Source organism: Aricia agestis, chromosome Z (genome assembly GCF_905147365.1).
Source record: "Aricia agestis chromosome Z, ilAriAges1.1, whole genome shotgun sequence".
Lineage (NCBI taxonomy): Eukaryota > Metazoa > Arthropoda > Insecta > Lepidoptera > Lycaenidae > Aricia > Aricia agestis.
In genome coordinates this window covers 2,654,923-2,763,864 of record NC_056428.1, presented here as the reverse complement: position 1 = coordinate 2,763,864, position 108,942 = coordinate 2,654,923, and the positions used below count along the sequence as shown (strand labels likewise).

The following is a 108,942-nucleotide window of genomic DNA, read 5'->3' as shown; positions in this document are numbered from 1 at the left end:
ACCTATGGATTGAGGTGGTTTTTTAATAACATCGGGGCAACCGAGCAAACGGGCCACCTGATGGAAAGCAACTACCGTCGCCCATGGGCACTCGCAACATCAGGACACTGAAGAGTTGCAGCTGGTGTATGTCTATTTGTGAATTGAAACCGCCATTGCTATTACATTATTATTAGTTCTGTTAAACAACCGGTAGTAGATTTTATCCAATGAATATTGAGTATTGACCGTATATAGACGCAATATAATATGGTGCTCCTCTGTAAGGTACTATATCCGCATCCTATTTTCAAAATAAACCACTATAATAATTAACCATTTTTTTATTTATCAGATGACTTCAACAAGACCGACTTCCAAAAAGGGGGAGGTAATTGCGTAGGGGTTATTAAAACGGGAGTGGGCCGTAGGGTCGAAGACGAACATCAATGATCAAATTTCCTCAATACTTCCAAAAAAATGCAAACGGTAGCTTCATCCTTACCACCTCTTATAGTAACACGTTTTAGCAAGCGATAGCGCGATGTAGGAGACGACACGGCGCAATCTACTATGAATTTTTGGAAGTAACTTAATTTGAACAAATTTACGCATTTTCACCCCCTTACATCCCTTTTTGCCAGTTAAAAAGTAGCCTATGTCCTTTCTCAGGATTTAGACTATCTGTACAGTACAAAATTTCATTACAATCCGTTCGGTAGTTTTAGCGTGAAAGCGCTCGACAGACAGAGATACTTTCGAATTTATATTAGTATAGATATACTAACAGACACATCACACATAAAACGCCTTTATTTTTGACCGACTCCCAAAAAGGAGGAGGAGGTAGTTGCGTAGGGGTTAATAAAAAGTAAAAACGGGAGTGGGCCGTGGGGTCGAAGACGAACATCAACGATCAACTATTCTCAATACTTTCAATAAACTTAACAGAAATCAAAGCTTCAGCCTTACCACCTCTTATAGTAACACAAGCGATAGCGCGATGTAGGAGACGACACGGCGCCATCTATTATGAATTTTTTGTAGTAACTTAATTTGAACAAATTTACGCATTTTCACCCCCTTACATCCCTTTTTGCCAGTTAAAAAGTAGCCTATGTCCTTTCTCAGGATTTAGACTATCTGTACAGTGCAAAATTTCATTACAATCCGTTCGGTAGTTTTAGCGTGAAAGCGAGACAGACATACAGACAGACAGATATACTTTCGCACTTATAATATTAGTATAGTATAGAAGTATAGAGTATAGATCTCATTGGAAAACAAAATACTTACGCGTAAAAACACTAAAATCTTTCCCTTACTGACTGAACTGAATGAACATGCAAACTTTACATATCACTTTATATCGATAAATAAATAAAACCAACGGAAAATTTTACGTGATGCAGCCCATGCAGGTAGTAAAATACCTAAATTTTAATAAAATGGATCAGGTGAAGGACCTTTTCTAGGAAAATCCCAGTAAAAAACCACTTTTTGTCAATCAATGTTGTCGCGTCGGCATTGGTCGGCATCCAAATTTGAAAAGTGTGTGTGGCCATATGGTAGTTTTTTTTAAAGAGACGAAGGAGTGAATGTTGTCTGTGGTAGATTATTTCACTGGCAATTGAATACAAGCAATAAAGCACGGTAATACTTTGTGATAAGATTTATTTTAGCGAAAATAATGACCTACGTATCGCCCGCACAGATCTGTGCTCCCGCAGTTGAAGGTACGAGATGACTTTGTTTTAAACTATGAAGTACCAGGAGCGTATAACGTATGAAGAGGTGATTGCGTTCAATTTTTTCGACCTACCCACTAATAGTCCAAGCGATAAGTTGAGAATGGCGAAATATAGAGATAAGGGTCATAAAAATACGTGCGATAGCTCATTAGATTCGGGAAGACGACTAGAAAAATGTATCGGAAGCGTGTATTAGCACACAAAAATTGCAAAAGTTATAAGCAAATTAGGTTGCAAAAAAAAAGGTATTATGTTTTTTGTTAAAAACTCCGAAACTATTAACATTTAAGAAATTAAAAAAAAAGATTCTTAAAGAAGAGAAAATTTCCATAAAAAAATCCAAACTCCCGGAATTCTATCTCTATTATTTATAATTTTAATTTAACGCTGAAAGTAAGCCTCCGCGCGGCATCGACTGATTTTCTAAAATTCGGTGTGACAACACTGCACAATGAGGCAGATCACAATTCAAACATATTATAACGCCCCTATTTTTGCGTAGGGGGTTACAAACTGGGAAGAGGGGTCGAAGTCGAACATCAACGATCAACTATTCTCAATACTTTCAATAAACTTAACAGAAGTCAAAGTTTCAGCCTTACAGCCTCTTATAGTAACACTTTTGAGCAAGCGATAGCGCGATGTAGGAGACGACACGGCGCAATCTGCTATGAATTTTTGGAAGTAACTTAATTTGAACAAATTTACGCATTTTCACCCCCTTACATCCCTTTTTGCCAGTTAAAAAGTAGCCTATGTCCTTTCTCAGGATTTAGACTATCTGTACAGTACAAAATTTCATTACAATCCGTTCGGTAGTTTTAGCGTGAAAGCGCTCGACAGACAGAGATACTTTCTAATTTATATTAGTATAGATATACAGTATACTAACAGACACATCACACATAAAACGCCCTTATTTTTGACCGACTTCCAAAAAGGAGGAGGAGGTAATTGCGTAGGGGTTATTAAAAGTAAAAACGGGAGTGGGCCGTGGGATCGAACACGAACATCAATGATCAAATTTCCTCAATACTTCCAAAATAACGCAAACGGAAGCCTCATCCTTACCACCTCTTATAGTAACACGTTTGAGCAAGCGATAGCGCGATGTAGGAGACGGCACGGCGCCATCTATTATGAATTTTTGGAACTAACTTAATTTGAACACGCATTTTCACCCCCTTACAACCCTTTTTTCCAGTTAAAAAGTAGCCTATGTCCTTTCTCAGACCTTAGACTATCTGTGTACAAAATTTCATTACAATCGGTTCGGTAGTTTTGGCGTGAAAGCGAGACAGACAGACAGACAGAGATACTTTCGCATTTATAATATTAGTATAGATCTCATTGGAAAACAAAATACTTAGGCGTAAAAACACTAAAATCTTTCCCTTACTGACTGAACTGAATGAACATGCAAACTTTACATATCACTTTATATCGATAAATAAATAAAACCAAGGGAAAATTTTACGTGATGCAGCTAGGGAATGTTATTATTCGACAAATTTACTATTCGAATAATTCGAATATTTTACAAAAGTTTTCGAATAATTCGAATATTATTCGAATAATTCAAAAATTTTGAAAAATGCTGAAAACTCCATCGAAAAGTAACAAGAAGCTTCCTACAACCATGTACAACCTATTTTGTTAATACTATAAAGTGAGCAATTCTTATTTTTACTTTTATCAACATAAATCTGTGTAAAAAACTTACATAGTTAGATTTTATTGTTAAACACTTTAAAAATGTATATTTTAAGGTTACAGCTGGGCAATAAAAGAAAGGCTGTAAAGTGTAAATCGTTTTCGATCGTAGCACTTTTTACTTTTCTCATGTGATTATGCTTAGCCTTAACTCTTAACTCTTAAGCAGTTGAGATTTAATAATAATATTATATTCGACGTTATGATATCTATTCCTTAATACTAAGCCAGCTCACCCGTCTCTTTTTATATTTTCGATCTACGTTCACCTAGTTGGCTTCATTTGTGTCAACGTGGTTCGAAATTATAAAAAAGGGCCGCTAGAAAACAAACACCACAACCAAGAAAAAAATTGCAACTAAGCCCTGGGGGAGGGTGAAACAATCCTAAAGCTGGTGACTTTAGTAACTTGAAGTTTGGTAACACCAATAACATGATAATATTAGAGTGATTCTTCAAAAATGATTCTCCGCGTCACTTTCGTGGGAATTTTTTATTTTCGAGTTATCTTTAAATAAATGCAAATACCTTTAAGGTGCTCTAAAGGTAATAAATACGATCTTAAAGGCATGTAAATCGGTCCATAAACTACTGAGATAATCAAATTTGAAATTTCGGTCCCCACGAAAGTTGCGACAAACTCCACGAAAGTTACGATTGAATTTTCTAGGAACAAAATATGGATTGAAATCTTTTTTTCCTTAAAAAATAAAATAAATTATTATTTATTTAATCAGTTTTTATTAAGATCGACGATACTAAAGAGCATGGAGCTTTAATTTGTTGCTTAATCTGTCAAGTAACCGGTCCTGAAATGCTGTGATTTTTTCGAGGTTCAGGTGATTTTATTTGAAGTTCGTGAAGTTTAAGTGATTTAGGAGGTCATATAAGGGGGTTTCCAACTAAATATGGAGATTTAGGACTCAAGATCATAATATTTTCTTCGATTCAGTTTGTGGGATATATACGAGGGCTCGCTTCGCTCGCCCTCGTCTGAGTATCGTATCGCATTGCATTCGGATTGAGGATGTAATATTAGTTGGTCATGTAAAATACTGATATTCAGGTAAATCCACTAGATTAGAAGCAGATTCGATATTTGGGGAAAAGATCAGAAGGTAGATTGATGTATAAAGCCACATATGTTTTGTTTTTCAAAAAAAGCTTGTAGAGTGAAATATTCGTTCTGGGTACCAAAACCATAGCTGGAAATACTATACTATAGCCAATTCACATAGGTAAATGGTGTACAAAACAGCCTATGTAGCTTTCGTAGGTCACTAGGTAACTTTCATTGATGAAAATCCATGAAAATTGTGCCATGATTAAAGTAATAGGTAAATAAACAAACAAAGTACTAGGAAATAATCTCGATCATATACTTTATTCCTTAATTTGATATGAGTGTCATAATTATAAATTATTATTATTCAAAACATGCTCGCAAAAGTTACGTGACTACAGCGACCACATAATTTTTAAGGAATATCTTATCTTATATTTTCTTTGTTTTGAAGCAACGAGGGTTTGAGTCCCCTGTACTGATGCTGGAAAGACACTGAACGTTGGTGCAGCTAAAACGTGTAACCACAAATCGTCGCGTTTGGAACGTCGGAACGGCGTCGCGCTCGTGAAACTAGCAAAATCGTGTGACACAGACGTTATGCCTATTAACTTTTTTTAACTTAAAGTATAACATTATTTTATTTTAGGAATTAGGTAGCCCAGTTAATCTACATTATTTTGATGTATCATACTCTATGCTAATGAATAGAATACAAAAGTTATTAAAGCTTTCCGTAAGCGCGAACAGAGTGTGACACGCGGAGAACATCGATTTTGCCCCCGATTCCGACATTGAATTAACCAACAAAAACTATAAATAATTATAGATGTTTTTTATTGAAATCAGATACTTAAATAAATGAGGAATAACGTGTGTTTGGTCCTAAGGCTTGTTTATTAGGGTAGTAGTAAAGAGCGTGTGACCAAATTTTGAGGGGCCTCGGAGAATTACTCATTAAGGAGCCATCGACATTTTTTGATACTGTACTAACTGTTTCAATTATCAGTCGAGGACTGCTGCGGTAAAGCTATTGAATAGCAAATTTTTATCAACTTGTCGAATTATAGGTCACATATCGTGAGCTTTAAGCCAGAAGTTTTTATTTAACTACATATTTTAAAACTCTCAACATTGCAATGCACTTACATCTATTACCTTCTTATAAAACGAGTTTGTTTTATATACACCCTTATGGCGTAATACTGAATGATATTATGACTGAAAGGAGTTTATATCAATCTTCATTTGCATGTCTTTAGGTAAAATAACGTCTAAAACATGGTCAACGGCGATGATGAATGGTCGTATACTCATTTGTTAGACTAAAAACAGATTTGTATATATCATTAAAGATGTAGAATATTCATAAATAATATTATTTTTCTAAAATAAACTTAACTATTTTCTTATTCCATATAAATTTTATGTTTAATAGCATTTTAAACAAAAATAAAAAATATTTTTAGTATTCGAATTATTCGAAAAATAATTTGGCGAATATTCGAATAATAAAATCGTCGAATATTCGAATAAAATGAATATTCGAATATTCGAATAACATACCCTAGATGCAGCCCATGCAGGTAGTAAAATACCTTTTTTTTTTGTTTTTTTTTTTTTTTTTGCGCCGAGAAAATGCTTTTAAGCATCTTGCGGGGGATGGGGTCCTATCCGCAAGTATGTGGGTCTCTGCTGCGTCCGAAGATGGTGGTGGACGCAGCCCCTACCCACTAAAATATCGGCGGTACTCCACTATGCGCCTTGGGCGGGCCGCGGGATCGCGTGAGCCTACACCACGACTCCGCCGGCGAGCGCCTGCTGCTGCGCAGGCTCTTCTCTGTTGGGGCTTTTTGCCCCGCCGAGGCCAAGAGAGGCCCCAATGGGCTTGCATGAGCCATTTATGGCTTACGTTGCGATGCACAGGAGTACGTTGTGCATCGCGACCAACTCGGGGACTCGGTTCCATGGGTAACGGCATCCCCACGCCGCCACCCCGAGCTCCCCTCCTAAGGCGGAACATAGCGGTCATCATGGTTGATCGCCCGTCTTCGCCTAGGCCTTAGGTAGTATAAAACACCTAAATTTTAATAAAATGGATCAGGTAAAGAACCTTTTCTAGGAAAATCCCAGTAAAAACCACTTTTTTGTCAATCAATGTTGTTGCGTCGGCATTGGTCGGCATCCAAATTTGAAAAGAGTCTAGTGGCCATATGGTAGTTTTTTTTAAAGAGACGAAGGAGTAATGTTGTCTGTGGTAGATTATTTTACTGGCAATTGAATACAAGCAATAAAGCACGGTAATACTTTGTGATAAGATTTATTTTAGCGAAAATAATGACCTACGTATCGCCCGCACAGATCTGTGCTCCAGCAGTTGAAGGTACGAGATGACTTTGTTTTAAACTATGAAGTACCAGGAGCGCATAACGTATAAAGACGTGTTTGCGTTCAATTTTTTCAACCTACCCACTAATTCTAATATTTTGTGACTACCCAACTTCATTTATTTGATTAATTTTTTTGTGACTTAAAAAAATAATTAAATAAGCCACCCAATGGGCATTGTCCAAAAAAATCACATGTACTTTTTATATTTTTTTTCGTTAAAATAGGGTATTTTAAGAATATAAATTAAATAATTTTGAAATTCACTGGCTAGTTTTTTCTCAATAAATTTTTAAAGTTTCGCTCTGACGTTATCATCGGCGGCCAATAATTGACCTCTGCAGTATGTTTTTTCCTTACAATCTTATTTATAATGGCTGGTTCGTCAAATGCAAGTTCTCATTATGTGAAAGCTGATACGAGAAGCTTACCAAAAGTTCGAAACGTAATGTTGGTCGAATTTATTGCTAATTTAACGCCATTGAAGGTCAAACAAAGGTTAAACATATTTAACGTTGTTAGTGGCGGCCGAAAAGGAAGATCTTCCGACCGAGCGAGGTGTTATGCTCGGTCAGGCCGAAGCCCACTGACGTCATTTCAGACGTTGTATATATCTTGCCGTTCTCCGAAACTTCGATAGCGCGATGCAGGAATGTTAGGCGAATTGTGGGTACCGCCACATCACTCCCCCCCCGAAGACCGGAGGTCGAATCTTGAAGTCTTGTCGCTTGAGTCGCCAGTGCCAGTGAGTTCCAGTGAGTCGGAACTGTTGCAGTGAGTCCCAGTGAGTCGGAACTGTAAGCTGCTGCACGGGATCCAGTGAGTCGGATAAGCTGCCGTGCGGGGCCGATGCTACGTGCTGACCAGGAGAGATGTGCTCTGCTTGCTGACCGGTCGATGTAGTGAGAAAGCCCGATGATGCCGATGCGGATGTAAGCTGCTGCACGGGATCCAGTGAGTCGGATAAGCTGCCGTGCGGGACCGATGCTACGTGCTGACCAGGAGAGATGTGCTCTGCTTGCTGACCGGTCGATGTAGTGAGAAAGCCCGATGATGCCGATGCGGAGTCGCCCAGGCCGCGGTACATTGCGGCTAGTGGACGAGGTACCCGATGAGGCGATGCTGGCTGGTGCGGTGCGGAGGGGCGGGGAGTGTTGATGATGATTGATGTCGAGAAGGATGCGTATCACGTCGGGGTCACCAATTTAACGTTGTTAGTGGCGGCCGAAAAGGAAGATCTTCCGACCGAGCGAGGTGTTATGCTCGGTCAGGCCGAAGCCCACTGATGTCATTTCAGACGTTGTATATATCTTGCCGTTCTCCGAAACTTCGATAGCGCGGTGCAGGAATGTTAGGCGAATTGTGGGTACCGCCACACATATTTGTTAAAAAATATAAGTAAGTAATAGGTATTTTTTTCGTTTATATACCTACAGAAAAACGATCACTGACCTTATTCCTCGAAATGTTTTTGTAATGAGCAAAATTAAAAAAAAAATGGACAATCCCCATAGTTTTAACTCATTACCAGAAGCACATAACGTATAAAAGGTGTTTTCTTGACTTTTATTTTTAAATTGTGAGTTTATTTTAGGCTATAATTTTTTAAAGTATTATAATAAGTAATACTCGTAATAATAATAGCACCCACACCAATTTCGGTGACGGTGGCCGGTTTTATTGAAACCAGGCCAGCTACGCAGGAGTAATTTTATAGTGCCCAAGTGTGTGCGCAGTACACAAGAGCACTTTCTATTCCATTACTCTCATAACCCAGTGGGACGGAAGACCGGCACGACCGGGGCGAGAGATCAGGCGCAGGGCCGACTTTTTACATGCCCATCCGACGCATGGATCATCTTACTTGTCAGACAATCAGGTGATCAGCCTGCACTGTCTTAACCAAAGTTGGAAATAACATATTTCCAACGCGGGAATCGAACCCACGACCTCCGAGTCAAGAGCCGCGCTCTATACCACTAGACCACGGAGGCGTTAAAGTATTGTTACGTGCTAGGGTTCGAGGATTTGGAGAGAAAGACCTGGTGACTCTCTTGAAGACTTTATTAACACTGCACTAAACACTAGGTCACAACACTTAGCACTAAGTCCAAACACTAATCACTAGGTCCAATCACTAAGCACTATCACTGTCCTAGGTCGTAGCCAAGTCGTAGGTTTCACTGGTTCACTCACTATTGATCACTTGTGTTCACTCCGAAATCGCCTTGATGATCGCTCGAACCGAACTAACTTGCCGGGCCTGCCTGCGGCTCTTTTTATATGGCGAGACGAATTCCAGAAATTTCCCGATTCACATAAACAAGTAAACAACCGTGGGAAATTTCTAGGAGGCTCGGGCATGTACCACAATAAAACTGTCGTCCTTGCGATAAGTGCAGTAAGTTGAATTTAATTTAGACCTTATGGACTCAGTCATAAGGTCTAAATTCAAACACGCTAACAAATAAAGGGTAAACACGTAAACAAACATTAGACCTTTCTAGAAGGTTCGAGTATGTACTTGCGCACCACGTGTCCGTATACCATGTACCGTAACACTACTCCCCTCTTAGAGATGCTCGTCCCGAGCATCAGTGTTACTGCCATGGTAACGCGCCAGACGGTTTATGTGTACCACTTTGAATGTCCCTCTTGGTTGCTTTTGAATCCTGTAAGTCATATCATTCAATCGGGTAACCACTTTGTATGGGCCGTCCCACTTGGTCTGCAACTTTAGAGATTTGCCTTTTCGGCGAGTTGGGTTATGCAGCCACACCAGTGACCCTTCTTCGAAGCCGCTTGTATTCGATTTCCGGTCGTATCTGGTCTTCATGTTCTCACTTGACTGTAACCCATTTTCCCGAACCATGGCGTGTATATAGCGCATCTTTTCCCTTAAATCGCAGACATAATCTGGTACGGTCTTTGGTTCTTCCGGTGATCCTCCTGTCAAAAGGTCTACTGGTACTCGTAGTTCTCTACCGTAATTGACATACGCCGGGGTAGCTTTTATGATCTCATGCTCGGCGGTACGGTACGACAGAAGGAAGAGTGGTATATACTTGTCCCAGTCCTTTTGTTTGTCATCTACCAATTTCGCCAAATGCCTCTCAAGGGTCTGGTTAAATCTCTCAACCATTCCATCAGACTGTGGATGGTACGCGGTGGTCCTCGTTTTATGCATTCCCAAAATTCTGCACACTTCCTGGAAGACCTGCGATTCGAAATTCCTGCCCGCGAAATATCCAAAGCGAGATATTACTTCTTCGACTAGCTTAGAAGCAACTGTTGTAGCTTCCTGGTTTGGTATGGCGAACACTTCGGGCCATTTGGTGAAGTAATCCATGACAACCATAAAATACTTGTTTCCTGATTCTGTTACAGGAAATGGCCCAGCTACGTCAACTGCGATTCGTTCCCACGGTGCGCCAACGTTATACAAGCGCAGGCTCCCACGGCTCCTTGTCTGTGGTCCCTTCACTGCAGCGCAAGTAGTGCATTTGCGGCACCAATCCTGTACATCGTCTCGACAATGCAACCAGTAGAATCGTTCTCGCACTTTTGTTAACGTCCTCTTTACTCCTAGATGTCCTCCTGATACGCCATCATGCATTTCACGGAGAACATCCGGTACTCTCGTTCTTGGGACAACTATCTGAAGATGGAACTCTCTGCCGTTGGTCTTCTCCCATTTCCGGTAGAGTATTCCGTTTTGAAGTATCAGACTGTCCCATTGCGCCCAGTACGCCTTAGTGACAGCGCCAGTGGGTGCAACCTCACTCCAGATTGGTTTTTCATCACCCCGTTTCTTCCATGTGATGATGTGCCGAAGGTCGTCATCTGTTTCTTGAGCCTCCCTCATAGCATCATTCTCCCATGGGCCCAAATGACTTGTTTTCGTTAACTTTAATGTTACTTCATTAGATTCCTGCTTAACACAATGTTTGCAGTCTTCTGAACACGGCCTTCGTGAGAGTGCGTCGGCATTCCCATGCGACTTTCCGCTGCGGTGTTCGGTCTTGAAGTCATACTCCTGGAGCTGTTCAATCCATCGAGCTACTTGACATTCTGGGTTCTTGAATTGTAGTAGCCACTTCAAGGCTGCGTGATCAGTTCGCAGTAAAAACTGTCTGCCGATGAGATACTTGCTGAAATGTTGTAGCGTCTTTACGACAGCCAAGAGTTCTCTTCTTGTCACACAGTAGTTTCTCTCTGGCTTAGATAAAGATTTGCTGAAATATGCAATTACAACTTCTCTTTCACCCTGTTTTTGAGATAACACCCCTCCAATGGCCGTGTTGCTTGCGTCCGTATCGACTATAAACTGACCTTCAGGTTGTGGATACCCCAGGATTGGTGTTTCACAGAGATGTTTCTTCAGTTTCTGAAAAGAATCTTCAGAAGTCTCGTCCCAAATAAACTGTCGTTTATCTTCTGTCAGCCGATATAATGGCTTGGCTATCTCTGAGAATCCCTTAACAAAACGCCTGTAGTAGGAGCATAGGCCAAGAAATGCCCGCACTTCGGTTTTGTTCTTAGGGGTTGGCCAATTTTGGACTGCTTCTAGTTTCTCCGGGTCCGTCTGAATTCCATCACTGGAGATAACATGGCCGAGATAGTTCACCTTACTCCTGAATAAACGACACTTTTTCGGATTCAACTTTAACTTGGCCCCCTCTATTTTGGCGAAAACTCATTCTAAGTTTCGCAAATGGTCCTCGAAGTCGCGGCCAACAATGATGACGTCGTCCAAATAGACTAAGCAAGCCTCTCCAACTAAGCCTGCCAGTACACACTCCATGAGACGCTCAAATGTGGCAGGTGCGTTGCACAATCCAAAGGGCATGACGTTAAATTGCCATAGACCTTTACCGGTGGAGAACGCTGTCTTCTCCTTGTCTTTTGGATGAATTTCCACCTGCCAGTATCCAGATTTCAGGTCCAGGGTTGAGAACCATTTCACGCCACTCAAGGTATCCAGAGTGTCGTCGATTCGAGGTAATGGATAGCTGTCCTTCTTAGTGACATCATTGAGACGTCTGTAGTCCACACAAAATCTTGTGCTGCCATCTTTCTTCTTCACTAATACAACCGGTGAGCACCACGGACTTGCAGACGGTTCAATTATCTTATTCCTTCTCATGTCCTCCAAAAGGCCTTCAACTTCTTTTTCCTTTGCAATGGGTATCCGTCTTGCTCGTTGACGAATTGGGTTCTCGCTTCCGGTATCTATCCTGTGCTGAACCATCGACGTTCTTCCAAGGTCGCCTTCCTGACTGGAGAAGATATTCGCGTGGCGTTGTAAAAATTTCTTAGCTTTCATGCTCTGCGAATAAGTCAGATTACTCTTGCAGTCATCGAGTAGCTCAGTCACTATTCCATAGTTGCTGGTGTTTGCTGAGTCTGAGCCTGTGATCGACCTACACTTTCTCATCCAGACAACTTCCTCGCACTTTCCAATGACGTCACCTTTGTTCAAGCAGATCTTGCGATCACCAAGATTCAAAACCCTGACCACAGCGTTACTGCTACCACTAACAAGGGTTCTCGCCGTCATCAGTTTTTGCGTTGATGTCTTGGTAGGTAAGTCTTCGATTAACACGCATCTGTTTGACTTCTTCTTTCCAGCTGGCGGTAGTTTCACCAGCACCCGAGTTTCCGCACGTCCAGGTATTATGACTTTCCTTACACATTCAACTTTCCCGCAGGCGCCTCCAAGGATGAAAATTTCTTCTTCACCACACTTGAAAACTCCGTCAGCGACATTAATTCTGCAGTTGTGCTTCTTCATGAAATCCAAACCCAAGATGCAATCATCCATAATCTCAGCCACGATAACGTCATGAGGGTATGAGGATCCCCCTACATTAATCGTAACTGACATTTCTCCCAGGACGGGTATTGGCTGACCGGAGGCAGTAAGGAGCCGACAGTTAATTCTCCTCTTGTGCCTTCTTGCGGTTTTTACCAGATTTGGGTTCACTATCGTTCTAGAGGCTCCTGTGTCTAGAGTCATTTTGCAATCCGTCCTCTTAATAGTCCCCTGAATCACGAGACTATTCCCGCTGCATGCTTGGGAGATAACAGTTATCGGGGCTTCCTCCGCGTCAGCCAGTACTCGCCCCTCAGTCCTGGCTTTTATTCGTTTCCCTGGTCCCGGACAGGGGTCGAAGTTCCTTTCCGCTGCTCTATTTGTTCAATGCGTTCTTCGAGTCTTTTCATTCTTGCCATCTGAGTCTCCTTCTGCGGGCAGTTGAGCTGAAGATGGCCCCTCTCGCCACACTTGTAGCACATGACTCCAAAATTCTTCTTCGTAGGAGCCTTAACCTCCTTGACTTCCTCAGACACCTCGTGAATCTTATGGATCTGCCGTATATCACGCCGAACAGCCTCGACCTCTAAAGCATGCGCCAATGCCTCCTTTAGCGAGGTGTGATGACGTAGCCTCACTGCAGCTCTGACCTCTAGGTCCCTGATTCCGTCGACAAATGCTTGTACAATATTCGTGTCGATCATCTTGGAATCTGGGTGTGCCTTCTTGACCAGTTTTTCAATTTCCAACGCCCATTGTTGTAGTCCCTCTACTGAGCGTTGGACTCTGTCACGAAGTTGAGCACGGAACACGTGCTCCAGGTGTCGCTCCCCGTTGGAGGAACTCAGCAGAAGAGAGGGCGATTGACCTCTGGGCAGAACGGCTCGAGGAACCGACCGTTAGCATTGCCCTAGTGACGGCGATCCGCCCCATATTCAGAGAATGGATCAAACGCACACATGGTGCGCTATCCTTTCACCTCACGCAGATGCTGACCGGGCACGGTTGCTTCGGTCGGTATCTGTGTGAAATAGCGCGTAGTGAGGTCACCACAGAGTGCCACCACTGTGGAGAGGAACGGGACACGGCCGAGCACACCATCACGGCCTGTCCCGCCTGGGCGACACAACGCGCGGCTCTAACTGCCGCTATCGGCGAGGACGCGACTCTCCCAGCCCTCTGCAGGGCCTTGGTCGAGAGCGGAGAAAAGTGGTCTGCGGTCGAGACGTTCGCACATAGCGTCATCTCGACCAAAGAGGAGGCCGAGCGCATAAGGGAGCGAGAGGCGCACGACCACCGGCGAAGACGGCCAAGGCGAAGACGTCGCAACGGACGCGACATTCCGCCTTAGCCAGGGAACTCGGGGTGACGGTATGGGGACGCCGCCACTCATTGCACTGAGTCCCCGAGAGAGTCGCGATGCGCGTTGTGTTCCTGCGCATCGCGACACAAAGAAGACGACCGGCCTATGCAAGCCCCCCATGTGGGGCCTCTGTTCGGCCTAGGGGGACAAGAAACCCCAACAGTGTGGGCCTGCTTTGGGTGAGCAGGCAAGCGCGGACGGAAGTCACGGAAGACATGTAATAGGCCCTCGCGTCTCCGTCCTGCGCGAAAGTAGGAACACGGTCGGGGTGATGCTGGTAGGTGTCGCTCCCCGTATCTGGATTCAAGGGCCTCCATTAGGTCTTTGAACCCATTTCCTGTATGTGCTTCCAGGACTGACAAGGCTTGCCCTCTGAGCGCGACAGTAAGAGCGGTCAGGCTTTGTTCGTCAGTCCATCCGTTGGCAGAAGCAACCGTCTGGAATTGCTGACGATAAGCGTTCCAGGAAGTAGTACCGTCGTATGGTGGCACTTTTACTCTTGGCCCATGTGCCACTCCAGGATTTCCACTACACGTCGCGACTCCTGTGGTTTCCAGGCGCACTACTTTCTTCTGTAGTTCGGTGATGTTGGTTTTCACATTTTCCATATCCAATCCTAGCCCGGTAACTCGTTCGTCGATTACATCGACATCTTTACGAAGCGTAGTCACCGTGTCACTGACATCCTTTATAGCCAGAAGCGCTTTCTCTTGGAGGTCCTTTTGTTGCTCTTGTGACTCTTGCAAAGCGCCGAACCTGCGGTCTTGTGCCTCCATCATTGCCCTTTGAGAATCTTTCAACGCCTGACTTTCAGCTTTTTGAGACTCCTGCAAAGCGCCGAACTTGCGGTCTTGTGATTCTTGCAGAGCCTGAATTAACTCAATTAGGCTTTGTAATTGGGGAGCCACTTGAGGGGCCGCAGAAGCTACGGGCGATGCATGGTGGCTGGAGCCAGTAGGCAGGGATTGAGCAGACGGAGCTCGGTGGGCGGAGCTAGTGGGCGTGACCTGAGTGGGCGTGGCCTGGTGGGCGGAGCCTGAGGGGCGTGGCCAGTGGGCGTGTCCCGGTGGGCGGAGCCAGTGGGCGTGGCCATGCCCAAAGTGGGCGGAACCTGAGGGGCGTGGCCAGTGGGCGTGTCCCGGTGGGCGGAGCCAGCGGGCGTGGCTTCAGCCAAGGGTGGCGGAGCCTGGTGGGCGTGGCCAGTGGGCGGAGTCATGTGGGCGGGGCCAGTGGGTGGGGCCTGTCCCTCAGTGGGCGGAGCTTGGTCCCCAGTGGGTGTAGCCTCCGCAACTCCTCTCTCGGAGTCAATGGCAGCAGCTTGCTGCGCCCTTGTCCTGACACTCCCCTTGAAGTCCTCTCTCGGAGTCAATGGCATCTCCAAATCGCACTTCTGACACCAGTTGTTACGTGCTAGGGTTCGAGGATTTGGAGAGAAAGACCTGGTGACTCTCTTGAAGACTTTATTAACACTGCACTAAACACTAGGTCACAACACTTAGCACTAAGTCCAAACACTAATCACTAGGTCCAATCACTAAGCACTATCACTGTCCTAGGTCGTAGCCAAGTCGTAGGTTTCACTGGTTCACTCACTATTGATCACTTGTGTTCACTCCGAAATCGCCTTGATGATCGCTCGAACCGAACTAACTTGCCGGGCCTGCCTGCGGCTCTTTTTATATGGCGAGACGAATTCCAGAAATTTCCCGATTCACATAAACAAGTAAACAACCGTGGGAAATTTCTAGGAGGCTCGGGCATGTACCACAATAAAACTGCCGTCCTTGCGATAAGTGCAGTAAGTTGAATTTAATTTAGACCTTATGGACTCAGTCATAAGGTCTAAATTCAAACACGCTAACAAATAAAGGGTAAACACGTAAACAAACATTAGACCTTTCTAGAAGGTTCGAGTATGTACTTGCGCACCACGTGTCCGTATACCATGTACCGTAACAGTATTATAAGTAAATAATATAATCTGAGCTATCATATTATATTATCATAGTCATTAAAAAGCTACATTAAAACAATATACCTACCTAGTATTAGTTCTATTTTATTTATTAGGGGCAACTAACAATGTCACAGTATAACATTATTGACAGAATAATATAATTAAAGAAATGGCACCCTCAATGTTGTCCACATGTTACAATAACAAAAGTTTAAAGTGTAAGTGAGTTGTGTGTGTAAACTTAAAAAATAAACTAATGATAACGGGCCATCCATAATGTATGTCACACCTAAGGGTTGACGAAGTGTGACAAGGAGGGAGGGGGAAGGAAGGATACTGGCAGGTTTTTTATTTTAGCGGTGGGTTCAGAAACTGCAGCCATTTAAAAGTTTTGAAAAATAAAATATTCAGAAAATTGCATATTTAGGTAAATTATAAATATATATTCTAGACAACAACGACTAAATCGTTTAGTTGAGTGCAAAATAAAATATCTGCGAAGCTTAGTTAGGAAAATATGAAGCTTTATTTTTTATATTTCAAAATGTTCAGTACAGGCTTACCTAACCTCTGAATCGTCAGTGCTTTATATTGAAGCTTATTTGGGGTATACTAAATAATATCCCCTATCTTAATCTGACAGATCCAATGACATTTCAATATTAAAAAAAAATTTAACCCACCACGTGAGAAATGTGATTTCTATACCATAACTAGACACATGTCGGAAGCCTATACTTGAAGCTTAATCTGACACGCTCGAGCTTGTCTCGAAATCTCCTCTTGGCTCTTCCCCTCCCCAACTATTACTAATGCCTGCCATACATGCTACGGTCTATCGGAAAGGTCCACCGTCCACCTGTGCAGGTAGACCGGAATGTGTGCAGTTTTTTTCAGAGGTGTCACTCGAAAGAATGACACATGCCTGCGCAGGTGTCATTCTTTCGAGTGACACCTGCGCAGGCATACCTGCACAGGTAACCTCTCCGATAGACCGTAGCGTGTATGGCTTACATAAGCATTGTGAAACATGTTGAAAGTGACACTCACGCCCAACTCATGCATATTCGCCCGTTTGTTTGAAGTCGAGGAATGGTCACAGCCAGTGTTGTCACATCGACCAACTTTGTGGTAGATCTTCCTATTTCAGCGCCCTTCTACCTATCTACCAACTTCGGTATCAAATGTACCTATTTTTGACCGACTTCCAAAAAGGAGGAGGTAATACGTTCGGCTGTAAGTATGTATCTTTTTTTTTTATGTAAGTATGTTCAACGATTACTCAGCTGTTTGTGGTCCGATTTAGGAAATTCTTTTTGTGTTGTATAGGGTTTGACTTGACTTTGGTACCATGTTCATAAAAGTGGTGACCTGATGATGGGATCCATGAGTAATCGTGGGAATTCCTCAAAATTTATATGGAAACATATAGTGATTTCTATTTTTTCTGAAGTGTTTCAGGCATATACTACCAAAAAGTAAGATTTTGCACCAGGGTGTACCCAGGTTCCAAAGGTACCCAACAGAACTTTTTTATCCTTATAGATACAAGTTCGAGGATTTTGGCTTTATTCAAACTACTCCAAGCAAAAGCCAATGAATCCTGAATTATTTCTGCTGAACATAGGCTAAATTTTATTTTGGAAAAAATTGGGTTTCGTATGATATTTGGGTTTTTCGGACGGACGCCAGGTGTAAAATCAACCAGAAAAGTTACTTATTTTGCGTACGCTGCCGAAACTATAAAAAATAGAACCATAAAATGTTCCAAGTAATTGTAGATCTTATAAATATCTACAAAAAAGTCCGCGACACACTATACTTATCTATGTCGAGTGAGGGACAATAACCATTTTTTTATTTAAAAATCTTGAATTTTTTTTGGACTACATTTAAACGAGTTTATTATGCTTATGCGATAAATCCTTATGAAAATAAATTATTTCATCACTAAGTACAGTTTATGTAGATAACATTTGGTCTTTAAATGATTAAAATTGGACGTTTAGTTTTGAATTTGATAGTGGGCGTCACCAAGCGGTATAGTGCGCGTGCGGGAGGAAGACAATCTGTGCAGTGTGCACTATGCATCCCTTCGGATAATGACTGCGTCCGCGTCGTCGATGTCAGTGTTGAAGTCTGTGAATTGACCTGGGAATCATTTTGCTGACCGAGTCTGTCCTGGGTAGGCTTTTTGCAGCCGTAACCGACATCCACGCGGGTGGAGCGACCGCTAGTAATAATTTATTATGTACAACTCTAAGGGCCTGCTTCACCACTTCCTGATAAGGCTATCCACCACTTAACTTGACAGAACAAGTATGGATAATCTGTCAAAAAAGTTGTAAATATAAAATAGCCTATTCGGCACTTTATCAGAAAGTGGTGAAACAGGCCCTAAGACAACAAGTTATAAATAATATAGCCTTGTGGTCTCATAGTGGCTAAAATTATTATTTTTAACAAAAAATTAAAACCGACTTCCAAGGTAAAAACAAAAGTAATATTCTTAAAAATAATCTAAAAAGAATCAAATAATTCTTATTCCTTATTATATAGTGCCGTCTTCAGACTTCGCCTAAACCTCAACTATTTCTGTAAGTACTCAATCTTCATGCTTTTGAAGTCGGTAATTACCAGTTTACCTTAGCGTAAGTTCTATGTCAAGGATCTCAGAACTTTTCCGGGTTGGTAGCGACTTCAAAAGTACGAAGATTGAGTACAGAAATAGTTGAGGTTTAGGCGAAGTCTGAAGACGGCACTATAATAAGGATTAAGGAATAAGAATTATTTGATTCTTTGTAGATTATTTTTAAGAATATTACTTTTGTTTTTACCTTGGAAGTCGGTTTTAATTTTTTGTTAAAAATAATAATTTCACTCTCTTTAGTTACTTACCTAGAAACCATCGCGTACTATACTTACGTAGAATAACACATGCATATAATTATTCTACGTATCTTATTAGTTACTAGCTATTGCCCGCGACTTCGCCGCGTCAACATAGTACCTATAATAACAAAGATGGATAGTCCGCTAACAAATATGAAAAAAGTAAAATATAACCTCCTCCTTTTTGGAAGTCGCTTAAAAAGTAGCCTAAGTTACACCTTACTACATCAGCTATCTACCAAAAAAAGTCCCGGCCAAATAGCTCCAGCCGTTTCAGAGATTAGCCGGAACAAACAGACAGACAGACAGACAGACATACAGACAAAAATTGTAAAAAATGTTGTTTTGGTGTATGTACCCTACATACATTCATATGCATGTAGTAAAAAACGGTTCTTTTAATATTACAAACAGACACTCCAATTTTATATATATGTATGTAAGATGTAAGTACTTACTTATAGATTACAATTTGTTAACAGTCACACATACAAAATATAATATCAGCTGCAGATAACTTTAAACAATACCACAGAATAGATAATAGTACAAGTACAATACTTACATTTAATTAAAATATTATCGAAGCAACTTACTTCTCAGAAGTAATGTCAAATGTGTGCCTTACGCTCTTGAGTTAAGGTTGAATTTGTTATGTTCAATTTTTGTGACATTAGTGACCCTGTCGTGGTAATGATGACGATGAGGATGAATGTAGGTAATTTGCATTACTATGCATATGCTTTCAGTTCTTAAAACAGCGCCTAAACCCCCAAACTTGTATCTATAAGGAATCCGGAGTTCTCTTAGTATCTTCGGAACCATAGTATACCTCGGTGCAAAATATTGCGTTTTGGTAGCATATGCTTAGGATGCTTCTCATAAAACCAAAATCACCATATGTTTCCATATAAATTTCGAGGATTTCCCTCGATTACTCATGGTTCCCATCATCAGGTCACCACTTTTGTGAAAATGGGACCAAATTGGAGTGAAACCTCATACAACAAAATAAAAATTTCGAAAATCGGTTCACAAACGGCGGAGTAATCGTTGAACATAGGTACACAAATAAAAAAAAAATAATATCCACAGCCGAACATATAACCTCCTCCTTTTTGGAAGTCGGTTAAAAAAAACGGACCGCTACTACACGAGCTGCAGCTGTTCTGAGCCGTTCGCTCACTTTGGAACGCAGATTAATCTGTGGACGGTCCGAAACTTTACAAGAGTGGTGACAATAATTACTGACAACAATTCATTATTTTTTTCGCGAACCGGAACGTTTAACATTTTGGAACGAAAAGGCGGATATACACGGTTCAATCACATTGAAAGCAATTTTGTTAAAAACCACTAAGCAATAAATATTCAATACGTAAATACTAAATACGTAATAATACGTACCTAGTACCTAAGTACTTAATAATTAACAATATTATGTACTTAATACGTGTACACTGTACGCAGTACGTGCATTCAATACGTGACAATGCCATGAAAAGAATGAATTTGAAAGCAATATTGAACAGAAATTGATAAAAAATTTACTGATATGAGGGTGGTAGATCTACCAATCTTTGGTTCCAACATCTACCTAATCAACTTTTGGCATGACATCTACTGATTTTCTAAAATTCGGTGTGACAACACTGCACATGAGGCACATCACAATTCAAACATAATTATTATAACGCCCCTATTTTTGCGTAGGGGGTTACAAACTGGGAAGAGGGGTCGAAGTCGAACATCAACGATCAACTATTCTCAATACTTTCAATAAACTTAACAGAAATCAAAGCTTCAGCCTTACCACCTCTTATAGTAACACAAGCGATAGCGCGATGTAGGAGACGACACGGCGCCATCTATTATGAATTTTTTGTAGTAACTTAATTTGAACAAATTTACGCATTTTCACCCCCTTACATCCCTTTTTGCCAGTTAAAAAGTAGCCTATGTCCTTTCTCAGGATTTAGACTATCTGTACAGTGCAAAATTTCATTACAATCCGTTCGGTAGTTTTAGCGTGAAAGCGAGACAGACATACAGACAGACAGACAGACAGAGATACTTTCGCACTTATAATATTAGTATAGTATAGAAGTATAGAGTATAGATCTCATTGGAAAACAAAATACTTACGCGTAAAAACACTAAGGCTGGTTTTATAGTTATGCGTTTCGCAGCGCCCTTGGAGCGCGCGCGTTCAAAGCTGTAACAAACGTATGGACGAACGGCGCTGCTCAAGCGCGCGACTTTAAAACGCTACTACTACCCCCATACATCTTCGAACGCGCGGCGCTCCGACGGCGCTGCCGAAACGCATAACTATAAAACCAGCCTAAAATCTTTCCCTTACTGACTGAACTGAATGAACATGCAAACTTTACATATCACTTTATATCGATAAATAAATAAAACCAACGGAAAATTTTACGTGATGCAGCCCATGCAGGTAGTAAAATACCTAAATTTTAATAAAATGGATCAGGTGAAGGACCTTTTCTAGGAAAATCCCAGTAAAAAACCACTTTTTGTCAATCAATGTTGTCGCGTCGGCATTGGTCGGCATCCAAATTTGAAAAGTGTGTGTGGCCATATGGTAGTTTTTTTTAAAGAGACGAAGGAGTGAATGTTGTCTGTGGTAGATTATTTTACTGGCAATTGAATACAAGCAATAAAGCACGGTAATACTTTGTGATAAGATTTATTTTAGCGAAAATAATGACCTACGTATCGCCCGCACAGATCTGTGCTCCGGCAGTTGAAGGTACGAGATGACTTTGTTTTAAACTATGAAGTACCAGGAGCGCATAACGTATAAAGAGGTGTTTGCGTTCAATTTTTTCGACCTACCCACTAATAGTCCAAGCGATAAGTTGAGAATGGCGAAATATAGAGATAAGGGTCATAAAAATACGTGCGATAGCTCATTAGATTCGGGAAGACGTCTAGAAAAATGTATCGGAAGCGTGTATTAGCACACAAAAATTGCAAAAGTTATAAGCAAATTAGGTTGCAAAAAAAAGGTATTATGTTTTTTGTTAAAAACTCCGAAACTATTAACATTTAAGAAATTAAAAAAAAAGATTCTTAAAGAAGAGAAAATTTCCATAAAAAAATCCAAACTCCCGGAATTCTATCTCTATTAAGTATTTATAATTTTAATTTAACGCTGAAAGTAAGCCTCCGCGCGGCATCTACTGATTTTCTAAAATTCGGTGTGACAACACTGCACAATGAGGCAGATCACAATTCAAACATATTATAACGCCCCTATTTTTGCGTAGGGGGTTACAAACTGGGAAGAGGGGTCGAAGTCGAACATCAACGATCAACTATTCTCAATACTTTCAATAAACTTAACAGAAGTCAAAGTTTCAGCCTTACAGCCTCTTATAGTAACACTTTTGAGCAAGCGATAGCGCGATGTAGGAGACGACACGGCGCAATCTACTTACTATGAATTTTTGGAAGTAACTTAATTTGAACAAATTTACGCATTTACACCCCCTTACATCCCTTTTTGCCAGTAGTAGCCTATGTCCTTTCTCAGGATTTAGACTATCTGTACAGTACAAAATTTCATTACAATCCGTTCGGTAGTTTTAGCGTGAAAGCGCTCGACAGACAGAGATACTTTCTAATTTATATTAGTATAGATATACAGTATACTAACAGACACATCACACATAAAACGCCCTTATTTTTGACCGACTTCCAAAAAGGAGGAGGAGGTAATTGCGTAGGGGTTATTAAAAAGTAAAAACGGGAGTGGGCCGTGGGGTCGAAGACGAACATCAATGATCAAATTTCCTCAATACTTCCAAAAAAACGCAAACGGAAGCCTCATCCTTACCACCTCTTATAGTAACACGTTTGAGCAAGCGATAGCGCGATGTAGGAGACGGCACGGCGCCATCTATTATGAATTTTTGGAACTAACTTAATTTGAAAAAATTTACGCATTTTCACCCCCTTACAACCCTTTTTTCCAGTTAAAAAGTAGCCTATGTCCTTTCTCAGACCTTAGACTATCTGTGTACAAAATTTCATTACAATCGGTTCGGTAGTTTTGGCGTGAAAGCGAGACAGACAGACAGACAGAGATACTTTCGCATTTATAATATTAGTATAGATCTCATTGGAAAACAAAATACTTAGGCGTAAAAACACTAAAATCTTTCCCTTACTGACTGAACTGAATGAACATGCAAACTTTACATATCACTTACCTATATCGAATAAATAAATAAATAAAACCAAGGGAAAATTTTACGTGATGCAGCCCATGCAGGTAGTAAAATACCTTTTTTTTTTGTTTTTTTTTTTTGCGCCGAGAAAATGCTTTTAAGCATCTTGCGGGGGATGGGGTCCTATCCGCAAGTATGTGGGTCTCTGCTGCGTCCGAAGATGGTGGTGGACGCAGCCCCTACCCATTAAAATATCGGCGGTACTCCACTATGCGCCTTGGGCGGGCCGCGGGATCGCGTGAGCCTACACCACGACTCCGCCGGCGAGCGCCTGCTGCTGCGCAGGCTCTTCTCTGTTGGGGCTTTTTGCCCCGCCGAGGCCAAGAGAGGCCCCAATGGGCTTGCATGAGCCATTTATGGCTTACGTTGCGATGCACAGGAGTACGTTGTGCATCGCGACCAACTCGGGGACTCGGTTCCATGGGTAACGGCATCCCCACGCCGCCACTCCGAGCTCCCCTCCTAAGGCGGAACATAGCGGTCATCATGGTTGATCGCCCGTCTTCGCCTAGGCCTTAGGTAGTATAAAATACCTAAATTTTAATAAAATGGATCAGGTAAAGAACCTTTTCTAGGAAAATCCCAGTAAAAACCACTTTTTTGTCAATCAATGTTGTTGCGTCGGCATTGGTCGGCATCCAAATTTGAAAAGAGTCTAGTGGCCATATGGTAGTTTTTTTTAAAGAGACGAAGGAGTAATGTTGTCTGTGGTAGATTATTTTACTGGCAATTGAATACAAGCAATAAAGCACGGTAATACTTTGTGATAAGATTTATTTTAGCGAAAATAATGACCTACGTATCGCCCGCACAGATCTGTGCTCCGGCAGTTGAAGGTACGAGATGACTTTGTTTTAAACTATGAAGTACCAGGAGCGCATAACGTATAAAGAGGTGTTTGCGTTCAATTTTTTCAACCTACCCACTAATTCTAATATTTTGTGACTACCCAACTTCATTTATTTGTTTAATTTTTTTGTGACTTAAAAAAATAATTAAATAAGCCACCCAATGGGCATTGTCCAAAAAAATCACATGTACTTTTTATATTTTTTTTCATTAAAATAGGGTATTTTAAGAATATAAATTAAATAATTTTGAAATTCACTGGCTAGTTTTTTCTCAATAAATTTTTAAAGTTTCGCTCTGACGTTATCATCGGTGGCCAATAATTGACCTCTGCAGTATGTTTTTTCCTTACAATCTTATTTATAATGGCTGGTTCGTCAAATGCAAGTTCTCATTATGTGAAAGCTGATACGAGAAGCTTACCAAAAGTTCGAAACGTAATGTTGGTCGAATTTATTGCTAATTTAACGCCATTGAAGGTCAAACAAAGGTTAAACATATTTAACGTTGTTAGTGGCGGCCGAAAAGGAAGATCTTCCGACCGAGCGAGGTGTTATGCTCGGTCAGGCCGAAGCCCACTGACGTCATTTCAGACGTTGTATATATCTTGCCGTTCTCCGAAACTTCGATAGCGCGATGCAGGAATGTTAGGCGAATTGTGGGTACCGCCACACATATTTGTTAAAAAATATAAGTAAGTAATAGGTATTTTTTTCGTTTATATACCTACAGAAAAACGATCACTGACCTTATTCCTCGAAATGTTTTTGTAATGAGCAAAATTAAAAAAAAATGGACAATCCCCATTGTTTTAACTCATTACCAGAAGCACATAACGTATAAAAGGTGTTTTCTTGACTTTTATTTTTAAATTGTGAGTTTATTTTAGGTTATAATTTTTTAAAGTATTATAATAATAATAATAATAGCACCCACACCAATTTCGGTGACGGTGGCCGGTTTTATTGAAACCAGGCCAGCTACGCAGGAGTAATTTTATAGTGCCCAAGTGTGTGCGCAGTACACAAGAGCACTTTCTATTCCATTACTCTCATAACCCAGTGGGACGGAAGACCGACACGACCGGGGCGGGAGATCAGGCGCAGGGCCGACTTTTTACATGCCCATCCGACGCATGGATCATCTTACTTGTCAGACAATCAGGTGATCAGCCTGCACTGTCTTAACCAAAGTTGGAAATAACATATTTCCAACGCGGGAATCGAACCCACGACCTCCGAGTCAAGAGCCGCGCTCTATACCACTAGACCACGGAGGCGTTAAAGTATTATAAGTAAATAATATAATCTGAGCTATCATATTATATTATCATAGTCATTAAAAAGCTACATTAAAACAATATACCTACCTAGTATTACTTAGTTCTATTTTATTTATTAGGAGCAACTAACAATGTCACAATATAACATTATTGACAGAATAATATAATTAAAGAAATGGCACCCTCAATGTTGTCCATATGTTACAATAACAAAAGTTTAAAGTGTAAGTGAGTTGTGTGTGTAAACTTAAAAAATAAACTAATGATAACGGTCCATCCATAATGTATGTCACACCTAAGGGTTGACGAAGTGTGACAACTAGGGAGGGGGAAGGAAGGATACTGGCAGGTTTTTTATTTTAGCGGTGGGTTCAGAAACTGCAGCCATTTTAAAGTTTTGAAAAATAAAATATTCAGAAAATTGCATATTTAGGTAAATTATAAATATATATTTTAGACAACAACGACTAAATCGTTTAGTTGAGTGCAAAATAAAATATCTGCGAAGCTTAGTTAGGAAAAAATGAAGCTTTATTTTTTATATTTCAAAATGTTCCTACAGGCTTACCTAACCTCTGAATCGTCAGTGCTTTATATTGAAGCTTATTTGGGGTATACTAAATAATATCCCCTATCTTAATCTGACAGATCCAATGACATTTCAATATTAAGAAAAAAATTAACCCACCACGTGAGAAATCTGATTTCTATACCATAACTAGACACGTCATGTCGGAAGCCTATACAAGCTTAATCTGACACGCTCGAGCTTGTCTCGAAATCTCTTCTTGGCTCTTCCCCTCCCCAACTATTACTAATGCCTGCCATACATGCTACGGTCTATCGGAAAGGTCCACCGTCCACCTGTGCAGGTAGACCGGAATGTGTGTGGGGATAGACCTGTGCAGTTTTTTGTGCCTGCGCAGGTCAGGCGATAGACCGTAGCGTGTATGGCTTACATAAGCATTGTGAAACATGTTGAAAGTGACACTCACGCCCAACTCATGCATATTCGCCCGTTTGTTTGAAGTCGAGGAATGGTCACAGCCAGTGTTGTCACATCGACCAACTTTGTGGTAGATCTTCCTATTTCAGCGCCCTTCTACCTATCTACCAACTTCGGTATCAAATGTACCTATTTTTGACCGACTTCCAAAAAGGAGGAGGTAATACGTTCGGCTGTAAGTATGTATCTTTTTTTTTTATGTAAGTATGTTCAACGATTACTCAGCTGTTTGTGGTCCGATTTAGAAAATTCTTTTTGTGTTGTATAGGGTTTGACTTGACTTTGGTACCATGTTCATAAAAGTGGTGACCTGATGATGGGATCCATGAGTAATCGTGGGAATTCCTCAAAATTTATATGGAAACATATAGTGATTTCTATTTTTTCTGAAGTGTTTCAGGCATATACTACCAAAAAGTAAGATTTTGCACCAGGGTGTACCCAGGTTCCAAAGGTACCCAACAGAACTTTTTTATCCTTATAGATACAAGTTCGAGGATTTTGGCTTTATTCAAACTACTCCAAGCAAAAGCCAATGAATCCTGAATTATTTCTGCTGAACATAGGCTAAATTTTATTTTGGAAAAAATTGGGTTTCGTATGATATTTGGGTTTTTCGGACGGACGCCAGGTGTAAAATCAACCAGAAAAGTTACTTATTTTGCGTACGCTGCCGAAACTATAAAAAATAGAACCATAAAATGTTCCAAGTAATTGTAGATCTTATAAATATCTACAAAAAAGTCCGCGACACACTATACTTATCTATGTCGAGTGAGGGACAATAACCATTTTTTTATTTAAAAATCTTGAATTTTTTTTGGACTACATTTAAACGAGTTTATTATGCTTATGCGATAAATCCTTATGAAAATAAATTATTTCATCACTAAGTACAGTTTATGTAGATAACATTTGGTCTTTAAATGATTAAAATTGGACGTTTAGTTTTGAATTTGATAGTGGGCGTCACCAAGCGGTATAGTGCGCGTGCGGGAGGAAGACAATCTGTGCAGTGTGCACTATGCATCCCTTCGGATAATGACTGCGTCCGCGTCGTCGATGTCAGTGTTGAAGTCTGTGAATTGACCTGGGAATCATTTTGCTGACCGAGTCTGTCCTGGGTAGGCTTTTTGCAGCCGTAACCGACATCCACGCGGGTGGAGCGACCGCTAGTAATAATTTATTATGTACAACTCTAAGGGCCTGCTTCACCACTTCCTGATAAGGCTATCCACCACTTAACTTGACAGAACAAGTATGGATAATCTGTCAAAAAAGTTGTAAATATAAAATAGCCTATTCGGCACTTTATCAGAAAGTGGTGAAACAGGCCCTAAGACAACAAGTTATAAATAATGTTACGGTACATGGTATACGGACACGTGGTGCGCAAGTACATACTCGAACCTTCTAAAAAGGTCCAATGTTTGTTTACGTGCTTACCCTTTATTTGTTAGCGTATTTGAATTTAGACCTTATGACTGAGTCCATAAGGTCTAAATTAAATTCAACTTACTGCACTTATCGCAAGGACGGCAGTTTTATTGTGGTACATGCCCGAGCTTCCTAGAAATTTCCCACGGTTGTTTACTTGTTTACGTGAATCGGGAAATTTCTGGAATTCGTCTCGCCATATAAAAAGAGCCGCAGGCAGGTCCGGCAAGTCAGTTCAATCAGAGCGATCTTCAAGGCGACATCAAGTGATCAATAGTGAGTGAACCAGTGAAACCTGCGACTTGGCTACGACCTAGGACAGTGATAGTGCTTAGTGATTGGACCTAGTGATTAGTGTTTGGACTTAGTGCTAAGTGTTGTGACCTAGTGTTTAGTGCAGTGTTAATAAAGTCTTCAAGAGAGTCACCAGGTCTTTCTCTCCAAATCCTCGAACCCTAGCACGTAACAACTGGTGTCAGAAGTGCGATTTGGAGATGCCATTAATTGACTCCGAGAGAGGACTTCAAGGGGAGTGTCAGGACAAGGGCGCAGCGAGCTGCTGCCATTGACTCCGAGAGAGGAGTTGCGGAGGCCACACCCACTGGGGACCAAGCTCCGCCCACTGAGGGACAGGCCCCACCCACTGGCCCCGCCCACATGGCTCCGCCCACTGGCCACGCCCACCAGGCTCCGCCCACTTTGGTGGAAGCCACGCCCACTGGCTCCGCCCACCGGGACACGCCCACTGGCCACGCCCCTCAGGCTCCGCCCACTTTGGGCATGGCCACGCCCACTGGCTCCGCCCACCAGGCCACGCCCACTCAGGCCACGCCCACTAGCTCCGCCCACCGAGCTCCGTCTACTCAACCTCTACCTACTGGCTCCAGCCACCATGCATCGCCCGTAGCTTCTGCGGCCCCTCAAGTGGCTCCCCAATTACAAAGCCTAATTGAGTTAATTCAGGCTCTGCAAGAATCACAAGACCGCAAGTTCGGCGCTTTACAAGAGTCACAAGACCGCAAGCTCGGCGCTTTACAAGAGTCACAAGACCGCAAGCTCGGCGCTTTACAAGAGTCACAAGACCGCAAGCTCGGCGCTTTGCAAGAATTTCAGAAGGCTGAAATCAGAGCGATTCGAGAATCACAAGAGCAGCAAAAAGACCTCCAAGAAAAAGCGCTTGGAGCTATAAAGGATGTTAGTGACACGGTGACTAAGCTTCGTAAAGATGTCGACGTAATGGACGAACGCGTTACCGGGCTAGGAGTGGATGTGGAAAATGTGAAAACTGGCCTCACAGAACTACAGAAGTGGAAAGTGCGCGTGGAAACCACAGGAATCGCGACGTCTAGTGGAACTTCCGTAGTGGTACAAGGACCAAGAGTTAAAGTGCCACCATACGACGGTACTACTTCTTGGAACGCTTATCGTCAGCAATTCCAGACGGTTGCTTCTGCCAACGGATGGAATGATGAACAATGCCTGACCGCTCTCACAGTTGCGCTCAGAGGGCAAGCCTTGTCAGTCCTGGAAGCACATACAGGAAATGGGTTCAAAGACCTGATGGAGGCCCTTGAATCCAGATACGGGGAGCGACACCTGGAGCACGTGTTCCGTGCCCAACTGCGTGACAGAGTCCAACGCTCAGGAGAGGGACTACAACGATGGGCGTTGGAAATCGGAAAACTGGTCAAGAAGGCAAACCCAGGAGCCGATTCCAAGATGGTCGACACGAATATTGTGCAAGCATTTGTCGACGGAATCAAGGATCCGGAGGTCAGAGCTGAAGTGAGGCTACGTCACCACACCTCGCTTAAGGAAGCATTGGCACATGCTTTGGAGGTCGAGGCTGTCCGGCGTGACATACGGCAGACCTATAAGATCCGCGATGTCTCTAAAGAAGTCAAGGAGGTTAAGGCTCCTATAAAGAAAAGTTTTGGAGCCATGTGCTATAAGTGCGGCGAGAGTGGCCATCTTCAGCTCAACTGCCTACAGAAGGAGATTAAGGCTCCTACGAAGAGAAGTTCTGGAGCCATGTGCTACAAGTGCGGCGAGAGGGGCCATATTCAGCTCAACTGCCCGCAGAGGGAGACCCAGATGGCAAGGATGAAAAGGCTCGAGGAACAAGTAGAGGAGCTGAAGAAGCAAGGAGCCGAAGAAGCAAGGAGCTTCGTCCCCTGCCCGGGAGCAGGGAAACGAATAAAAGCCAGGACTAAGGGGCGAGTGCTGGCTGACACGGAGGAAGCCCCAATAACGGTTGTCTCCCAAGCAAGTAGCGGGAATAGTCTGGTGATTCAGGGGACTATTAACGGGATGGACTGCAAAATGACTCTAGACACAGGAGCCTCTAGAACAATAGTGAACCCAAATTTGATAAAAGCCGCAAGGAGGCACAAGAGGAGAATTAACTGTCGGCTTCTTACCGCCTCCGGTCAGCCAATACCCGTCCTGGGAGAAATGTCAGTTACGATGAATGTGGGGGAGTCCTCATACCCTCATGACGTTATCGTGGCTGAGATTATGGATGATTGCATCTTGGGTTTGGATTTCATGAAGAAGCACAACTGCAGAATTAATGTCGCTGACGGAGTTTTCAAGTGTGGTGAAGAAGAAATTTTCATCCTTGGAGGCGCTTGCGGGAAAGTGGAATGTGTAAAGAAAGTCATAATACCTGGACGAGCGGAAGCTAGAGTGCTGGTGAAACTACCGCCAGCTGGAAAGAAGAAGTTAAATAGATGCGTGTTGATCGAAGACTTACCTACCAAGACATCAGCGCAAAAACTAATGACGGCGAGAACCCTTGTTAGTGGTAGCAGTAACGCTGTGGTCAGGGTTTTGAATCTTGGTGATCGCGAGATCTGCTTGAACAAAGGTGACGTCATTGGAAAGTGCGAGGAAGTTGTCTGGATGAGAAAGTGTAGTTCGATCACAGGCTCAGACTCAGCAAACACCAGCAACTATGGAATAGTGACTGAGCTACTCGATGACTGCAAGAGTAATCTGACTTATTCGCAGAGCATGAAAGCTAAGAAGTTTTTACAACGCCACGCGAAAATCTTCTCCAGTCAGGAAGGCGACCTTGGAAGAACGTCGATGGTTCAGCACAGGATAGATACCGGAAGCGAGAACCCAATTCGTCAACGAGCAAGACGGATACCCATTGCAAAGGAAAAAGAAGTTGAAGGCCTTTTGGAGGACATGAGAAGGAATAAGATAATTGAACCGTCTGCAAGTCCGTGGTGCTCACCGGTTGTATTAGTGAAGAAGAAAGATGGCAGCACAAGATTTTGTGTGGACTACAGACGTCTCAATGATGTCACTAAGAAGGACAGCTATCCATTACCTCGAATCGACGACACTCTGGATACCTTGAGTGGCATGAAATGGTTCTCGACCCTGGACCTGAAATCTGGATACTGGCAGGTGGAAATTCATCCAAAAGACGAGGAGAAGACAGCGTTCTCCACCGGTAAAGGTCTATGGCAGTTTAACGTCATGCCCTTTGGATTGTGCAACGCACCTGCCACATTTGAGCGACTCATGGAGTGTGTACTGGCAGGCTTAGTTGGAGAGGCTTGCTTAGTCTATTTGGACGACGTCATCATTGTTGGCCGCGACTTCGAGGACCATTTGCGAAACTTAGAACGAGTTTTCGCCAAAATAGAGGGGGCCAAGTTAAAGTTGAATCCGAAAAAGTGTCGTTTATTCAGGAGTAAGGTGAACTATCTCGGCCATGTTATCTCCAGTGATGGAATTCAGACGGACCCGGAGAAACTAGAAGCAGTCCAAAATTGGCCAACCCCTAAGAACAAAACCGAAGTGCGGGCATTTCTCGGCCTATGCTCCTACTACAGGCGTTTTGTTAAGGGATTCTCAGAGATAGCCAAGCCATTACATCGGCTGACAGAAGATAAACGACAGTTTATTTGGGACGAGACTTCCGAAGATTCTTTTCAGAAACTAAAGAAACATCTGTGTGAAACACCAATCCTGGGGTATCCACAACCTGAAGGTCAGTTTATAGTCGACACGGACGCAAGCAACACGGCCATTGGAGGGGTGTTATCTCAAAAACAGGGTGAAAGAGAAGTTGTAATTGCATATTTCAGCAAATCTTTATCTAAGCCAGAGAGAAACTACTGTGTGACAAGAAGAGAACTCTTGGCTGTCGTAAAGACGCTACAACATTTCAGCAAGTATCTCATCGGCAGACACTTTTTACTGCGAACTGATCACGCAGCCTTGAAGTGGCTACTACAATTCAAGAACCCAGAAGGCCAAGTAGCTCGATGGATCGAACAACTCCAGGAGTATGACTTCAAGACGGAACACCGTAGCGGAAAGGCACATGGGAATGCCGACGCACTTTCGCGAAGGCCGTGTTCGGAAGACTGCAAACATTGTGTTAAGCAGGAATCTAATGAAGTAACATTAAAGTTAACGAAAACAAGTCCTTTGGGTCCATGGGAGAATGATGGTATGAGAGAGGCTCAAGATAGAGATGACGACCTTCGACACATCATCACATGGAAGAAACGGGATGACGTAAAGCCAATCTGGAGTGAGGTTGCACCCACTGGCGCTGTCACTAAGGCGTACTGGGCGCAATGGGACAGTCTGATTCTTCAAAACGGAATACTTTACCGGAAATGGGAGAAGACCAACGGCAGAGAGTTCCATCTTCAGATAGTTGTCCCAAGAACGAGAGTACCGGATGTTCTCCGTGAAATGCATGATGGCGTATCAGGAGGTCATCTAGGAGTAAAGAGGACGTTAACGAAAGTGCGAGAACGATTCTACTGGTTGCATTGTCGAGACGATGTACAGGATTGGTGCCGCAAATGCACTACTTGCGCTGCAGTGAAGGGACCACAGACAAGGAGCCGTGGGAGCCTGCGCTTGTATAACGTTGGCGCACCGTGGGAACGAATCGCAGTTGACGTAGCTGGGCCATTTCCTGTAACGGAATCAGGAAACAAGTATTTCATGGTTGTCATGGATTACTTCACCAAATGGCCCGAAGTGTTCGCCATACCAAACCAGGAAGCTACAACAGTTGCTTCTAAGCTAGTCGAAGAAGTAATATCTCGCTTTGGTGTGCCTCTAGAAATCCATTCCGATCAGGACAGGAATTTCGAATCGCAGGTCTTCCAGGAAGTGTGCAGAATTTTGGGAATGCATAAAACGAGGACCACCGCGTACCATCCACAGTCTGATGGAATGGTTGAGAGATTCAACCAGACCCTTGAGAGGCATTTGGCGAAATTGGTAGATGACAAACAAAAGGACTGGGACAAGTATATACCGCTCTTCCTTCTGTCGTACCGTACCGCCGAGCATGAGAGCATAAAAGCTACCCCGGCGTATGTCAATTACGGTAGAGAACTACGAGTACCAGTAGACCTTTTGACAGGAGGATCACCGGAAGAACCAAAGACCGTACCAGATTATGTCTGCGATTTAAGAGGATACCACAGCGGCTAGAGAAATGAAAAAAAAGTACGTGTAATATCTATAGCTGTCTCCCTTACCTCAAGCCTATACCGCAGAACGCGATAGAGACAACTGCAGAAAATCCAGAAAATCAACGATTCGTTGTCCCCTGATTCCTTCTCCAAAACTTAACCGATTTAAGTACTTTTTTCATTAAAGATTAAAAAAAGGCTTGAGCTGTGTTCCTATGTTTTGCTTTTTTTGTATAATCTATCCAAATCTGTTTTCTGGACGTTTGAACACAGTGGAAAATCTGGCCATTTTTTTGGGTTTTTGAACGTTCATATCTTATTTAATAATTAAATTATGAAAAAAAAGAAAACATAGGGACATTGTATTAGTGGCCGTAGATATTCAGGAAAAAAATTATAACTCTACTAGCATTATCCAGGGAGGAAACAGGGGACAACGTTTGTATGGAAAAAATGGCGGTGTGGAATCCTCTTAAGGGAAAAGATGCGTTATATACACGCCATGGTTCGGGAAAATGGGTTACAGTCAAGTGAGAACATGGAGACCAGATACGACCGGAAATCGAATACAAGCGGTTTCGAAGAAGGGTCACTGGTGTGGCTGCATAACCCAACTCGCCGAAAAGGCAAATCTCCAAAGTTGCAGACCAAGTGGGACGGCCCATACAAAGTGGTTACCCGATTGAATGACGTGACTTACAGGATTCAAAAGCAACCAAGAGGGACATTCAAAGTGGTACACATAGACCGTCTGGCGCGTTACCATGGCAGTAACAATGATGCTCGGGACAAGCATCTCTAAGAGGGGAGTAGTGTTACGGTACATGGTATACGGACACGTGGTGCGCAAGTACATACTCGAACCTTCTAAAAAGGTCCAATGTTTGTTTACGTGCTTACCCTTTATTTGTTAGCGTATTTGAATTTAGACCTTATGACTGAGTCCATAAGGTCTAAATTAAATTCAACTTACTGCACTTATCGCAAGGACGGCAGTTTTATTGTGGTACATGCCCGAGCTTCCTAGAAATTTCCCACGGTTGTTTACTTGTTTACGTGAATCGGGAAATTTCTGGAATTCGTCTCGCCATATAAAAAGAGCCGCAGGCAGGTCCGGCAAGTCAGTTCAATCAGAGCGATCTTCAAGGCGACATCAAGTGATCAATAGTGAGTGAACCAGTGAAACCTGCGACTTGGCTACGACCTAGGACAGTGATAGTGCTTAGTGATTGGACCTAGTGATTAGTGTTTGGACTTAGTGCTAAGTGTTGTGACCTAGTGTTTAGTGCAGTGTTAATAAAGTCTTCAAGAGAGTCACCAGGTCTTTCTCTCCAAATCCTCGAACCCTAGCACGTAACAATAATATAGCCTTGTGGTCTCATAGTGGCTAAAATTATTATTTTTAACAAAAAATTAAAACCGACTTACAAGGTAAAAACAAAAGTAATATTCTTAAAAATAATCTAAAAAGAATCAAATAATTCTTATTCTTTATTATAGTGCCGTCTTCAGACTTCGCCTAAACCTCAACTATTTCTGTACTCAATCTTCATGCTTTTGAAGTCGGTAATTTTTAGATTAATTTTTTGTGACTTAAAAAAATAATTAAATGGGCCACTCAATTGTTTTAACTCATTACCAGAAGCAAAGAGAATGTCATATACTACGTAATAACCAGAAGCACATAACGTATAAAAGGTGTTTTCTTGACTTTTATTTTTAAAATGTGAGTTAAGGCTATAATTTTTTAAAGTATTATAATAATAATAATAATAGCTCCCACACCAATTTCGGTGACGGTGGCCGGTTTTATTGAAACCAGGCCAGCTACGCAGGAGTAATTTTATAGTGCCCAAGTGTGTGCGCAGTACACAAGAGCACTTTCTATAGCGACCGTGCAGAGCGATGACACTGCCACTAGTGACGAGTAGCCGAAACTTACGAAAATTTTATTGTCAAGCTCTAGTCAAGCTACAGAAAATTTAAAGATTTCTTGAGAAATTTGAGTGTTTTCGTGCATTGTTGTATTACCGGATGTTCTAATACATACAAGAAAAATAAAGGCAAATCGAACGATGTAAAATTTTACTATTTTTCTGCCAAAAGTATTCACATGCCTTGGCTTATTGAAAAACGAAAGAAATGGATAAAAGCCGGTAAAAACATACGTAAGCATTAAAAATGTTCCATGAATGTTATGTGTAGACTCGTAAAAACACTGAATTTTGTAGATTATAAACGTAAATTCATTTTTGATGAACACAATATAAACCTAACCTATAACCGTTGCTTCTTTCAGTAAACATCCAAACTGGCTTCCATCAGGCAAATTGATATACATACATAAGCACCGCTCATTTAATTAGAATAAATTTGCATCAAAAGTAAGGATAATCTTGAGAAGTCCTGCCAGGAATTCAACACTGAGGATAGTATTGAACTTGAACCATCTTGTCAAAGTGTTGGTTCTCAAAAGGATGATGCTTCAAGTAGGAAAAAGATTATAGTGCAGTCTTTGTGTGTTAAAGAATACTTATATGGTGTTTGCACTGATGAGGTCCAGACTGAAATTAGTTAAAAATAGTGAAAAGTTGTGAAGATGGTATCGAGCGAATTGCAGAAGGTTGATGAAATAAAAGCATTTATTTTAGTGAACTTGTTTTATTGTAATAATCCACAAGCATTTTCAGTAATTATTATATAAGTATTTTTGCATCTTCATTATTTTATTGCAATATTTATCAAGTTTTTACTTTCTATGCTGATGGATGCTACTAATTACTTTTTCAGATATTTTCTTAGATAACTAGATAAGCTTTATACATTTTTATTCACGCTTTCGTTCTTTGTTTACGGTTAGAAACTCATCCATACTCAATATTATAAATGCGAAAGTGTGTCTGTCTGTTAGCACTTCACGCCCAAACCGCTGAAACAATTTTGCTGAAATTTGGTATAGATTTACTTTGAGCCCCGGGAAAGGACATAGGATACTTTTTATCCCGGGAAGATGTACGGTTCTCGCGCTATAAATGATTTTTGGCGCAACGGAGTTGCGGGCGTAATTTAGTATTTTACTTTAATCCTACGATCGCGGATTCTTGGAAATCTGTTGCTGTTCTCGCGGCCGCATGTGGTCACTTGGGAGTGTAAGTATTAAATCATTTTATAGTCTAAAACATAAAAAAATCACTTATAAAGTAGCCGGGGTCAAAGAGAATGCGAAGCCAAAGTCACTCACAAGTTACTTCTTTTACTCGCACCGTGTCGCTGCTGTCGAATTACGATGCCCTCTATAGTTTCTGCACGGTCCCTATTCCATTACTCTCATAACCCAGTGGGACGGAAGACCGACACGACCGGGGCGAGAGATCAGGCGCAGGGCCGACTTTTTACATGCCCGTCCGACGCATGGATCATCTTACTTGTCAGACAATCAGGTGATCAGCCTGCACTGTCTTAACCAAACTTGGAAATAACATGTTTCCAACGCGGGAATCGAACCCACGACCTCCGAGTCAAGAGCCGCGCTCTATACCACTACACCACGGAGGCGTTAAAGTATTATAAGTAAATAATATAATCTGAGCTATCATATTATATTATCATAGTAATTAAAAAGCTACATTAAAACAATATAGTATTAGTTCAATTTTATTTATTAGGGACAACTAACAATGTCACAATATAACATTATTGACAGAATAATATAATTAAAGAAATGGCACCCTCAATGTTGTCCACATGTTACAATAACAAAAGTTTAAAGTGTAAGTGAGTTGTGTGTGTAAACTTAAAAAACAAACTAATGATAACGGGCCATCCATAATGTATGTCACACCTAAGGGTTGACGAAGTGTGACAAGGAGGGAGGAGGAAGGATACTGGCAGGTTTTTTATTTTAGCGGTGGGTTCAGAAACTGAAGCCATAAGAATAAAATATTCAGAAAATTGCATATTTAGGTAAATTATAAATATATTTTAGACAACAAGGACTAAATCGTTTAGTTGAGTGCAAAATAAAATATCTGCGAAGCTTAGTTAGGAAAATATGAAGCTTTATTTTTTATATTTCAAAATGTTCCTACAGGCTTACCTAACCTCTGAATCGTCAGTGCTTTATATTGAAGCTTATTTGGGGTATACTAAATAATATCCCCTATCTTAATCTGACAGATCCAATGACATTTCTATATTAAAAAAAAATTTTAACCTACCACGTGAGAAATCTGATTTCTATACCATAACTGTCTAGTTATGGTATAGAAATCAGATTTCTCAGATAAAGATAATAAAGATCAGACACATGTCGGAAGCCTATACAAGCTTAATCTGACACGCTCGAGCTTGTCTCGAAATCTCCTCTTGGCTCTTCCCCTCCCCAACTATTACTAATGCCTGCCATACATGCGGTACGGTCTATCGGAAAGGTCCACCGTCCACCTGTGCAGGTAGACCGGAATGTGTGTGGGGATAGACCTGTGCAGTTTTTTGTGCGTGCGCAGGTCAGGCGACCGGCGCAAAATCGAAAATCAATTCTTCTGAGTGACACCTGCGCAGGCATACCTGCACAGGTAACCTCTCCGATAGACCGTAGCGTGTATGGCTTACATAAGCATTGTGAAACATGTTGAAAGTGACACTCACGCCCAACTCAAGCATATTCGCCCGTTTGTTTGAACTTTGAAGTCGAGGAATGGTCACAGCACACATATCAACTCGGAAAGGAATCGTCACCGTATCGCCTTCGCCTCGCCGTCAACCAGGCGTCAACCTAACGTATGCACGTATTACCAAAGCGTATCAGTAGCGCCTGTACGTCAACTCGGCTACGTCTAGGCGACGCCTCGCTTACGGTTCGCCGACCGCTGTCCCCTTCCGAGGCGGGGCAATTACGTTACGGTTCCGCTTAGTGTGCGTTGCAGTAGGGAGTTTCATACAAACAATACTGAACGGCTCGAGGCGATACGGTGCCGATCCCTTTCCGAGTTGATAAATGTGCTGTGACGTATTCCTTAGTTCTGTCTACTCGGATTTATGCGTGCGTAAGCTATTGAGATTATAATGTGAATGTTTATGATTAAATTGTAGTTGTGTGAGTAGCTTGAGCTGTTCTCCTTATTTTCGTGTTCTATGGTATTACAATTTAAAAAATAAAGAATGTATAAAAAATAAATTCACTAAGTATTATTATTATCATAGAATCATGATCGTATTATATTGGAGAAGACATCTTTTGGTAGCTGTATTCTGTTCACTATATCCGGATTCACCTGCAACAAAGATTTCTAGTTAATTTTATGCTTAAAGCTGTCAATGTAAAATGCTATAAAAAGTGATTAGAGAGATAAAAAAATCAAAGAAAATATATACTAATGGAAATGAAATAAAAATGAATAAAAATCTGGATTTTTATCGAGGTTGAGATTTTGTGTGTGTAATATTTGACACACACAAAATTTCAACACAATTGGTCGACAGCAGTTAGGGAGGAGTACAATAAAAGTATGGATAATACCTTAAGGATCAATTTATACTAGCGCAGAGTCGAAACGCGAATTATTTAAACTGAATATAACAAATTCAACCTTAACTCCAAGGCGTTAACGCACTTTATTACTTCTGAGAATTTAAAAAGGCGCGCGCATCCGCGCAAATTCGCGTCGATGCGCCCGACCAACGCTGATTGGCCTCGCAGAAGTAATGTATGCGTTACGCTCTGGAGTTAAGGTTGAATTTTCTGTGTTCAGTTTTTGGGAATTTGCTTTGCTTCGCTTCGACTCTGCGCTAGTATAAATTGACCCTAACAAAGTGAAAAAGAAAGTCGTAGTGTGTGTCAACCTTTGTATTAGCTCTGTGGTGTCAACTATCTTCCAGGGCGCCACACAGTGGTCCGAAATCGCTAAATAGTGGACAAGCGGCCGAAGTTCTGTGGCCGATATTACATTCCGACGCATTCGGCTGATATTATGACACACGATAAGAGCCGAAATTACGCGGCGGAAATACAGTTGCGTAATTTTGTCCGAGTATTCAGTGTCTCGGACGCCGCCGAATTGACGCCGAAAAAAAACATTACCGCCGAATCGCTGCCGAACTTAGGCTGCGTTTCCACCAGAGATGTGTTGCGAGGAATGTGTTTTTAAGATCCAATGGAATTGCTGCGCTGAGCGAGGTCACATCTATGAAGCGATTCTATTGGTTCTCAAAAACACATTCCTCGCAACACATTTCTGGTAGGAACGTAGCCTTACGCTTCTTTAGGGGAGGGGGCCAGGCCCCCTCATTGCTTATCTCCAAACCAACTAGCAACAGACTAGTTGTAGCCACGATTAAACTACCGTGGTCTTAACCAGACCAGTAGCTTAGACCCTTTCGAAAAAAAAAGAAGATTGGCTGTACACTATAACGCAACGTAATTTCGGCATGGTGCGTCATCGGCAATTTAAAATAAATTGCAGGCGTAGTCTTGCCGTCTGCCGAACTTCGGCCGCGTATCTTCGGCATGATGTTTAGACACTCTCTTATCTCCCTCGGCATGAACGTCTAATATAATATATTAAGTATACCCTAGCCTTATTATGATTAATGTTCAGTACCTTAACTCTAATCTCCCTCGGCATAAACTCGTGAAAGAAGTGATAGAACTCGTAGTGTGTGTCGACTATCTTGAGTCGCGCCATCTCGTGTTTGAGCGCGGTCACGAGGTGTTCCGGGGCCGCGTCGTGCCGTTTGATGTGGCGGACGAACTCGTGCAGCGTGTTAACCAGTTTCTCCGCTCGGACGCGAGCCATGTAATCGTACCTATAATTGGGTGGATCGCTGATTACATTTGGAGTGTTAGAATCTACGAATAATAAAAACTGAGGAAATGTAACTCCCATACTTCAACCGTTTTGAATTTAGTTCCTTTTCGCACACTAAAATATGACAATAGCAACGAGAGACTAACACTCTTTACGAAATAAAACCGTTGCCAATAATTGTCACTTGTATTAATACACAAAATTGAGATATGAATACATGTATAAAGCATGCATTTATTCAGGTCTTATTTTGTAGACTCGCGGAACAATTTTTTTGACACGGTTACTCTTCTTTAGTTTTTAATATTCGTAAATTAAAATCAATTACACTGTAACTAGCCGCCTAGTCGAGCAATTTTATTGTCAATGTCACGCTTCAATTTTATTGAACAGTTTATTTGACAATTAGAGATTGAAGGCGCGCGATGTTCAATATCAACCCTAGACGGTCAATAATATTATATTAAGCATTACATTGACAATAAAATTGCTCGTCTAGGCGGCCGGTAACGTGACGAGGCAATGCACTTAAATGAGCTATTCAAAACCTTGTGAAGTATTTAGAATGACTGAGTGTCTGAGTGTAGCCGCTTATTCTAGATTGAATATGCGTTGCCGTACGCACACGCGCGTACGCATCAGCAGCCCCAGAAACGAAGCGGGAGGGTGTTGACGTTAAGACTGCTTCGTAATAACGCTGCGATGACGCAGCGCCCGTTAGGCGTCAAACGGCAGCGCTGCGTCGACGCAACGTGCTGTGCGGACTGGCTCTAAGTCGGATCGACGGACAGGTGGTAAAGTAGACATGTTGTGCTGTAAACTATTGTAATGCGTTATCGTGTATCAATGCCGCGCTCATGTAGCATACTGTACGGTCTGTGCGTCGTCGCAACTGAGCAATTTGGACTCGCGATTTCGCGGTTCGTAACTTAACTTAAATACTTACTTAGGCTCCAATTTGGTTTCCAAATATTTATACAAACGCATGGTAGCCCACGACGCGTTCTTGGGCTTGTATCGTCTTGGAGGTTTGTATTTCAGGTCCTGTATTACTTCATCCGGCAAATCGTCTACTTCCATAGCCTTTCGTGCGACTTTGGCTTTCTTCTGTATTGGTTTAATGTTCCTTCTTAAAGGTATTGCGGGCACTTTGAAGTAGTGTGTGTTAGTTTTGAGGGTGTTCATTAGATTTTCTCGCTGTAACAATTTGAACGTATAATTAAGTTTATATTAAAACATGTATGATGTAACAAGGTAAGTATGTAATTATTAATTACATAGTTGAATTTACTTTTATACTTTTAAAATATAATAACACATGTGGAAATATGTGTGGTGGCCACAATTAAGATCTTCCGACTGAGCGAGATGTTATGCTTGGTCAGGCCGGATACATGTACCGTTCCATATACATGTCGCAGCCAACTATTTTAAATAGCCGTTCAATCAAACAGCTAGCCCTTTGACTGAACAACGCCATTCAATCACACGTCTGGCTTTTTAATTGAATATTTAAGTAGCACAAAACGTTCAATACTATAGCTGATTCCGCCGCCGTTTGATTGAATTAGTTCAGCGCTCACCACCGCGGCGCTAGGTGCGTTTTGTTTACATTATGGCGTCAACTATTACCGTTGTTTTGCGGTTATAATAAGAGACAGAAATTATTGGGGCACATAATTATGAGTGTATCAACACTGCACATAGCCTTTTTTGCGCCCTGTGCGAGCTTCTATATAACTGCACCTTTGTTTTTCAAAAAGGAGGAGGTTATATTATGTTCGGCTGTGGATATTTTTTTACTACATTGGGAAACATCTCTGGGGCGCAGAGGGAACTTATCGGGAGCAATTCGAAAAATAAGGATCTGTCTGGCCATTCTTGCGCCCCCCCAGAGTCTACGCCCTGTGCCTGGGCACCGGTGGTACCGCCCTATTTACGGCACTGAGCTTGTGTAATAATAGCACTAAACTAATGGTCACCTTAATTAATTTACCATTTAACCAGTTGGCTAAGCGTCATCTAGCTGTAGTGTTGAATGTTGCAGTCAACAAGTCGGTTAAACGACATTTAGCCGTGTGATTGAACGGCGTTGTTCAGTCAAAGGGTTAGGCTGTTTGATTGAATGGCTTTTTTAACCAGTCGACTGCGACATACATACCGACGCACTTAGAAAACTTCAATAGCGCGATGCAGGAATGTTAGGCTAATTGTGGATACCGCCACACACTAAAACAAAATATTGAAATCTTATTTAAAATTATAAATACTTACAAGTTTCTTATTTCTTTCTGAGTCTTGTTTATTTATTTTCTCGAAGTACACTTCCAAAGTTCTCTGTTTCATACTTTTTGAGAAGTAGTTTCTTTCTTCTGCAGTTTGTTCCATTTCTGTATTTTCTTTATTTTCCGAAATCTCATTATAATCACTTTCATCTACTCGATTATCTCTTGTGTCATTATCCGATTGTTCTTGATCACTATCTTCTACTTCTTGATTATCTGCATTTTCATTCATACTGACATCATGATCGCTTTCTGCATCCGTTTGTTGGTCACTAGTGTTGTTTGCATGGCCACTTTCTTCGTCCGTATGTTGGTTACTTGTGTTGTTTGCATGATCAATTTCGTCTTCTATTTGGTTACTACTTGAGTCGTTTTCATGATCACTTTCAACTTCTGTTTGTTCGTTATTACTTGTGTCATTTGCATGATCACTTTCTTCTTCTATTTCTTTGTTACTCGTATCGTTAGCATGGTTACTTTCTTCGGTTTTTGGGTTATCAGTTGCATCATTTTCATGATCACTTGCCTCAATATCTGAGTTTTCATTTTCGTGATCACTTTCCACTTCTGTTTGTTCGTTATTACTTGTGTCATTTGCATGATCACTTTCTTCTTCTACTTCTTTGTTACTTGTGTCGTTTGCATGGTCACTTTCTTCGATTTGTTGGTTTTCGGTTGCATAATTTTCGTCATCACTCGCCTCAGCATCAGAATTTTCCGCATTCTCATTGTCACTTTCTTCTGTTTGCATGTGACTTTCGGCAGTGTTGCTTCTCTCTTGTGTCTTATTAACAGTTTCTTCAGTTTCCATGTGGTCATCATCAGCAATGTCATTTTGCGTGCCCTCAGGGGTCTCTTTAACGACGACCTTGTTTTCTAGAGCATGTTGGATGTTTTCAATTGTTTCATCATCTAACTCTTCCTGGGGCCTGTTCATACCATGACCAGGTAGTTCGGTGGAGTTAGCCCGTGGGTGCTTACTTATGTCTTGAAGGTCGGGGTTAAAAGTTTGTCTTTGTTTTGCTGATTTCTCCATAACTAAAGTCCGCAGAGATTTTCTTGGAGTGAAATCTTTACCGAACGTCTTCCTCAGCGTTCTTCGAGTGGTTCTATGGGAGTCCCAGCCCGAATTTGCGCCACTTGAATTTGCAGTGTTGTCCGAAAACCCGGTACTATCTCTCACTGGAGCTAAACTTGGATTGAGATTATTTTTCAACATACTCTTAGTCTTTCGAGAGCTTTTGCCTTCATCTTTACTCGTGAATGATTCAATGAAATTTTTGCTTTGCTGAAACAAAATAGCTTCAGGAGGATCAACTGTAGTCTCATTGATTTTACTTTTCTCTGTGTTTTTGTCAGTTTTGTTGAGATTATCATTGTTTTCACGTAAGTTATCTACTTTATCTATTACCTGCTCTAATTCTTTTGCATTTAAACTTATTGCTTTTTTACTCGTATCCTTTTCAGTTTCATTTATTTCATTGCTACTTTCATTTTTTTCATCCTCTTCCTCTTGGCCATCATTAAGTGTTTCATTTTCATCCAGCTGTATACTTTCTTCGCTAGTATCTTCATTCTGCATTTCCTCAGCGTCGTCATTATCTTCACTGGATTCTTCACTTTTTTCATTATCATGCGTACCATCGACACTAAGCGAACTTTTGCTACCTTGGTTAATACTTTTGTTTTTATTTGTGTTACTTTCATCGTTATTATCATTCTGACTAATTAAACTTTTACTATTAGAACTGCTGTTTACCATAATGTTATTTACCTGGCCTTCGCTATTAATAGTATTGTTTTTAACAGTAACTACATATTTTTCTTTCACACTTTCGTTTCTCGCAATTGTCTCAATCGTTTTATTTTTTACTCCAGATTCCCTTGTCTTGTTTATTTCCTTGGTAACAGAACCAGCGTGGGAGATATCATGATTACTTCTGGCTTTAGAATTTTGGGATACATTAATATCCGTAGCCTTGACTAAGGATGCGTTTGATTTATTTTTAGACTTATTAATGTCTTTTGGCATCTTTGCTTGTACAGATAGATTATGAGCAACAGATTTGTCTTCTTCATTTGGCTGGATTTCTTCCGGAGGATTTTTATTGATGTTTTCCTCTATTTTATTCATACTATTCTCAACCTGTTCGAGATTATCTTCATCGTTCTCGTATTTCAATGTAAAATCATTTTCGCCATCACTCTCTCCTTGAATTGGCTCTTGACTGTCTTTGTAATTATCGGTGTTTTTACTTGCATTTGTTTTTGTATGTTCTCTAACTTTTCCATCATCAAGGTGTTTTCCTTTCGAAGTTATATTTTGGATATCTTCAGTCCCATTATCTGCATCATAAGTTTTAATTAGTTTAGTAGATTGAGCATCACTTAGAGTTTTGTTTAATGATTTAGGTTTTTGGGTCTTGGACGTATTAACTTCCGTTTGTTTGACATTTGGAGGGCTTGATGAAAGTTTGGATTTATGTGATCTTAATGATTCATTGCGTTTCGTTTTATTCAACTCCTTATTGGTCCTCACAGTTTCTTGAGGCTCTATGAATCCAGTTAGTCTTGTACGTTTAGAGGGAGTAGCAGCTAAATCTTCAATTTGATTCTCCATCATGGTTGATGAGGGAAGTTGCTTCCAATCATCAATATCAACATCAAGAATACTCGTAGTGGGAGAATTTTCTACTCCCCTTGCACTAACTCTACGTTTTTGCTCAGATTTCTTTTGGAAACCGAAAACTTTCGCCTGTATGTCTGGAACTTCGTCCTCACTTTCTGACACAACGAAATCGGCGAACATATTTTTTCTTTTGGTGCCCGGTCTGTTCCCGAAGAGACTACGAACTTGGCCTTTCGGTTCCACAGTTGGTATTTCCCTTGTTTTATTAGCTATGGATTTATTGACAGACATACTGAGTAATGCGGAGGGAAAAATTGGTTTGGTTTTTGGCTTCTTTGCCTGATTGAACAGGCTCTTTGGGCGAACATCTATTTCATTGTCATGATCAACATTGCTTTTCTGTAATTTTACTAATTCTTCTCTGTTGTTAAAGACGCGAGGGAACTTTTTTGGTGGATGATTTTCTTTCTGAGTGAACAGTTTGCGTTGAGGTATCACTATGCTGTTTATTGATTCACCATCGCTGCTCTCCGGTAAATCAAGGGTATAGTTTTTCTTCTCCTGGCTGAAAAATAATAAGTTGAAAATGAATATAAACATAGTTTGTAGTTGTATAATATGCATAACACACTTTTCAGACCCAATGTCTAAGTCACATGGTGGGAGTTATGGGAGTTCAGTTAAACTGGCTTATGGCTAGGCTAAGCCATAAGCCAGTTTAACTGAAGTGCAGCTACTTACATCTTGTGTATCTTACTCATAGAGTCTATCATACATAAACTTTATTACATAAACTTATTTTTTTTATAAACTAAGGAATAAGGATTTAGGCCAGATTTTTATTTGAATTAAAAAAACTGTGCATTATATGTGTAGCCAGATATATATTAGCCAGGTGATGAAGTAGGTTAGTTACAAAGTTTGTTCAAATTATAAGGAAAAAATGAGTAAATGTTTATATGTTACAAAATGTTAGTCATATGTTCATCCACTCACATCTTTAACTACTGCAACATTTTATAATACAAGCAAGGATAATAAAATTTAATCTTACCTTAGAATCTCCACATCAAAGTTCTCTTCAATATTATTTGTTTCCGGAATGTCATTATGTTCAAACAGCTCCATTACGTCCCGAGAATTCTCATCCAATTTCCTCCACCAGCTCTTTCCTACAACACATTTATTGACAGCTTTATAACAAGTCAATATTTCAAATAATTTCAATTCAATATGGCCATGGATTAGAAATGCCTTGTTACGATTTATATTTTGTCCTTTAATTAGTGAATTAGCAAAACCAAGATAAGTATTTTGCTAAAAAAGCCTGTTGTTTTTGTTTGTTCTAATAAAGTGATTTGTTAATATAATTTAAATACAACAAAAACAAATATATGTAATCTATCCTTACAAATATCATAATTATGTTTTGTGAATGGGAATACAGAAAGCATTTTATTACGCAGCAGCAGCGCAACTTCTATACCAGAGTCACGTGGCTGTCGCGCTTCTCTTTTTACTATCGAAGTCGCGATGCTGCTACACTCCTGGCGACCTAATGTGAAGGCACCCTTAAGCTCTCAATATGGACCAAACATTTGAAGTAAAATCAGTGCGAATAAAATATGCCATTGGTGTTAACAAGACCAAGTTCACTACTTCTCTACCAATAGCCTAATATAATCCTTCTCTTTAATTAAAAGAATGAGTTTCGCAGTCATCAGTGAAAGTAGCATGAAAGGCGTAATATAAAACATAAGAACAATTTACCATCAGGTACATAAACTCAGTGATGTTACTTTCACTGTAAAACATTTTGAGTAGATGAGGTTGTATGTTCAAATTACATTGGGGTTACCAATGTGGGATCATGAGTGGCGGTCACAAAGGAAGATCTTCCGACGGAGCAATGTATGCTGCAGGACAAGCCTACTAGAATCTAGCTAGTTTACAGCTGCCATATAATATTATATATTCCAATAATACAAGATTCATAAGATAGTTATAGTACCATAATATTATTGGCTTCACTTTTATATTATAACAAGCTTTTGCCCGCCGTTTCGCTTGTGTTAAGAAGTATTATTATGTACAAACTTTCATCCCCTATTTTAACCCCTTGGGGTTGGAATTTATAGAAATCCTTTTTAGGGGATGCCTTTGTCATAACATCTATCTGCATGCAAAATTTCAGCCTGATCCGTCCAGTGGTTTGGGCTGGGTGTTGATAGACCACCATGTCAGTCAGTTACCTTTGAGTTTTATATTATATATAGATATAGATATATATCTCTCCTCTTAAACAATATGATGGCTGATTGTGATATACTCGGGTAATAAGATGTTTTTAAATAGTAATCATTTCAATAAAATTAAATTCCATACTTGTATACATCTAAGTCACTTTGGACACCAAGCATTTTGGACAAGCAGTTTGGGCAAAATTGAGCATAAAGATATTTGAGTCTCGGGAAACATTAGATAATATACTTCCTGAGCTGTGAACAAATTTCTGTAAATAAAATAGCAGCAATATCTTAAGAGTAAAATGCATTCAGACAGACAATGGAGAAGGACTAGTAAGTAATATTAATTGTACTGACTTACGTTTGGGCATATCTATAATCTCTGTATCATCATTCAGAACAGATCTTCTATTAGGTAAAGGTGACGGCACGAAATCAGTTATCATTGCAGTGAGTTTGAGTGAGGTCTCCAAACGTCCAGGTGAGCAGACACTACGAGATCTTCTCTGTTTGTACCGTCTTGGCGTAGAAACGGCTAAAGACCGGGCCGGGGATGGGATTCGGGAGTTGGACATCATACTTGGTGAAATCACCACACAGTTTTCCACAGTTAAGAGGTATATATATTGCAGTTTTCTCTAACAGTTTACACTCATTAATGTCTCATATCAAACACTTTTTATAATAACTTTAACATTACATAAAAAAACAAAAACAAATTAATTTTTAAAATAAAAATCCGTTGACATTTTACAGAGATTCGAATGTTGTTTTTTTTAAGTGTCAATTATATTTGTCACAGTGTTGACGGGTACACAGCCTTGTCTATGGCAATAGCGTACATCATTCAGAGTTATTTTACCTCAAGTTTCTTTAATCAAAATAAAAATATTTATAAATATAATAAATAAAATCTTTATATGGTATCACTATAGTAGGAAAAAAATGTTTTGATACTTGTGTATTTTGTGTTTACAATTAATTTGTAGTCTGTTCCAAAAGAAAACCGTTTTGAAGTTTCGAATGAGCTAACGTTATTTTTACCTGCTATATAAAAATAACGTTAGTTCACTCGAAACTTCGAAACGATTTACTTTCGGAATAAATGTTATAGAATTGAATATAAAATTAAACCCAATGTTAAAATTATGCAGATTTATTAATTTGTGTACATAAATTAAGTATTTATACTTGATATTTAACTATGTTTAATTTGAATCATATTTAAAATCAGAGCCCAAAAATTCAACCTCGGAAAGATTCTTCTGTATCAGTGGAGTCATGATCACTTATATTACACTTATAATGAATTTTTCCAAAACTTCTTCTGTTATGTGATCTCTTTTTTTCTTGTATTTATTTTCTACATTTATTACATGGTTCGTCATAGTTTTCCAATCTTCTGCAGTTATCCTCCCAAACGAGGTTTTTCTCAATGTTTCTGTTTAATTATTCTTTGAACTGGCACACAAACGCTCTTTGACTACTTTTTTAAATTTAATTACCTATAATGTATACCTTTGTAAGATTTGCTTACTTTGCTCAGCCTGGTTATTGGTATATCTAGCTTGTGCTTATTCCTGCAGTGAATGTCACTTTTCGTTTTAAAATTATTTACATTTTATCTCACGTATAAGTTATAACACATTGTTCAAAATGTATTGAGAGATTACGGTCAGAATTCTTATTTCGTGAAACTTTTCTCTGAGAGATTCAAAGGATGACATTTTATAAATAGATCGTATAGCTCGCACCTGCAGCACAAAATACTATGAAAATAACTATAATAAACAATAATAAAGTCTTCATCACAAATTTCTCTAATTTTTCTGACTGCATATGCTGCGGAACTGAGCTTATTATCGGCCAGTTTGGCAATAACATGAGGACCCCACTGCAGTTTATAATCCAGTATTACTCCTAAAAATACAGTAGTGTCAACAAGATTCATTTTCTCATCATTAAATAGCAAATTGGTTTGCGCTTGCTTAACATTTGGCAAGGTAAATCTTAAACATTTTGTTTTATTAGAATTTAAAAGTAAGTTATTTACATTAAACCAATTAGATAACTATTTTTGAGAGAGCGCAATTTTTAACCTCGTCATAATTCGACTGTTATCGCTTCACTTTAAAAATAAGTGAAGTGTGATCAGCAAAAAGTACTATCTCGTTATCATTATCCTTAACTAGATAAGGTAAGTAAGTCATTTTATCATTTATATAGATGAGAAAAAGAAACGGACCCAAAATGGATCCCTGTGGGACACCTAATTCTATTTTAGTCCCAGTGGACCTTTTACATCAACCCTTTAAGTCCTGTATTGCGCTTTTTTATTTTAGGGGTGAAATTCACCCCTTTTGTTAAAAATAGAAAAAATGCTTTTTCAACCCTTTTAGCAACCATCCCTATAAGTATTTGTGAAAAAAAAATGAATTTCTGATCTTTAAAATTGCATATTTACATTACATAAACAATTTGTTTAATATTTATGATATAATTTTTGGATAAAAGTGAAATAATATAATCCATTAAAAGTACCCCTTTATTGCAGAATCACTTTTTACAAATTGGGTTCAAAAACTTTATTAAGGTTTATGTTTTCGAACCCAATTTTTGCAGTTTATTTACTTAGTATTAATTTTTTATTTAGTTTTTTTTTGAGAAAATGTTCACCTCTGAAAACTACCTCTTTTCTGAATAATAAGCCTTATATAATAAGTCTACGAATAATAAAAACAAAGGAAAAGTAACTCCGTCAAAAACATGCACCACAATACTTGTCAAAAAAGTGTACACATTTCAATACATTTGAAATATTTAGGTGACCTTGAGCGGTACTAGGCTGACGTTACATGACAGATCAAAAGGGACCAAATTTAAAACGGTAATAGTATGGGAGTTACGATTCCTTAGTTTTTATTATTCGTAGCCTTAAGTTTTCTTTTAAGTTTTTTTATCAGATTTAATGAGTTCGATTATTTTTTAATAGTTATGATAAATTTTATTAATATAAGTATTTCAAATATTGATATTATTTAGTCCAAAATTTTCAAACAACGATTTCAAACTACTCTCTGCGGCCTGCGCAAAAAATTGACGCAAAGGAATCTGCTGGACTGAAATACTTAATAGACGCCCATCATTATAAAAAGCCCCTCTCTTATCGAGTAAACGTTTAGCGTTTCATTTACTTTCTTAATATTGAAAGACTTGAAAAGATTAACGTGTATTTAGTAAGGACTAGATGACGACAGCAATCGCCCTGGAACCGTACATTTTTTGGGGTTAAAAAGTGTCCTACTACGTTCATTCCCGAGACTGAAAGTATTTTCATACTAAATTTCAGCAAAATCTGTGTTAAACCGTTTGGGTGTTAAGAGGTAACAGATGGACAAAAACACTATAGCATTTATAATATTAGTATAGATGTAGCTATTGACAGGTTTTTCTACAATATTTGTATCCCAAAACTTTTCAACAGGTTCTTCACTGTCGATTTGCAGAGTTTCGGGCACAGTTTACGAGTTGCTTTTAAAATAAAAGAAGGCGCGGTGAAGGACTGAAAGTAATATTTTAATGGCTCATCTTGGCGGGGCACTCCCGTGCCCCCAGATGCTACGTTTTCTAGTTTTAAGGCCACAATCAAAGATATTAATTTAAGATTTCCTAGCTTTCAATCAATGATACCTAATAACTATTTATATTATCCATGAATTATTAGTGAGTCCACTAAAGTAAATATCGTCCGGAAAGCAGCGTATGTAAATAATTAAATAGTGTACACAGACTCTGTTCACGCGTTGATAGTGTTATTAATTATAATTACTTATATTATGTACTTACCAACTCACAATATTTTACGTCACCATTCACTACCACACATAGATGAAAATAACTTCTAGATCCATCTCAACAACTAATCGAATTTTTCTAAGTGCGTCGGTATAATTATCTTATATCTTTAAACGAGCAATTCTTGTAAGTAAAAATATTTGGAATCTCGGATTTGGCTCTAACGATTTTCATGAAATTTAGTATATAGGGGGTTTCGGGGGCGATAAATCGATCTAGCTCGGAATCATTTTTAGAAAATGTCATTTTATTCGTGTTTTATCGAATACCGAGCAAAGCTCGGTCAAACAGCTAGTATATTTATATAAGAGACCTGAAATGTATCACGTGGGCTCCGGCCTGACCGAGCATAACAATTCGCTGGGTCGGAAGATCTTCCTTTGCGGCCTCCACGCATTATTCTCACAAGTCAATTTAAATTTATGTTTGGTGGCCACTGATGATGGAATTCTAACTAGTATCGTAGTAATTAGTAAGGTGTCTTATAACTTATTCTAGAGAGTGAGCGCCACCCCCGAACGATTTATGGACGAAATATGGACCTTCCCCATATGGACGCTGCCGCCCGCTCCTCCTAGGACGCTGCCGCCCCTAGACCGCGGCCATATTTAGCCGCGGCATAGCCAGGGCTGATTCTAGATAGTTTTATAATTGTCTGTTACGTTTCAATCATACAGGAGTCTACGTGATAAGATAGTTCTATTGTTCCAGCTGACACTTTTAAGTAGCTGCTACTATAATAAAACAAATATTTAGGGCCTCTCTTGTAAATTAAAATTAGATGTTAGGACAAACACAGGTTGTATTTAGGTTTCTAATTTCAATAGCTTTGTACCTATTTTTGTAATCTACTTAGGTATAGTTTTGTAATAAACCTATGCTATCCCCTCTGTGGTCTAGTGGTTTAGAGCTCTAGACTCCGAAGGTCGTGATTCCAAGATTAGTAGGGCAATGTAGGCTGATCACCTGATTATCTGACGAAAAAAAATGATCCATACACTGATCATAACGATCATAATGATCGTTATGATCAGTTGCGTTGGATTGTCCGCCTTCTGTCTTCTGCAGTGCTTACATATCTGGGAACTATGAAATGATTCCTGTGACAGTGAAATCGGTTTTAGATTTCATTTGTAGAGAACAAGAACCCTCTTATGCAGCATAGGTAGGTATACATTTATGCAATATTTACTTGTCTTTGTCTGGCTTAATGAAAACGTCAGATGACAGAGACAGCGGGACCTTGAATAGTTATTAGTTTTTATTGACAACGAAGGCGCCATGATGTTAAATGTTTCTATATGTATAATAATTGTCAACATACAGCATAATATTATATAATTATACATTTTTAGACTAGACGTTCCGCGCGGCTTCGCCCGCGTAAATTAGGAATTTCACGGAAACCGTACATTTTTCCACAAATAAAATAGTCTAGTTCGTGAGATAAGCACTTTCAAACAATTTTTCCTGTTTTTCCATGTTTTCCTTTGTTTCTTCGGTCCTATTAGTCTTAGGGCCTGTTTCACCAGTTCCTGATAAGGCTATCCACCATTTAACTTGACAGATGAAGTATGGAGAATCTGTGAAAAAAATTGTGAATAGCCTATTCGGCACTTTATCAGAAAGTGGTGAAACAGGCCCTTAGTACCTATGTTAAAATATAAACTATAGTTGTACTATTATCTATTCTGTGCCTATAGCCTAGTCCTCGATAAATCAGCTATCTAACACTGAAATAATTTTTCAAAGCGGACCAATTACTGGTTTAGCTCCTGAGATTGGCGCGTTCAAACAAACAAACAAACTCTTCAGCTTTATAATATTTATATCTAAGATATAATATTATAAATGCCCTTTGTAATACTGTGCCTTCGTCAGCGGTATTTCCGCATAGTATGCGGAAACATAATATTATTATGTAGATATTAAAATATGTAACTACAGCCACGGCTGTAGTTACACAATATTATTATATTTACATAATATTATTATGTGCTTGCAAGCACTATTTCCGAGGTAACAGAGAAAAATGCTATTTAATTGAAGATAGAAGTTAAAACATTTAAAAGTTTACGTACGATAAGGCGAGGCGCAGAGAAATCAGCCGCTAAAAAGTTTGGAAATAAAATATCTACAGCCGAACATAATTTAACCTCCTCCTTTTCGGAAGTCGGTTAATTACGGCCTCACTGAAACCCCTCATAGGTTATAGACGTCCTCCTTTTTGGAAGTGGGTACTGAAAAACCTCATAGGTACTGATATGCGTCTGAAATAAAAAAAACAGTCGAAAATAATATTCCTTTTTATTCAAATCTTAAAGAGTACTTACTTTTTTTAAAATTAAAACAGAGAGGCGTGTTTCACTTTCAAGTACTTCCTAGGGAGTAGGGCTGCTCTATTCTTATTTCTTATTCTTATTACTTATTAGTCAGCTTAATAAAATTCCTACTACATCTAAAAATATCTTATTTTATTTACTTATCCATTCAGAGATACGTCTGTTTGTTTGTCCGTGATTATATATATCAGGTACAACCTGTATCTCGTTAGTAGTGTGATAGGATGGTGAATGATAAAAATGTCTGCCTGGATGTACCGCTACCGGTTTGTGTTTTTTTACCACCGACGAAAATACTTATAAGTTTCTGACTGTGTGTGTATAGATGTATAATATATTATTTGATGTGTGTGGGCGTGTGTGTGTATGTGTGGCTATACCGCGACCGTCTTAAGGCCCAGTAATCCCTAAAATAAGCAGGTCGATGTCTGTCAGTACGAATATCGACGTTAAGTACGTTGAAATAACATTCATATCAGCGCGTCTTGTACAGTTGCTGTTACGCGCTCGCCGCGTGCCTTGATAATAGAAAATAGGAGTAAAAACCTTTTGTTTTTAGTATTACACAAATCAAATATATCAAATCGTTTACGTTAGGTTACGACAAATGTACTACAGTTTTTGTTTTTTCTAGAAAGTGTGTAATTTAGCCATAAAATGATTTAATTATGAAAAACAGCGTAATAACAGTCATCTTTGAGATTTTTTTCCATCGAGCAGAATTTATCAAATTGTGTACTGATATACCTTTGCGTATAGGAAATTTTCTCAATTTTAAAACGGTACTAAAAAAACGGTACTAAATAAAAACGTGTTTTAAAAACCCATTTTACGTAGTTGCAACAACCACAGCGCCTTAACGGGTGGGCGTATTTGGATCTAGTTTTTTGTTTGAAAGCTGATATTATGATCAAAAGTTTTAGGCCATATCACTGCTGAAACTGCTGAAACTTTTTATTATTATTTCTCAATTAATATTTATTACCTACCCAAACTTTTAAGGAAATACACACACAAACTGTTTTATAGTAACCCTTTTAAGTTTAAGAAGTTTGGCGGACCCCCAAAAACGATTATTTTGTCTTTGAATGAATTGTCTCCATGCTGGTCCGACTGGTCTGCTGATATTTCTAAACACAATCGTGTCGCTCGCGGAGCCCCTACAAGGGCTTAGGCCCCAGGGCTCCACGGAGCATGCGGTCAGCGGTGTAGCGTGTAGCGCTGGACAATCGAGAACTATTTTCAAGAAATCCTCGAAGCTCTGGAACTTATTAATGTAGTCATAAACGTTGATTTTTAATCAAATGGCTGAACAGACGTAGCGAAGAATGAGGTTTGAGTTGGAGGAATATGGGCTACTTTAGTAGATTTCAATATCATTTGGAATTGCAAAAATGTAAAGAAGTAATACTCTGTACGGATATTTTTAAGCCCTGATGAAAAAAAAATGTATAGATGGATGTAACTCTCGGTAGGAATAATTTTTGTAGCCTCTGGTGAAAACCTAGAGCTTCACACGTGTGTCTGTATGTATGGGTCTGTGACATCGTATTTTAAACGGGTAAACCGATTTTGGTGTAGTTTTTTGTTTTATCTTGACGACACCGTGAGCGTTCTCATTATCAGCTGCTGCTGCTTTAAAATTCGATGTTTTCACAAGTTTTTTTTTCAGAAGAAGGATCGCTTCCCCGGGATAGTGATCATAATAATGCTCACGGAGTTCTGTGAACGATTCTCGTTTTCTGGGATGAGAGGTAAGTTTTGAATTGATCATCAGTGCTAGTTGCAGTTGCAGTTTAATGTTAATCATATTTCATAATATCTCCTCACCACAAATGAAACATAACTAAAAATAATTATTAATATTCCGTTCGGCACAACCGTACTAGAAAGATAGATTAAAATAATACTAAATTAAGAAATATATAATATGACAACTGCCGGTTCAATATTATAATTATTTTCAGGAATATCATCTTATAATCAAAGTTTTAAATCGATCAAGTTCTTAACATTTTTTTTGAAAATATAATATTAAAACAATTTTATAGCACTTAAAACGAAATCGATCCTCGTTTTATTGCTACTATGTCACGTAAACACACACAGACAGATAACAAACAAAAGTTAAAACACTTCTAGTCGAGCTTTTTTGTCGGGGGTTGATAAACAACATGATTATGATTTTTACTTCATAAAACCGACTGCTTTTAAAATCAGAATTAACGAAAGTCATTGCGGTATCGGTTGTCGGTCCATTAGTTCAGGCGAGTTTCGGGATCGAGACATCAAGTCTGGAACAATCGATTTTGATGGTTTTTTTTATGAAACAAGGGGGTAAACGAGCAAACGGGTCACCTGATGGAAAACAATTTCCGTCGCCCATGGACAGTCGCAGCATCAGAAGAGCTGCAGGTGCGTTGCCGGCCACTTAAGAGGGAATAGAGTAATAGGGGAGGGTAGGGATGGGAAGGGAAGGGAATAGGGGAGGAATAGAAAAGGGGTAGGGGATTGGGACTCCGATAAACTCACTCACTCGGCGAAAAACAGCGCAAGCGCTGTTCACGCCGGTTTTCTGTGAGAACGTGGTATTTCTCCGGTCGAGCCGGCCCATTCGTGCCGAAGCATGGCTCTCCCACGTATTTGAAATAATCCATACCAATATTATAAATGCGAAAGTGTGTCTGTCTGTCTGTTACCTCCAGCTTAGCTGATTTTGCTCAAATTTGGTATGGGGATACTTTAAGTCCCGGGAAAGGAAATAGGATACTTTTTATCCCAGAAAAATGTACGGTGATAAACGAATTTTGGCGCAACGGAGTTGCGGGCGTCATCAGGCAGGCGTCAGTACTTAATATCTTGAGAGTTGAGATAGTATTAAAATCTAATCATATACGAAATATGTTACGATAAACATTTTAGGCTTTCCCTCGGTCCCGAAAACTTTGGTAACGCTTACTAGTTTCTTACTAACTAATATTATAAAAGAAATTATGTGAAAGTGTGTCTATGACCTAAACGATGGGAAATATCAAATGATTTTTGTTGAAAGACAAAATATTATTCTAATTTCCACGCGATAAAAAAATTTCCGCATAACTCCGTTGCTGGCGTCATTTAGTTATGAATATATTGACTACTAGCTGACCCGGTAAACGTTGTTTTGCCGTATAAATTATTTCTAGTATCAACATAAAAAGTACATAAAAACCTATTCTCGGGCTTAACTAATGTAAGTACATTCGTTAAGTCTGAGAATAGTAACAGGTTTTTATGTAGGTTTTTATCTACTTTTTTATATTGACTTACTAGAAATATTTTTTACGGCAAAACAAAGCTTATCGGGTCAGCTAGTTATTATAGTATGTATTTCCAGCGTTCCTAACTCTATACCTGCGCAGCAAGCTGGGTTACAGCGACGATGGAGCAACGGAGATGTACCACGTGTTCTCCACATTCGTCTACGTCTTCCCCATCATTGGAGGGATTGTCGCTGATAATTATTTGGGGAAATTCAGGTGTGTATAGTGTATGCTGTGTGGGATATGCGTGAAAGCCGCAAAGGAAGATCTCCCGACCGAGCGAGGTTTGTGCTCGGTCAGGCCGAAGCCCACGTGATTGATTTGAGCAGTCGTATTTAAGGGTGTAACAAAACTGAGTGATAATACTTTAGGGTGCATATGGGTCCCTTGTACAGATTTTTTCACCTTTTTTTCACCTTTATATAATATGGGAAAATTCCTGAGGCTGGGGCGCTTGCCCATACAAATGACAAAAAAAAATTGTGCTCTTTCAACGCTGCTACTATTTACAGTGCACTTTACACTTTATATAACCCTTACGTAATATCACTTAGTTTTGTTATACCTTGTGCAGAATTCTGCCAAGCCAAAGTAGGTACCAAGGGTGAATATTACACTAGGATATAACCCATAAAAGGATAAGAAACTCAAGTCGCATTTTTTAAAACTTGCAATTGCACAAGTTCCTTACTAACAACTCATTACAATACTTAAAGGGCCTTTTAAGGTCTAGAATAAGTGTACGGTCTTTACGGTCACAGTAAAAAGTGATCGTACAGAATGCGGGCCTACGGTCTACGCCGTAGACCGCAGAGTCTACGGTCGAAGTAGCGACGTAGAATTCAGGAACCCTAGTAACAATACCTTTTAGCCGAAGGCCCAATTTTGGTTACTATTCAAACCTCACGCACTTTTTATAGTCTGTATAGGCCCTATATTAAGTTATAAGGGGACTACAGACCATAAGGTGTGTGCGTCTGATACGCCTATGAACAGAAACTTAGTGCTCTCAAATCAGGGGGGTGAGCCAAAATCTTTTCGTTTTCGCTTCCTTATAGAATCGCCGATGAAAATGTATGGAATTGACTTAAGCGTTCGTTAATATGACGTTGACTTTCGACTCGTCTTATGTCAATTCTATACATTTTGATCGGTGATTCCATGACGAAGCGAAAACGAAAAAGTTTCGGCTAAATGGCCTGGCGTTATATGTACCTGGTTAGATCTTGATCTATAATTTCCAGGACGATCCTATACATGATGTTTATATACGCGGCGGGCAACCTGCTTGTCGCCGTAACCGCCATTCCGCAGCTGCATCTACCGGGAAGGTAAGAATTAGGTCCTACCAATCCCCAAACGGCAGCCGTCTGCCGCATAACAATAAAAAATCTACTGTGTCTGCGATACCCACGATAGAGGTGTTAAAGTCTTCTTTTCAACAAAACTTGACTGTATAGAAATTATTGATAAGTATGGATTTTTTTTAATAGTCTCTATTTCACTTGCTAATCTTCACTTGATAATAATCAGAATAAGAAGAATTTCATGCCAATAAAAAGACTGAAAACTCAATAAAAGTTTAAATGCTAGTCCTATCGTAGCTGTATACTTTGAAAAAACTATTTGGAAAAGGCGAAAACATGATTTCTCATGGAATGAATTGAAATCTAACGTGGATGCCGCTACCTTACCGAAAAATGTCTTGAAGTTACTTTTTGTACTGAATAATACCAGCGCTGTAAAATAAAATCATTTTTGATTTTGCACGACTTTGTCGCCGTGTCGTTGAGCGCTGTTACACAGTGCTGTTTACATATTGCACATTACACACTGTCTACGCGCAACGCGAGACATCACTAGCGCGACCATCCCATCACTAGCGGGTCGATCCCAACACTCAGTGACGGATTTACCAATAGGCTAAGTAGGCTGGAGCCTAGGGCGGCAGATTTAGAGGGGCGGCAAATTTAGCTTCATTTTTTATCTTACGGAAATAAAAAATCCCACCACATCCCATAAACATTTCCTGTAAAATATTACCGAGACGACCACATAAGGTTTACGGTTTACCCTGTGAAAAAGATATAAGATCTCATGTAGAGCCAAGCTTCTGAATCTACACGGCCTAACTCTACTGACCCTAACTTAAACAAATTCTACATACCAGGAAATATATTGTATACTCGGTACATTGGCTTTACAAAACATTTTCAAAAAATGTTTTTGGTGGGATATGATTGTGAACTAAACTAACGCATTGAATTTCAAAGGTCAGTTATAGGGGCGGCAAAAAATTGAATAGCCTACATGCGACAAATTTGTGAATCCGCCACTGCCAACACTAGGGCCGCCGCGCGCCGCGCCGCCATCTTGTCAACCAAAATTCATTTATCGAAAACCTCAAGAAACAGATTTGTTTCAGTACGTGTAAATCTTACGAATAAAAGTTGTGATTTTACTTGTAGACTGGTTTTTGTGTGCAAATAAGTGTTTCTACATAAATCACGCTTCCTAAGAATAAACACACGCCATAAATTAGTATTACCGCTCTCACCGTGTTTTTTGAAAATAGGGTATATTTGCCTATGCTACTTTGCATAATCAAATAGTAACCAGCTTCTATGTTTCATCTCTTTCAGGCTGTGCACAATGATCGGTCTGTTAATGATCACCGTCGGTACCGGCGGTATCAAGCCCTGTGTGACGTCATTTGGTGGCGACCAGTTCAGCTCGCACCAAGAACATCAGCTAGCCATATACTTCAGCGCGCTATACTTCACCCTGTGCGTTGGCAGTCTAATAGCCAAGACTGTGTCGCCTATACTTCGCTCTGACGTACACTGCTTCGGAGATAAAGACTGTTACTCACTGGCGTTTGGTGCGCCAGGAATTGTGGTGTTGTTGTCTATAGGTATGTATATAGCTATCTACTATAGCGCGCTATACCTTACCATGTGTGTTGGCAGTCTAATAGCCAACACTGTGTCTCCTATACTACGCTCTGATGTACACTGCTTTGGAGATAAAGACTGTTACTCATTGGCTTTTGGAGCACCAGGAATTGTGATAGTGTTATTGTTGTCTATAGGTATGTATCTACAATAATAGCGCACTATACTTCACCCTGTGCGTTGGCAGTCTAATAGCCAAGACTGTATCTCCGATACTTCGCTCTGATGTACACCGTTTCGGAGATAAAGACTGTTATTCATTGGCGTTGTTGTCCATGTTGTGTGTGTTGGCAGTCTTATAGCTAACTGTTTCTCCGATTCTTCGCTTTGACATCCCCTGCTTCGGAGATAAAGACTGTTATTCACTGGCATTTGGACTTTGATGCGCCTGGGTTAGAGGTGTTGTTGTCTATAGGTAAGTATCTACAATAATTATAGCACTCTATACTTCACTCTGTGCGTTGGCAGTCTAATAGCCAAGACTGTGTATCCTATATAATATTGTATGCACTGCTTCGGAAATAATGACTGTTATTTACTGGCTTACGGCGCAGCTTGAGGTGTTGTTGTCTATAGGTAAATATAATATGGCTATCGATAGCTCCACGCTTTCCTATACAAGCAAGCATGAACATTGAACGTGTAGCATACTTCATGATCTCCATGCTATAGACAGCTTCTCATAATCATGGTTTTCCATCACGGTTTAAACTTTAACGTGTGGAGGGGCTTTTATCATTAAATATTTATTTTCTCTGACATAATAATATTACTAGCTATTTGATCGAGCTTTCCTCGGTATTCGATAAAACACTGATTGATAAAACAAAAATGATTCCTAGCTAGATCGATTTATCGCCCCCGAAACCCCCTATTTACTAAATTTCATGAAAATCGTTGGAGCCGATTCCGAGATTCCATATATATACAAGAATTGCTCGTTTAAAGATATAAGATAATGTATTTAATAATAGCCGTAAGCAGTTTCTTATAAACGTCAACGGGAAAGACGTGGTCTCCCCAAAAGAAATATTCTGCAAAAATAAACTTTGTAAGGGCAACAAAAAATAATTTTCCATAATTCATATAAGATGATAGCATAATTTTGCGAAGATTTTAACATAATCACGTTTAATGATAACAATAAGTACGTACCTAGTTTCTATTTGCAAGATAAATATTTGTTTTTGCATAGGGGGCGTCCACAAATTACGTGAGGTTTTTTTTTAATTTCCTGACCCTCCTTCCCCTCCTGGTGAGATTTCGTGAGATTTTATTCAATCACCTCCTCCATCTCCCAATCTCACGTCAGATTTTTCAAAGACAGAAGTAATTTTATTTTTTTACGGTATAATTGATACGGCTTATACAGCGGTAGCTACGTCCCTGTACATATATATACAAATTACAATACATAGTTTTTTTTATTTAACTCTTTATTGTACACAAAAAAATACATAAAGACACAATTTACACAGAAAAACGACACAAAGGAACTGCTTATTTCTAAAAGAAAAGAAATATTTAATAATTGCATCTATTTCGTCATCTATTAGGGACTTTGACTCAGAATTTGAGAGCTGTTACAAATTTATAGATAAACTGCATACCAGTAGCGAACGTGTAAATGTTAACTGGTATCATATACCCTGCCATAAGTAGCACAGGTTTCTGTGACTGCTGTAGAATAATATATACAGCTTTCATATCACTCAGAGAGAAAACCTCCCAGCCGCAAGCGTAGACAGCATTTTCGAAGACAATAGAGGCGTCTATCAACTTCTGACAGAGATAGCAGTACATGAAGAAGACTACGAAGCAATACCCAATGAGAGGTGCGAAAGAGATCCAGGCTTCTAAATTGAGGAAAAAGAAGAGACAAATGCAGTAAGCGTTGGAACCAAAATTTATACCAATTGCCATGTTATACATAGATTTCAAGCATTGGATGATATCCAACAAAAGAATGTGACGATTTATTAATGAAGATAACTTCTTTTTTACTTCAACAGTGCCGATAGATTTTGAGGTAGATTCGGTGAGGGAGACCATCTCATCTGATAGCAAATGGTACATAGCAGCAGTGTGTGCTATGAGGAACAACAATACGCTCTGAAAGTTGATGACGACTGTTGAAATGGTCACGTCTTGGATGAAGATGACAGCCCGGCAGATGTAAGTGTTGATGGTACTGGTAACGTTGATTCCTGAAAATTATATGAACAGTAAAAATTTTATCTTATCTTTTAGTTAGATTTTTAAATATACAGCTGAAGCAATAAAAAAATTACCTGGGCAAGGATATTCCGTGTAAAATGTACTCGTTAAGTCCATTCTTTGAGGCATCCAAATAAAATGTGTATTGGAGAAGTTCATCAAATAATAAATGAGAACGAATATCTTTATTTTCTTTATATAGTTGTAATGTTGTGCTTTTAAAAACTCCGTTTCAGATGACAATTTGTCTATTTGTTTAATCTTTTCTAACGTTGAAATTAATTGTGACCTAAAAATAATTGCATTTACATTTGCCTAAGTAACGGGGAGTAGCAGGAGATCGGTCATCTTGGCTTTCATTGAGAGATGCCTATGTCCAGCAGTGGACGAATATAGGCTGGTATGATGATGGTGATGATGATAATGAAGTAACGAGGATAAAAATAATCACATGTTACTTGTGATAGTTGAAAAGAATAGAAATCAGACTTACCCTTTGATGAAGAACCACAAACTAATGTTCATAGTGAAGATAACGACAGAAAGATTGGTGTTGGCTTGGACGATCCCGTCCACGTCCTCGGCCAGTTTGATCCGATAAACGAAATTGCTGAGGAAGTTTATATACGAAAGAAAAGAGAAGTGGATGAACCAGAATATCACTGAAATTTTAACAACAATATCATTTTTGCACCATTTCAATGGCGCAGAATTGCTTATAAAAGCAATGTGAAATTTTATTTGCAATAATTATCGAATAATTAGCTTTATACATGTTTTAACTAAATATTGAGGAAGCAATTAATGTAACTTGTGGTTGTAGCAAATGTTGAAATAAATAGGTATAGATAAAGCAGATGAATGGAAGCATGTAAAAAAATAAGCAGATTTTGTTAATGTATACTCGAATGATTTCGTATTAGTATAGGAAACCCCGCTATCCGTGGTGTAAGATTCATCCACCAGATTATATTCTCAACTGTTATTTCTGTAAACTTATGCTTAATTTTGAGACATGCATTTTTTAACCTCATTTTGATGTAACTGATTTATGTTAAAAAGATGTAAGGTATTTAAAATTAAATATTGAGTTTTTAAAATTTTGTAATCTTAAAACAAATAAGTGAAGAGATATCCACAAAAGTACTCTTTCTAGATAATGATAAACAATTTTCAGTTTCACCATGTCCAGTAAAAATGAAACTGGTATGGTATAAGTTACTGAAGAAGCGAATAAAATAATAATTGTAAAGTGTCATAGAGCCAACAATACATATAACTTACTACATATTTAATTTTTATAATAATAATTATTATTTTTTCCTTGTATTCGATCTACAATCAGTCGCCAGACTATGATTAGATGTTTTGAATGATTGAATGGGGTTTAAGAGGATCTGAAGCCAGTGATTCATACTCTAATCAGTTAAATAAGTGGTTTCTTTTCAGTCTTTTAACCACGTTGCGAGAGTCGAGCAGTTCCTGGGCATATAGCATGCTTGATGGTGATTTTTATAGCGTTCAATCTCGGTGGCCACAGTAGGTACGTTTATGTATTCGTGTACTTCGCTGTTTCTAGTAAACCATGAAGCTTTGGCTATGTTTCTCAAAATATTATTTTACACTCTTTGGAGAAGTAAAAATTCTGCAAAGAGAGTAGTAAAAATTAATGGCCTGTGATTATTGCAGGCAACGACTTACAATAATCACAGCCTATTAATTTACACCGCAATCAGAATTTTACTTTCGGAATAAAGAAAAACTTACAAATTATATGGCTTATTTAGACAATCTTTGAAAAAACCATCAAAGAAATCCTGACGTCACCTTTCAAAATTCGCACCATACAACCAGTTTATTAATTATAAGCAGTTAATTAAAGTAATTAATAAGGGCGTTAAAGCTATATTAAAAATTCCAAATCGATTGAAAAAAGTGTCAACAGAAAACTGCATATTAAACCTTCAATATCGATTGAAATGAAACATAATTACGGTGAACTACAAGCTTTATTTTTAAGACATTAACAGGTATTAACACTTCTATCTCTGTAATACGGATTTCCCAAAAAATCTTGAACCTTTTAAACTTTGAGAGTGGTAACGAATTTGTAGATAAACTGCATACCAGTTGCAAATGTGTAAATATTTACTGGTATTATCAACGCTCCCACAACAGATCTCCCAACCGCAAGGGTACACCGACCTTTCAAACACTTCAGAAGCATCTATCAGCTAACAGAGGTAGCAATATAAGAAAAATACTAGGGAACAGTAGCCGAGAAGAGGACCGAAAGTGATCCAAGCTTCGAGTTTGAGGAAAAATAACATGCAAATGCAGAAAGCGTCGGTTCCAATGCATGTTGTAAAGAGATCTGAGACATTCAACTATATCTAGTAGCAAAGGATTCATAGGCAGATGGCAGACATACGTAATTATGACAACTATTTTTTGTGCCTATTTCAAGCAGAATTAGCGCCCTCAATGCGGGGGAAGAGAACTAAATCTGACGTAAAATGACGTTTGAAAGTCGCCATATTGCGCTGATAGCAGTAGTGAGAGTACTTGGAACTAATACTAGTTATGACAATTACTTAAATTACAATCTTTCTGTTTTACATCATCAGATTCATTTAGTTTATAATTATTCTTACTTACATACCTGAGTCTGAAAACTCGAGCCATTCTGGAGTCAAGTACAACCACCAGATAATATTCTGAACGGTTGTCTTCTTGATTCTTTTCCGTATGTTTTTATAATATTTTCGACCTGATGAAATGGATACAAGGGGGGGGGGGGGGGGATTGGGAGGAGGTCGAGTCAAAATTCATCTAGTCTTACGTTGGGGGCGAGTCTCGGCAAATCTCATGTAATTTTTTTCTCATGGTTAAAAAAAATGTATGTACTGTTTTGGTCCAATTCATCCAGATTGTACGATTAATCGTAATGCGATTATTAGATCATTCTCTAATTCGTTTGAAAGATAATAATTTCATTCATACTTTGACGTTATACAATCTACTGACTGTCAAACAATTCAACGTGTTTACGTAAGAAACCCATTACCCAACAATATTTTGAAAAATGTCACGTGAGATTTGGGGGTGGGGGATGGGGTTGAATAATATCTCACGAAATCTAACCAAGGGGGGAGGGAGGGTCAGAAAATTTTAAGAATACCTCACGTAAATTGTGGACGTACCATAGTTTATTTGTTTTCAGTGATCTTCGTGAGTGCAAAGAATAAGTATCATATGAAGAAACCAGAGGCGAACATTGTTGTCGACTTCGTAAAGTGTGTTTGTGTGAGTATAATATATTATGACCATTATTTTCTAAAATAAGGCGGCAAACGAGCAAACGGGTAAACTGATAGAAAGCAACTACCGTCGCCGATGGACACTCACAACATCAGAAGAACTGCAGGTGCGTTGGCGGCCTTTAAAGAGGGAAATACGCTCTTTTCTTACGACCGGAATTATAACTTCATTTGCACTGATTCATAAGCAGTTGACGAATCTACATCAATTGAAAGGGTAATGTCAATTTAGTGTAATTTGTGATCTGTCGGCTGAGTTTCACATACAGCGACCTAATTATTACGTCGGCCCGTCATCTGCCTATGAATCACTTACTTTTACTACCCGAAGTACTTATATGTTTATTTTTATCTATACTTTTAGTTCAATGGCATTTACCTCCATCTCAGACAGTCAATGACAAGTAAACACGGCAATATAGGGGGGGGGGGGGGGGGTGTCACGTTTGTGTCAATATTCTGATATGACGTATTATTTACTGTATGTGATCGTAGCGCCCTCACACACATGTTATCAGACAGTATGTACTGTATACATACATACTGTCTGAAAACATAACCCTGGCGCTTTCTGGCGCAGTCGAGTAAAACAGTACGACAGACTTTTGCGAACTACAGTCTACTACGTCAGTCGAACAACACCGTATTCATACTCATAGTATACTTAACACTAACTACGCCTCTCTTTGGAATGGTGGCACAGGCTATTTGTATTTGCGTATTTGATGTATTCACCAAACAATCACCATGTGTTGTTTGACAAACTATAGGCCTTATTTGCTTATTTGACATATTTGTCAAATAGGCAAATAATGCCAATACTTTGTCAAAGCCAATACGTGTACACTGTACATATTTAGTATTAGTCACGTTTGACGTTTGATACGAGATTTATACTCGCGCCTCGTGGCTCGGCTCGCGGCGCGTCTCGCAGCTCGCGTCGAAGCGCGAGTGTAAACACAAGGCTCGCGTCCCCCTCGAGCTCCTTTGGAAATCGCTCCCGACGCGAGCCCTGCAAGCCGCGAGCCGCGCCGCGAGACGAGTCGCGAGCTCGAGTTTAACTCAGGGCTTGCGGCGCGTCTCGCGGCTCGCCTCGTGGCTCGCGCGCGAGTGTAAATCGAGTATCACCAATTATACCAAATACACGTATCCTTTGTCGGTTTTTGACGCACATCAAAAGAGACAAGTAAACAAAATCAAGTAAAAGTTTGGTATTTGACGTCCATGTGTGGAAGGCCGTATTTGCCTTTATTTGCATGTTTGTGTATTACGTCAATAATTTTGCCAAATGCAACAAACCAATAGCAAATACCAATAGCCATGTGAAGTCAGAAGTGCTACCATTAAGTATAGTTTTCTTCTTGAATGAAACGAATTTGATCTAGATTTTCTTGTTTGAATGTTGCTAACGTGGAGTATTCTATGCTATATTCAACATCATCAACTCGCTTAAAACAGTTTTGTGGGGCTAGCTTTAACATTTTTTCTTATATAGTCCCTTTAGAGTCATAGGGATTTGTTTGTATAAATTAACAGCTACTGGCGATAGGACTCTGTAATAAATGTATTTCAGTGTACAGCAAAAATCTCATAATAATACTATAAAACTCTATACTTAATGATATCTTTTTTGAGAACCCTACACGGATAAGACATTGCCAAACTTAAACTGTGCTTAAACTATCTACCTAACAAGAACAAGTAACATACGTGTTACAAATATTGCAATGTTAGCAGTAATTATTATGAAACGTGGAAAAGGACAATCTTCCCAAATGGCCTTCTAATTTTTATATAGCAAAAAATACTTAAAATATGTGCAAAGTTCATAAAAATTTGGTATAGTGTTACTTTAAGTCCCAGGACATAGAATATAAAGAAAAGGCATTATAAAAACACTGACCTTTCTTTACATCATACATAATGATTTGAAATAGAACCTTGGAGTCTGTTACAAGCAAGCAAACAAACCTTTCCTCATAATATTATTAGATTAAAGGACAAAAAATAAAATTAGGTAATTAAGGAAAAAAAAGCTCGAAATTGCCGGGTATTTTTGCCAAGACTGTTTAACTAATTTGTAGGTACCTCGAGGCTAAGCGTAATTAAATTTTTCTGTAGCGGAATTTATAAAACAGACGCAGACTCATTATTGTCAAGTAATTATATACCATTCCAATATATATTGCCTCTAAAATAACCTTTATGTCGAAGAAATAAGGACTATTTTTGTGAAACTACGAGGAAAAAGGTATACCCTGAAAATTAAAAATTTCCAGCTTTAGGTTTAATGTGAAATTGTACTGTTGGGGATTTTAAGCATTGAGAATAATGTTAAAACGGGCCAAGTGCGGGTCTAAATAGACATAATGTAACCAAAAAAACAAGGACTTGCGAAAGAGATAATATTACCTCCTCTCCTACGCTGCGTCGGCGGTCTACGTTTTGTTGCAAAATATTTTCGATAAGATCACGTGACCTTACGCCAGTTTATCATTTTTAGGGTTCCGAACCCAAAGGGTAAAAACGGGACCTTGTTACTGAGACTTCGATGTCTGTCCGTACTGTCTGTCTGTCTCCAGGCTGTAACTCAATAACCGCTATAGCTAAACTTCTGAAATTTTCACAGATTGTGTATTTATGTTGCCGCTATAACAACAAATACTAAAAACAAAATAAAACGGGCTCCGACAATCGTAATTTTTTTGCATCCGCCGGGGTATGTGGGGCACCCCGTAGGTTCTACCCACTAAAACCCCATGGTGCTCCACTCCCCGCTTTGGCATAGTTACGGGCAAGACCAAACCACCGCAACAACCTAGGGCGCCTACACGGCCTATTTTAAATAAATCCAAGGCTGACACAGACAATCAAATAATAAGGGTTCCATTTTTTGCCATTTGGCTACGGAACCCTAAAAAAGACACACCGACAAAATAATATTGAAATTAAGTACCGTAGTCTTCTGTGTCAGGCTTTTTAACACAACCTAAGCTACATTTCATTTAATACCTTTTTGAATTTTTCTTTTCAGCTAGGCCTTAAAAACCTGATATTCAAAAGAAAGAAAGAGAAGGCATCACATTGGTTGGACACCACCCATCCTCGGTACGACAAGACGTTCATTAAAGACGTCAAGAGAAGTCTGTCCATACTGACTCTATTTACCACTGTACCTGTTTTTTGGGCATTGCTGGATCAGATGGTAAGTAGAACAATAGTTCTTATGGACAAGGCTGTAAGAGTTATTATGCTACGCGTTATGCTCGTCTTTAATGCCTTCCACTATAATACTTCCACAATAATTGACTGGTTTTATTGAAACTACGCCGGCTAGGCAGGAGTCATTTTATAATGTCGAAGAGTGTGCGCAGTACAAAAGAACACTCTCTAGTAACCAAGCGAACCGATATTGGCGAGAGATCGGGCGTAGGACTGACATTTTACTTATACATCCGACGCTTGGATCATCTTGCATGACTGTAAATTATTTGATTAGATTATTATCATTACGATCAGTTAGTACGATTCTTGGCCACGAAAAATATTTTAACTTGTCAGAATACCGTATGTGTTCAAGAAAATATGCGATAATAAAAACCATCTGCCCCAGGCAATTCAGCGTTTAACTTAACTTAAAGACTGTCTAAATCATCCATAGCAAATGTTAAGACGATTTTAAGAAGATTTTTCACTATATTTGCTGAGAATAGAAATAATCCCAGAATTAAAGGAGAGAGCTATTATTATAACAAACAGCTGTAGACTTAAGCAGTTTTGTCTTTGTACAAACGCAAAGCGTAATTTATATCCTGAAAATTCAGTGTTTAGTTCTGTATACAAGCGCGGTATTTACAAAAATGTGAGTAGGCAAATCTATATATTAATACGTGAGAGAAAAACTTTGTAACCCTTTTTACGAAAAATTGGAAAACGTAGGTGCATGAAATTTCGCACAGTTATAGTTTATATGGTGAAGGAGTGCATCGAGCTAATATTATTTTAAAATTATGTTTTTATTATATATATTTTTAACAAATAAAACGTTACACACACTACGACACTACTACTAGGAAAAATGACAGATTCTTGAAGAAACAGACACAATATTTCATAACATTCGTGAAAAGATAAGATTTAAGGCCGGCCATAGACGGACCGCATCTTGTAGTCGTTGCAAGATGCGGTCTGCAGTTTCCGTACTAAATTCATATCCCGAATACACGGACCGCTCGGGCTGTTCTTGAACGGTCGGAGCAGGCGTTCAACGCGACCGCTCTAGAGCAGGCGATTCCGACTGCAATTTAAGGTCCGTCTATGGCTAGTCTAAGACAGACAGACCAATTTTCGCATAAATAATATTAGTATGGATGCTCTTAATCATGCGTTCAGGGTTCCCGGTGGACGCTGCAGGCGACGAAGATGGACGGTCGGCTGGGGCTGATGACCATCAAACCCGACCAGCTGCAGGTGTTCGCGCCCATCTGCATACTCCTGTTTATACCCATCACGCAGAAGGTAAAGAGAACATACGTCTGTGTACAATGTACCATCGAGGAAGTTGATTACTATGCAATTGACAGACCAACGTTATTTGGTCGAATATGTAAATTCAATGTTAATTGTGATCTGTCAGCTGGGTTTGACGTAACGCGACCAAACTACTTAGGTCCCCGATTTGCATAGGAATCAACTTCTCTGATAGTACATACATCTATACATATTATAAAACAAAGTCGCTTTTTTCCCTCATGGCCATTTGTTCCCTTTAATCTTTGAAACTACGCAACGGATTTTGATGATTCTTTCAGTGTTAGATAGCCCATTTATCGAGGAAGGCTATAGGTTATATTGTATCTCGCTAAGACTAATAGGACAATGTGGAAAAAAACGGGAGAAATTATTTGAAAGGGCTTATCTCGCGAACTACTGGAGCAATTTTTATGTTATTTGGCACAGATAAGAAGTAGACCACGTGAAGGATCATAGGCTATCGATTTTAATCATTTTTTTCAGTGGCTATATATTTCATACCCGTGCGACGCCGGGGCGGGCCGCTAGTAATATTATATTATGTAAAGTGTTTAGGTTGCTTTACCACAGCCTGACAGCATCAGACAGCAGAGAGGCTATCACAGATTTGCTGCTGCAGCTGTGGTATGACAGTATAGCTTTATACAAATTAAGATTCACTGTTTTACATTTAATTTGGTGTTCCTTATATACAAGGTGTAACAAAGCTGAGGGCTAAGAGCCGGTTCACTGTGAAAGTAGCAGCGGTGAAAGACCAATATTTTTTCACTTTTGTATGGCGCCCCAGCGTCACGACTTTCCCCATTTTATTATGTTCTTTTAGAATTCAACTTTGTCTTCGTCTGCTAACAGATTAAATTAATAATAACAATTATTGTTTTCAGTTTCTCTACCCGTTTTTCGAGCGACGTAACATTCTGCGGAGCCCGCTACACAAGATGATATTAGGCGCGTGTCTGGCCGGCGTAGCATTCGTTGCCTCTGGACTTGTGGAGATATACTTAAAGGTTAGAATTATGATGAATATCTGAATTATTTGTAGTGTTTTTTGCATGGACATTTTTTTACGTCCATGGTTTTTTGAACAACAGTAAAAGATAATTTTTGTAGAGTTTTTACAAGTAGATATTTCCAATTCAGTTGAGTCATCTTCACGTTTGCGGGTCTTTAAAGCACATTTTAAACCCTTTGTGATTGATTTACAAAACCTAAAACAATTTGTTTTTCAGACAACCTACCCCGAACTCCCCGAGCCAGGCTTTGGCCAACTCAGAGTCTTCAACGGCAACCCATGTTCGGTAGCCATATACAACGATCATGAAAACATAGTGTACACTATTCCGTCTCTTTCGCACTACGTGAAGAAGGACATACGAGTGAACGAGATGGCAAATATCACTTTGGGTATCGGCGGGACTTGCATAGAGCCGAGGGACGAGATTTTGGTGTTAGAAGAAAATGCGGCGATTTCTTTCTTCATTACCGGCAACACTGTTCATAGGTTTAAGGATAATTTAGATAAGAGTAAATCTGGGTTGCCAGTTGTTAGGTAAGTATCTATATTAAGAAATTTAGATTTTTTAAAATTGAACTAGGAAACTGGCATATTATATAACTTCCATTACACAACGACGTTTGCTGTCGTTGCGGTCAGTTTATTTTAAATATTTTAGCATAAATTGACACTTTAGGTCCGGGAAAATGAATTAAAATAAAAAAAATGTAGAGATTATGTTAACGTCTTCATTACGTTTAATCGTCTGATGAAAGAAAACATCGTTCAAGGAAACCCGCATTTGTTTTGTCCTAGACGTTCATTATTCTTGATAAGGCTAGCTATGTTGCAAGAATACCCAACGTGCTCGGGAAAGCATACGAATATTGAGAATAACAAACAAAGACACAACAGTATTTATAGTTTACTTTACGCTGAAAATGATGTATAAATAATTCACAATTGATGCAAAAGCCTTAGGGCCTGTTTCACCACTTCCTGATAAGGCTATCCACCAATTAACTTGAAAGATCAAGTATGGAGAATCTGTCAAAAAAGTTGTGAAAAGCCTATTAGGCACTTTATCAGAAAGTGGTGAAACAGGTCCTTAAACATAATCCCTCTATTAGAAATACAATTTGAATTCATATTACAAAACTAAGGGGCTGTTTCACCACTTACTGATAAGTGCTCGATAGGCTATCCACATTTATCAGTTCATTACTTTTATCCACATTTATCAGTTCATTTGTCCAATTACTTATCTGACAGATACTCCATCTATCTGTCAAGTTGTGGATAGCCTATCCGGAACTTATCGGTAAGTGGTGAAACAGGCCCTAAATGAAATATAATTTGAAGTGGAGTTTAATACTTGTAGATTATATTATTTAACTAAAATATCATAATCGCTGTTACAGCAACTTTTACCTGGCTACGGTGAAGTAATATTTTGTATGTGTGTAGCGGCTAAACCACTTGTACCATTTAACAAAATTCGCGCCAATAGATTAGTAAAAATGCCGCGGGTGACATAGGCACTTTTTAAAAATTTTGTATTTTTAAAAATTCGGCTAACAAATTTTAACTTATTTTTTTAGGTTTTTAATATCAGAACGATTAAACGACACCGTGACGTTCTACAATGAGGACATGAAAGACGTGGAGGCGGCACTACATTCGGCCGTGAGCCGCCAAATGGACGTGTACGCGTCCAAATACTCTGTACTCTGTGGCGGAGTCATCAAGAGTGGTATATCTATGGACAGCGGTGGAGTGTATACTGTTATGGTGGACAAGGCAGATGGAGATCATATTGTAAGTAAACTATAATTATAATTACATTATGGCAACCAAACAAAGGCTTTATAATACTAGAAGCGCATACGTCCATGGCCGTAACCAGGATTCTAGTATGGGGGATTAAGAAAATTCTAGACTTCGAATTCGTGATTTTTAACGAGCGAACTGACAATGCGTCTCGCTTCTCCGCTCCAGAGGACTAGGAATGAAACTCGTGAGTCGTGAGTAAAGCTCATATTAATGCGACCGACCGACCATAAGTTATAATAATAATAATAATATCTATGGACCATTCAAACCACATCAGTCTGGCCCCGTGCTAAGTACCTGAAGGACTTGTGTTACAGGTATCAGACAACGGAAATATTTTTAATACTTTTATACTATACATATATTAAATTTTTTTTATTATATCATACACATATTTAATACACATCCAGACCCGAAAACATTGAAAACTTTTGTTCCGTCGGCGGGATTCGAACCCGCGACCCCCGGGCTTGAGCTGCCACAGAGCCAATTGAGCCACAGAGGTCGTCGAGGAGTTATAACAATGTTACGATGTGGCAGAATTCGTTTATCGCGCGGAAAACATACATTTTACGGGAATAAAAAGTACCCTATGTTCTTTAACGGCATTCAAAGTATCTCCACACCAAATTTCAGCAAAATTTGTTTCGCATTTTTAATAGTAGTGTGGATAGACTTAATGTAGCTTTCCCATTGTCTACGGAAAGGACGCGGGCCTTTTATAAATAATGCAATATTTTCATAGAATTATGTGCTGTGTGTATATTATGTCTCGTTAACAAGTTTTAAATGCAGATACGCTGTATTATAGCAGTACAAAAGCAGTATTGTATGTGTACAGAGTTGCATGGCGTTAGAGCTTATGTTTGTGAAACGCAAAGTTTGTCTAAATTGTTTGTTTAGTGCTCAAAATGTTAACAATTATCATTCTAGTTTCATAAAGTTAAATGTTAAACTATTTATGATTAGGTTAAAAGGGAGGAAAATATTATACGTGGGAGAGCTATGCTTCGGCACGAATGGGCCGGCTCGACCGGAGAAATACCACGTTCTCACAAAAAACCGGCGTGAAACAGCGCTTGCGCTGCGAGTGTCCATGGGCGACGGATGTTGCTTTCTATCAGGTGACCCGTTTGCTCGTTTGCCCCCTTATTTCATAAAAAAATGATTTCTGCAGGTTAAAATGTAGTTATAGTTTGTTGTCTACGTTTACTGTTTCAATTTTCATCGTTATACCAATATAATATTTAGATTATTATATTGGCATAATTGAATTGTGTGCCTTTACACCGCTAAGCCGATTCTGATGTCATGCTAATTTGATGTTTTTAGTCCATAACTTTATTATCATCATCGTATCAAAAAACGCACGGTTCCCGGGCTTAAACGAGTTTAAGGTTTTGTATTTGTATTGTATTTGTAATAAAGATCGGAAAACATTGTCATTAATCGCGGCTGGCGTTAACTTTAAGTCTTACTAATTATAAATGCGAAAGTCCGTTTGTTTTCCTCTACATGCCCAAACCGCTGTACCGATTTTGCTGAAATTCAATATAGAGATTACTTTGAGTCCCGAGAAAGGACATAGGATACCTTTTATCCCGGAAAAATTTTCGGTACCTGCGCGATAAACGAGTTTTGTGCAACCGAGTTGCGGGCTTCCATTCTAGCCATTCTCGGAAATGCTTTAATAATATTACATATTTGAATTCGAATAATCACCATATTTTCCTGTTACAGGAGGCCAGCGCCAGCGTGATAGTACTGACGGAGCCCAACTCCATCACCATGGCGCTTCTTCTCCCTCAGTATCTCATCATATCCATAGCTGAGGTAAGTAATCTGGGTACTTAGTCAATTATATAGCATTCGATAATTTCGGCAGCGAAGTAATGTTGTATGTCAAATACCATATCTTTATTTCTAAATTGAAACAATCTTTTGAAATTTGACTCAGTAAACTCCATAGAATTTACTGAGTCAAATGGTATCCGATGATGCCTTAGATGAGACACACTGATTTTGTGCATTCACAAAATCGGTGTCTCATAGACATTCGTCGCGGTGGATACTTGTTGTCTTCGATCATATCTTTCTGAATCATAATATGATCAAAGCTTATTGTTAACTTCTTCGCTGACGACTGACGAAAACTTCGCACTCAGCATTTAACCCTTATATTTCAATTCACTCTGAACTGTCTATTACCACATATTTTCTTAGTTACCTGCGTCCTGCACGGCTGCACGGATTTTTGTCGCTAAGGCTGTTTCGAACCCATAAACATTCATCCTTAATGTCCTGACTGTAAAAAGTGTCAGAAACTCACACTTATCCTCTGATACTCTGCCCATATTATCAAAGCATTTCCGAAGTAATTTATAACGACCAATAAGTTTTTCCCCGGGATATGCTTTAAAACTCAGAAAATACATGATAACTGATTTTTAATTTAGTCTGTCTTTATCAATGATATTCGTTACTAACGTAACTAGATTGGCAGTTTACGGCAGCAACGCGTTGCCAGTTAAGAAACTCATTGTATTTTATTGAGACGAAATAAATGTTAAATTGGTTGTTATTGGTAAAAAGAGGGGTGTTATAATTTTGACATGTCTATCATGTTTCTCTGTTTGTCTGCGTGTGTCTGCGTCTGTGGCATCGTAGCATCCAAATGAGTTTTTTTAAGTTTAAAAATGTTTTCTTAATGTTTTAACTTTTTTTAATGAAATAAGGGGGTCCACGAGCAAACGGGTCACCTGATGGAAAGCAACTTCCGTTGCCGATGCCGACACTCGCAGCATCAGAAGAGCTGCAGGTGCGTTGCCGGCCTTTTAAGGGGTAATAGTAATAGGGGAGGGTAGGGAAGGGAATAGGGGAGGGTAAGGAAGGGAGTAGGGGAGGGTATGGAAGGAAATAGGGGAGGGTAGGGAAGGGAAAAAGGTAGGGGATTGGGCCTCCGGTAAACCTCACAGAAAACCGGTTTTCTGTGAGGACGTGGTATTTCTCCGGTCGAGCCGGCCCATTCGTGCCGATGCATGGCTCTCCTACGTCAAAACGTAACTACTGTAATATCCAACGAAGAACCAAATAATTTATAATTTATTAGAAGAGTACTCTTGAATTCTATTGATACATATTTGGACATTATATAGGGGTAAAATTGCTTTTGCATAGTCTTTTATGAAATCGGCCACTGCACTGTCATCAAAACCTGTGTGGTTTAATTTACCATAACAAAGTCTCTTTGTAAAATAATACCATTGACAAAACACCTGGGTATTCTCATGTCGGATTGTGGACTTTGGATCGATATGTTAGTGATCGATATCACTGAAACAACATATCGGCTTACTATGTTCCCGTACATAAGATATATCCACTTTTAGAGCGAAATAAAATGATTGACGAGGAAACTTGTAGGGCGCAAATGTTACTTCGTTAGGATTTTTATGTTGTTAATGTTGATCATAGCTTTGGCCAGGAGCGTAGCGTGTCTTGCCGAGGCCCCATATAAAATTTTGTTTAGGGGCCCTAAGGTAAGGTTACCTATATTACAATTAAGAAATGGGATGGAAATATTATTAACCCGCCATCACTCGCGCGGGGTGCTGTCAGCACCCCACGCGTTTTTGAACGTAAAAATGAATAATAATTTCTCTGGTTACGAATTCGTGCTTCCCGCTACCTTCAAGTGACCTTCAAACGCGTCGACACAAGGTGGAAGGGACAGTGTAGCACAAGTGCTTGCAGCTTAACAACGAGTTGAAAGTTGCGTCGGGTGGTCACGACACCCCGCGAGTGCTCGTGATTTAATTGTTGCTCACTTTGGGGACCCCATTGGCATCGGGGCCCCGTATAGTTGATACGGCATATATGGCGGTAGCTACGCCCCTGGCTTTGGCCCACCCTGTATCTCCTGTGTCGCCAGGATAGATGTTGTTGATCATAGCTGTAAAACCTGTGTAACAAAACTAAGTGATAATAATATTTTAGGCCCTTAACTTAAGAGTGTATATATGAGTCCCCTATATAATTATGGAGTTTGTTGTGAAAGTAGCAGTGCTGAAAGAGTATTTTTTTACTTGACATCTCACAAGTTTTTTTATCTACTGTTTATATTGATTGCATTGATTCATAGGCAGATGTCCGTCAGCTACATAATATGAATCAATTTCTTCGATGATCTGCGTCAATTGGTTAATATAATGTGTCAGTGATCTGTCGGCTGAGTTTGCAATAACGCGACCAAATTACTAAGGTCCCCCATCTGCATATTCAACTCAATTCATTTATTGATTTGCATCCATAGTGTTAGTTTCAACAATAGGTCCTTGTTCTCTGTTAGTAAAAATATTAAAGAAATTGGAATTACATTGGAACCAGGCTATCGGAGTACGAAGCAGCACCCAATGCGTCAACAACATGGAGTCCCACCTACTACCCAACACATTCAGGAGTCTGTTTGGACTGTTGGATATGAACCAACTTCTCTGATAGTACATTACATTTTATAATAATAATACTCCACACACCGGTTTCGGTGACGGTGGCTGGTTTCATTGAAACCAGGCCAGGTACGCAGGAGTACTTTTATAGTGCCCAAGTGTGTGCGCAGTACACAAGAGCACTCTCTATTCCTTTACTCTCATAACCCAGTGGGACGGAAGACCGACACGACTGGCGAGAGATCAGGCGCAGGACCGACTTTTTACATGCCCATCCGACGCATGGATCATCTTACTTGTCAGATAATCAGGTGATCAGCCTGCATTGTCCTAACCAAACTTGGAAATAACATGTTTCCAACGCTGGATTCGAACCCACGACCTCCGGAGTCGAGAGCGACGCTCTAACCACTAGACCACGGAGGCGTTACATTTTATAATCGAGATATTGATAAACATGATCATATATATCAGATAATCGGTGTAATATATTCGAGGCAGTTCATCGATTAGCCCCGGGGCTGTAGCTATTTCTGATGTTAATCGCTATCGTATTACATCGAAAATCTTACAGGGCTTCGTGTTTACGACTACGTGGTGTTATGTTTTCTATGTAGATTGAAGATGAAAGAAAAAAGTTGTTTATTGAAAAGGTATGTAAAGTAAGAATATTTATAGGAAATAGGAACACACATGTTGAGATATTTGTTAAAGCCTCGTTTCCACTAAGCAACAATTCACGCGCAACATGCTGGACAACAAGTTGCCCAACATGTTGAAAGTCAGCGCGGGACTTTTGATGAACAACGTTGTCTGTCTACGCATCTACTTTACGTCAGTCGTCGCCAACATGTCGCCAGAGGAACTTGTGTTGATTTTAGTGGCAGTGGTTATAATTTTTTTTATAGTATCTGTGAGCAGTATCCCATAGACGTTCACGTAGTTTTGGTACAGTTCGCTTAATTTGAGCACTTGTTCGTTAGACCACACTACGGACATTGTTGCGCGCGTCTCCACTTGACGACAATTGATGCAATTCTCTTTAAACAAACAACAAGCCGCGCGTCATGTTGCGCGTCAGCTGGCATCATCGCGCGCTGTTGTGCAGCGTTGCCGTACATGTTGAGCGTCACGTGTCGCGCGCTAAATGTTGCCTAGTGGAGACCCGGCTTAAGACATAATAATAACATGTTAATATATTAATTAGCATAATAATAGTACGTATGAAGTACTATAATTTAACAAAATATTTTAGTTAATTACTGTCTGGCAGGTACATATCGCTCTTTTAAAACAAAAACTAATCGAGAACTAATTCTGATGGGTATGCCAATACTTTAATTCCTGAACGCTACGCTCGCGCGGAAAACGTACGCTTTCCGCGCGATTAACAAATTTATTATTTATCAGTTTTAAAGACAAAGGCATTGTATAAAATACAAAATGTATCTAAAGTAAAGCTCTATTTAAAAATACATTTTAAAGAAAATAACATTGTACAAGCGAAATATTTTTCATAGCGCAAGCTCTACGCTGCTACGTCGTAGCGCAAGCTCTACGTCGTAGCGCTACGAGTATTTAATATTTTCGATATTTAATACTCTTTTTAGCCGGGTTCCTCAAATATCGGAGTTAAGGCGACGCCTTGATAATTTGGCTGTAACGATATCGATTTTTCTCAGCAATGACTAAAGCTAAGAAATTAAAGTTCATTGTCAGTATTTATCATGTCTTTGTCTTTGAATTACTCATGGCATAACACGATTGGTCAACTTTTATAACACAGAATAATCAATCAAAAAGACCTCTGTAAAAAAAGGGATTCCTATTTTGCCAACAGAGGAGAGTGATTTAAGCTTTCAAAATTTGTACATAAATTGGTTCAAGCATACACTTTAATTTGCCCATAGCTTCAATATGAAATGTATTTATGGTTTTTAAATTACGCGACAAAAACCATTTTGTAGCTTACGCTCTGTCCATTTTTTGCTGTTCCTTGCTGTTCCATTGCTTGTTGTATAGAAAACAAGCAATCTAAAACATATCCAACACGGTTTTTTACTTTAACGCGGCGTCACCTTAACCTAGGGCGGTACGTGCAGACTAGATACTTATAGCTAAACTCCACTCGGGCTAACTTGTCGCCAACGGCCAGCGGTCAGGTTTTTGACAGGGGTCAAAAACCTGCCACTTTCCATATAAACCGCGATTGACAATGAAATGTCAGATACTGTCAATCATGGTTTTATATGGAAAATGACAAGTTTTTGACAGGGAGTCAATAACCGCTAGCGACTAGTTAGCCCGAGCGGAGTATAGTAGGATCGGCTACTGTAACGACCGCACTTATTTACTTAGAAGTTAGAGTTCTGTGAAACTATTTATAAAGTTGAGTTGAGTTGAGTTGAGTTGAGTAGTCTTTACAGGTGATGGGTGGAGGGTGAGATGTACCGACATTCTCACTTTCTTTTCTCTAAAACTATCTGTGGATTGCTTCAGCCTTAACGTTAGGCAGTGTCCTAGTCTATCTTACCAAATTAATCTAAATGAGTGTTTTCTAACCATTTAAGTATTGTTGCTAATGTGACATATAATAAATAACTATTTTGACAAAATAGTCGAATTTTTTTAACCACTTTAAATAGATAATATTCTAAGCTTACATTTTTGAGAAAAATAGTTTAACTTTCTTATATTTTCTACATGTTTTCCCTTTACATTCAGATTAAATTGAATCTCAATTTTAAAGAAATTTGAATACAATGTGTGCGTAACTTGTCAAACTTTTACATGCTTAAAGCTTTGCATCTCTATGCATATAAAGTAAAATAAATAAATTAAAAAAAAGTGTCGAGTATCGGTCGTTTGTATCCCGTCTGCACTGTGTTCTCTTGAACTACATTTGCGGCGTCCCATATCTACCGTGAAACATGCTTAATGAATACTTAAGCTAGAATTATACCTGTCTAGGTTTCCTGGATGAATATAAATCTACAAAGACATATTGCCCTAGGGAACTAGGAATAAAACAACATATATATTTTTAAACTTAATTAAATACATATTAACTGAAAACCTTTTAATGGTAAAATAGCCTAAACAGAAGCCAGTTAAGATATAGATTATTTTAGAAGGATGCGCATTAACGCATGAGATTTTCAACTATATTGTTTCAGCAAAAAGTTTTGTTTCAAGAACCTTTAACCCCTGGATTTCCGAATTTCGCATCATAAGTTCCCAGGGTGTTTTAAATTTTAAATAAGACAAAGAACTTAAGCCAGCCCGCAATTTTAACTTTTAAAAGTCAACTTAAAAAATATAAACCTCAAAATATGCTTAAAATATGGACATTGATAATTTATTAAAAGTTAATTAATAAAAATTAACTTTTAAAATCATGTATTAGTAATTAGGATTAAGGAGGCAGGTCGAAAAAAGAGTATTGTTGATAACTATCGATTAATAATGTTAACCATTAAAAAAGAAGACGGTGATTACTGAGTTTTGCCGGGAATGTGAAAGAGTGATGTTGTGTTTTTGTATTATTTTCTTAAAATTGTGTTAACTGGGTTTTTAATGTGTAATATTGGTAGTATAATAATCATTAGATATTCGTTATCGTGCACAAATGTAGGAAAATGCTGCAACTTCCAGAAACGTGATTTTTTGTGTTCCCTCCAAAACTCCGTCGAAAGTTTCAGAAAAGCGTCTACCACTTTACTGATTTGACCTACTTGACTACTAGACTGCTTTGACTTTTACTTAGACTTTGAGATTGATTTTAGACATGACAATCTTCTATACATATAAATAAAATTGGAGTGTCTGTTTGTAATATAGTAAGAACCGTTTTTTACTACATGCATATGAATTTATATACGATACATACACCAAAACAACATTTTTTACAATTTTTGTCTGTATGTCTGTCTGTCTGTCTATCTGTCTGTCTGTCTGTCTGTCTGTCTGTTTGTCTGTTTATTCCGGCTAATCTTTGAAACGTTTTTGCCGGGACTTTTTTTGGTAGATAGCTGATGTAGTAAGGTGTAGGTAACTTAGGCTACTTTTTAACCGACTTCCAAAAAGTTTATATTTTACTTTTTTCATATTTGTTAGCGGACTATCCATCTTTGTTATTATGTTAACGCGGACGAAGTCGCGGGTAACAGCTAGTAAAGTAATAAGATGATGAAAATTATTGTGAGAAGAATATTGTTTTCCCGCCATATTTTACTTGACACTGGCCATGGTTATGTAGCCGAAGGGCCTTAATAAGAAAGAAAAAAAAGGAATAAGACGAAGAAGTTTAATAGTGACAATGACGTTTATACTTTTTCAGGTGTTATACGCGGTGACGGGCAACGAGTTCACGTTTAAGGAGGCGCCGGACAGCATGAGGGCGGTGATGACGGCGGTGTGGCTGATGACGGAGGCTTTGGGGAACGTGCTGATCATCATCATCACACGCCTCTGTGTTAATTGCCGACAGGTAAAGTTGTTTGAATTGTTCAAGGATTATGTCATCAGGACAGCATAAGGGTGGTGATGACGACAGTTTGGCTGATGACTGAGGCACTGGGGATTGTTCTAATCATCATCATGCGCCTCTGTGGTAACTGCCGACAGGTGGGTGGAGTTGGGAGTTTGAGCTATGGCATCAGGCGAGCAATTCTGTTACCGCGAATTATTTAATATTTTTACCGAGCGATCGAATGGAGATTTAAGGCCAGGTTCACACGGCATTGTTCTACACGTTCTTTGTATTCGTCTGGCGATGGTTTGTAGTGGATTTGTTGGTACACGATTTGTTGCAGTACAATCGACGTGTGAATGGTTCCATATACATTGTATGCGCCACTATTTATTCGTTAAGACGTATACTCACAGAAAACCGGCGTGAAACAGCGCTTGCGCTGTGTTTCGCTGAGTGAGTGAGTTTACCGGAGGCCCAATCCCCTACCCTATTCCCTTCCCTACCCTCCCCTATTCCCTTCCCTTCCCATCCCATCCCTACCCTCCCCTATTACCCTATTCCCTCTTAAAAGGCCGGCAACGCACCTGCAGCTCTTCTGAAGCTGCGAGTGTCCATGGGCGACGGAAGTTGCTTTCCATCAGGTGACCCGTTTGCTCGTTTGCCCCCTTATTTCATTAAAAAAAAAAAATTAAAAAAAATACTGCAAAAAAACGTGCAGGAAACGTGCAGGATTATGCCGTGTGAACCAAGTCTAACAATACGCTTACCCAACGTCCCCAAATTACAAGAGTGAATACTGAATAGTATCACTTTTACCTAAAATAAATATAAAATCGTAAACTGTGGAACCTTTAAGGACGCTATTTATTTATTTATTTTTATAGATTCACCAACAGAACAGCATATGTGACATTTTTTGTACTTACATAAAATTATGACAAAAATTAGCAGGTCAGTACGAATATCGACGTTAAGATCATTAAAATAACATGCAATATCAGCGCGCCTTCTACAGTCATGGCGGTTACGACACTCGCTGCTTTCTTGATAGGGCGAAAATGTATGAAGAAATTTCAGAGCGTTTCTTATTTTTCTTATAAGTGGAAATGTTATTTATTTTTATATAAAATATTTAGCTATTCGTATAGGGGACTAAATAAGGAACATTTTTTTGTATATTTATTTTCCTTAGTTCAGTGTATTAAGCTATAATGGTACCTAATCAAACCCCATTTTTTTAATCTTTTGCGAATATTGTGATGGTTAAAACGTATTTATGTGAAAATTTGGTATGCGGCTATACATTTTTTATGGTATAGACGTGGAGATGAATATATTATCTTTCATTTGAAACCAAAATATCCTTGCAGTGTGACTTCTAATTCTTTAAAATGGTACCTGAAAATAGCTGATATTTGTGAAAAAATGTGATAGCGTCCTTAACCCCGTGTCTATGGATTTAGTTATTAATTTTACCAATAAAAATATACGTCTGGCACCCGGCTGCGGTAAAGCGATTGCATAGCATTTTTATCACCTTTTATTATACGTCTAGTCGCATGCACATAAACACAGTGCCGAAGTCTGGCAACGCCGCACCGAGCACCGCTGTGCCGTTCGGAGGAAACCTAGCAACCACCTGTGTTAGGTTTTTTCGTTACGAAATTCGGTGCCGTGCCGCGCTCAAAGCCCGCGATTGAAAGTATTAAAATGATTTTTGTTATCCTCAGGAAACCCAGTCCTTCATTTACACGGCGCTAATGTACAGTTCCCTGGTGGTGTTCTGGTATCTCTCTCGCGGCTACCAGTTCGCCAGGGAGGAGAGAAAGAGACAGAACAGCGAAGTCCTCTACCTCCAGGTGAAACAGGCTGAAGACTGCTTGGATCATTGAAAGGCTAACTAGGAGACATTTAATGATTACTTAACTTTAATTTGATGGAGATTAAGGGCGGATTCGACCAAACTGGAGTAAAATTTTACTCGAGTATAACTGTTTCCTAATCTAAGAGTAAGCTGGTTTTGCGTTTTTCCAACTTCTAATCCAAGAATGAGGTAATTACACGGGAGTAAATATTTGCACGGGCTATTTTGGTGGAGTAAATATTAAACTGAGAATAGTTGCAAAACAGGGTTCAACTGTCACGGTCGGTGTCATTGTGAACTATAATTGACATTTTATTTCATACTCTTTGAGTAACTTGGTAAAATGCAAACGATAATACCCTAGAGTAAATTAAAGGAGTAAAATTATTCTCATGATAGTTATACTCGTGTAACTTCAAAGTTTGTTCGGATCGGGCCTAAGGCATATAAGCTTTATTCCGCCAAAATCTTTATTAAATTAGAGAAAAGTTATCATATTTTATGAATCGTGTTGCCGTAACACAATTACATGCATTGCTTATTTTGAAAATATGAAACAAAATTGCATTTACTTTTTTGTTCATTTGAAAACCGTTGCGTTAATGGACAGTAAATGTGAGTGAGAAAAGGAATATAAAACGAAAACCTCAAAAAAATAGTTTTTTTATCCTACTTAGTAAAAAACTGTTTCTGACCCTTCAAATATCATCTTAAATATATTTGTGTAATATATGTCTTTGTGTATAATATTATTAGATAAATAGTAAACTGTTGATCAAAACGGCCACAAACATTTAGGGCCTCATAGTTGGGATTCAATCGAGATCAAAGCGAACCACCTCAGATATTGTACGAGTTTAAATTAACTAATATTTAGCTTAAGATAAATAAACATTAAATTTAGCGATAACTGATAGGTTAATAAATGATGGTTTGTAAATCCTTGTGTTTTTCGTTCAAATACTAACTAAATACTACTAATATACAGGGTCTAACAAAACAAAGTGAAAATCATAGAGGAAAGTGGGTACACGGGGCAGTGAAAATTCTTTAGGGTGTGTTTGTCGCAGCCAACTGGTTTGAATAGCCGTTAAATCAAACAGCTAGCCCTTTGACTGAACAACGCCATTCAATCACACGTCTAGCTTTTTAATTGAATATTGAAGTCGCTCAAAACTACGTTGTAGTCAACAAGTCGGCGAAACGACGTATAGCCGTGTGGCTGAATGGAGTTGTTGTTGGCTGCGACATGTATATTATTATGTATCTTATAATATGTTCACGTGTGTGTGTGAAAGTAACAGAGCTGAAAGAATAATTTTTTTTACAACTTTTGTACTTATAGGAAACTTATTTCTTTTTTTAATTTGGCTAAAAATAAAATAGCACTGATACAAACGAATGAGGATTGATTCATATATCGAAATGCCACATTGAACTACATTTCCACAAGAGGTTGTGTTTCATTACAAGAGTTCGAACCTTTTTGTATGGAGCGTGGCATACCTAATAAGTTTCAAGTGCTCAAAATGTCGTATTTTGGTGTACACCTATGAAACATACGCCAATCGACAGAGAAAATAATTACAAACAACAAATCCTTTTTGACAAAATGTCGTAAATGTTATACTTTTTGAAATATATCAGATTGTATCTTATAAAATGTTTTTTGACCGATGTCCGTTTGGCATTTTCTAAAAATGAGGCAGTGGTGGGTGTATTTCTAGACATACAGTCAGCTTATGATAATGTTCTCCTCCCCGTTCTTAGACATAAATTACTCAGATTAGGTGTATCAAGAAAAATTGATAATTATATTTGTAACTATCTATCGTCTAGGACTGTTAATGTGCAATATAAGAATATATCCGTCCCTCCAAGGTATGTTTGGAAAGGTCTTCCTCAAGGTTCTGTCCTTAGCCCACTTCTATACAATATCTATACCTGTGACCTTGAAAGCTCTGTAAGCTGCTTCTGTAATATTCTCCAGTATGCTGATGATTTGGCTCTATATATATTATCTGTAAGGATATTATTCTAGGTTGTAATCGACTAAATTCTGCAGTGTCCAACTTAAGCGAAAAATGTGTGATAAGCTGCAGGCAAAATGTTTACGGGTAGTCATAGGTGCAATGAAGTCTTCCCCTATTAATGCGCTTCAAGTGGAATGTGCGGAGCCTCCTTTGTCCCTACGCCGACAGTATTTGTCGGACAGGTTTATATTTAAGGTATACCAGTGGTCTCGTCACCCTCTTATTAATAAGCTGTCTTCTCTTTCACAATTTTCAACCAGCAGTTATTGGACGCATAAAAATTTACCTTGTGTTGTGAAGAGCTATCAAAAGACAGTTTCTCTTCCATGTGCTGTGGCCCAATTTTCAATTAATCCGCTATTTGAAGCTTCTTTTTCCTCCCTGGTGTTTTCTCCCAATATTATATTAAATTTACCCATAGTGAAAGGTTCCCCTGTTTCTAATAATCAATTTAATTCTGTAATAAGTGATAAATTTAAAAATTGGACGTTGATTTTTACGGACGCTTCCAAATTGACCATATATTTTTTGCTTGCGAAAACAACCGTTCATTGTACGATTATCTTCCTCCTAATATTCCTCGTCCCACTAATCTTAAATCTATTTTATCGTTAGTATATTCTCCATTTATAGACATCTTATGCTCGTTTATGTACTCTGTGTATCTTTAAAGGCTAAGAAACAATATTTTGCTGTACATATTTGCTTGTTCTGGTTTTTTCTGTTTCATTATTATTATATCTTGTATTTGCGTGGTCGCATGAAGTCATCACCCGTGCCCACTGCATGCCAATCAGTTTTCGTTATAAGTTATAACTGTTCACATTTTTCGCCTCAACTCTGACGCTGGCAACTCCTAAATGGGGAGGCTTACGCCAAAAGAAGAAGAAGAAGAAGATGTTATTTATTTAAATTTTACATTTTCAAACTGAAATAACTCAGAAAGTATAATATTATTTACGACATTTTGTCAAAGAGTATTTGTTGTTTGTATACATCTTTTGTTTCGATTGGCGTATGTTTCATAAGTGTACACCAAAATACGACAGGTATGCCAATAAGGTTCGTTGTTCTTTCGAATTTTGAGCTACACGTGCTGCCTTTCAAGGAATACGCTCTTTTACGATTGGCTTAACCCAAGATTGTCCTAATGTTAGGGACTTATTGGCATATCCCTAATCCACCAATGAATATCAATTCTGTAAAGAAGGGATCAAACGGGTCCAAAAAGTTTCATTAACTATTGCTTAAGGTAAGACCGCACTAGGCGTTCATAGCGGAGCGACGTGACACGTCACAAAAATCGTTTATCGCACCGGAACCGTACCTTTTTCCGGATAAACTATCTTTTGTCCTTTTCCGGGACTCAAAGTATCTCTATACCAGTATTGAACAAAATCGGTTCAGTGGTTTGGGCGTGAATAAATAACCTAGACAGATAGACAGGCAGACACACTTTCGCATTTATTTATATAATAGGTACCATACCTATTAGAATGTATTGCTTTTTTTTATAAAATAAGGGGGCAAACGAGTAAACGGGTCACCTGATGGAAAGCAACTTCCGTCGCCCATGGACACTTGCAGCATCAGAAGAGCTGCAGGTGCGTTGCTGGCCTTTTAAGAGGGAATAGGGTAATAGGGGAGGGTAGGGATGAGAAGGAGAGGGAATAGGGGAGGGTAGGGAAGGGAATAAGGTAGGGGATTGGGTCTCCGGTAAACTAACTCACTCGGCGAAACACAGCGCAAGCGCTGTTTCACGCCGATTTTCTGTGAGAACGTGGTACTTCTCCGGTCGAGCCGGCCCATTCGTGCTGAAGCATAGCTCTCTGTTGAATTAAAGGAAAAATAACGTGTTGAGTTTAGGCAAATTTATTTTACGAAGACATCTATACACATATAAATAAAATTGGAGTGTCTGTTTGTAATATTGAAAGAACCGTTTTCTACTACATGCATAGGATACATACACCAAAACAACATTTTTTACAATTTTTGTCTGTGTGTCTGTCTGTCTGTCTGTTTGTTCCGGCTAATCTCTGAAACGGCTGGAGCTATTTTGCAGGGACTTTTTTGGTAGATAGCTGATGTAGTAAGGTGTAACTTAGGCTTCTTTTTAACCGACTTCCAAAAAGGAGGAGGTTATATTTTACTTTTTTCATATTTGTTAGCGGACTATCCATCTTTGTTATTATACTATGTTGCGGGCAACAGCTAGTTTTCTATATAATTGACATCATACTTCAAACAGTAATATTTTAGATTACTATAAATACGAACTTAAGACGTGGGAGAGTATTACAACACTCTCCCACGTCACAGTATAGCAATACTCATATTGCTATACTGGGCCCACGTCTACATTGCTAATAGAAGTATGGATATTAAAAAGCGTGTGAGCGAAGTCGCACTACGCGATAGCGTCGTCAGGCGACCCAAAACGTCGGCCTAGGCGGGTACAACACGACGGTGCGGCGTTGCATCGTACAAATCTACGACGCCGCAAAACGCGCCGTAAAAATTCCGATGCTTGAAATTGAAATTGTTTTTTCAGCTCAAAAACATAAAAACCTTAATCTAAATAGTAAATACACAATTATAAAGCTATTAAGGTAAAAGCACTAATGGCAGACGCTTTAAGGAAACATAGAACATTTTAATGTGGTAACATATATATTTATAAAAATAAAGGATTGATAACTTCTTCCATGTATTCAGTAACTCTTACAAAATAAAACTATTATAATTATTCGCTGACAAATCAATTAAAAAATATATTATTGGTCTTTTTGTAAACTTAGTCATAACAACTAATATATGACATCACAGAAAACGAACATCACTAATAGTACACACCAATATGAACTAATAGTTGACATAGAACATTACATTACATTTAACATTTTTTTGAAAAACGGCAAATAAAGACCTAATAATAATTAGGTCTTTATTTGCCGTTTTTCAAAAGATTTCACGTTGTCTCCAGATTCTATCCATTCTTCTTCCATGCTAAAACTATCTTTCCTTTTATTTTTATTTTTTATATATTTTTTCCCAGCAATTTTTTTTTCAGTCTTTGGTCTCCATGTTTCTCTTGCCTCTTCTTTTTTCCTCTTTCTTTTCTCAGCTCTCCTTTTTCTTCTTTTTACTGCTAAAAAACTAAAGCAAACGATTTTTAGATCAGTAAGTACAAGGTCTAATATGTCCATTTTTAGGTACAGTAGTTCTAATTTGTTAGTTTGTTAATAGAATTATATTTTCAGAGAATAGTGATGATATTTGCAGTAGAATAAACTACAAAATAACTTTAGTATGTATTGCAAAATGATGATATGTGTTCCATGTCATCTATTAGGTTTTTTACATTTTCAAGAACTAACAGTAGGCACCCTTTATATTGTTGGGGAAAATGGATAAAAATCATAAATAAACATTAATTAATGTAAACAACATGACCATTAATCCAATGAAATCAATAGAAATTACAAAAAATCAAATAAATGTATTCAAAACTTACGTACAAAATTTCGCCTTCCTTAACCTATTTGCTAAGAAATTGCCGAGCGCATGTTGACGCGGTCACAACTATTTACGAAAAACTGATCCCATTTTAAAATTTTGTTCCCGAAGGCGTCCCTAATATATTTTTTCACGTCAACAGATAGCTTGAGAAGCTTATAAAATTTACAGTGTTGAGAAAAAATTGGAGTAATTCTTATTTTTTTGGTATTTTTGTCGTAAGTGTCATCTATTAGTTCCGAGTCTACTATTAGTGCTCTTACCTTATTTAGTTTTACAGTGGTTTTTATATATTATATATATAGTATGTGAAGATCGCAACCGGCAGCTAGGTTACAGCATAACCTGTGTTAAATAATGCTTTTAAGTTGGTTAGCGTCAATAAGACGCTAACCAACTTAAAAAAAATCATCGGATATAATCGGATACGACATTGTACAATAGTACAATGTCGTATCCGATGATTTTTTTGCGTGGCGACATGCATTGCATTTCTGTGCGATGTTGGTTTGTGATACAACGTGTGGCCTGGCCCTATGGAACGTGAAGTGTAGCGTCGCTCAGCTGCAGTAGTGTCGCCTAGTGCGGTCTCGCCCAATACAAGTATGAATAAATTAACGTAATGTTAGATGTGTAGCGTGATAGAAGCGCCACCTACCGCGTGTTTGAACTCAACTTGCCCGCGGCCATTTATTACCATAGACTCCATTTAGATATGGCAATTTGTTATCGGCTATTTTATAAATTAAAAATAAGCTGTTGGAGTTGCTGGTGAGTAACGCCTCTTGTAGCTTGGCTCTCGACTTTGCACACTTAAAAATCTTATTTTAATTTTGGTTGAGATTTGGATGATGAACGAGAGATACTTCAAATCTCAGTATTCAGTGTACAGAATGTAAGAAAACTGCCTATAACTCGATACCGACTCTATCCATACTAATATTATAAATGCGAAAGTGTGTCTGTCTGTCTGTCTGTTACCTCTTCACGCTTTAACCGCTGAACCGATTTTGCTGATATTTGGTATGGAGATACTTTGAGTCCCGGGAAAGGACATAGGATACTTCTTATCCCGGAAAAATGTACGGTTCCTGCGCGATAAACGAATTTTGGCGCAACGGAGTTGCGGGCGTCATCTAGTATCTCTATATTATCTACAGATAGTGGTAATACTTTAGGGTGTGTACTGTGTATGTGTCCTGTATACCGACCCGTTAACTGCGAAAGTTGTATAGAGTTCACTGTGAAATGGAAAATGCATGCGTCGAAAATGCATATAAAAATTCGGTCATGATCTCTCGCCACTCGTGTTGATCATTTCACTGGGTTTAAAGAATGCCTTGAGTGTTGTGCACACATTTGGACACAACAAACTTACTCAACACAATATCTCTATTTCCAAAGCCAGATCTATCACTTCTAACATCTACAATATAACGAGTACAGTTGTAGAATTAATTAATTGTGTTGTAGTGGGGAAGAGGGGGAGAGGAATGGGATTATTGGGGCGTGTTTGTTACTATCACTTTCACTTCCTTTGGGTTAAATTGTGTGTGCACATCCTATTTAATTAAGACGCACATAGTTACTGTTTAGTGTTTCTATCGCTAGGTACGGGGTGTAACAACACTAAGTGATAATACTTTAGGGTGTGTAAGGGTTCCTTATACTTTAAACAGTCCTACTTTATCGTCTGACTATTATATCTGACTTAGGGCCTGTTTCACCACATCCTGATAAGGTGCCGGATGGCTATCCACAACTTTTTTGACAGATTCTCCATACTTTATCTTTATCTTTACTGTAAAAAACGAACAATTTCAAATTGTTACTTACCACTTCATCCACTTACGTATTTAATTGGGCACTAGAGTTATAACGGAATGTACGTATGAGGTATAGATATTGCAGCCATCTGGTTGAATCTGCTATTTGATAGAATGACTAGCGTGCTCATTGAATATAACCATTTTATTATTTGACTAAAGGCCAACTCTTCAAGTCGTTGATTGTAACTTTTACCTTCAAAACTAAAGGTTAACTCGTCAAGTCTTTGATTGTAAATTAAATGGTTTTATTCAATGAATTGAATGAAATGAATTACCGTACTCCTCCGAAACGGCTTTACTGATTTTTACCAAATTTTATATACATATTCAGTAGGTCTGAGAATCGGCTACTGGCTACTTTTTATATTGATAACTGCATTTGTTAAATAAATAATAGTAAATTATTACAACTCGAGACTGACGGCGACCATTGTTTGTGCGACGGGATAGCGATGGACGTTGCCATGGTGCCATACCTATTTAGTCACTTCAATAAAATAATATGGGCGAAATACTTTATATGGCAAATCAATATTTGCCAGGACAGCTAGTGTAATTATAATTTCAATTTAAAAAGCAATCATATTTTTTTAAATTATTCAGCTGATAGCTGTGGTGATATCGCTGATAGGGATCTGAAAATTGTAACCATGCAAGTCACGCGCGCTGTAAAGGACAATATTTTAATTAAAACTTTGTCAATTGCAAGTTAAATTCATGAATATGTAGTTGATTAAAAAATCCAATTTTAAAAATAAAATTGTAAAAGTTAAAAATATTTGAAAGTAGATACTATAAAATGTATTTTACAAGTACATAGTTTTCAGCGAAAGAAGATATCATAAATAAATTCCAAAGACACCACACATTTTGCCTGGATTAAAACCATACTTCGGCACGGATGGGCCGGCTCGACCGGATAATAAATACCACGTTCTCAAAGAAAACCGGCGTGAAACAGCGCTTGCGCTGTGTTTCGCCGAGTGAGTGAGTTTACCGGAGGCCCAATCCCCTAACCCCTACCCTTCCCTACCCTCAACTATTCCCTTCCCTTCCCTACCCTCCCCTATTACCCTATTCCCTCTTAAAAGGCCGGCAACGCACTTGCAGCTCTTCTGATGCTGCGAGTGTCCATGGGCGACGGAAATTGCTTCCATCAGGTGACCCGTTTGCTCGTTTGCCCCCTTATTTCATAAAAAAAAAATACTAATATTATAAATGCGAAAGTGTGTCTGCCCGTCTGTCTATTACCTCTTCATACCTAAACAGCTAGACCGATTTTGCTAAAATTTGGTTTGCGTATGCTTTGAGACCCGATAAAGGATAAAGCAACGGAGTTGCGTGCGTTACCTGGAGTAGATCTTTTAATAAGGGGTTTTCCAATAAGGACTTGACAACATTTTTCAAAATAAAATTAGAACCATAGAATTGAAGTACAGTAAAAACACTTTTTAATGGATTGGATGATTCTTTGAACCCAATTTTCTATGACTTTGCCGTACATATTGGCTATTTCGCGTTTAATTTTGGCTCTGAGCTCTTCTAACGGCATCGGCTCAAACGACTTGACGCAGCCCCTAAGAAAAAAATCTAGGGGCGAGAGGCGGTTAATCGACTGGTCCATATTTTGAGATAACACGCTCATCAAACTTGCTCTTCAATAAATCGATTGTAACGTGTGATGTGTGGCTTGTGGTGCGTCCTATTGAAACCTCATGCTGTCCTCTTCTAATTCGGGCCAAAATAATCCGTAATCATGGTTAATCTGTCTGTCTGCTAGGGCGTGAATTACGATCGAAAATCGGAGTTAACGCTCTTAAAGTAGTGGCCACCGACTCCGAATTACTGTAGTAAATTTTTAAGATTTGCAGACGTTGTTCTTTTGTGTACTTCACCATGATAAAAATGTTATATCTTATGAGTAAAATGACAGTAACAATTCGGTGTTAAGTGAATGGGTGCCCCACAAACTAAATTCAAAACTGTCAAGTCCCTATATTGGAAATCCCTCTATTCTTTCCCGGCCGTGGAGAACGTATCTATGAAAGAGATTTAGACGCATCTGGTATCTGGCTATATTCCTAAAAACAGTAAGTGTATCGCTCGCGGAGTCCTTAAGGACACATTAACAATTCGCCGGCAGGCCGTCGCCTGGCAGTTAATCGGAAAAGAGCACAGACTCACAGCTGTTCCCCTAACGATTTTGTAGATTTTGTATCGACGATCATTGACTGTCAGGCAGCCTGCCGATCAGAACCTGCAGGCGGACTATTAATGTGTCGAACGCTTTACAGGGCCTTTGCGGAGCCCCAGATCTCCACAGAGCACATTTTGAGAATGGCTGCTGTATATTATAATACTAACACAAATTAAGATTAACGCCTCCGTGGTCCAGTGGTTAAGAGCGTGGCTCTTGACTTGGAGGTCGTGGGTTCGATTCCCGCGTTGGAAACATTTCCAAGTTTGGTTAGGATAATGCAGTCTGATCAGTGATCACCTGATTGTCTGAAGATGATCCATGCGTCGGATGGGCATGTAAAAAGTCGGTCCAGCGCCTGATCTCCCGCTAGTCGTGTCGGTCTTCCGTCCCACTGGGTTATGAGAGTAAAAGAAATAGAGAGTGCTCTTGTGTAGTGCGCACACACTGGGGCACTATAAAATTACTCCTGCGTAACTAGCCTGGTTTCAATGAAACCGGCCACCTTCACTGAAACCGGCGTGGGGAGTTATTAATAAACATAGATTACATCGTTACATCTTTTTCTGCAACAAAATAGTTGCTAGAGATTAAGAGCTTACGTAACTAACTTACAAAGTATCTAAGGCTAGTTTGGTATTCTACGAGCGAGGTTATATCCCTTGGGTCAGCTATAATCAACCTGCGGCCCGCAGGCAGCATGAGGCCCAACGAGAAATAATACCTAAGTAAACATGAATGGGCAATTGATTAGTTAAATCAGTAATCTCGCCTAAAACTTTTAACTTAAGTGTAACCACTTTGTTTTTTTGCCACTGTAAGGCTGCGTTTCCACCAGAGATGTGTTGCGAGGAATGTGTTTTTAAGGTCCAATAGAATCGTTGCGCTGAGCGAGATCACGACTAGCTCACGTCTATGAAGCGATTCTATTGGTTCCCAAAAACACATTCCTCGCAACACATCTCTGGTGGAAACGCAGCCTTAGGGTGAAGCCAAACGAGCATAATTTTGTGAGTCGTGAGTCGCAGAACTTCTGCCGCGTAAATATCTTTTCATACAAATCATGAGTCACAAAATTACGCTCGTGTGAATCAAACAGGGCTTTTGTATGAAACTGAATGCAGCAGAATTTCTGCCAGCCGAAATTCTGCAACTACCGGCCTACGCTATAATTGAACAAAGGAAATTTTTACTCAAACTAAAACGTACAACAAACGTACAACCTTTTTTTATACGGGCCACACGTACGTTTTGTACGTGTGGCCCGTATAAAAAAAGGTTGAGTACCACTGCAATGGACGCTCATTGCCATGCATAAGTGTATGACGGTGTTGGCACCCGCAATATTAAGCGTTTAAACTTTGTAAGACGGTAGGGTGAGGTATTAAAGAGGTAGATATCTTCCTTACTATATTAATTTAACTTCCTTAAACTAGCTGATAGGTGTTGACTATTAAATCGTAGGTTATACCTGGAATTCTTAAGGCCCGTTTCACCACTTTCTGATAAAGTGCCGAATAGGCTATTCACAGCTTTTTTGACAGATTCTCCATACTTCATCTGTCAAGTTAAGTGGTGGATAGCCTATTCGGCTTAAACTTTGGGAAAAATCAACCAATTAGTATTTGAGATCTATAGACACTTATCTTTAATTATTTTAGCCTTCATATAGTATTAACTATTAACTCAATGTTGTCTAAAACTACATTTCGTATTTTTTTAATTGAATAAGCTTCCATAATAATGGACAGCCTTTTGACTACCGAAAGATCGCAATGACTGAGGCAATGACAGACCTTAAAACCTCCATCGTGGGTATACCAGACACAATACATTTCCAATTATTATGCGGCAGCCGGTTGCTGCTTTGGGATTGATGGATTAGTGCGAAATATTGTCGCAAAAATAGCTATTTCTTCTTAAAATGTAATAAAGTAGCTTCTAGTAACCGTATAAAAACCCGCCAATTCTGACAAAGCAAACAGTCGGAGAAAACACACTTTCCTAAAAACACAAGATAACATTCCCTGTGTTGACTGTGAATCTGAAATAATAAAATATTTCTAATGTTTCATCACGTTTCTTGAGACTATGGGACGTAAAAATGTATCGTAATCGTACGTGGCAATGATCATAACATTATATAATAATTAATGTGTATATAATATGATCTTTGCCACGAGCGACCGCGACCGACAATTATTCAATATAAATAAAATGACAGTTGGCAGACCTTGGCTATAGGTTGCATTTTGCTTTATTAATAATATAATTAATATTCTGGTACATTAAGAATACGATTCTAGACTAATTTAGAGATCTTGATTAATTTTGTTTGTGTATGTACTGTGAAAAAGTGGAAAAACATAATATTGTCCAAAACATTACTTATTGAATATTGAAAAGTACGACATTTCATTAAATTTCTTAAATCATACTAACAAACAAATGAAATCGAAATGACAAAAAATAAACAAATGTAAACTTCGCCAAGAGGCAAAAATCAAAACTTTCAAGTTGGCAACACTGATTTTGAAACGCAATAAAAAGAGATAAGTAGAAACAATAGGGGAAATATCGATGGGACCGATAGATTATTCTTTTGTTTCAGGTATTTATCAATAGAACCTCATTTTACAATTGTTGTACCTTCAAACACTGATTAGCCCTCTGATATTGCAATGTTTTAAATTGCGAAAACAAAGCCTTTTGCAAGAAGAATTTCTGTTTGTCGTTAAAAAGACTTTGAATTTCGAATACTTCACAGACACTGATGAAATTTAGTACGTACGACCACGCACCTGCAGCTCTTCTAATGTTGCAAGTGTCCAAGGGCGACGGTGGTGCTTTCTATCAGGTGACCCGTTTGCTCGTTTTCCCCCTTATTTTATAAAAAAAACGAGGCTTATGAATGAAAAATGTCCTTGCAAAAGCTACTTTCATTGGATAAAAGGTTGATTGTGATAAAAGCAAGGTTTTTGACGAAGATGTAGGCACATAATATTCAAGACAACTTTGCGTTTCTGAAACCCTGCAATAATAAAGGCCGAGCGAGACTTTTTTGACTACTTAACTGTAATTCAGTGAATAGTTTGACAGAAAATGTATGTAGTGTATGTCAAAATTAAAGTTAAGTAATTGTTAAATAATTTTCTTTGTCTCCGAGACTAAATAAGAGGATATTGTGTATGCTCGGTATGTATTTACTATTTACTTCTAATTCCTGTATTATAAAGCCTAAAGGGTAACCATGATAGTCAGCGGTAAGCGCTTACCATTCTATAATCCATTTTTAACGGACTTCCGAAAGAGGGGAAGTTATGTTATGTTCGTCTGCATTTCGTTTGTTTATATTTTTTCTCGACTTCTGTTTATTCCACATCACACTAAAATTATAAAAAAGAAAGTTCGTGAGTTTGTAATATTATGTTTGTTACTTCTATATACGTCTAAACACCTGAGGCGATTTTAATAAAATACTATCATACTAATATTATAAAGACGAAAGTTTGTACGTTTGTTACTTCTTCACGTCTAAACGGCTGGAGCTATTTTAATAAAATTTGGTATGGAGATACTTGATATCCTGGATTAACACATAGGCTACTTTTTCCTGCGGGAAAATATCACATTTTCCCCAATAAACTGCTAGCAACAAATATAATATCCCAAAAACTATTCGAAATATCCGCTAATAGATGGACATAGATCTGTAATTAGGAAACTTAGTGAATGAACCCTTTTAGTGTCCCTTTTAGTGATAACACACTAGGCATAAGCCTATGTTGACGGTTAATTAAGATTGATGTCCAAGTAATCAATCAATCAATTCGACGATTTCTTTCCCGCGTGACACCTAATTTGTCAAGGTTCATGATATGAAAAATGCGTTGAACAACTTTTGCAAATGATGTCAAGAGTCTTGAAGACAGTTAAAAAAGTTCTTACATTATTATTATGCGGCATCTACAGGGCGCAATCATTATGAGAATCATGGTATATTATTATATTACTAGCTGTTCGACCGAGCTTTGCTCGGTATCCGATGAAAATGACATTTTCTAGAAATGATTCCTAGCTAGATCGATTTATCGCCCCCGAAACCCCCTATATACTAAATTTCATGAAAATCGTTGGAGCCGATTCCGAGATTCCAATCTTATATCTTTAAAGGAGCAATTCTTGTATATATATATATATACTAGATGTCCCGCGCGGCTTCGCCCGCGTAAATTAGAAATTTTACAGAATCCGTAGGTACATTTTCCCATAAAAAATATTTCCCCCGTTTTTCCAACATTTTCCTGAGTTTCTTCTGTCGTATTAGTCTTAGAGTAATAATATAATATAACCTTCTCGATAAATGATGAGTCTTACTCGATAAATGATCTATCTAACACTGAGATAAGTTTTTAAATCGGACCTGTAGTTTCTGAGATTGACGCGTTCAAGCAAACATACTCTTCAGGTTTATAATATTAGGTAGATATAGATTTGATTTAATTATCACTTGACAAACTCGAGTCTCGATCTAAAAGACTATGAAATGGTATAATATGGTAGTGATGATGATGATGATGATGATGAAGAATGTAATTTGCATAGTAGCATATGCTTTCTGTTCTTAAAACAACGCCGAAACTCCCAAACTTGTATCTATAAAGAATCAGGAATTCTCTCAGCAACTTCCGAACCACGGTATACCAGGTATATCTCGGTGCAAAATCTTACTTGTTGGTAGCATATGCTTAGAATACTTCTAACGAAACCGAAGTCACCATATGTTTCCCTATAAGTTTTGAGGAGTTCCCTCGATTACTTATGGATCCTTCATCAGATCACCACTTTTCTGAATATAATACCAAATTGGGATGATACCCTATATACCAAAAGAAAAATTTTGAAAATCGGTTAACAAACGGCGGAGTAATCGTTGAATATAAGAAAACGAACATAACACCTCCCCCATTTTGAAAGTCGGTTAAAATTGTAGCCTATGTGTTATTTATTTAATATTTTAATCAGCACATGAATTGAATAACAAAATTTTTTTCAAATTAATCGTAGCACCATCTGTCAGGACAAACTAAAATTGAAATAGAATAATATTGAATGCGATGATAGCGCCGTCCGCCGGATCTAATGTAAAACATTCCAAAATCAACAACTCCTTATAAATAAGAAATTAATTGAAAAAACATTTTCCAGTAGACCAAACTGTAAATCTAAACCATTCTCGAATCTCCACGAACACACACAAAAAATTTCATCAAAATTGGTCCAGTCGTTTAGGAGGAGTTCAGTCACATACACACGCACACAAGAAATATATATATTAAGATATATATATATATATATATATATATATATATATATATATATATATATATATATATATATATATATATATATATATATATATATATTTCAAACTTCCAAGTAATAATAGTAACAGTAATACGTAGGAGAGCCATGCTTCGGCACGAATGGGCCGGCTCGACCGGAGAAATACCACGCCAATTAAAAAAAATCGACTTCAATATCCAACTTTGAAAGCGCATAACAAAAAAAATACAAATTCTATCACGCTGAAATTTTGGGAACACTTATTTTTTACCGTGATTTCTTTATTTCATTAACAAAATTCGCTAATCTTTGACCTTGTCATCATCCCTATCACTGTATAGTATGCTTAGAGTAATCACCATAATATGTTTCCATATAAATTTTGAGAGGTTCATCGATTACTCATGGATCCCATCTTCAGGTCACCACTTTTGTGAACATGGTACCAAATTGGAGTGAAATCAAACACAACAAATCAAATTTTTTTAAAATCGGTTCACAAACGGCCGAGTAATCGTTGAACATACAAAAAAAGACCACGGCCGAACATATAACCTTCTCCTTTTTGGAAGTCGGGTAGAAACGAACATATTTTATGTAACGCTGTAGAACTGTATACATAGGTCGGAAGACGGAACGAATCGATACGGCCGAGCTTTAATGATGATGATGATGGAGATTTCGAAATAATATTTTTTGCTTCACAAACTTTCTGTCGAACACTACATTAATTTAAAGAAGAATAATCATTATAATATGTAAGTGCGGCCGTTATAAAGGCCAAAATGAGAATTAAAAGAAAACACCATGTCTTTTTGTGTAGTGACGCTATGAATGCAAAGACATACATAAACAGCACATTTGTATACAAGTCGACAATATTATTAGCATAAAAATACGAGGGGTAGAGTGAGCTATTTTTTCTGCAAATCGCCTACTTAGCGTATAAATAATGCCTGCCACAGACGTCAAACGATGTGACTGCACAGTGCGAACAGACTCGCTCACAAATATTGGTTTCCGGTTCATGTGCGACAGAACCATCAGGAAACTGATGTAAGATAAAGGACAAATATTGTATTTATCCTACGAGTATAACTAAGTATCGCGGGGAGAACTGTATTCTTCATAAGACAGTTCTTAGCTTAGGCCGTGCACCCACTGCGTTTTTTTGTAGCGATGCAGTCGCGATACTGTCGCATATTTGCATCGATACAGTCGCGATGCAGTCGTTAGCCGTGTGTTCTATATGGAGTTGCAAATGCGACTAATACGCGTTAGTAGTGATGCAGTCGTGCGCTTCATAGTCGCGCGTCTGCATCGCTACTAAAAGTCGCAATGGGCGAAGGCCAGGATACATGGGCGTACCCAGGTTCTAGGCCAGGATACATGGGCGTACCCAGGTTCTGGGCCAGGGGGGGGCAAATAACCCAGGTTCTAGGCCAGGGGGGGGGGGGCAAATCAGATTTTTTAAAAGCTAGGTGTTTGTAAAAATATTGTATTGCAAACAAATGGCAAAAATTAGTTTTCTTAATTTTTATTTTTTATAGATAAAAGTCTAGTACTTTTATCTATATAATATAATATACTTAGTAGGGACGTCAACATGATCCAGGGGGGGGGGGCAGCTGCCCCCCCCCCCTCTGCCCCCCCTCGGTACGCCCATGCCAGGATACTTAATCATTAATTAAAGCAGGTATTTGGGAGCCTATTAACTCAATCCTTATGCTATATTATAGGAGAAAGAAAAATATAATTGTTATTTGTCTGTGTTATGTTATTTTGTTTCTGTTTTACTCGTGTCGTATTAAGTATTATTTTTAATGTTTGTGTACCTAATCGTTGATGTAAATCATTGTAGAATGTAGTGTAATGTCCCATTTCGTCAAACAAATATTTATATATTTTTATTTATTTTAGAATTTTTATACTAGGTGGTCTGGATCGCGGCAAGTTCGAATAAACTATTAATATTTTACTTATTATAGCTTCTGTGGCCTAACTGCGCAGTTCTGCCGTTGCGTGTGGTTAGGAAGTAACAAACGAAATGTGTATATAAAAGCCAGTTGGGTCGACTTAGAAATATTTTCCTGGCGTGAATTTGACACCGTCTATTTCTATGCGATAGTTGCATTTGCCGACGTTATTCAAATGGAAAACTTACTGTCGGGTTTTCTGTAGAGTATTTTGGTTGGAAGATTTCGATTTCCTACTTTATATCATACAATATGTATCCTACAATTTACTACGGGCACTTTTTCGTGATTTTCTCTGTCGCAATAAAAAGTAAAAACAAGGCATATCTTATATCTTTAAACGAGCAATTCTTGTATATATATATATAATTGGAATCTCGGAATCGGCTCCAACGATTTTCATGAGTGTATAGGGGGTTTCGGGGGCGATAAATCGATCTAGCTAGGAATCATTTTTAGAAAATGTCATTTTATTCATCTTTTATCGAATACCGACCAAAGCTCGGTGAAATAGCTAGTTATATTAAATTACTTTAGTAAGAAGGAACGCATGAATTTTAACATACTAAGCTTTTAATTTCACTGCATTAGTTAGCATTAGACAGTGCTCAATAGTTCCTCCTTCCCAAGTCTAATGCTGCTCATGATCATGTGAGGTTGATGTTGGTGCTACGAATTTCTTCTTTGGTACAATATTAATTGTACCCAAGGCATCTGTTTCTGCTCTGTTGTAGAGCAAGTCGGATAGGAGTCAAGAAGCATCCACACCATAGGCACAGTATAGCAATATGACATATCCCTGCTATACTGTGCCATAGGGTTTCTTCTCCTTCATCTTCTCGCCGGGTTAGTCCCCGAATCCGTGGTAGGCACCATGTAGGACATTCTGAAAATATTTAATACGAGTATTTTAAATTTATTCAGAAATAAAACAATTTTGATTTTGAATTTTGATAGGACTTAAGAGAAAAAGGACGAAACACCTTTTCAGGTGTCTCGTCCTTTTCCTCGCAGAATCTGCAAGTCGTTATATCACTAGCACCTATGCTAAAAATAATAGAAGTACGTTCCCTAAGGGCGTTTACAGATGAACGGCATTTGTCGACGGTACGCGTCATAGCGTGCCGTCGTCGGTCGACAAGTGCCGCTTACTGCCATCGACCTACTGTAATTTCTTGAGTTATATTTAATTGTTTCATAATATAATAACTGTAATATTTATTTGTGAAAACTTTATTAGTTCATAATAAGTGCTACTTTAGATACTATTAATAGTTGTTGTGTGTAAAAATACTGTTCGTTTTCTACAATGAGTTTCTAAAATACTAGAGTAGCAATGTCTTACAAAAGATTCTCAGAAATGCGTAACCACTTTTTTGTTCAAAAGACAATGTCAAGTCATATATTCGTTATGTCATTATGTATGTGAGATATGCCTGCAGGCATCTTCGAAGTGGCAACGCGTTGCTACCGTAAACTTCCAATCTATTGGTTTTCTAATACATAAACAAATAAATATATTTGTACCTACGTTTTGTCGCTATCGGTCCTAAGTGGCAAGGACCAAGACCAACGTTCAACGCTCGGCTAATTTCAGTTACACGCAGTATATTATGTTTTGGTCAAAATGGCGGAATTGCCAATCTAAATGGCTATCAATCGCGTGTCGGCGCGGCCGGCCGTGTCGGACAGTGACAGCCTGAAGGTTTTATTTCGCCTGTCGATACACGAACAATTAATGGTATACTGATAGTAACCTTTATTAACTACGCTATGTGTATTGTAATTTGTACATCTGCTGGTTTTTGCAATAAATACAATAAGGGCTTGTTTCACCACTTCCTGATAAGTGCTGGATATATATAGGCTGTATGGAGTATGGAGAATCTGTCAAATAAGTTATGTATATTGTAAAGCCTATCCGGCACTTTATCAAGAAATGGTGAAACAGGCCTAATAGATGTTATAAAAATTGAAAACCCTTAAAGAAGCGTCACGAATAAGTGCATGCAAAATATTAAACCCATTAAACTTCTGAAACGTGCTCATGTCATAATTTCTGGACCAATACAACCCTTTTTTTTTTAATATGGGGAAATGCTTTACCCATCCCCGGCAAATTGGGGATATCGGCCGGGGTATGTGGAACTCCTGCGTAGTCTACTCACTAAAACCCCACTTCTCGCTTAAGGCATAGTTGCGAGTACGATAGAACCTACCGCAACTCGGACCAATACAACCTACCAAGCTTCAAGAAGAGAGAGTATTCCCTCTTAAACGGCCGGCAATACTACTTGCAACTTTTCTGATGTTGTGCGTGTCCGTGGGCGACGACAATCAGGAGACCTGTTTGCTCGTTTGCCCCCTAATTTATAAACCAAATTTTCTAGCACTAAGCGAGCTAATGATTATAAGCTATTGCTAAGAAATTAGAATGCTCTCGATCACGTCACAGACCACAAAAATAAACTAACAACACGTTGACTTGATTTTGCTCGACCAAATAACATAGATCAGCAATATGAGTATAAGGCCCAATTTCACCAACGTCTGTTAGTGTTAACAGCTTGTTAAAATGTCATGTCTTCTCTTTCATTCGTATGAAAAACGAAAGGAGTAACGTGATACTAATCCGAGCGTTAACTTTAACAGTCGTTGGTGAAATTGAGCCTAAATCTCTAACTTCCGCACTCAGAGACGAACGTAATATTTTAATTACTTAAGATTTCGATATAAGCCCCGTACATTATCTGTCAAACTCTTCATTTAATTGAAGATTATGCCTCTGAGTGCAGCCGTGATGGTACAATCAGAGAAGTTGATTCCTATGCAAATCGGGGACCTAAGTAGTTTGGTTGCGTTACGTCAAACCCAACTGACAGATCACAATTAACATTGAATTGACATATTCGACCAAATAACGTTGGTCTGTCTATTGCATAGGAATTAACTTCCTCGATGGTACATTACGAATCTTTTATTTTGTAAGGAGGTTACTTTGTACCTGCTTTTTTGCGAAAAGGATTTCAAAATAAGTTTTTAAATAAAATCTCAGAAAGAAGCTTTTTAACAAGGACATAAGGAAACTCTCATTCCGGAGCAGGGCGGCATTCTAGCCGTGACAATTTCTAGTTGTAAGTATTGGGCTTGTTAAAACTTACCGCAATGTGGTAAGTTTGTTACTGTTTTGTCGCTACTAGTGGAATTATTATAATAATATAGCAGCAGTCCCGGCAAACATTTCTTTGCCATATAAAGTATTTTGCCCGTATTATTTTATTGAATAACTAAATATTAATATACATAATAATATTATATAAATATGTCACCATGGCAACGTCCGTCGCTATCCCGTCGCACAAACAATGGTCGCCGTCAGTCTCGAGTTGTAATAATTTACTATTATTTATTGAACAAATGCACTTGTCAATATAAAAAGTACCCAGTAGCACAGAATAGATATGCCAGTAGCCGATTCTCAGACCTACTGAATATGCATATAAAATTTGGTAAAAATCAGTTTCTAATTACTTTTCGTTCACTTTAAATAGTATGTTTATCCATGGCGAAGAGTCCATATACCTAACCCGATTCCCGTCGGCTTCCCTTTCGGAAAATCGAATCTATGGGCCAAATACATTTTTATCTAATAAATATTTTACATACTTAAAAAACTTATAATTCACTAAACGCCTACAAAATTTTATATGCAATAAATTTTTCTCTCACTTGAAATAGTTTGAATGGGGATTGTCCATTTTTTTTTAATTTCGCTCATTACAAAAACATTTCGAGGAATAAGGTCAGTGATCGTTTTTCTGTATATAAATGAAAAAAATACCCATTAGTTACTTAGATTTTTGAACAAATATGTTTAACCTTTGTTTGACCTTCAGTGGCGTTAAATTAGCAATAAATTCGACCAACATTACGTTTCGAACTTTTGGTAAGCTTCTCGTATCAGCTTTCACATAATGAGAACTTGCATTTGACGAACCAGCCATTATAAATAAGATTGAAAGGAAATTTAAAACATTCTCAGAGGTCAATTGGCCGCTGATGATGACGTCAGAGCGAAACTTTAAAAATTTATTGAGAAAAAACTAGCCAATGAATTTCAAAATTATTAAATTTATATTCTTAAAATACCCTATTTTAACGAAAAAAAATATAAAAAGTACATGTGATTTTTTTTGGACAATACCCAGAAATAATTAATCGCCTACAAATTTATATAGGCATCTCCGATAGAAGCCGATAAATTAGCGGGTTATTTCTTCATCAGGGTGACCATATTTAAATTACAGATCCTGCCAAACTTCGGTCAAAAAACTGCCAAATCCTGCCAAAGCCTGTAGAAAAAAATGCCCAAATACTGCCATCTTTATTTACCGTTGTTTTAAAGTAAGAAAAGTAAAAATATACATATAATATATTGCATTTTTTATAAGATTAAACATTCGCATCGTCTTCTTCCATTTCTTCATCATACATAGATCATCATCATTTATTACATACATAGATTTGTTCATGCGATTCAAAATTTATTTTGTAGGTTTGAAGGAAAAGGGGTTTGGGTAATATTGGCGTCATTTTCAAATCTCGCGGCCACTCACAAACCGGCATATTATGAAAGAACATATCAAGGGGAGTAAACTTTATTATTATATAGATATTAGGCATTTTAAGTTCGTAATTTCAACTAAACGTAAATTCAATCATAACATGAATATTCTGGAAAATACAATAAAACGGCGTTATTTATTAGCTTAAAGCCTTCCTCGATAAAGGGCCTATCCAACACAAAAATATTTTTTCAAATCGAACAAGCAGTTCCTGAGATTAGCACTTTCAAACACACAAACACTTTAACTTAATAATATTAGTATATAGGGTATAACAATACTAAATGATAATACTTTAGGGTGTGTACTGTGTATGAGTCCCGTGTATTAGAATTTACTGTGAAAGTAGTAGCGCTGAAAGAGATTTTTTTTTCACTTTTGTATGGGGAAATCTTTACGCCAGGGCGCGCAAATCAGCCCCGCTCTTTTCAGAGTGAACTATATACAAGGGCCACAATATAATGTATACCCTAACTAAAGTATTATCACTTATGTTACAACCTGTAGATATAGATACAAGAACAATTAATTATTCATCTCATCATTTATTTTTAATTTTAGTTATTCGTACATTTTAGAGAAGACTTAACCATTTAACATACAATCTACGCGCCGCGTGAGTTTTTTAACTATTTATTTTGCTTTTGCAAAAAAATGCAAATCCGTTTTTTCTTTAATATGAAAAAATCAAAACGGGCCGTTTTGATTTTTTCATATTTTTGTGTAAGTAAATAGTTAATCTTCTCATAAGTATATCTTCTTATATATAAAAATGGATTTTAAAATGTGTTAGTCGCGCTAAAACACGAAAATGGCTGAACGGATTGGGCTGATTTTAGTCTTAAAATATTCGTAGAAGTCCAGGGAAGGTTTTAAAGTGACACAAAGTTACCGGGACAGCTAGTCTTATATATAAAATTGGATTTTCAAATGTGTTAGTCGCGCTAAAACTCGAAAACGGCTGAACGGATTGGGCTGATTTTAGTCTTAAAATATTCGTAGAAGTCCAGGGAATGTTTTAAAGTGACACGAAGTTACCGGGACAGCTAGTCTTATATATAAAAATGGATTTTCAAATGTGTTAGTCGCGCTAAAACTCGAAAACGGCTGAACGGATTGGGCTGATTTTAGTCTTAAAATATTCGTAGAAGTCCAGGGAAGGTTTTAAAGTGATACGAAGTTCACCGGGACAGCTAGTATTCTATAAAACATTCCTGCAGCTGTACTTCTATAATGAGTCGGGAAGTAGATTAAAAGTTGGACTGAAAATTCTGCCGAAAGCTGGTGGCGTCGGGCATCATACTATTTTGCATACTGCAAAATTCGCTAAATAGTGGAAATAATTGACATTATATTATGGAAACCGTCATTTTACCCACAACACATTAATACACAAGAAAAATAATTATAATTGCCTAATATTTCATCCGGCCTTTTGAAAACCACTGTCTAATGAAATATAGTCTCAAGTCTGGCTATATTTTAGTCGGACAAGAGTTAAACCCAGTGTGAAAATAGGTATGTATGAAAAAATTATTCATATTTGACGCGGACGAAGTCGTGGGCAATAGTTAGTGAGAAATATATATCCAACAGATTAATATACCCTTTCTACGCCTGTTTGTTAAGGATAGCTTCATAAAGTAATGTTAATTACTATTGATTTTGTAAACATAAGATGCAAAAATAAATATACTAAAATAATCGTAGCTCAGCTCCGATATTACTTGGAACAGTTTTTATTACTAATATATATTTCTCTAATGTAGTGCTATAAAATAGTTATGGTTTTATCCCTGGCCGCTGGAAAAGAAAAGGACGCCACAGGTCCATACAAAGTTACCCAATGCCCTTTGCAATCACTATCCTCACCATTCATGCAACATAGATGCAACATGTTTGTTTATAAAATCGGCCAAGTGCGAGTCGGGCTCGCTCACGAAGGGTTCCGTACCGTTACAGAGAGAAATCAGAAAGTACTTAGGCAAAAATTGTTTTTTTATGGGATCAAATATTTATTTTACTGAAATTTTACTATTAATAATAATTATTAAATTACAAATATAATTAGGGATTTTGTGAAAATTAAAACCCCCTTACTAATAAACGCTGTATAAGCTTTGAATAGTTATACAGTGTTTTGTCTTCTTCAATCCAATTAAAAATGTCACTTGTGTGACAGGAACAAAACACTGTATAACTATTCATAGCTTATATTTATAAGTAAGGGGGTATGTGTTTAGCTGTTGTTATTATTGATTACGAGCAAAAAAATCACTTTTGATGTATGGGAGCCTCCCTTGAATATTAATTTTATTTTGATTTTAGTATTTGTTGCTCCGGTTGCTTGGTTTAGCGGCACCGGAAATACACAATCAGCTATAGCGGTTCTTGAGATACAGCCTGGAGACAGACAGACGGACAGACAGACGGACAGACAGACATCGAAGTCTCATGAATAGGGTCCCGTTTTTACCCTTTGGGGAACCCTAAAAACGGTTCCGAGTTTTTATATTGATTTGGGAGAACATTCTTTCGCATGAAGCGTTGGTAAGCATAACAATCCCTTTGAAACATTTAAAATTATACTGTCTATTAGAATTTCGCATTTTGCCTATTGCACCCCAAAAATTATCTACACTTAAAACAGAATTTGAAAGAAAGAAAGAAAATAAATTTATTTGGTAATATTTATTTGAATTACTACCACCAGATTCTAATAAATCACTGACTTCTTTGATGCAAAAATAACATTTATTTTTCCCCAATCCTGCCAAAACCTGCCAAGTTTTTAAAACGTCAACCGATCATGCCACAGGCCAAAATAAGACGCCAATCCTGCCAAAATGGCAGGAACCTGCCACATATGGTCACCCTGTTCTTCATACAACGATATTTCATAGTAAGCATCTGTCCTTTTCATTCCTGTGAACTGATCGTATTGTTCTGTCTCGCTTTAGCACGCGCGAATATACTCGGAAATAAGCCGATACCCGGCGAGTTATTACGGAGAAAGGCACAAGTGCGAGCGAGAAAGATGAGTCGTGAAGTAAAATTGTTATGAGTCAAAATATGGCGGATGAGTGTTTGTAAACAACTTATTTGTTTTGTGTTTAAATGTCGAATGTTATTTGTTTTAGCGTTAAAAAGAGTGCAGTGTCGCGAATTTAAATTAATTTGTACTGTGATTTGTTAATTGTGACTCGTACAGCTATGACTGTTGTCTGATAGATTATTTGCTGTCGAACTTCGAAGGAAACTTCATTTTCCAAACTTAGTTTTGAATGACCGCATACAGTGCCGTCACGCATACAACTTAACTCAGAAGGCATTTTTCAAAGGCATCATTATCAAACTTGAAACTCGAACATTGTTGAACAGCTGTGCTGAGCGTTTTGGTAAGTATTATATATAATATTCACCCTTCGCCACTGATGTTTATTGTCATCAAAATCGATTCAGCGGTTTAAGCAGGTAGTAACAGACAAACATACTTTTTCATTTACATTATTAGTAAAAAAAATATTTCTTAACTTATACTTTTTATTTCATTAGTGTCCGTACATTGAACTCGTAAAGTCAGCCATAAACTTCGTACAGTTGGCTCCCTCCCAAATTATACCCTACATTAACCAAGCGAATATTTTTTGTAACACCTTAATAAACAGCAATTATTCTTTGTTTATTTTTTAAGATATCAAACCTTTTTTAAATTTGTGTAAAATGGACCTAGAGAAAAGTTACTCTTTTTGGAAATTATCTTTTTAGGATTGTTTTAGAAAGTTTTAGTATACCACGAGACGCAACTCGTTGCGCCAAAACTCGTTTATCGTGCAGAAACTGCACATTTATCTAGGATAAAAACTATCCCATGTCCTTTTTTCGGACTTAATGTATCTCCATACAAAGTTTCGGCAAAATCGGTTCAGCCGTTTTGGCATGAAGATGCAACAGACAGACAAGAAGACACACCTAAAATATTAGTATGGATTAACTTGTACTTTATATAAAGACTGCAATAATATTAAAATGCCAAAAATGTATGTATGTTTGCTTCTGACCTTTTAGCTTCTCTGGCACTCCAGAAGTTCAATTTTTTCTG

At 38.6% G+C, this 108,942-nt stretch overlaps 2 protein-coding genes and 2 long non-coding RNA genes across 8 annotated transcripts; 1 reads left to right on the top strand and 3 right to left on the bottom strand.

The window, feature by feature from the left end:
• Window positions 1–18,990: 18,990 nt before the first annotated feature.
• On the bottom strand, window positions 18,991–24,118 carry LOC121739015. The gene is made up of 3 exons (XR_006037378.1): window positions 24,096–24,118; window positions 21,719–21,776; window positions 18,991–19,004 (listed from the first exon to the last, which is right to left on the bottom strand). It is a non-coding gene; the product is annotated as an uncharacterized LOC121739015 (long non-coding RNA).
• A 14,262-nt stretch (window positions 24,119–38,380) lies between these two features.
• LOC121738656 (uncharacterized protein PF11_0213-like) lies at window positions 38,381–47,880 on the bottom strand. 5 transcript variants are annotated; one of them, XM_042130863.1, is made up of 8 exons: window positions 47,541–47,880; window positions 45,988–46,105; window positions 42,863–45,498; window positions 42,782–42,826; window positions 42,294–42,736; window positions 40,966–41,216; window positions 39,813–40,017; window positions 38,381–38,486 (listed from the first exon to the last, which is right to left on the bottom strand). In XM_042130863.1, exons 1-8 carry the CDS (start codon window positions 47,755–47,757, stop codon window positions 38,418–38,420), a joined length of 3,984 nt encoding a protein of 1,327 aa, XP_041986797.1. In that variant the 5' UTR covers window positions 47,758–47,880; the 3' UTR covers window positions 38,381–38,417. The 5 variants fall into 5 exon arrangements, with proteins under 5 accessions (XP_041986797.1, XP_041986796.1, XP_041986794.1 ...); XM_042130862.1 differs by having other exon boundaries at window positions 42,782–45,498; XM_042130860.1 differs by having other exon boundaries at window positions 42,294–42,826.
• Window positions 47,881–53,596: 5,716 nt separating this feature from the next.
• Window positions 53,597–83,390, top strand: LOC121738657 (peptide transporter family 1-like). The gene is made up of 14 exons (XM_042130864.1): window positions 53,597–53,642; window positions 55,049–55,130; window positions 56,753–56,894; window positions 57,923–58,009; window positions 59,321–59,592; window positions 65,073–65,155; window positions 68,204–68,374; window positions 69,562–69,687; window positions 70,587–70,709; window positions 70,932–71,251; window positions 72,298–72,514; window positions 74,270–74,362; window positions 81,317–81,466; window positions 83,182–83,390. Exons 1-14 carry the CDS (start codon window positions 53,601–53,603, stop codon window positions 83,341–83,343), a joined length of 2,070 nt encoding a protein of 689 aa, XP_041986798.1. The 5' UTR covers window positions 53,597–53,600; the 3' UTR covers window positions 83,344–83,390.
• Window positions 58,029–78,652, bottom strand: LOC121738658. Its single transcript, XR_006037318.1, has 3 exons — window positions 78,642–78,652; window positions 71,973–71,977; window positions 58,029–58,109 (listed from the first exon to the last, which is right to left on the bottom strand). It is a non-coding gene; the product is annotated as an uncharacterized LOC121738658 (long non-coding RNA).
• Window positions 83,391–108,942: the final 25,552 nt, after the last annotated feature.

Bases quoted from the DNA above. Each gene is read 5' to 3' on its own strand.
- LOC121738656 (XM_042130859.1), bottom strand. From the start codon at position 47,757: ATGATGTCCAACTCCCGAATCCCATCCCCGGCCCGGTCTTTAGCCGTT. The intron at 41,217-42,293 runs GTAAGTATTTAT...AAATTGTTACAG, and splicing joins CAGAAAGAAATAAGAAACTT to CGAGAAAATCTAATGAACAC. The intron at 38,487-39,812 runs GTACTGAACATT...TCTTTGTTGCAG, and splicing joins CGAGGGAGATTAGAGTTAAG to GTGAATCCGGATATAGTGAA.
- LOC121738657 (XM_042130864.1), top strand. From the start codon at position 53,601: ATGGTGAATGATAAAAATGTCTGCCTGGATGTACCGCTACCG. The intron at 70,710-70,931 runs GTTAGAATTATG...TTTGTTTTTCAG, and splicing joins TTGTGGAGATATACTTAAAG to ACAACCTACCCCGAACTCCC. The intron at 72,515-74,269 runs GTAAGTAAACTA...TTCCTGTTACAG, and splicing joins AGGCAGATGGAGATCATATT to GAGGCCAGCGCCAGCGTGAT.